The 134,935-nt window shown below is 40.2% G+C and overlaps 1 protein-coding gene and 1 non-coding gene across 2 annotated transcripts; one reads left to right on the forward strand and one right to left on the reverse strand.

Moving 5' to 3' along the window:
• The first annotated feature begins 10,091 nt into the window (after positions 1 to 10,091).
• On the forward strand, positions 10,092 to 98,809 carry LOC145397271 (uncharacterized). Its single transcript, XM_080270469.1, has 14 exons — positions 10,092 to 10,294; positions 19,060 to 19,237; positions 22,470 to 22,612; positions 29,462 to 29,587; positions 32,391 to 32,549; positions 39,402 to 39,492; positions 53,223 to 53,520; positions 54,104 to 54,324; positions 68,863 to 69,043; positions 74,723 to 74,822; positions 84,404 to 84,533; positions 95,171 to 95,370; positions 96,766 to 96,835; positions 98,708 to 98,809. The coding sequence occupies exons 1-14, from the start codon at positions 10,092 to 10,094 to the stop codon at positions 98,807 to 98,809; spliced, it is 2,202 nt and encodes a 733-aa protein (XP_080126595.1).
• Positions 92,632 to 92,750, reverse strand: LOC145397396 (5S ribosomal RNA). Its single transcript, XR_013896970.1, has one exon. It is a non-coding gene; the product is annotated as a 5S ribosomal RNA (ribosomal RNA).
• Positions 98,810 to 134,935: the final 36,126 nt, after the last annotated feature.

Consider the following 134,935-nt stretch of genomic DNA (forward strand, 5'->3'; position numbering starts at 1 on the left):
TGGTTGGCGTTCGTTCTGCTAACAAGCAGTGCATATAAGTTTGGAGTGTCCTCAAAGCTACAGCCAGAATCAGGTAGGAGTTACAAAATGCTTCATTTCGAGGTATTGACGATATTCAGTCTATACAGTACTCACAATAGTTATGCTATAAAGTCTTACCATTTAATATCTGTGAAATAATAGTAAAATTATGATGGATTATTTGCCAGTTCATCAAGAAGTAGTTGTTTACGGTGGAATAACATAAAACTTATCATGCGTAGCCTACTTGTCCAAGAGACATAGTAAAAAATATATATAATAGAGTATTTTGCAATACAACACTAAATGGCACTGTGATGTCGAAAAAGTATACTAAGCAATGAGCTTGATTTATTATCCAACAGATGGCACTGTGATATCGAAAAGTATACTAAGCAATGAGCATAATTTCTTATCCAACAGATGATACTGTGATGTCGAAAAATATACTAAGCAATGAGCATAAGTTCATATCCCACAGATAATACTGCTCCAGTAGAAGTGAAAGCGATGAGTGTAGCATTGTCAGCTTTGCCTAAACCTGACTGTCCAGTCGTCACTATCACGGATATCAAGGACATCAACACCATGCTTATAAAGGTACTGTGACTGATCCATAATGACGTAGATAAGTGGGTGAGAGAGAAAACATACCAAATGCTTGAAATCTCCACTTCTCCAACGTTTCTGAGCATAGAGCAAGGTTGAATGGTGTTTGTGGTAGAGCACCAATTGGATATCAATATGCCTTGTTAGTATTGAGGCCAGTGATGGCCTCAATACTAACAAGGCATATTGACCCCATGGGGTCCCTCCTGTTCTCCTATAAAACTGTGCTTCTTTGCTTACACCCTACTCAGGAAAACTCTTTCCCCTTTGTCTGTCAAGTTGTACCTTTCCTTCTTGCTGGAAGTTTGCATTCATTTGGCCTGTCCCAAACAAGGGTGACCATTCCCAACGCTCGAACTATTGCCCAATTGATTTAACTTCCTGTATTTCAAAAGTTATTGAGTCTGTTCTTATATATATATCCATCCATTATCCAATCCTACATTGCCCCATGAGGAGCGTAGGAACGCGGGGCTAGGCAGTTGGTCCTGACATTTAAGATGAGTGACCAGCCTCACTCATCCCTGAGTGGCATTACATGAGCAATCAACCCCAACCACCCCTTGGATATAAACCTTTACCGGTTCAATCCGACTGGGGCACAATAATTACCCATTAAACCACCAGGTGCCCAAATTTGGTTATATGGTTACCACTCAGCGTAGTAAATAGTTTCCTGGTGTACAGGAAACCATTTGGCTTGTCACTCAGTGTAGAGTCACCCACAGGCAGAAGAAAGAGGAAAGAATGAAGGAAAGAAAGACAGAAGAGGGAGTGTAAAGTTACCCGTAGGCAGAAGGACAAGGAAAGAATGAAGGAAAGGAAGACAGAAGAGGATGGAAGGAAAGAAGGATGGAGGAGAGGAAAGGGCAGACACCCAGCAGCAGCACTACATCGAGTGAGTGGATGGTGAGCGCCCCCACCTACCATATATATATATATATATATATATATATATATAAATATATATATATATATATATATATATATATATATATATATATATATATATATATATATATATATATATATATATATTGTCAAGGGGTTTTTCAAATAAATGCAAAATTAAATGATAATTCTCAATATTACTGAAGAGCAGGGACAATGAATTGTCTTGCTAAATCAAGCAATGATTACTTTATGCCGGCCCGCTTCGCCCACTCTCTCAGAACGAGAATTTATAAACTTTCTCAACAGTACACAGCAGAGACTAATTACTCACAATTGCTGTTTATTAGTACTGTTAGCCTCTGCAGAAAGTTACTTCACCCCTGACAATAAATAACTAATACTATTAATAATATCAGGTTCTTGCAGATGCGTTATCTCCTAGAAGGCACAACGGATTTTAAGCTTAATACAACAAGACTGGCCTAAGTACCAGTTATGAATGGCAAAGCGTTTATGCAAGCTAGGAGCTATAAGGGAAGTAAGCTTAATTATGGAGAAATGAAACACGAGTTTACATTACATTAAGCTCAAAGAAAAAGAACTGTTAAATTTATTGATTACAAAGGAATAAATTTAACGTTACATTTCAAAATGAATTAAAATAAAGAGATCGCACTCACTCACTCACTCAAAAGCTAAATTCTTACGCCTAGGAAAAACAACCTGCGGCGCAGCCGGCAGGCATGTGAGGAAACAGCACACTTAACTAGACTCTTAAGTCTAGGAAAACGAAAAGAAAATACTGGTCAATGTAGCGTATCACCAAGGAAGGGTGGGAGCCTGGAGAACTGTAGTCTAGTGGAGTCTGGGTGCTAGAATACCTCTCTCTCTCTCACTACTAGAGCACAGAACCACACTCCATCGCGACAGACAAAAGATTGAATTCAAATACGATGCATGTGGTAGGATATCGTACAGGCCAGCGGAAGAAGGTGTGGCCAACGGTTGAGGCAAGCAGGGGCGAACAATAAAGAAACAATAATATCGCTCAGTAGAGCACTTAATGACGTGCATTAGATCGGTCACTTTTGAAACAGTGATGAATGTTTTGAAAAGTATACCACCGAAATGGAGAGAGAAACAGTTAACTGAACGATACACAGTGAGTTTTCCACTAATAGTTCGTGGTTTCTCACAAAAGGAAAATGTCGCGAATTTGATTCGTGACATTACGCCCCTGCAAAATGAAATTTTTTCCTTATGGGAAAAAATTTGTGGATATATATATATATATATATATATATATATATATATATATATATGTACACATCCTAACTCATTCACACAAGATTAACACTGTGGTGTCTGTGCTATCCTGCTACAGGAGAAAATCACTATCGCCAATGAGCGTAAAAACCTCGTATTTACGTTAATAGAGGCAAGCTTGAGGGAAAAAACTCCGTGATGACGGTGAAAATCCTGTACTCAGGTCAAACTGAGCGAAAGTTCGCTAAATTTACACTGACAACTAATTGTTGTGTAGCGTGGTGTATGTGATACACGGTGTAGGTGTGAGAGTTGTAGTGTAACTGTACCTACGTGTAAAATCATGTAATACAAATTTATAGTAAATATTAATAATATGGCGACGACGAAGGCAGATGAGAAGAGGCGGCAGCGTGCAGCAGATGATCAGCTGGTCTGCACAGCAAAACTGCTACACCCATCACTGTACCTGCAAAATCAATTAAGGTGGAGCATCAAAAGTGTCAATGAGACAAAATTTCTTAGTACATTACAATTACTCTCTCTGCCTAGCAATCAGTACATGCTACGAAAGGTATGCTCTAGCTGAAAAATACGAGTGACAGCATAAGCTTTGTACATTCGAGGTCGCCATTAATTTATTAGATACATTATTAACTAGGAAACGTAGTCGTAAGGGTTTTTACTGGGGAAGCTCTAACCTGGCATGCACATTGCTCAACATGCGGCGCAGCCAGCCAGCATGTGAGGGTACAGCACCTTAACAACCTCCCATCACCCAGTTTAGGGGGAGCTCTAACCTGGCGTCCACCTCGCTCAACATGCAGCGCAGCCGGCCAGCACGTGAGGGTACAGCAGCTTAACAACATCTACGTTTACGATTAATGACAGGAAGCTGAGAATCGCTACGTAATCTCGGGCAGGTCACGTTTTAACACCCATCGTGGGTGTGAACACTCATGTGGATATTGTGCGATGTTCCACAAGGTAATTTATACACAGCCTCGGACTGTCTCTGCAGGATTCTCAAACTTCCCCCTTAACTTATGGTATACATGTATGCACAGGCCCTGGACATACTGTGTCCTGTGGGGCCAATGGGCGAGACGTCAGGTCTGCACCCACTTCACCACTACCCTGTCTCTCAACTGACTCAGAGATTACAGCTGTGGTTACAAATGGCACAGGAAGGACATGTCCCTGATTAATGGTACGTTGACACACATTGCAGGAACGCACAAAACTATCTATGTCTCATCCCATCCCTGGCCAGAAAAAGTCAGCTCGGATATGGCCCTGGGTCTTCCTTTTGCCCATATGACCTCCTGAGGCTGAACAATGACCCCATTCTAACACTGCTGGGCGGTACTTGGCGGGAACGACAAACTGCAGTCGAACCTCGCCCTCGGGTGTTCGTGACTCACAGTAGAGCCGTCCTTGTTTGCGAAGGAACTTGGCTCGACCTCCCCGTGAATACTTTATCACTCGACCCTTTTGTTTCGTTTTATACAGCAGCAAGTGTCAGGTCAAAATGTTCTTGAACAACAAGTTGGCTACACATCAGATCTTGCAGCGATTCAATTGTCACTGGGGTGACACAATCTGGAGCCTCAGTCATGGCTCGTATTACTGTAGCAGAAGTCTGAGTAGCGTCATCTTCGGTGCAACTATCCTTGACACCGGGAATATTGCCTACAATTAGGTCAAAAAAAGGTTCTGGCATGACAACTGCGAGTGTCGTACCAGTATAAAATGGAGATGCCACCTGGATACATGCCTCAGGGAACAATCTCACTGATCCATCAATAAGGTTAGCTTGAATCTGTCGACCTGTGTACTGCTCAGGCCGAACTAAACTCTGCTTGACAGAGCAACCTGAGGAACCATTATCTCTCAGGACCTTCACAGGAATGCCTCCCACAAACCCTGGCTGAACAAGGAAGGTACTGTCACCCGTGGGAGGGCCTGTGGAGGAAGCAGCTAGCCACTGATGAGGCTGCTGAATAGATGATGCGGCAAACATAGTGCCCTGAGAATTTGACACTTGAGGGGTCGTACTCACTGCCTGTGGAGATGGAACATTGGCCATCTGTGGAGGGGGGTTCACTGTTGGAGGGGGACTCGTCAACTGTTGGGAAGTACCTGTACTGGTAGAGATGGCACCAGTGTTGCTGCTGAGGAATGAAGGCTGCGTTTGCTTCCTGCCTCCTATTCTCTTGAGCTGGTGGTGAAAAGGACAGTCCCGGCGGTCGGTTGTGTGGCTGATACTGCTGCTGGTTAGGGTACCTGTTGTACCTCTTCCACTCAGGTTTCTGAGTGTTTTGCCCCTGGTCCTTCCTCTGCGGTTGCTTGGACCTTGGCCATTATTCTGAGAATGGCCTTGTTGCTGGGGTTCAGTCTGAGACGGCTTCCCAGACTTGGCAGTATCGTTTCTGCTGTTCCAGGTGTTTTGCTTACGAGTTTGGTAACCGTAAGCAGTGAAATATGCGTCAGCCTTTTCCACCATTTGGCTGGCATCTTTCACCTGGCAGATCTTAAGCTGTGCTATGAGCCAAGCAGGCCACGACCTCTCTAGCTGTGTATGCAGCATAAGGTCAATTATCCCCTCACGCATGGAAGGAGTTTCATCTTTCTCCATCCACTCATTTAAGTAAGCAGTGAGATGGTCGAGGAACTGAACAGCTGTCTCCTTGTCTTGGAGACGAGCTCGCATGAACTGAACTTTGGCGTCGTCTACTGTGAGACTATACCCTTAATAAGTGCAGCTTTCATCATCTCATACGTGAGATTGTCTCCACGAATTCTGTGGAGAATATCGAGGGCAGGGCCCTCAAATAAACTAAGAAATTGGAGCTCCTTAGCTGCCTCATCCAGTTGATACATGTCTGCCATGTCCTCAAAACGAGCTATGTATGGCTCGATTCGCTCGCCTTCCTTGTATGAAGGAAGCTTGATGCGTGGGGTCGCCAGGACATGTGTAGGAAGAGCGCTAGTGGAGCTTGGGTTGGCTGCAGCAGATGTGCCTGAAGCCAAGGAATCTCGCTTGAGCTTCAAAACCTCAAGCTCATGTTTTTCTCGTGCCTCTCGCTCGGCACGTTCGTGTTCTCGTTCTCTCTCACGTTGTTCACACTCGTATTCGCGTTGTTCTCGCTCTTGTTCGTGTTCTCTTTCACGTTGTTCGCGCTCGCGTTCGTGTTGTTCGCGCTCGCGTTCGTGTTGTTCGCGCTCACGTTCATGTTGTTGTCACTCTTGTTCTAACTCGAGTTCGCATTGTTTCTGCTCATGTTCGCACTGTTTTCACTCGTATTCGCGCTCCTTTTCGCGTTCCTCACGCAGAATTCGATGATCTTCACAAGCATCACTCTCGTGCTGCTGTTCGTAATTAAACTGAGAGAGGACGAACTCCTTGATTTCAGTTGGGTCCGTAAGACCCATATCTTTGGCTTCCTGTACATAGATACTGGTCAACATGATGCTAACTCAATCTAAGTACTAGCGACTCAGTACTGACTGCGATTTTTTTTTTTTTTTCCAGAGATGCGAATAATCAAAAATAAAGAATATAGGCACAGGTTAGTGGTGACCAGTTTTATCTAATTATACTAGTAAAGAAAGAAAATTAAACAAACAACTGACTGACTAACTATTATGTAAATTAACTAAAATGAATCAATAATCACCAGTAAAGTAGTGCCTATGGACTTTAATAATAAACACCTAAGTATGAACGAGTGAGTATTATCTCGTGAATAGCTTTAGAGCTAGGAGGTAATATCCTGGAATGAGGTCGCCAATTGTCACGAGGTTTTTAAAAGTAAATGCAATTATTAAATGATAATGTTCAATAATATTGAGGAGCAGGGACAATGAATTGTCTTGCTAAATCAAGCAATGATTACTTTATGCCGGACCGCTTCGCCCACTCTCTCAGAACGAGAATTTATAAACTTTCTCAACAGTACACAGCAGAGACTAATTACTCACAATTGCTGTTTATTAGTACTGTTAGCCTCTGGAGAAAGTTACTTCACCCCTGACAATAAATAACTAATACTATTAATAATATCAGGTTCTTGCGGATGCGTTAACTCCTGGAAGGCACAACGGATTTTAAGCTTAATACAACAAGACTGGCCTAAGTACCAGTTATGAATGGCAAAGCGTTTATGCAAGCTAGGAGCTATAAGGGAAATAAGCTTAATTATGGAGAAATGAAACACGAGTTTACATTACATTAAGCTCAAAGAAAAAGAGCTGTTAAATTTATTGATTACAAAGGAATAAATTTAACGTTACATTTCAAAATGAATTAAAATAAAGAGATCGCACTCACTCACTCACTCAAAAGCTAAATTCTTACGCCTAGGAAAAACAACCTGCGGCGCAGCCGGCAGGCATGTGAGGAAACAGCACACTTAACTAAACTCTTAAGTCTAGGAAAACGAAAAGAAAATACTGGTCAATGTAGCGTATCACCAAGGATGGGTGGGAACCTGGAGAACTGTAGTCTAGTGGAGTCTGGGTGCTAGAAGACCACTCTCTCTCTCACTACTGGAGCACAGAACAACACTCTGTCGCGACAGACAAAAGACTGAATTCAAATACGATGCGTGTGGTAGGATATTGTACAGGCCAGCGGAAGAAGGTGTGGCCAACGGTTGAGGGAAGCAGGGGCGAACAATAAAGAAACAATAATATCGCTCAGTAGAGCACTTAATGACGTGCATTAGATCGGTCACTTTTGAAACAGTGACGAATGTTTTGAAAAGTATACCACCGAAAAGGAAAAAGAAACGGTTAACTGAACGATACACAGTGAGTTTTCCACTAATAGTTCGTGGTTTCTCACAAAAGGATAATGTCGCGAATTTGATTCGTGACATATATATATATATACAGTATATATATATATATATATATATATATATATATATATATATATATATATATATATATATATCACCTTTCCTATTACAATCTTCTTTCTGATCATCATATAAGTTCCGCTAGAGATGCTCCACTGGCGATCTTCACACCTACCTTTCAGATTCCTGGTCATCATTTTCGGGACTTCGGGGAAAGCTTTGCCATTGCATTTGACATCTCAAAGGCTTTCGATCGAGTCTGGCATAAATCCTTAATTTCCAAACTGCTCTCTTACGCTTTGTATCCTATCTGTGCCCTCATCCCTAGCTTCCTTTCTGTTCGTTCTGTAGCTGCTGTTGTAGATGGCCACCATTCTTCCCCTACCGCGATAATATTGATGTTCTTTAGGGCTCTGTCCTATCTCCAACTCTCTACCTTTTATTCATCAATGACTTTCTAAGCTGTACACATTACAGGGGGGTCCGATGGGTTTCGTACTGAACAATCCAGCTGTCTCGGTAGGGTTGGAGGAAGGCTGTTATCAAACGTTTCATTCGTGGTGTCAGTTTGTATCGTGCAGAAGGTGTAACGATACTTTTTTGAGTGTGTACATGTAACCCTATCCACCCATATGTTGATGACTCCACCCTTCACCTTTCCTTACACTTCTCTCAGTGTCCATCTCAGCAGTTACTTTAGCAGACAAGGGATGAGGCTATGGCACGCCTAATGTCTTACTTGTCTCATTATTTGACTGGGGTAAAAGTATTCTTGTTGTTTTTAATGCATCAAAACCCCTGTTTTAATATCTATCAACCCGACAAAATCTTCCGCATGAGTATCCTCTAATTTTTTACAATATCCAACTCAATCCTCCATCATCTTTAAACATACCTAGGGTTTCATTTTCACAGGATTTATCTCGGAGAGATCATATTACCTCTCGTAAAATCTGCTTCCAAAAGATCGGGTGTGCTAAGGCGATTCCATGCCTTCTTTACTCCCGAACAGTTGTTGACGGGCTTTATTCGCCCATATTTAAAGTCAACTCTCACGTGTGGGGAAGTTCCCCACATACAGCTCTTCTCAACAAGGAGGAGTCAAAGGCTTTTCATGTTATTATCTCTCCTCCTCTTGCTGGTTCCCTTCAACCTCTGTCTCTCCACTGCACTGTTACTTCCTTATCTCTTTTCTATCGCTACTTCAATGGTCATTGCCCTTCTTAACTGTCTGCTTCCATCCCTCCACCACTACGGTGGGCGCATAAAACCCATCTAGCAACAAACTCTCATCCTTTTTCTGTCCAACTCTCTAATGCAAGAGTTAACAATTACTCTCAACCCTTCATATATGCAATATGTCACCGCTGGAGCTGTCTCCCTCTGTCTGTATTTCCTACTGCCCAAGAGCTTCAGTCTTTCAAACGCAGTGTGTCCAGGCTTCTTGAAATGAAATTAATGTATCTGGAATTTGGCTTTGTTTTTTTTATTTTTTTCCCCTTGGAAGGAACAGTCTCCGGGGCTCTTGTCCTTTTTTTTTCTTTTTGTAGTAAAAAGAAGAGAATGCACTCGTATACATACTGGACTTGGATAGTCTGGTTAATGAGTCTGATACCTCACAAGATGTAATATGGGATTGGTTGTTACTATCTATATTTCAAAATATTATTTTGGCGTGTACAGTACATCCCTGTCACTGAACGTCATTAACATTTCCCTTCTTGACTTTTATAGAAGAATGCTGCTCTGGGAACTAGTGTAATCGAGGTGTTGCGCTATGGTCATAATGCTAACTGGACAGGCAGTGCCCTTTCCAAAACGAACAAACTTTTTCGACAGGTAAGATATTGTGACTTTAACATGATTAATGGATGATATACAGTAGTTATTGTTGATATCATTAACTCATCAATACTGTAGCGAATGTCTTGTTACATTCTTGTCATTGTCAAAGGGTTATTTTACTTAGCTCATTCAGTTCCATAACGTGTTTCTTTACTATGCAGAAGTGTAACACAGTGTTCGTTATCATATAAAAAAAAAGTTGATGGTAATATTAGTCGTCAATCCCTCCCTCCAAGTGAGTCTCCTCAAGTTGAAAAGTATCATCTGACCCTAATGATATTAAAACTTAACACGCTTCTTCATCCTGAGAATTAGAAGAGGATTCTCTTAATGGAAGTTATAAATACACCTAATTAAGCCCTTCAGCAATATTTTATTAATTCTCGTTAGTACCTCTTCACGCTGGTAGATCCATTACACCACTGCTTTATTTCCACCAGTATTAGTTCAGCATATGCAACACCCGCAAAATGAGATAAAATTAACGAAAGTGTGTGACAGAACTAAGGATGAGTGATTTTGCATATCTCTGTCTTACCTCTATAATTTCCGATAATGTTTGCCCAACAGCTGCAATATCCTCTGACCTGTATGACGGTGCTCATGGTAAGTGATGATCCATCCTTCCTCTTTGCCTTCGCGGAGTCGGCTCTCAAGTCTCGTCTTCTTTTGTGGAAAACAAGGCTAGTCATCCTCACTCGCATACCACATAATCGCTTGCAAAGCCTTCACAAACTGCTCTCTACCAGTAACTCCTTGATATTCGTGTTGCACGATAATCATCCTACCCTAAGGTAAGCTGTTAATCTCTGTGTAAAAGAGATAATTATAATTTTGTATACAACTGAGTAGGCCAGGTAGGCCTTCTTAAACCCGGCATTTTCTCGCATCGCCTTAGAAGTTTATATAGCACCTCCATCCAGCTCTATATATACTGCACTGCATCTTACTGTTCTTTTGTGTCCTGTATGTACATTATATTTTTTCAGTAGCCAAATGTACATAAAATTACACAACTGCATATGAATGATCCAAAGGCAAAAGGGAACTAGTAAGGAAGAGTAGTTTGAATGTCTTCTAAGCCAGAATTATATATATTATCTGACTGTGCAAAATGGAAACACCTCTCCAAGTGACCTCTAGGATTTGACCAGAACCACTGAGCAAACGAGACAATTACTTTTCATGACACTGCCGTTTTGTGTTAAGTTTAAACAGAGCACGGATGAGACGGTCCAGTAACTCCTGATACAGTACACAACATTGAGTAAATATCAGCCAAGGACAGTGGATGTTAACCCACGTCACCATAAGTCCACTGACGCTCTTTACTCAATTCTCCTCTGATCATGAGGATAACATATTACTGAATCAGCCGTCTCCTACGATAGTGGGAACAATAGCAGTGATACAGCTAGAATACAGTGATTCTCAACCTTTTTTGCCTCATTCACCCCTTCCACCATATGGCAGAATGTCATCCCCCCCTTTCCAAGATTGTCTAACTCATAAGGTGCTTACTTGAATAATACGCATAAAATAATGAAAATCTGCTTTAATATTTCCATATTAGTACATATATATTTACATGGCTTATTTTGTAGTGGAGTTTTACCAGTTTAATGGCAACAGAAAATGTTGACAAGTTTTAAAACGAATATTTTTTTTTTTTTTTACATATTTATAACTAATTATCACTGAGTCATGAATTAACTGAAGTATATTTCAATAAATAAAAGTTCAATAGAATGCCAGGCATTGTAATTCAATAAACAAAAAGTTCACTTAAATGCAAGGCTGAAGATAGTTAGGCTAATGAGAAACCTGTGATTGTTTTTACTTCGCCAATTCTCGGATACGTGGAGGAGTGCTTTAAAGGGCACAACGCAGGTCATTTTCAACCTCCAGTCTACTTCGTTGCTTTGTTTTCATTTCCAACAGAGTTGAAAATCCTGACTCACAAAGATATGTTGACACAAATGGAAGCAAGACTCGTATAGCCTAGCTCTTTCAGCCACCTTTGGGTGGGACTCACACATCAAGGGCCAAAATTCTGTGACTATCTCATCAAACATATCTCTTGCTCCCAAATCATTTTTGAGCTCCAGAAATTCATCCTGGCAGCCATCAGCAACTTTTTCAATTGAACATTTTAATGGATTTCGCATTAAATCCAACTCATCATCACTGAGTTCAGGAAAATATCTGCTCAATTCATTGTCCAGTGCTATTAGATCTGCAAAATTTCATTTTTTGTGAACTGTGACAGTACTTGGTCATGATCCCCAGCAACAAGGACTGATGAGAGTTTCTCAAACATTGCAACATTATTCATACTGACCTTTCTCTTCCAATTTTCCAGCTTGCTCATGAAAGCTTTCAAGGAATCCATGAACTTTATTATGTTTGTGTTTCTGCCTTGCATCTGTATATTCAGTTTATTCAGCTGCTCAAAGATGCCAACCAAATAGGCAAGGCGCATAATCCACTCCTCATCATCCAGCTAAGCAAAAAAAATCTATCTTACCCTGAACTTCAAAAAATAATTTGAGCTCATCTCTAAGCTCAGATATTCGCTCAGTGGCACTTCCTCCTGAAAGTCATCGAACATTTGTGTGGAAAAGAAGCAGGTGATGTGCTGCATCCATGTCACTACATTACTGCTTGAAGAGTCGTCAGTTGAGAGCTCCTCCTTTAACAAAATTCACAGTTCGAATTGTTTGATCCAAAAACTTTCCTAGTGGAGCTGAAAGTGTCGTTGAGGCCAGTGCTTGACGATGGATCATACAATGAACGCCTTTCACATTTGGAGATCGCTGTTTCACACAGACTTGAAATCCAGACTTTGTTCTCAACATAGCTGGTGCTCCATCCGCTCAACATCACAGACATTGTCTCACAATAGATTTTCTGATTCAAAGAAAGATGAAACCTTTTCCAAAATACCTGAGGACTTGGTAGTTTTTTCAAGAGGAGAGCAAAAGAGAAACTCCTCTTTAAATGAACCTGAGTGAACATACCTTGCAAACATTAGTAACTGCGAACACAATGCCACATCGGTCGATTCATCAAGTTGAATTGAAAATAAGCCAAACGCTGCAAACTTCATTTCTTGCAGAACTTGATCCTTGATGTCATTGGACTAAAGTCTTTTTTTCCTTTGATTTCTTCATATCTTAGTGACAGGAAAATAAGAGTAAAAGTAGATGATGTAATTTACAATTTCCACTCAATTAACGCCGGCGTGCCGCAGGGATCAGTTCTGGCACCAACCCTATTTCTGGTTCATATTAATGATCTCTTATCTGTCACCCATAATCCCATTCACTCATATGCAGATGACAACACTACATAGTTCATTCACACTCAGACATCCATTTACAAAGTCTAATATCTCCACCTTTCAACTCAGTACAGCCATCTCCATAAATCAAGATCTATCTACAATCAGTGAATGGGGACAAAACAACCTTGTCTCTTTTAATGCTAGTAAAACTAAATATATACAGTTTACTAATAGACAGATATTGCCAGATTTGTACATTACCTTCAGTGCTACTAATATTCCCACCTCCAAAAGTATTGAAATTCTTGGCGTCTCACTTAACAGTGCCCTCAGCTGGACCTCTCATGTCAGATCACTTGCTAAAACCGCCTCAAAGAAACTTGGATTATTGTACAGAGTCCGTAACTTCTTCGCTGATGAGCAGTTAGCTATAATTTATAAGAGTCATGTGCGCTCTCAGCTTGAATATTGCTCACCCTTGTGGAATGGTTGTGGAGAGGTTGCATTAAGACAACTAGACAAAATTCAGAACAAAGCTGTTAGAATCATTAACAACCCTGCCATTACATATAAACTACCTCCCTTGCAAGTAAGAAGGAATGTTGCCTCCCTTGCATTATTTTACAGATATTTTTTTGGCAAATGCTCAGACGAAGTTGCATCCATGGTGCCACCTCTTCATGCCTTCCCTCGTTCTACACAGGCATCTGGTAGCGCTCATGACTGGAATGTCACTCAGCCATATTGCAGAACTTCTGCCTATCAGAATTCTTTCATTCCCCGAACTGCATCTCTCTGGAACTCGCTTCCCCAGAGTTGTTTCCCTCCAAATTTCAACCCACAACTGTTCAAGTCTAACTGTTACAGATATTTTATGAACAGAGGACACCAGTAATCTGGTGTATGGATTATTTTTCTTTTTACTCATTTGTTTTTCCTTCCTCTATTCTGTTATTTATAAAAAAAAAAAATATATCACTGATCCTCCTTTGAACAGTACTGTCTGATAGTGAAATTGCTGGAAGTTTTTTCTCCAATCCATTTCCCAACACAATTTCCACCATTTTGAGTGCACAATGTTTTATTAAGGTTTCCCCAATTGTATGTGTTTTTTTCCGCTTTGCTATCTCCAGTATTACGACATAAGAAGCTTCAGTTACCTTTTGGTTATTATCATGATATGCTCCTGTTGAATCTAGCTTCATCTTTTTCAGAACATTGCCATGGCGTTGAAAAAAAAAACTTCTGTCTCTGTCCTTATATTAAGAATGAACATTGTACAAGTGTTGCTTCAACTTCGTTGGTTTCATAGAATCATTTGACAAAGCTTTGTTGCAAATAACGCACTGGGGCTTTTCTTCTCCGTTAATGATGATGGATATGAATGCATATTGAATGTATGAATCACTGTACCCTCTTTTTTTTTTTTTACACTCATGATTTACTCCAAATTCTGTTAAAAAAAAAAAAAAAGAATGTCAACAATCAATATAAATTTAAAATATGAAAAAAAAAAAAAAAACACACACACACACACACAAACACATAAAAAATTCACAAGTACAGAAGATAATGGTCCACATTAACATGTCTCGCAATAGTTGACTATGAACAAGATCCCTTCCTCAGAACACTATCCCTTACTCGCTTAACCCATTTATTTATAATAACTTCCATATTAAAGTTTCATTGTGACTAAGAATGGACGACTATATTGATCTTAGGAAAGTAAACTCATAAATAATGGATTGAAAGTCATCTGCAGTGCGATATCATCAGTTTCTTTTAATATAATTTCATTACTTAGTCTTTCAAATTGAACAGAGATATGGCGTTGATCACTGAACGGGTTTTCTTTTTGGTGTTTGATTGTACTTCCGAGTTTATAAATGTCTTTAATTGGCAGCGAATGTACACTGGCAGTATTTGGAAAGTCATTTTGTATCATCTCTATATTTTTCAATAATTTTTCGTATCTGGGGTTCCTGAAGTAATTCCCTTCAAATGTTTATTGCATTTCTTATGTTCAGTTATCATTTGTATTTTGAACAGAATCATCACAAAGGAATTAAGTTGATAAGCTTTCTCAGAACGACCAGAGTACGGTACAGACCTGTTTGCAACTGTAAAGCGGACTTGAACTGAGAGTGAGTGACAGAATCTTCCTAAGTCTGAGGGCCAACAGCGTCACTAGTTTGTACATGTCCAAAACGAACACCTGACGGTACAGGAATATGACTACTCTCTCTCTCTCTCTCTCTCTCTCTCTCTCTCTCTCAGGGTTTCAGTTTATAAAATACGTAAAAATAATTGCATTCTTTTTAGTTGAGATGAAATTCCTCTTGATTTGAGAGGTTTTTGTAGTTCCTTCGCCGTTTCCCCAACTTAAGCAAACAAAACAAGATGACAGGACGAGCACACAGGACTTAGACATGAAAGAATACAAGCCTCCTCCTCCACCTCGGACCGCACGTACGGTACACACATGTTTTCTCTTTCACAGAAACAACTGAAACGGACCTGAGAGAAAATTTTCTCTTCCGTTATTTCTCACACTATTCCTTAATTATTATAATAATAATAATACACTAGAAAAAAAAATTTGGGCCTAACTGATGCACATTATATTTTGTGTTCAGAGGCAATAAAAAAATTAATATAACAACAGTTTGAGCTTGCCATTCTATGGCCTCAGTTCCCCCTCTTGAGACATTTAAATTCACCCCTGGTTGAGAACCCCTGAGCTAGAGTTAAGCAAAAAAGAAATGGCTCAGTCTGTCTTCCAACCTTTCGTTGGCCAGCATGTAGATGTTTCCATATATAATCTGAAGACCCAATTTCTGCCAAAAATTCAAAACAAACATTTTTTGTTTGTGGTGGCACGAGACAATGTTGTCTCCTGAACAGCAGTTTTCCTTTCTGCCCTGTAACACATCGTTTTCCTGCACTACTCAGCGACACTCATCTTAAGTGCTAGACTACTCAGGACAATGGTTGATTGACTAACGTATTAAATGTAATAATAATAATAATAATAATAATAATAAAAAAAACTGGCGGCGCAAATGCCAGGGTCATATGCCGCCGGATATAAAGGCAAAAAACGCCAACAAAGAATCAGAACAAGCAATGCTCTTTTTAAAAATACATGAAAAGTAGACACTAAATCACTTAAGAATGCACTAAAATCACTAAAACGTAATAAAGAAGCGCACACACACACACACACACACACACACACACACACACACACACACACAAGCGAGTACTAAATCTTATGCAGCAGTCCAGTGCCACCACAAACCTGAGGGTTCCCCCGCCAATACAGCAGGCCATTTCCCCAAGCACCGATGAATGACAGTACGACCCGTTGCTCGCTTGGTGCTCAGAGAGGTACGGGCGGCGTAAATCTCCAAGACTGGGGCACTTCACCAGCAAGTGCTGAACAGTCAGGGGGACCAAGCAATCCTTACAAAATTGAGAGGGAGAGCTCTCCATTAACCCGCCCCATCCCGACGATTTTGGACCTTTTTTTTTTTTGGGCTCAAACATCCGCTTTTGGTGAGAAACATCGAAAATTCATAGACAAATCGCTCACCTGAGGTTTAAAATACCCGATTTAGGTACAAGACCTTCCTTACCTGACTGGGTTTTCTAACAGGCTGGCACCAAAGAAAACGAGTTCTATGGGAGGGCAACTATTTTATCCACTCATAAACAGTATTTATTTATTTACTTGGTACGAATTTATATGTAGTACAAGAGTATATTGGTTTTCAAACAGTAATATAGGCATTATAAGCACTGTTTCACTCACTAACTCATCACCATTCATGACCTTTTTTTTCCCACATGACCTGATCATCATTTCTGAATGTTTCTTCCTCTAATGCTATGTAAACATTGTCCTCCACATTGTCATCGATTGGGGAATCACTCTGGCCCTGAATGTCTTTATTGGCCAGGTCACTGGTAACAGATGAATTTCCGAGACAATGGCGTGCAGGGGGGGGGGGAGAGGTTATGCGGTGTAAGGCATTGTTCCTGCTTGGCATCCTGTAGAGGAATAGAGGAAGGTGTCCCGTGCATACGTGCCAAAAATCACTCGCGAAAATTGAAAATGATGCAAATTAGGGACCTTGCAATGTTGCCGCGTTAATTCACGTCGCCAGGATGGCGCGAGTTAAAAATCCACAGCAGAACTGGGTTTGGCTAATTCGCAGCCCGCATAATGCAGTGTCCCACCGGCGAGACAAACCTCGGTATGTGAAGGAGCCCAACATGCCACAAATAACAAGCACCTAGGCCCCACAACATCCAAGAAGTCATGCCAATAATGCCAAATGCGTCTAGCAATAAGTGGGTAAAAATCATATGGCAGGCAGCCAGTGCAGAGGAGGATGGCATCTCACATATACAGGAGGGTGAGCTGATGCTGCCCTAGCTAGCAGACCAGCCCACTCACTCCTGGACACTCCCTTATGGGCAGGAACCCAATAAAATCCCACAAAAAAGGAGTGAAGGTCATGGAGAAAAGTCACTTTAAAAGTGACAAAATCAGTAGATAGGATGAATTGGGTACTGCAGGAGTCACTAAAAATCACAAAAAACAGACTGGAGGAGACTTAAAATTATTTGCAGAGCAAATAAAATCACAGTTAGTTCAGCTGTATATATTAACACAAGAAAGGCTACCACTCCGACTGAAAGAAGGGAGGACTACATCAAAGCTTACTCTAGTATCAGATCTAAAAGAGAGAGAGAGGGACACCTGAGAGGAAAGTGAGCTCTTTTTACCAACAATGGACGTACAGAACGTCACACGAGTGAGTAATCAAAAGCCCACCTTCGGGATCTGATGTGGACAAACTGTTTGGAACAGAAAAGGCTGACATCACAGACCGCACCCTGTAACCAAAAGGCTTCGGGAAGCTAAGACAAGTGCCATTAACAGAAGATCAGGAATCTTGGGAGATCATGGCACAAGGGACTGCGTTCAGTAGGCAGTGAAGATGATAACAACATCTCATCATCAATGACTGGTGGTACAAATTAAAAGGGAGGGCATACACCAATAAACTCAAAATCAGGGGTGATTTGAATGCCCCAGTTGCCAATTGCACACCAGCATGACGCACTGAATCTAACATCCAGAGACGGACATCTGAAGCAGAGGAGTAGATCTCACATCCTTGATCAAGATTAGAAAGGATAAAAGACCTGTGCAAAAGGAGGAGGGTCTGATGGTCAGCATCCCACAAGGTATGAACTAAAACTCAAAACTCTCAAGGCTTTAATACAGGCTGCCTTAACTTAGCGAATATGAGGAAGCCAAGTCGGTCATCCATCAAATAGAAGACCAAGAAACCTGGTTTCTTCCACGCAGGAGATTCTCCGACACTGGACACAAGTCAGGGTCGGGGTGAGCCCCTCAAAGACAAAAAAAGGGCATAGTCACTGTCTCTGTACACGAAAAATGGAATCAACGAGACTCAGCCCACAGAGAAATTCTATTAAGAACCAGCTAATGCTTCCTTTATCAACGACATCTTAGATGCAGTGACAGAAATTGAAAGGTCATCTACATATAGTGATCCTTGTACACCATCTGGGAGTACACTGATTACACTGTTGATGGCCACAGCAAGGAGACTAACACTAAGAATACTCCCCTGCAGTACCTCAGCTTCATGTGCACAGGCATTAAAAAGCATATCCCTCACTCAGACCCTTAAAAGAATGTTTTGATAACTGTTGCATCAAAATAGGCAAGCACCCACGAAGAGCAAACTCATGAAGAAAAAGTAAGATGCCTTGACACCAGGCAGTGTCGTATGCCTTCTCCAGATCGAAGAAGTAGTCTGTGACCTGCTGTTAGTTAGTGGAGGAAGCCCATAGATAGAAGATTCCAAGGACAATAGGGCATCAGAGGTAGATTGCATTTTACAAGAACCATACTTGGCAGGGGATAAGAAGTCAGCTCTCTCCAAAAACGACACAAGCAGAACACTGACCATCTTTCTCAAGACCTTACACATGCTGTAAAAGATTTCAGAAAGATGGGCCAAAAATTTGTCACCTGAAGGATGTCTTTACCTGGCCTGGGGATGGGGTTAACAGCAACACCCCAACAAGCCAGAAACTTACCAGTACACCAGTACAGAAAGACAGCAAAAACGAAAGGGACTCAGGGGTGACGTAAAAAAGTACAGAGGATATCATTGCAGCCAGGAGAGGATTCATGGCAAAGTGACAATGCCTCCTGGGCTTCAGAGACAGAGAAGGGAACATTATAAATTCCCCCCCAGAAGAGGCAAAGCTAAGAGCACGAGACTCTAGGCACCGACAGTGGCAAGTCGAAGGTGAATCTGTATCCTTCTGTGACACACTAGCAAAATTATCAACAGGCAACTCTCCAACAGCAAAGGGATCAGCCACAGTTCCACCTGCTGTAGGTAAAACAGGAGAGGGAATAGTAATTTTTCATAAATTTTCCTTACCCAATTCCACACCTGAGTAAGGGAAGTCCTCAGATTGATGGAGGAAACATAATCCTTCCATGATGAATGCCTGACCCCCTTCAAAACCCACCTCATATGAGATCACGCCTTCTGATACACCACCAGATGCTGAGGATTCCCACAGTGGCGACAAAGTCAAAGGTAGGTGACTCACTTGGCTCTGACTGTGGAACCGTACTCAGGGTTCCACCAAGGAACTGGACATTTAGGAATATGGCCTCTCATTCTTGGAACAGATAACAGGGCCGCTGAGTGCAACACACCAGTGAAATCAAACACCTCGGTAACACAGCCAAACTCATTGACAGAATGGGCAATGGAACCTAATTTCATGAAAAGTGGTTTGCCAGCCTAACCCAAACACTAGCGAGGATGATGAGGCTGAGGTCCATCCTCAGCAGCAGTTAAAAATATTGGAAAATGGTCACTGCCATACAGGTTTGGCAACACATCTCAGTTAAAATCTAATAGAACATCAGTCGAGCACACGGACAAATCAATAGCAATAAGAATCCCAGTCTGGCTATGGAATTGTGTCATCCCATTGAAATAAAAAAAAACAAAATCCTCCACAATTGAAGCTGGCATAACACCCTAGGGGTTTGCCTCACTGTCACCCCACATTGGATGATGACCACTCATATCTCCTTGTAAAAGAAAGCGAGAAGGAAAGCCATGAAGGAGGTGTTCTGATCTGCCCTTTCGACAATAGCACTAGGGGAGGAAGATAAAGACCCCAAGCTGTATACTGACGATTCAAAAACACCTGGACAACAACAGCCTACAGGGGAGTGGAAGGGTCCACCTAAGTGAAAGGAACATCGTAACAAAGGAAGATAGCAGCACCTCCATGACGACCTTGGCCTGAGACAGGATCAGAATAAAAGGCACAGTAATCAGAAGGATTGGAAGAAATGGCATCACCAACCATGGTCTCCTGGATGCATATGCACAAATGCAAAAATTGTGCAACAAGATGACACAGTTCCTCCCATTTGGCATGTAACTCCAACACTTCCACTGAATGATAGAACCAATAGTGGAGGGAGGATGTGGATGAGGTGCAGGACTGTACAACTTCTGACAAGTGAGCAGGTTTGAATCGATGCTTGGGAAGACCCTTCGAAAGAGATTGCCCAGCACCAGGAACCCACACCCTGTGCAGAACATCCAGAGGCAAATGTGAGGACGAGGAAGAATAAAGTTCTGCAACACTCATCCTCTGGGATGGAAGAACAAGTTTTTTTTTTTTTTTTTTTTTTTATGCGAGGAAGAAGGAACCAAAGGCCATGAGCCCGCAGTAACAGTTCCCTCCAAGAGAAAAACAAAATACAATAGAGAGCCAAATTCAAGATCCGATCATTTTGAGATGCCTGGACACACTGCGTTTGAAAGACTGGAGATCATAGGCAGGAGGAAATACAGACAGAGGGAGACAGTTCCAGAGCTGACCTGTTGCATGAATGAAAGACTGGGAGTAACGGTTAACTCTTGCATTAGAGAGTTGGAAAGAAAAGGGATGAGAGTTTGCTCCCAGACGGGTGCTACGCGCCCGTCGTAGAGGTGGAGGAATGCAAGCAGACAGTTCAGAGGAGCAGTGACCATTAAAGTAGCGATAGAAAAGAGATAAAGATGCAACAGTGCGGCGAAGAGACAGAGGTTGAAGGGAGTCAGCAAGAGGAGGAGAGTTAATGAGACGAAAAGCCTTTGACTCCACCCTATTGAGAAGAGCTGTATGTGGGGAGCCTCCCTACACATGAGAGTTGTACTCCACACAGGGGCGGATAAAACCCCTGTATAGAGTCAACAATTGTGCAGGGATAAAGAAAGAGCGGAATCGGCTTAGCACACCCAATCTCTTGGAAGCAGATTTTACAAGAGATGTAATATGATCTTTCCAAGATAAGTCCCGAGTAAATGAAACCCCAAGCATGTTCAAGGATGATGCAGGATTAATCTGAATATTATTAAACATTAGTGGGTATACCTGTGGAAGATTTTGTCGGGTTGATAGGTGTAAGAACTGAGTCTTAGAAGCATTAAAGACAACCATATTATTTTTACCCCAGTCAGAGATATGAGCCAAGTCAGACATTAGGTGTGCCATAGCCTCATCCCTTGTTTCTTGAAGTAACTGTTGAGATGGGCGTTGCGGGAACCGAATGGAAAGGTGAAGGGTGGAGTCATCAGCGTATGAGTGGATAGGGTTAGATGTACAGCTTAGAAGATCATTGATGAATAAAAGGAAGAGAGTTGGTGATAGGACAGAGCCCTGAGGAAGACCACTATTGATAGATCTAGGAGAAGAACGATGGCCGTCTACGACAGCAGCTATAGAACGACCAGAAAGGAAGCTAGCGATGAAGGTACAGATAGAAGGATAGAAACCGTAGGAGGGCAGTTTGGAAATTAAAGATTTGTGCCAGACTCGATCGAAAGCCTTTGAGATGTCAAGTGCAATGGCAAAGCTTTCGCCAAAGTCCCGAAAGGAGGATGACCAGGAGTCTGAAAGGTAGGTGAGAAGATCGCCAGTGGAGCGTCCCTGACGGAACCCATACTGACGATCGGAAAGAAGGTTGTGATAGGAAAGATGCCTTAAATTTTTTTATTAAGAATTGACTCGAAAACTTTTGAAATACAGGACGTTAAAGCAATTGGACGATAGTTGGAGGGTTGGGAGTGGTCACCCTTCTTTGGGACTGGCTGAATGAGAGCAAACTTCCAGCAAGAAGGAAAGGTACAAGTTGACAGACAAAGGCGAAATAGTTTGCCTAGGCAGGGTGTAAGCACAGAAGCACAGTTTTTGAGAACAACAGGAGGGACCCCATCAGGCCCATATGCCTTGTTAGTACTGAGGCCAGTAATGGCAGAAAATACATCAACTGAAGAAATTTTAATGTCAGCCATGAGGAAGTCAGAGGGGGGAAGTGATGGAGGAACAGCACCGGAATCGTCTAAGGTGGAATTGGAGGAGAAAGTCTGTGCGAAGAGATCTGCTTTATCAGTAGAAGAAATAGCTACAGAACCATCAGAGTAGAAAAGAGGAGGGAAGGATGATGAGGTAAAGTTGTTAGAAAGATTTTTGGCAAGGTGCCAGAAGGAGCGGGAAGAATTCGAGTTGGAGAGTTGAGAGCATTTAGTTGCTTGGAAGGCCGCTTGCAGGCTGCTTTAGTTGATGTAGGGCGGTCAGTGCCACCACCAGAAGCCCCAGAAGCAGAAGTAGAATCCACAGAGCCAGAACCCTGTGAGGATGATATCCTGTGGCAGAACAGGAGCACCAATAATCTGTGCAACATCATTCCGAGGTTAATACCAGACCTAAGGAGATCCACCAACTTCAGCCTCCACCTGGCTAGACTTCAGAGACTCCAGGGCAGAGGGAACAGCAAAAATGGTTGACACAAGGTTCCACATTAGAGACTTTAGGTGGATTGTCTTCAGGCTCAGAGGACTCTGAAGAACAACGGTGACATTTGCCAAGTACAGATCAAACTTCTGGCATGTTGGACAAGACAGGACATGAAGACACGTCAATGTGGACATCTGCTGCCACCACAGAAGTAGCAAACCTGTGGCCACTGAAGTGAGGACAGAAACAGTCAGAGAAGAAGGTGGGTGAACACAAGTCTCACAAGCAGTGCTAATGTCAGGAACAGCATCCAGCAAATCATCTGATGGAGGAGTGGGCTAAGGAGTGGGCTGAGGCAACTTCAGACCCCCCACAGTGGGGCACAAGTGCTCCTGAAAAGACAGAAGCATAAATAACCTTGGGCTGGAAGATAAGGAAACAATATCTTTCCATGTTTATGAATGGACAAAACCTCCTTCTCCAGGCAGTAGCAAGGAGAGTTCCTCAAAGATACAGCTTTTGGACCCCCATAGTGATAGCAATTAAGGGGTCCTTCACAGTCAGTGGTATGGCTTGGTCCACCTCAGGAGACACATACCAGGAAGGCCGGTCTGTACACAGCAATGAAAGCAGCTAACATGTCTGTACCGCTGACATTGGAAACATCACTTTGGGGTCCGCATATATGGCTTCACAGGAAGTGATAGTCATGTGAGTTTCATAGAAGTAGGCAACACTAATTAGTCAAATGTCAGGAACAAGTTTGGAGTCTGGATCAGAACACCATCTATTTTCTTCCACTGGCGATCAACAGTCACCCTTACATGTGGAACATATGAAGTTTCATTACCAGCAACAGAACTCAGAGCAAGTAAATGGGAGCTTTCTTCCGGGGAGGATACCTCAACAAGGATGCTTCCATTCCCCTAGGGAAAGATTTTAGGTTCTCATCCAGAAACTGAAACAAAGTCACGGAGCAAATCAGGTATGTCAATATCTAACACTGACCCACCCACAGTGAATTTCATCACTAGATATTATGTGTATGACCCAGGCACCGTTTCATCTGGCCCTGATCCCAGAGCAAAATAAATGCAATATGAAGGTCTCCCATTCTCAGCTGGATGCTGAGACATAGGAGGGCAGTCCTCAAAAAGCAGAAAAGGATTAAGAGTGGCAATTAGAGATGGTGAGTCTGACGACTCTGGGACAGATCTGTGGGTCTCGCCAGATTTAATACTGAATTGTCACGAATCAATTCGCGACATTTCCTTTTTGTGAGAAGCCACGAACTATTAGTGGAAAACTCACTGTGTATCGCTCAGTTAACCGTTTCTCTCTCCATTTCGGGGTATACTTTTCAAATCATTCGTCACCGTTTTCAGGGGTGACCGATTTGATGCACGTCACTAAGTGCGCTACTGAGCGATACTATTGTTTCTTTATCGTTCGCCTCTGCTTCCCTCAACCGTTAGCCACGCCTTGCGTTCTGCCCATACAATGTATTGGTATTCAGTCTTGTGTTTGCTGTGACGGAGAAAGGGTCTGTGCAGCAGTGCGAGAGGTCAGCTAGTACCCAAACTCCACTTACAGTTTCTCCAAGCTCCCACCTTTAGTTCTCCAGCTTTGGGTGATACATAGCATTCATCGACTGGTATTTCTTTTGTGTATTTTGTAGTTTTAAGAGCTTAGTTAAGGTGTTTTTCCCTAGGCGTAAGTATTTAGCTTGTGTGTGAGTGAGCGAGTGCGTCTCATTTAATTGATTTGAATTGTCACGTTAAATTTATTTTTTGTGATTAATAAATTTAACAGTTCCTTTCTCGAGCTTAATGTAAGTAAACTTTTGTTTCATTTCTCCAAAATTAAGCTTATTTTCCATATAGCTCCTAGCTTGCATAAACGTTTTACTATTCATAACTGGTACTTAGACCAGTCATGTATTAACTTAAAATCCGTTGTGCCAGGAGTTAATGCATCAGCAAGAACCTGATGTTGTTATTATTAGTATTAGTTATTTATTGTCAGGGGTGATGTAACTTTCTCCAGAGGCTAACAGTACAGTAATTCAGCAATTGTGAGTAATTAGTCTCTGCTGTGTACTGTTGAGGAAGTTTATAAATTCTCGTTCTTAGAGAATCTTAGCAAATCAGCGTAAAGTAATCGTTGCTTGATGTAGCAAGACAATCATTGTCTCTGCTCTTCAATATTGTTGAATATTATTATCAAATTAAATAATATTTAACCATTTATTTTAAAATTACCGTGATATTATAAAAACCCCGTGACATGAATGAACCCAACTACAGCAAAACACACTTCATTCCCTTGCCCTCCACCCACCACGGAGCCCAACATATGCCAGGGATGACACCTCTGATGACCTCAGAGGTAGTGAGGAAGTATCTGCAGGTAACCACCAGAGAACCTAGACTTGGGTGACTCCAGGACAATAGGAGCCACCAGGCCCCCCAGTGCCAACTTGACCCTAGCCAACAAGAGAACAGCCTATTGACCTGGTTGGGTCCAACCAGGCCGCCCATCTAGTCAGAACAGGGAACTGAAGAGGTGTGTTGCTACTTGCAGGGAGCCTCATGCACCATTGTTCAACCCCCCCAAGGACTCCCGTTTCCCAGCATTACGGGACGCCAAGCACAGCAAGCACGCGGGGGAGCAAAAAACAAAACCCCGCCCGAGATGGGAGATGGGCAAGGACTAGCAACATCACCAGTAGGCCTACTCTACCAGTGATGCGTATGTGTAAGTGGGGGAAGGGTACTTGGACCACGAGGCGGGCAGATGCCAAAGCCTACAAAGGCAGTCCTCCATAGTAGGTGGCAGTGCCAGCCATATTTTAAGCCCCACCTCCACTTCAAGGTGACCCCCTCGTCGGGGATGGGGGGGGTCAGGACAGCAGGATAGCCCTAGAGCCTGTTCTAAGGAGTTATATCCAAGGACACTGACAATGCCATAAGTATGCTGTACTTTTGCCACATCTCAGTGTTTGGCACGTCACGGTGTCAAGTTCATTTCAGGAAAACTAACACTCGACAAGCCATCCACTTTTCATGAACTTGATGTCCAAGGCTCACTGTCTGGATTTCATCCAAATATCACTCTTGTCATTGTGACTTTTGGCTGACAAAGTTCCCGCGGAATCTTTTACTGTCTGAGGAAAAGATGCGGGAGAAGTGCTGAGAGATATTTAATATTTGTAAAACACCTAGAAACTTCAATCACCTTTCCTTGCCGCACAACCTGAACTCCCCCCCCCCCTTTACCTACAAGTTCTCCCCTCCCCCCGGTACTCCATGCACCATCGGTGGCTGAATCGGTAGAGAGGCGGCCTGCAGTCCTGATGGACCCAGGTTCGAATCCCGGCTGGGGCAGGGAACAGTTTAAGGATTTGAATTTCATAAAAGCAGACTTTCCTGATCTACCAGATAACCCGCCGACATGTCATAAAAGTACCCCCGCTAATACCAATACACCAGTCCTGTATGAGACAGCCCTAGCATGTATTCAATATGGACGGTGGGTGTTAGCGCCGAAGTGGTGACATGTAGAGAGGTGTATGGTATGTAGGAGGACTACTGGGCCTTGAGAGCAGGCTGTGAAGCCTATGCCCAGAAGTCGGACACATAAAAAAAAAAAAAAAAAAAAAAAAAAAAAATATTCTGAACCTGTGTAGTGACCTTTGGCTTGATCATCAATACTCATTTCTGTATATTCTTTACAGTGTTCCTAAAAGCTGGAAAATCAGCCAGAAAACCAATTATAAATAATATGACATTGAAAGCAGTCAAGTGTTAATTTTTAGAATACGATGGCATCTTCTCATTCTGCACTTTCTCTGACGCTTAAGGAAATTATACTGTCTCAGTAAACCCATTCATGTGTGGTGTCTGATTTTTGGATTATACTTTTGGCTTACTCCAGACACCGTTATTCAGCTTGGGGACACTCTCCTCAAAGGCTTAACTCCATTAATGCAATGATGGCATCGTGAATTGAGGATAGAAATTAATGATATCCGAGGGGCAACTTAACTAACATAGTATACCCTTATCCAGAGAAATTGGCTGAGGAAATAATGAACAGCTCTTTATCACAACACTGAATGTACAGTGAAGAGATGGGAAGAAAACTGAACAAGATTAGTAATCTATGCATTCAGTACTAGAAATATATGTTTTGTAGAAACAACTACACATCATCTAAAGAGTGCAGTTAATAGTGGAAAACCTGTTTCTGGGTGGGTATGGAATCACATATACGAGATGCTAAATTGCCTCCCAAGTGTGGTAGACAGTCATGTGTCGAGCTACTGTGAGCCTTAACATGCTCTTTCCAAATGATGGAAAGGATTATTTTAGAGGTTACTGTTCCTCAAAACTGACATAGTTGAAGTAGGAGGGAACAACTGGATGGAATTATCAAGGATAAAGGTATAACCAACCCAGTAATGAGGTATTATCTAGTGATGCTCGACTCTGGTCTTCTACTATCTCGACGATATACTTTTTTCAGACAGTTCACCTACATGTAATTGTTACATAGAGACCCAGTGCTTGCAACCAGAATAAAAATATCAACCACAGGAAAGCAATCTCCAATCAAATGCAGTAAATGAATAAAAACAAGCCGGTAGGCCATGATGGCCAGCTCTAAGCGAGCCAAACTTTGTCGGCAACCATAAGTGAGTTTCGGTATGAAAAGTCACTCCTGTATGGCGGTACCGAAGGACAACATTCCACCCAAGAATCATGGCTCTGGGTCAATATCCTTTGGATTCCTAGCATTTCGCGTGAGCCTAATCATGATTATAACGCTGAAGTTCATTTGATGGCATTTGACCCCTGACCTGGTGGATATAGGTCATGCATGTATAAAGCACACTTGTATTGCTTTTTAACATCTATAAGTATGCAAAGTTTCATTTGATTCCATCCACTCACTCTGGAACTAGGGAATTCTTAAATTCTTGAAATGGCCCACCAGAGGTTCAACTTCCAGGCGGCCCTGCCAGCAACTGTAAATGAGTTTCTAACTAAATGTCAGTTTTGTATGGAGGTACTCCAGTGCACCATTCCACCCAAGAATCATGGCCTTGGCTTAATAATCTTTGGAGGCTCAGTGTTTCATGCAAGCATGGTCATGATTTTAGCTATTATAACTGCTTTTGCATTTGATGACATTTGATCTCTGACCTGGCCAATGTAGCAAATAGATGTACGTAGAAAGTTGTAGTACTAATCAATGTCTATGAGCATGCAAAATTTCATTCGGTTCCATCGAGCCAGTGGGAAACTAGATGGGCGTTTTTGAAAACTGGTAGTGGTTGCTACGGATGCTAAGGCCAATCTTTGCACGATTGCCACTCGAAAACTAGAGGAGAGAGAGGAAAATGGATGGCACCATTTCGATAGGGAATGACCTCAAGATCAGACCTAAAGATGTCACAGCATTCTATGCCCATTAATAATGTTTTACAGCTCAAAACGTGAAAAGTGCGAAAAAAAACGATTTTTCGTCCATTGCTAGGCAACGAGTAGTTGTCTAGCAATCAAACCTTTCGAACACAACTAGGTCATAGTCTGGTCATTGTGTCCAAGTTTGGTTGGAATCGGCTAATTCTGAATGGTAGAAGTGCCTGCCACAGTAAGACAAAAAAGAATGACCCAAAGAAAGATATCATGCAAGTAAATACGACTAAAAATAAGGGCAGCATGAGCTGGCCAAAAACGAAAATGCTCATCGACACCAGCAGCCATTTAAGCTACCATGGCTGATTTGGACAAGGAATGACATCTGCCATAAAATATACACATGAAACATCAAAATGCAAAAACAACAGGAGTGACTCAGTGAAATCTCTATCTGAAGCTTTCCCGCCATTGATATTTTGATTGCCGGTCTGTTTTCACTTGCATCATAGAATCAATAAATGAGAATAACGGCTTACAAATGCTGCTAAAAAAAAACTTTGAAACTTTTACTGTAATGAAACCAATAACCTTACACCGCCCATTTTCACAGGTTTTAGTCTCATTGCCCCTTCGCACCACCCATCACAACTCCAGCTCACCCCACTGATTTCGTTGTGACCCACGCCCATTTCTTCACGCCTCACTTCCTACACTTTCATACACAGAGGATGTTGTTAGGTAATCCTTCACTCCACTGAAAGTATTAATTATAAAACACACAGTATTCAGTGTATACTGTACTATCATTCCCCAGCCTCACTGCCATGTAATTTTGCAGGCCATCCGACCCAATCCTTTTCCCACCACAACCGTATCTCTGCCCAGCCTTTTGCGGATCAGTGGCATGTCACAGGTCACACGGTCAACAAATGTGTCCTATAATTTTATTAAGCAAGTGATAACAACTTACTTTCCATCAATGCATAGACCCTTAAATTTCTGTGTCCATGTGTCAGGTTAAGTTAGGTGATGTGCTGGTTTCTCTTCCTGATATCTTGTATTTATCACGATGCTCATCGTCATCATCATGATCATCGTCATCCTCATCCAAATTCTACTCTCACTAATAATTCAAGTGAACTAAGAGTATATGACAAAGATAAAGTATATTTTATCATCATCGTCAGCATCACCGTGTACTACACCTTCCTCCTCCTCATCGTCATGTCTGTTCTGCACGTATATCTGACTTTCTCTTCCTTGTCATCATTTTCCTCCTCCTCCTCATCGTCATCATCATCATCATCATCATCATCATCATCATCATCGTAACTCATTTACCATTAACATATAAACTAAGCCAATATACTTTTTATCAGAATAAGCCTGTATCTGTCGCTGCCTTATACCAACCCGGACGACCAACTACAAGTTGCTTCGTGGAGTGAGGAAAAGGGACTCACCCTCACTTCACATATTCCACTCTTTCCTGACAAGTTCGTTAAGTAAGTTATCCTGTCTCTCTCTTTCTCTCTCTCTCTCTCTCTGCTCTTGTGTATTAAGAATATAAGTCATTATCTATAAACTTCAATCCGATAACGTGTTTTCTGTTGTATTATTTCCGCTACGAGACAGTTACCTTCATTTCTGTAGAGATATTATACAAATAATAGACTAAGATATATCATTAACCTTTCACATTTAAGCCGCTCTTATATGTTGCATGAAAAAGTCTGGAGGTAACAAGGTTGAAACTGATTTTTATTTTAACAGTGCGTAACACTTGTTATATTGTCGAGCTGTTAAATGATGTCACAATGCCCAATTTAAATCAGTGGACTTTATGACAACACTTCTTAGAACAGCTGTACACCACTTGAGTTGTTCCCATGACGTAATGATTTCCTTTCACTAACAACCCTGTCTTACGCCCTACCTGCAAACTAACAGTTTACTTGGAAATATTGTCACTGACACTGTGTCACGTTAGATTCTCAATTCCTACAAGCCGATAACGTTATATTTTCTTTATTCTAATATGGCCCAGATTTTCACCGTTTTGCAACGTATTTCACGCAACTCAGTAGCAGCAAAAACACAACAGGATGATATATAATATCCTTCATATAACATTTCTTCGTAACTAGCAGCGTGTTCTAGTTATGATCTATTGTTACAACTCAGCATTCAAAACGAAGCGATTGCAATTTTAAGCCAAATCAGAGTAAATACAGCATCGCTATGGGCACTTCCTCCTGCCTGTTAGTAAAGAAGGGGTCCGTGGAAGCTACATTTTACCCTTTCAGCATGAAAGTCCTCTTATAAACAGTAAAATCGTTTGCAGGCAACAAGAATGAAATATAAAGTACGTAAGCGGATTAAAAAGGAGTTAAGATTTGTTTGGGATACATTCCGGCTGAAGGAGAAATCACATCACGTTAATAGTAATGGTTGATGGATGATGGAGATAGATTACGATGGAATTGTGTGTGTGTGTGTGTGTGTGTGTGTGTGTGTGTGTGTGTGTGTGTGTGTGTGTGTGTGTGTGTGTGTGTGTGTGTGTGTGTGTGTGTGTGTAATTCCCTTATTAATTCCTCTTCTATTTTACTTTTGCTGTGTTAGGGTATACACGTTATATTTTGGATACATCTGTCAAATACATAAAATAATCTTAAATATTTTCTTGTTGTGCAAGCGACTGAAGAGAGCAAGAACTCTATCGAATCAGTTGTAGCATGTGGACGTTTTTACCACACTAAACAACAAGACTGTGTTACTCTGGAGACTACTAAAGATAAGGCATAACAGTACATTTCGCTGGAAAGCTAATGATTAGAAACAGTTATCACCTAAATGCCTTTTCTCATAATTAGCCACCACGATAGTGAATTAATTCAAAAAGCTTCCAATTGGGCACCAAAACTGGACAAACTCAGAAAGTCGTAAAGCTACGGTGGACCTATGGACATCACTGGAAGACTTATGAAAAAGTAATAGGTGTTACTTCAGTGTGCTTTCATTTCTCAAAATTCGCCCACATACTGTTGAAAAGAGAGGAGGAAAAAAAAAAGCCAAACTAAGTACAGGAAATGAGTCAGTGTATAACTCTCCATGTTTTTGCATACGAGGCCAAAGCCCCTAAGCTGATAGTATGCACATTCTGAAATAAGATGGATTATCTCAGGAGGTCCATCAGTAAAAGGTAAGTAGGTTCGTCCACTTCTTACATTAGCTGAAATAATAATAGCAAACTTGCTCGTTCAAACTAAAAATCCATATTTCCTTGTGTGGATACTTGCAGTATAACTTCGTTTACCTTTCTGTCTCGTGACTTCCTATAGTCGGCTTATTTATTCCCATGTCTTCAGTATTATTTTAGGCTTTGTGATAGCTGAGAAGCCTTAATTATAAGGCAGGAATGAGTCTCCTTGGTTACAAGTCACGTCGACCCTCCAGCCTGTGTAAACTTGATAAGCTAAGCTGAACGCGGTAGCTGGTCTTTTCAGGTTAGGTCAAATGTGGTAATGTGGCTATCTTGCTATTTATCATTTATGTGTTGTAAATGTTCATAGGAGGATTTTTTTTTATTTCAAAACAATTCCACTATTACTTGACCGAAAACTTCCTACTCTCTCTTTTGGATAGTACGTTCTAACAAGATATTAACACCTAAATAAGGAGGTACTCACAAAGCAATAATACGGTAAGAAATGGATGCAGAGACGTGGAATTGTTTTATTCTGCTCATGAATTACAGGACATAAGCTAATATATATATATATATATATATATATATATATATATATATATATATATATATATATATATATATATATATATATATATATATATATATATATATATATATATATATTGTTCGCTGAAGATAGTAAAAAACTTGGCCACTTGTGAGTTTTGGGATAAAATGAGGTTTGAAATATGGACATTAATAATTTTTGGCGTAATAGCACAAATCTCTTTTAAAGTACAAAATGTCGTGTGGAAATCACTTATCAGGTACTTGTTGAACATTGTTATTATTCGATTTTGCTCTAAATTTTAAAATTACAATTTCTATGACCGTCCATCGTTTCAAAGTGTTTGTTAAGTTGCTTATTATTTTTTCTTTATTTTTGCTTAAATCGAAGGACGTTGTTGTTCAGCAAATATTTGATATTATGTCAAAGCTATTTTCACATAATTTTTATCTATGTTATACGCTGATGATGATTCTACGAAAATTATCAGTGTCAATATTTTCAACTTTGTTGACCAAACAGACACGTGGACAAATACAATCTCCGCCAGGTTCATCGTGGCGCCAACTCTGTTAGTGGGCATTGAAGTGCTGACTCATCACAAAATCTACTGGGAGGACGACCCCGCCAGCCCTGGTGGACGCCGCCTTGTCTTCACAGGGGCAGTTTCTAAAACAATCGACTATTTTGGCCGAGGAATGAATTTCACGTAAGAAGGGAGTAAATGATATATCTGATTTGCAGTCACCATGATTTTTACGTCATACTGTGTGCCAGTGCTAAGATAAAAGACAAAAAGGTCATTTCATGGGAAAGGTTTAGGGAAAAAAATATAACTTACCTTGCACCAACTCGGGCACTCTGTTGTTAGCGCTTCTTGTAATATGGTTTCGACTCGGGATATATGCTAGAATTTAATTATATTATTATTATTATTATTATTATTATTATTATTATTATTATTATTATTATTGTTGTTATTATTATTATTATTATTATTATTATTATTATTATTATTATTGATATTTAGACCCTACCTCAACCCACCTTGGGATGGTAAAGAAGTTCTGGACGATGATGATAATTACTACTACTACTACTACTACTACTACTACTGCTACGTAGTCCACCTATTATACAGCAACAATGTGCCTGTGTCCACTAGCCCACACACATCAGACCTTTTTTTTTGTAACTCTATATGTAACCGTGAGTTTTCTTTTCTTGTGAGGAGTGCAGTTCATGTGTAGAGGAATTAGATAATAAGGACTGTTTAAACTGAAGTTAAAGGCTTCTCGAATCACTAACTCATTAGACCTTGGCCCTAGGCTAGTGCTGGATAGAGAAAAAAAATCGTTGGCTGGACTTCTATAATGGAGTGATGGCGTATATACCTGGAGTGGGGTACAGTGCATTCCGTACAGGGGCTAATCTAACTGGGTGTTGGGCCTTGTAATATAACCAGAGGAGGATTTATTTCGTGTTCGTGTGTTGAAATAAAGGTACACTGAAAAACGATATAATGACTTCATATTTCAAGCGTGAAGGCATAGTTAATTTATAAAATGTCGGCTCCCCAGGAGGTAAATTGTCGTTCTGTGAGGGGATAGTCTTCCATAGGTGGATTAGACCCTCTAGATAAGAGGTGTATCCCCAAAGAGGAAGTTATTCCCTAGGGAACGTATGCAGTGATAGAATATGATGCAAATTGTCCTTTACAACTGCCAGCTCTAGAGTATATTCAGATTAGGGGGAAATGTCTTCTCGAGAAAGGATCGTTGAAGACCTATCTGACCTTTCCATTAAAAAAAAAAAAAAAAAAAAAGGCAGAACAGTTCGGATATCAGTCTTTTCCAGTCATGCAGACATTTTGTTATAATCGTTACTACAGTTACAGCGCCACATCATTGTCCCCTTTGCTGTATATTGAATATTGTCTCTAATCTTTTCTTTTCTTTTATGCAAGCATCTCATATTCCATATACTAATTGAACCTGCCCATAATTCCCGGACACCCGAAACGAACGGGAATCGGATCCTAGGTTTCTATACCTTTGGAGGAGTAAACTGTTGATGGAGAACACTACGATTCCCAGGCACCCAATGTCTTATCATCCAGCAACACAAAAAGAATGTGCGGATAGTAAGGTTTCTCCCTTATCCCTATTAATATCTGACGAAAGGTGGGATTTTTGTTTTCGGGAATATTATAAGAAAATGAAAATTAATTTACTTTTTTAACATAATTAGGACTTGTATCACCTACTCCACAGGAGCAGACTGTAGCACCATTAGAGCAGGGCAGTACTCCCAAGGTGGATGGAAAGCTGATGACAGGGAGAGCTAATGCTCCCGTTTCATCAGCCCTCGGGACTAGTTCCTGACCATCCCCCTTTGCTGAACCTTTTCAGTGTTTCAGTAACACAGAGAGTAGGCCAGCATGATCTCCAGTACAAGTTTCTCTAACTGTCTACTCCAAACTACATGCCCATTACACACTACACTTCCTTTTCAAAATCAAAAAGGAAAAATGGTGTCTAATAACCAAGCCTCGGATACCCTAGGGGGGAGGGTGCATAAATGTCCCCACCAACAGCCCCTCTCCCGGTGACGACTCAATGAGCTGCCAGGAAACACTGTCTGACTTCCTTCTTCATTTCTGCAACATTCGCGGCCTTTCCTCTAACTTTCTCTCTGTTGAGCACCACCGCTCCTCTAAACTCACCTTCTTATCTTAACTGAGACTCAGCTGAGACAACAGATAGCAAACTCTTTTTGGTATCCTCCTGCTTTCCCTATACTCATTCCAAAACAAAAGGTGGCTCTTGTGTATATGTACGCAACGACTTATATTGCTCTCGTGTTCCTGAACTTGATTCTTCTGAAGTCTCTACTCTCTGGCTTCGGCTTTCCTGTCATTCTATAACTAAATGTATCTGTGCTGTTTATTTAACACCAAATTCTACTGACTATGAAAAATTCTTCGACAATCTTACTTCTATGATAAAACACATCCTATCAATCTCTCCTTTCTCTGAAATCTCCATACTAGGAGATTTCAATGCTCACCACCACCTTTGGCCCTCCCCTCTTTTCACTGATCCACTTGGTGAACAAGCCTACATCTTTTCTATCCTTAATGACCTAGTGTAGCTTGTACATCACCCTGCCCGTATACCCAACCACCTTGGAGAGAGCTCCAACATACTGGACCACTTTCTTACAACTAATCCTCCTGCATACACTGTTAATCTTTCCTCTTTGTTGGGCTCCTCCGATCACAGCCTTATTACTTTAACCTGTCCTATCGCTCTGGTAGGGCCTGTGGACCCTCCAAGAAACGTCAACTGTGGCACTTTGGAGTTGCTGATTGAGAGGCCCTCAGGTAGTACTTCTTTCATTTTCTCTGGAATGATTATTCCTTCCATGGCCAGGAGCCATCTGAGTGTGCCTTGCACATTGCAGAGGTTGTTCTCTCGGGCATGGAAGCATACATTCCCTTCTTATATCCTTTGACTGGTGCAAGAAGGCCTTTATTTGATCACGCTTGTTCTAATGCTGTCCATAACAAGGAGAGGGCCTATAAAACGCACCAGAGCCAACCCACCCCTGAATCACATCTTGTTTATGTTTCTGCCCGGAATCGTGCTATGTCTGTTCTTTGCTCTGCTAATAATAACTTCATCCAAACTTAATGCTCTCGGCTCTCCAACTCGAATTCTTCCCGCTCCTTCTGGCACCTTACCATAAACCTTTCTAACAACTTTACCTTATCATCCTTCCCTCCTATTTTCTACTCTGATGGCTTTGTAGCTCTTTCTTCTACTGATAAAGCAGATCTCTTCACTCAAACTTTCTCCTCCAATTCCACCTTAGATGATTACGGTGCTGTTCCTCCATCACTTCCCCCCTCTGACTTCCTCATGGCTGACATTAAAATTTCTTCAGCTGATGTATTTTCTGCCATCACTTTCCTCAGTACTAACAAGGCATGTGGGCCTGATGGAGTCCCTGTTGCTGTATTCAAGAACCGTGCTTCTGTGCTTACACCCTGCCTAGGTAAGCTCATTCGCCTTTGTCTTTCAACTTGTACCTTTCCATCTTGCTGGAAGTTTGTTCTCATTCAGCCAGTCCCAAAGAAGGGTATCCATTCCCAACCCTCTAACTATCTCCTAACTGGAGTAACTACGAAGTCTAGTTCATGGTCTAGCTCGCCAGGTGTCCACAGTGTCGTTCTCAGAAAATGTGGACAGGGGGTGCTATAGTAATCAGTTACGGAGTTTTATTATTCTTGTTCCTTAGTTTAAACTATACTTGAAAGTAATTTTCACTTTTCAACGTATATATAAATATGTAGTAGCTAATGTTAACAAAAGCATGCCATCCTTGTGTGAATACTGCAAATTCTTTAAGGAAACTTAACGCAAATACCAGTTTAGGGCCCTTTCACACATTCTAAAACAGCCAGTGGTTACTGAAGTGACTTATTATGTACCCAGAAAATATGCTAAGATTGTAAAAGATATTTTGTACTCATGTCACTGTCTGTGAATATTGATATATATTGGCTAAGATATAAACTGAGGAATCTCTGGCATCTTTATGCCGATGTCAGCCACGCTCGCAGGCGAACGATTATCATTCTTGGGACAAGTCTCAGACCATCAACATTAACACGGTGATTCTCAGGCAATTGGAGTGACGATGCCTGTGTTTGTTTGTGCAGTGGTGGCCAGCTCGTCGGATTCAAGAAACATGTATCCTTCTATGGCTGAAGTTAAAGGCTGGGCGAAATTTTCTCTAAGCTAAGAAGGAACCAATACGATGAAAGCTATGGGAACATAGATGTAATCGGAATGTAGGATGGAAGGCTACAAGATTCCATGCACTATGCTCAATACATCTTACTGAGTGGATGGGAAATGTGTTATCATCCCAATTTGTTACTAAATGGGGATCTGGGAATGCCAATAATTTTCCATTAAAATACCAATAATTTCCCATTAACATAAACAGTATGTCTCGATTCATCTAAACTCTTGCCATCAGGTGGCTCAGCTTGATCCAGTAAATCGGGATGTTCAAGAGTTTCTCACTAGCTGTATTAGTTTTCATTTACTATATCCCGAATGAGGCACTAACCTAAACTAAACTAACCTTAACTCATGAAATGGCTGATTTCACAATCTGCCTGTAACATATATATATATATATATATATATATATATATATATATATATATATATATATATATATATATATATATATATACTGTATCTATATATCGACCTATGGTTACCTATATGTCAGTAAAACATCCGGCCATCTTCCTGACACATGTGTTTCATAAAATGTTGTTGATAAATGGCACAGTAAATGAGGTAACATGCGGATACTTTCAGCATAGCAGCTACAAGGGCATTCGGCGCATGCGCACTGAGCAGAACGGTAACTTCCAGCATGTCACTCCGTCCATGCGACACCCGGGGTCAGTCAGCTGGGCTGGCTTTGTTATTGCTCAAGCCAGGAAACATATACTTCCGTATAGTGCAAGATCCTACATGCGGGGTTGCTAAGATTAGCAGATGACTGCAATGTAATGGAACTTACTGCAATGAAATACTTGGACGAATTCACTGAATGCTGCTGCTTGATTTAAAAAAAAATAAAAAGTGAAATATGTACCGAATATATCCCAAGACGACCGCGCTCAACAACTAACACAAGGACAAAGAAGAACTTGCAGTTATCATACAATATTGTGTAAATACGTTCGTCAGAACCATAAAGAAATATATACATATATATGGATATTTCGAGTTGTCCACAGTTACAGTTTTCTGTCCAGAAGCTACATTAGGGACACCTGGAGAGCTAGATCATGAATTAGAATTCGTGATGACTCTAATTCCTGTGTCTCACTAGTTTTCGAGTGTATTCTTAACAGAAAAATTTTAAAGCATCTTTCCTATCATAACCTTCTTTCTGATCGTCAGTATGGGTTCCATCAAGGACACTCCACTGACGATCTTCTCACCTACCTTTCAGACTCCTGGTCATCCTCCTTTTGGGACTTTGGTGAAAGCTTTGTCATTGCACTTGACATCTCAAAAGCTTTCAGTCAAGTCTGGCATAAATCTTTTATTTCTAAACTGCCCTCTTATTGTTTCTATAATTCTATCTGTGCCTTCATCCATAGCTTCCTTTCTGGTCGTTCTATAGCTGCTTTTGTAGACGGCCATTGTTCTTCGTCTACATCTATCAACAGTGGTGTTCCTCGGGCCTCTGTCCTATCACCAACTCTCTTCCTTTTATTCATCAATGACCTTCTAAGCTGTACATCTAACCCTATCCACTGATACGCTGATGATTCCACCTTTCACCTTTCCATTCGGTTCTCGCAACATCCATTTCAGCAGTTACTTCAACAAACAAGGGATGAGGCTATGGCACACCTAATGTCTGACTTGGCTCATATCTCTGACTGGGGTAAAAATAATCTTGTTGTTTCTAATGCATCAAAGACTCAGTTATTACACCTATCAACTCGACAAAATCTTCCACAAGAGTACCCACTAATGTTTAATAATATTCAGCTTAATCCTGCACCATCCTTAAATATATTTGGGGTTTCATTCTCTCGGGAGTTATCTTGGAAAGATCATAATACATCTCTTCCAAGAGATTAAGTGTGTTAAGGCGACTCCATACCTTCTTTACCCCTGCACAGTTGTTGACTTTATACATGCGTTTTATTCGCCCCTGTGTATAGTACAACTCTCATGTCTCTCATGTGTGGGGTGCCTCCGCACATACAGCTCTTCTCGGTAGGATGGAGTCAAAGGCTTTTCATCTCATTAACTCTCCTCCTCTTACTGGCTTCCTTCAACCTCTGTCTCTTTGCCGCACTGTTGCATCTTTATCTATTTTCTTTCGCTACTTCAATGGTCACTGCTCCTCTGAACTGTCTGCTTGCATCCCTCCAATTCTACGACGGGCGTGTAACACCCGTCTAGCAACAAACTCTCATCCCTTTTCTGTCCAACTCTCTAATGCAAGAGTTAACCGTAACTCCCAGTCCTTCATTTATGCAACAGGTCAACTCTGGAACTGTCGCCCTCTGTCTGTATTTCCTGCTTTCTATGGTCTCCAGTCTTTCAAATGCAGTGTGTCCAGGCATCTCGAAATGAACGATCTTGAATTTGGCTTTTTTTCTTCTTCTTCTTGGAAGGAACGGTTTGCGGGCTCCTGGCCTTTGGTTCCTTCTTCCTTGCATTAAAAAACATCATTTTACTGTTCATAAATGAGCTTTTCCCCACTATATAAGTAGCTGTTATTGATAAATATGAAGTTTATACATGTACTTCTGATTTTGTACCCGTGTCTTTAGCTGATAGAATACTTTCTTATTTCTTACCTTCCTTATCAGAAAAACAGTCAAGTAAGGAGTAACATGCATGTTGCTGTTGGCTTTCCGTTGAACTTCTTTGTATTCCTTTGGACCAACTTTATCATTTCCTCTTGATGAAGTGGCATATAAACATCCAAGTTTGTGTGGCAGGTATGTGTACGTGCGGTCAAAAGAGTGGACATTTGGCACGCTGGAACCAGACGGGTCATGGACCGGAATGATGGGACTCGTAGTTAGGGAGGTAAGATGCGTCTTATATGTTTATCACAACACACACACACACACACACACACACACACACACACACACTGGTATGTATCTTTCACCTAATCTTGTATTGCCAAGCCTAAAAATTTAAGGGTCAGGAAAAGGCTATTATACACACACACACACACACACACACACACACACTATATATATATATATATATATATATATATATATATATATATATATATATGTTTGTATATATATGTATATATGTGTTGTTACATAGCCTATGATTTCATCATCCTTTGTGTAATTTTTACGCACAGTATGCTGCATGTTTGATCACGAGCGTGTTCTGCCTCAGTTCCCCCCTTCTACCGTTATAGTAGAGTAAGTCGACATCTCTGTTATACTTTGCGGGATTGTCATCTCTTTGTCCCCATGGCTTTCATTTGCGCGTCCTCTTACAAGTTGTATCAGGCTCTGCCGGCCCCTATATAATGAGCTCAGTCTCTGCATCATTGCCACTTAGATCTGCTCCTCATTTTGTTCACATCTCTGTCCTCCCCTGTACAGATATTATTATTGTGAGTGCTCAAGAAATCTCCAAACATCTAGCAGCTGTGTGTAATTTGAGTATAACTGTTGTTGCATTTTTTCTTGTACTGTGTAGCATAGGTTTGATTTGTGGGCCTAGTGAAGTTTTTGTAATTCGTGTGGGGTTCTTTGTCAGTCATTTTTGATAATAGTTTGTATCTGTAATTATTTATCTGGCATTCACTGAGTATTATCTGGTATCTCATTTTATCAGGGCTGACTTAGATAAATTTACTCTTGCTAATTTTGTGTTAATAGAGGCTATTGCAGTTAACCATATATTTAACCTGTTTTTTGCCATTACATTATCCTTATGAGTCCTGAATGTTTTGTTGTTAATTTAAGCATTAAACTTTAACTTGTAATTTTACCTAACTCTTTTGTTTTGAACCTGGAACTTTACGGGACAGTAGTGATTTTTAGCATTCTCTCTTAAAGTGTACGTTATCTTTCTCTGTTCCGTAACATAAATTTGGCGAACTCATATCAGGATATTCAGGATATTATCATTAGGATATTGCTTGATATTTTGTGACTGTGATATATTCATGATGGCTACTATTTCTACACTTGATGAAGCCAAAGATTTTTGTCAAATGTGCAAACAGTGTGTGATATAGAAAACAGAACAAAGAATGAACTTCAGCTTGTTGCTCAACAATTGGGAATTGCAGTTCACTCTCATCATTCTAAAGATCAAATTGTTGGCATGATTAATAAAAGCTTGTTTAATGTAACTCCTCCAAATGAGCAAACGCAGATTGAATTAGCTAAGTTACAGCTAGCCCTGCAGAAGGCTCGTGTGAAGGAAGCTGAATTTCAAGCACGTGCTAAGGAGGCTGATGTTAAGGAGGCAAATGCTCGTATTGAAGAGGCACAGGTACAGAGCTCAGAGCACAAGTTGAAATTGCTAGGATTCAGGCAGACCATGAGTATCGCATGAAACAAGGTGGAACTGGATCATCTAGCTCTGATGATTTTGATGTGGCTAAAAATGTTAAACTTGTCCCTCCTTTTAATGAATCTGATTTAACAAAGTATTTTCAGTTGTTTGAGAGGTAGCTACAGGTTTAATTGGCCTAAGGAGTATTGGCCAGTACTCCTTCAAACTGTTCTCACCAGTAAAGCTCAAGTAACTTATGCATCTTTGCCTCAGGATCAATCTGATAATTATGATGTAGTTAAGAGCTTGATTCTTAAGGCCTATGAGCTTGTTCCTGAAGCTTATAGAGTAAAATTTAGGACAACTTATAAGCAAGATAAGCAATCCCATGTTGAGTATGCAAAAATCAAAGAAGATTTGTTAGAGCAGTGGTTAAATTCTAAGAATGTGGATTCTGATTTTGACAAATTTAAGCAGATGATTTTGCTGGAGGACTTCAAAGGTGTATTAGTAAAGATGTAAGCCTATATCTTGATGAGAAAAGAATAGATAATTTGTCTGATGCTGCAGTTTTAGCTGATGAGTATGTTCTCACTCACAAGAGATATTCTAGAGAAAAAAGGAAAGCTGAGAGTAAGTACGTTGCCTCTACTCAGAGTACAGGTAACAGGAAAGAGAATAAGGATGATGTTTCTCAGGAAGTAAATACCAGCTTCACCTCTAGATTTCAGAAAAGTAAATGTACTTATTGTAGTAAGCTTGGTCATACTACGGAGAGATGTTTCAGGAGACAGCGTGATGTGAACAAAGAAGGAGTCTTTAAATATTCAGTCAATTGGTCTAGTGTCCACTCTTGAGAGTTCCCAGAATTCTTTAACTGAGTTAACTGAACCTGCTTTGAGGGGTAACTTAAATTCTCATGATGGAGCTTCTCTTTTGAGCAGTAATGTGGGTGACACTCTCAAGAGTTCATGTGCTAATTTCCTGTCTGAAGGTTTTGTCAGTCCTCTGGACAGTAATGACAGGAAATCAGTTAAAATATATCGTGATACAGGTGCTTGCCAATCCCTTATGCTGACCAGTGTTCTAGGCTCTAATTTTAATTCCTCTGATGAAACTGTAATCTTACAAGGTGTAGGGAATAATTACTTCTCTGTTCCTCTGTGCAAAGTGAATTTAGAGTCTGGTTTTGTTAATGGTTCTGTTATGGTTGGGTTGGTTGAGACACTCCCAATGTCAGGTGTAACTTTCTTACTTGGAAATGATATTGGTGGAAGTCAAGTGTGTCCAGCTCCTCAGTTGTCTAGTGAGCCAGTGGCTGCGTCCCAGGATTGTGATGTCCCTGATGTGTTCCCTGCATGTGCTGTCACTAGGGCTAAGTCTAAAGTTACTGGTGATTTAGAGGATAATGATGATGATGATGTTATCCTAGCTGACACTTTTCTTGCTAATTTGGACCACTCACCAGATGAGGCAGTACCCCGTAGTGTTGATAATTTGTCTCGTCAAGAGTTGGTTGAGTTGCAGGTTGCTGACCCTGAGTTGAAAGGTCTAGCTAACTCTGCTTACAGTGAAGAAGAGAGTCAGCCGGTGCTTCTACTTGTTATTATGTAAAGTCAGGAGTACTTATGAGGAAGTGGAGACCCCCAACAGCATCAGCCGACTGTGAGTGGGAAGTTGTACATCAAGTTGTCATCCCTCGTGTTTGTAGGCAGGATATCATTCGAGTGACTCATGATTCCAGTTTGGCAGGACACCTTGGAGTGAGGAAGACTGTGGCACGCATTTTGAAACACTTCTACTGGCCAGGTATCTTCAGGGATGTTTCCTGGTATTGTAAGTCTTGTCACACCTGTCAAGTTGTGGGGAAGTGTAATCAGACTGAAAAGGTTGCACCTCTAGTTCCCATTCCTCCTTTTGAGGCGCCTTTCACCCGTGTGTTGGTGGATATTGTGGGCCCTCTTCCTAAGACTTCTTCAGGATTTTCTTATGTGTTGACCCTGATTGATATGGCTACTCGTTATCCTGAAGCCATTCCCTTAGAAATATCTCAGCAAAGAACGTGGTTAAGGAAATGCTAGGGTTCTTCACAAAGTTTGGTCTGCCCAAGGAGGTACAGTCAGACCGGGGAAGTAATTTCATGTCAAATGTTTTCAAGCAGTCTCTGAAAGAGTTGGGCATCACCCAGATCACGTCTTCAGCTTACCATCCCCAGACCCAAGGAGCGTTGGCGAGATATCATCAAACACTCAAATCGATGCTCAAGAAATACTGTTTGGAACATCAGAAAGACTGGGATAAAGGTCTTCCATTCGTTGTGTTTGCTGCAAGAGAATCTCCAAATGAATCACTGGGCTTCTCACCTTTTGAACTACTGTTTGGCCATGAAGTAAGAGGACCCCTTAAGCTACTCAAGGAATGCTGGCTGTCGGAGGAAGAGGACGTCAACCTGCTGGAGTATGTGATGAATTTCAAAGAACGGCTGTCCACTGCTTTACAGCTGGCGAGAGAGAATTTAGGAGCTGCTCAGAAGATGAAGACTTGGTATGACAAGAAGTCCAGGTTACGCCACTTTCAGCCAGGAAATCAGGTTTTGATTCTGCTACCAGTTCATGGGCAACCTCTTCAAGCCAAGTTTAGTGGTCCTTATTTCGTGGAGAAGAAACTCAGTGATGTCAGCTATGTCATCGCCACACCAGATCGTAGAAAGAGCAAGCAACTATGTCACATCAACATGCTAAAGTTATATCACAGGCGGGACGAAAATAATCCAGTCTGCACTGTAGCTGTTCCACCCGAGTCTGCAAGTGAAGCTCTCCCATGCAGTATGAGCCTGAGTGATAGTTTGGGGAAGAATCCTGATATTATGAATGATCTCCAGACTAAGCTTTCTCATCTACCTCCCAAGGAAAGGCAGGAGTTTTCGGCATTACTGCAGGAGTACCCGCAAGTGTTCCGTGCCACTCCAGGAAGAACCACTGTGTTGATGCATGATGTCGATGTTGGAGACGCATAAAGCCAATTAAATTGCCTCCTTACCGTGTGAACCCAGTGAAAGTTCCTCTCATCCAGAAGGAGCTTGGCTACCTGTTGGACCACAAGATGATTGAGCCCTGTCAGAGCGAGTGGAGTTCTCCTGTCACTCTGGTCCCTAAGCCAGGTGGGTCACAGCGGCTTTGCATTGACTACAGACGTGTTAATCAGATAACTAAAACAGACACTTACCCTCTCCCTCGTGTGGAAGATTGCATAGACAAGATCGGAAAGGCTAGGTACATAAGTAAGTTTGATTTGTTAAAGGGATACTGGCAAGTACCTATGACTGAACGTGCTAGGGAGATCTCATGTTTTGTAACATTAGGAAAGACCTTTGCATGGTCTGTAATGCCTTATACAGATTGTTTTAGAGTAATAAGAAATTTCCTTTGTAAATTTCTTTTTTCTTTGTGGGGAGGTGTTACATAGCCTATGATTTCATCATCCTTTGTGTAATTTTTACGCACAGTATGCTGCATGTTTGATCACGAGCGTGTTCTGCCTCAGTTCCCCCCTTCTACCGTTATAGTAGAGTAAGTCGACATCTCTGTTATACTTTGCGGGATTGTCATCTCTTTGTCCCCATGGCTTTCATTTGCGCGTCCTCTTACAAGTTGTATCAGGCTCTGCCGGCCCCTATATAATGAGCTCAGTCTCTGCATCATTGCCACTTAGATCTGCTCCTCATTTTGTTCACATCTCTGTCCTCCCCTGTACAGATACTATTATTGTGAGTGCTCAAGAAATCTCCAAACATCTAGCAGCTGTGTGTAATTTGAGTATAACTGTTATTGCATTTTTTCTTGTGCTGTGTAGCATAGGTTTGATTTGTGGGCCTAGTGAAGTTTTTGTAATTCGTGTGGGGTTCTTTGTCAGTCATTTTTGATAATAGTTTGTATCTGTAATTATTTATCTGGCATTCACTGAGTATTATCTGGTATCTCATTTTATCAGGGCTGACTTAGATAAATTTACTCTTGCTAATTTTGTGTTAATAGAGGCTATTGCAGTTAACCATATATTTAACCTGTTTTTTGCCATTACATTATCCTTATGAGTCCTGAATGTTTTGTTGTTAATTTAAGCATTAAACTTTAACTTGTAATTTTACCTAACTCTTTTGTTTTGAACCTGGAACTTTACGGGACAGTAGTGATTTTTAGCATTCTCACTTAAAGTGTACGTTATCTTTCTCTGTTCCGTAACAATATATATATATATATATATATATATATATATATATATATATATATATATATATATATATATATATATATATATATATATATATATATATGTTTGAACAGACGAATGATGTTTCAGTGGGGGATTTGAGTAGTTTTCTTTGGGTCTTCTCTGAGTGATTCTTGGCATTTCTGTTTGAGCTTTTATACTGGGAGGAGGGTTGATTTTACTTGCTTTTTTACTTGTTTATTACTTGTTTTTTAGTTTTATGGTTCAATAAAGTTCTGTTATTTTCATCAAGTCTGAGCTGACTGTATAGAACAATTGTAATACCTGATGATGGCCTGAGGTGGGCCGAAAATTTGAATTATGTTGAGAGTGTTTACTGCATTAATTTTACTACTGTTCTGAAAGCTGCGATGTCCAAGATCGCCTGCAGATGTCTTACTTGGTATATATATATATATATATATATATATATATATATATATATATATATATATATATATATATATATATATATATATATATATTACATAGATAGATATAGATAGATAGATAGATATAAAATCACCATAATCATCATCATCAGCCATTACAAGTCCACTGCTGAACAAAGGTCTCCCCCAACCTTCTTCATGAATTCCTTGACTGAACACGTTTTCCTGGCAAAATTTCTCTACACGTTTTCCTGGCAAAATTTCTCTATCTCATCCCTCCGCCTCCCGTCTGGCCTTTTTCTGCTACGCTTACAATCTCTTGGTGTCCAGTCAGTCAACCTATTGTTCCATTGTTAAAACTTATTCTTGCTACATGGCCTGCCCACCTCCATTTCAGTTCTTTTATAACGTCTATAATATTTTTTATTTATTTTAGTCTGCTCTCTCACCCAAGTTGATCTTTTCCTGTCTCCTAAAGGTATCCCCAACATTTCCATTGCTCTCTGAGAACTGATTAATTTATTTTCCATTGATTTTGTCAGTTTCCAGGTCTCACAACCATACGTCATAGCTGGAATTAAACATTCGTTATATACTTTTCGTTTCATACAAACTGGCAAGCTACTATTCATAATATCTCTATATTTACCGAAAGCTTTCCATCCAATTGTAATGCGTCTTTTTATTTCGCTGTCATGACCTTTCGTTAATTTTAGTATTTGTCCCAAGTAGTTGTACTCCTCGACTTCTTGAAGAATTTCTCCGCCTATTCTGATGACGCTCTTTGGTGTTTGTGTATTAAACATTAGTTTTACTCCTGTTCATCCTTAGCCCTAGTTTGAGACTTTCTCTGGTCAGGTCATATAACATTTCTTGCAATGTCTCTGCTGTTTCTGAGATTCGGAAAATGTCATCTTCAAATCTTAAATGGTTTAGCTTTTCTCCATTTCTGTTAACTCCATTGTTTTCCCAGTCTAGCTTTCTAAAAATACTTTCTAGGCATGCTGTTAATAATTTTGGTGAAATTGTATCTCCATGACGCACGCCCTTCTCAGTCTTATTTTTTTCCGAGTCCTTATGTAATTTAACTGTAGCAGTTCACATTTTATATATGTTTTCGAGCAGTTATACAATGTTCTCATTCACTCTTTGTTCTTCCAAAGAATCTATAATTGCTATGTGCTCCACTAAGTCGAAAGCCTTTTCGTAATCAACAAAACCCAAGCATAGTGGTTAATTGTATTCTGTAGTTTTGTCAGACGTGGGATGTTTAGTGGAGCAGATGTGGGACGTGGAAGGTGTGTGCAAGATATACACATAAGAAATCTGTGCAGTATGTGAGGTGGTGTGTGGGGTGAAAAGAAGACGAAAGCGGATGCAAAGAACAACGTGGAAGAATGAAGAGGTGAGTCAGGCTGTAGCACAAAAGAAGAAAGCATATAGTGAGTGGATGAGAACCAGAGGTGTGGAAGAAGTTGAGGGACGGAAGAGACTTATATGTAGAAAGGAAGAGAGAGGTGAAAAAATTAGTAAGAGAGAATAAGAAGAGAGTGGATGAGGTGTTTGGAAAGAATTTGAGTGTAAAGTGGAGAAAATGTAAGAAAATGTTCTAGAAAGAGGTAAAGAGAGTTAGACAAGGTGTCAAAGTAGTTAGTCGGGGAGTGAAAAATCAAAATGGTAGGATACTAACGGACAAGGGAGCAAAAGTGAGCAGATGGAGAGATCACTTGAAGGAACTGTTGAACATAGAGAATGAAAGTAATGCGAAAATAAGTGGCTGGGGAATGGCTGGGAGAAGGAGGGATATGAGAAGAAAGGAAGATATCAGTATGATGGAAGCTGTGAAAGCAATGAAGAAAGTCAAAATGGGGAAAGCTCCAGGAACTGGTGGAGTGTGTTGTGAAATGCTGAAGCAGGGGAGAGACAACAGTAGAGTGGATGTGGAAGATGTGCAGATTGTCCTGGCAGGAAGGTAAAGTCCCGGAGGATTGGGAGTCAGGTATAATTATTCCCCTCTACGAGGGAAAAGGGGAAAAAGAAGAGTGTGGTAATCATAAGGGCATTTGTCTTCTTAGTGTAAAAGGAAAGTATATGGTAGGATACTTATTGACAGAGTTAGGGAAATAACAGAGGATTTTGTTGGAGAAGAACAGGGAGGTTTTAGGAAGGGAAGAGGTTGTGTGGATCAGATATTCATTCTTAGATCTTTAATGGAAAAGTTTCTAGAGAAGGGAAAGAAGTTGTATGTGTCCTTCATGGATTTGGAGAAAACATATGACAGGGTGGATAGACAAGGATTGGGGAAAGTAATAAGACTATATGGGGTACATGGGGAGTTGTTGCATGCCGTGAAGAGTATGTATGAGGGTGCTAAGGCTGCAGTGCGTGTGGATAGTGAACCGAGTGAATTTTTCTATTTGAAGGTCTGATTGATACAGGGATGTGTCATGTCTCCATGGTTGTTAAATCTGTATATGGATGGGGTTATAAAACAAATATAAGGTAAGGCAGTACATGTTGGAGCACCCCTAATGAGAGAGGCAAGTGTTTGGTAACTCTCTGTACTGTTGTTTGCAGATGATACTGTGTTGTTGAGTGAAGACGAAGGGGAGCTGCAACGCTTGGTGGATGAATTTGGGAGAGTGTGTAAGAAACGGAATCTAAAGGTGAATGTAGGGAAGAGAAAAGTAATGGTCTTCGAGAGAAATGAAGTCAGTGAATGTATAATGAGGTTGGATGAAAAGGAAATGGAATATGTGTTTAAGTATTTGGGTACAGTGATGAGTAAGGATGGAAGTTTAGAGCGTGAAGGGCTTGAAAGAGTACATCAAGGAAGAAAGTTGCTGGTTCCTTGAAATCAGTGATAAGAAACAGGGAAGTAAGCATGGAAGTGAAAAAAGTTACTGCTTGACAGTACTGTGACACCAACTCTAACCTGTGGACGTTGTTGGAGGGACAAAGATCTAGACTGAGAGCAGTGGAGATGAGTTACTTGATAGGAGCATTTGGAGTCACATGGAGAGACAAACTGACATATCAGGAAGTGAAAGAGCGTTGTGGTGTGGATGTGGATGTGATAGGAAGCGTTAGGAGAAACGCACTGAGGTGGTTTGGCCATGTGGAGAGGATGAAGAGTGAGAGACTGACGAGGAGAGTGTATGTGAGTGAGGTGGAGGGGGGGGGGAGATGGAAGGGGAGGCCAAGGATGAGATGGAGGGAATGAGTGGAGAGGTATATGAGAGAGCGGGGTGTGAGCTGGGAGCAGAGCAGTGAATTGGCAGGGGATAGAGCGACATGGAGGCGATTTGCTTGTGGCCACCCTAAGCCGTCTGGCAATAGATGGATAGATAGTTTACTCAATTAGCTGATTCATTGTGTGGATGATCATTAGTCGAATACCGGCTTCGGAAGCTTGCCTGTTCACGAGGTTGGTTTTTCTTGAGATTTGTTATTCTGTTCGTAAACACTTTAGTGAAGAGTCTGTAAAATGACTGATAATAAGCTAATGAGTCGATAGTTACTAAGATCTTTTGAGTCATCTTTTCTGTAAAGTAACTACTGCATTACACCATGTTTTGGGAATTTTCTTTTTTTATACATTCAATAAATAAAGGAGCAAGCCTGTTTTGGACTTCTACTCCTTCATCCAACAGTAAATCTGCTACTATTCCATCTTCTCCCGGAGCATTCCCTCTTTTCATATTTTAAGAGAAATATTTACTTCGTCTGGTGTTTTCTGAGGTATTTCAATTGTGTCATGTGAAAAGTTAGCTATTTGTACTACCGTCATTGATGCATACTGTTCTTTGCAAAATTCTTCAATTCTCTTCACCATCTTATCTCTGCATTTAATGACTTTCAGAGTGTTATTTGTTGCTTTCCAAATGCCATTTTTCTTCTGACTTGTTTCAGACTGTTTCCTTTTTTTTTTTTTAAGATTTCTTTGATCTGAACCATGTTTCTCTTCCTTTTTTCTTCTGTTTGTCTTTTTTTGATAAGCTTACTCAATTCATCTTGTTCTGTTTCATCTTCCTTTCATTTTACTTGCATTTTCTTTCTTTTTTTCATAAGCTCGAGTGTCGTTTCTGAAAACTTCTTGGCTTTGGTTTTATTAGGTTTTCCTACTACCTCTGCTGATTCTCTTAGCAGTTTTGTTAATCTGTCATTTAGCTCATCAATGTCACATTCAGTGTTGCTGAGACTCTGAAATCTGTTCCTTATTTCTAGCTGAAAGGCTGCTTTGTTTTCGTTTACTTCTATTGGGCATATCTTTAATCATTTCCTTTAGCTTTAATCATCTCCTTTCTTTCACCTCTGAAACTGAATCTGGCTGTGCAACCCACCATTCTATGGTCACTTCCTATACTTACTTTGTTGATAACTGTGAGATTTGTGATCGTGTTATTCTTATCTGCTATAAGTATGTCGATTTCATTCTTTGTTTCTCCATTTGGGCTCCTCCACGTCCACTGTCTCCCTGTTCTTTTGTGAAAGAATATGGTCATTATTCTCACGTTATACATTTCAGCAAAATTTACTATCATTTCTCCTCTTTCATTCCTCTCTCCCACTCCAAATTTTCCCATACATGCTTCTCCATTTTTTTTATTTCCCAACTTTTGCATTGAAGTCTCCCATGAGTATAGTATATGTTGTTTTTTCGTCTTCCACAATCTGGGAGATATCATCATAGAATGTTTCTATTTCTTCATCTGAGCTTTGAAAAGTTGGTGGATATACTTGTAATACTTTCAGGGTATATTTTTGCATAGACGAATTACAACCAATGCAACACTGCTGAATTTAACAATGTTGTCTGCAAGATTTCTGGTAATTAGAAATCCTACACCTCTAACTCTATCATTTTGCCTTCCTCTGTAGAAAAATAGGTGGTTGCTGTCTTCGAGATTATTACTTTTTCTTCTTTTCTGTGGCTCTCACTCAGACCTACAATATCCCAACTAATGCTTTCCAGTTCAGCCATTAGGTTATCAAGTTTGTAATCTTCTGCGAGACTTCTTACATTGTATGCATAGATCTTCATGGATTTCAGTTTGTTTAATACCCCAGTGTCAAACTTGCCAACACAATGCCTACTCATTTTCAGTGGCACACTGCCCGCAAGCACAGGAGGTAGTGCAGTTGGACCTTAAGTAGACGATGATCCAACAGGAACGCCTGTCAAATTATTTGCAATAGAACTGATGTTTGACTGGGAGGATTGTGGCAAGTAATCTTACCTCCCTGCCTCATAGTTTCTGGTGAGATGTAATTTTTGTGCCACCTTATTCATTATATTCGGTGGAGCCATATATATCTACAGGGGGTCCATGGTCCGCGCCGTCTAAGACGGTACCTCACATATCTACAAGGACTTTTCCTATCCGCCACCTGGGGATTCACCAGGTAACAGTGGGATCCTGCCTGTATATATATATATATATATATATATATATATATATATATATATATATATATTTATATATACGCTGATAGATCCTGGTTTCTAAATCTCTTCCAAACTCTGCAAAAAAAATTTTTACAACTTTTGCATGGAAATAGGCTATATATACAACACATAAAATGCTCGATGCAAAGAAGGAAAACAGCTTAACTCCGATACGTTCCTTCCTACTAATGAATTTCTACTTCAGCTAAATTCCTTAGCCCCATCCATAAAGGTTACTCATGAAGTGAAAATGGATTGTAAACTGCCATTTTTGGATGTTGAGGTCACCAGGAATGAATGTGTACTGAAGACTAAGGTATACTGAAGACCTACAAGTATAATGTCCTATGTGCAATATTATTCGAATCATCACATACATGTAAACATATCTGTTTTCATATCTATGTACTTGAGTGCATTTAGAATTTCAGACCGTGAATTTCTACATGAAGAACTACAATTGATTCAGAGCATAGGGAAGAAACTTAAATATCCACTCAGCTTACTAACCCAGTGTCATAATACAGCAAGGAAACGCTTGTATGGGGGCAAGCCTAATAGGCCACAGTGAGAAACTGGCCAAAGTACCTTTGTCCTCTTTCTCCATGAAAATTTTCTTGATATTGTTCACATACTAAAAAAAAATGTTCATGAAGTTTTTTTAAGAATGAGAAAACCATCAAGAAAGTCCTTAATAATGGCCCATCAAATAATTCAGGTGTTGTTTATAAAAATCATTGCAAAATTTAATATGAGAATCTGGAAAAGACTTGGATACCAGGATCTCACAGCACAAGCATAGTGTAAGGACGGACCAACAAAGAGGTGGCTTATTCCAAAACAGAGCATCCAATGATCACATTGATTGGACGGGTTCTTAGACATTAGGAAAGTAAAAAATCTTAAGTGAAGGAAATGTAACTGAACCATGCTTAATTTCTCGCACTTATGAGAATACTGTAAAAATAAGCTTTAACCTTCTTCAGTGTGATGAAATATTAACAGAATTATTTGTAAAGCAGTATCGGCCAGTCTAACATCTTTGTACAGGCTTTATATGGTTACGATATAAGTTAGCAGAGGTGAGGTAAAGTAAGGTGACCCAACATATGTTAAGGATTGTGACCATGGGACAAGTAAAAGGATTAAGGTTAATTTACTGGTTCTCATAAGAAAATTAAAAAGGTGCAGAGAGCTTCTATGCTATTCTTATCTTATTGTAAGAGTCAAAGCGTGAAATCCTCTATTCATTCTGTGTGCCCTTTCCTGCTGCAGGTGTGTTTATAAGACCTCTACCCTCATGGCTCTATGTCGTTCTCTCAGAGGACGTAATATACGAAAGTCCATTCTGCCTCAATTTTCAATTCCACTTTGGTCATTTTGCATGCATTTCTTCACAGTGAAGTGGTAGTAGACCCCAGGTCCAATTTATCCAATGAACCTATGCTCCTCCTTGGGTTCATTTCACCATGGATATATTCTCCAGGGGTCTGCTCCTACAATAAACATAATTTCCTACTACTCTCTCACCCAGCAACCCTTCCCATCAATCCTGTTTTTCCATCCACCCACCTTTCCATCCACCCTGCCCAACACCTGCCTACCCATCCTGCTCACTCACTCATCCACTCACACTGCCCCAACACACCCACCCAACCCTGCCTACCCTCATTGCCCAACAACACCCATCCATCCACCTCACCTACCCTGCCCATCCCTCCAATCCATCCACCCGTCCGTCACGTTGCTGCTAATAAAGATGTTGTTGTAGAAGTAAAAAGTTATGGTAACTGGTTACCATGGTTTCACCATTTTCACTTGATTTAAATCCATCATAATAAGTTACACCTCCTACAGCTCTTTAGAGAGTTCTATACGCATCCTTCCTCGATTTCCAAAGAGAATAGGCAAATAGAACGACAGACAAACAGACAGACGGACAGAGAGCAAAGATTCTCTTTTATGTATATTAGGATATAATTATGCACACACACAATGTTCGCTGGCCTACAGATCGAAGTTATTAAACTATTACACTGATATATCTTGCACATACCACAGGCTACATTTGCTTCTGGTTCTAATTATTTAAACTTATTCATTTGGAAGACTGTAGGTTGACTTCACTGCTAATCCAAATAATCCAACTAATGTATATTATACGTATACAGGAAACTGATTTCGCTGTAGGTCCATTTATCCTGTCCAAAACCCGAGGCGATGCAGTGGATTACACCTCGGTGCTTTGGACTGAGAACATGAGGATCGTAAGCAGACGTGGGTTGCCTGAGGTAGATCCCTGGGGCTTCCTGCTTCCTCTCGACTCCACAGTGTGGATCTCCATCGTTACGTCATTGGTGGGGATGTTGGTGGTGGTGGACACATTATCTTGGATGTCAACTATCGACATCCGTCAAAGGAAATGGGTCACTGAGGTTTTTGTCTTGATACGCATCATTTTCCAACAATGTAAGCAATGTCATGTTTAGATGGGGAAGCATCTCTAAGAGTGGCTCTCTCCGTTTGTTTCTCTTTAACGATATCCAGACACGAAGTGCTTCACTCCCTTAAACTTTGACGAATATAGCAAAGCCACATCACACCACACTCTATCAACTTGTCCCACCACACTACATAGAATCACCCTCCCGTTACACTGTACACTAAGACCATAAACTTAATGTCCCGAAACTTTTGCATCTAGCACTTTTATATGTGAGTGTGTGTGTGTGTGTGTGTGTGTGTGTGTGTGTGTGTGTGTGTGTGTGTGTGTGTGTGTGTGTGTGTGTGTGTGTGTGTGTGTGTGTGTGTGTGTGTGTGTGTGTGTGTGTGTGTGTGTGTGTGTGTGTGTTTACAGATGCACTACAATGGAAACATTATTAATTGAGTCACTGATGCTTTCATTTTAAAAATGCAATTTCCTTGAACCCTAAGTATTAGGGGTGGGGCTATAAGAATCCTAAAATGACAGAGAAATACTGAAAATCAAAGAATGAAAAATGCACAACTTATGCTAACCACCTGCATAAAATAAACCATCTTTCATTACCAGCCATACAGGAAAGTGGTGCCTGGTGGTGGTGGAAGAGAGTTATGGTAGGTGTGTGGATGCTGATGACGTTGGTGCTGACTCGGAGCTACGCCGGCAACCTCATGTCACTACTGGCTGTAAGGCACATCCCTCAGCCATACCAGACTCTCAACGACGTGCTGGATGACCCCAAAATTACTATGATCTGGCAAAAGAACTCGGACAATGAACAATATCTCAGGGTACTGTACAATGACTTCAGGTATTTTAAACTTAAGGCCATATTCTCGTAAGCAAAGGATACTTAACACTCAGGCTCTTATGGCTCATTCTTGTCGCAAGAAATCGTCTGGCATTAGCTAAAGTAGAATGAAAATTTTTCACCACCAAGAAGGCGTTAAAAGAACCAGTATCAATACTCACAGGCTCCCATCCTCATCCCTTATTAATCATTTGGCTTCCAATGGAACAGGACACTAAAACTATTAGTAGCACTTTCTTTAACCCTAACCGCTGGGTGTTGGTCGGAACTGTCGAAAATGGGTGAAACAGTGGTGCCAGGAGTCAGTCTGGGTCACACATGTGTTCGTGCCACAGTCTGAAGTGGCTGCCATCTGATCTCACCACCATAGGGTCGTGAGAGACTCCTGGGAGCACACTCAAGTGTGGCTCAGTCACTCTCGTGCCATCGTAAGGTGTAGTAGAGCCATGTCCTCTGGTTCCGCTTTGTCCGAAAGTCCATGGCACATGGGGTCCAGTTGTCTCATCCACCTAGGCCAAATTCCTGCTGAAAGGAGCTGTGAAAGGGCTCAGGGTGTGCACTGGACATGACTCTGTCTAGTTTAGCCAAGAGTGGGGAAACTTCCTCTGAGAAGACAGAAAGTTACCACGTGGAGATTGACGTGTCTCATCCTTCAACCCCTGTCCCTTCTGATACTACCCTCACAGAGCTTCAGGAGGTTGGGACGGCCTATGAGAGTGACGCCTTCTCCTTGCACGAAGAAGTGAACGATCTTGGTAAAAGTGAGGGAGACATTGCCACCCTATCTCACCACCATGCTCACAGGTAGTACGTCATCAGTCCTAGTCACGCCCCTTGTCACCACAACACAGCACCTCGAGGGCCATTTCCTCACAGCCTGGCCCTTCTAACATGGGAAAACCGAGGTCTGTGGCAACACATCATCAGCATGGCAAGCCAACATCACCTCAGGAAGTCCCTGCTGCAGGTGAGTAATCACCCTTGTCTTCCACCATCTCCACTTGCACCTCTCCTTCCCCTCCCCCCCTTGTCCGTGGCCGAGGCCGTGGCCATTCCCGTGCGAGTGCTCGTGGTCATAGGAGGCGTCCAGGTGTGGGACCATCACACTGTAGCACTCTCAGCATCAGCAGGCTTTAACATTTATGTGGGAGGAGGGTGCAGGTTTCGAGCTAGCAACTCCTGCCTTTGATTGACATGGGCTGGTGCACAGAGGAAACACCATGGGGCAGGAACACCATCAATCCTGTCCTTTTTAGAGGCCATATTTACCACTACAATAGTTCAGTTCCTGGTGGATGAAATAGACTTTCACCAAGCTATCTCTGAATGCTGGCTGGACATGTCTGTGTGCGAAAGCTCAATAATGAAGGAGTGGAAGGTAGTGGAGGTGGCGGAAATGTATGTGTGGCTCGCTGTTACGATGTTTATTGTGCACGTGAAAGAAACGTGTGCTTCATGACTATTTGGCAGTAGACAACATTGTCCACACACCTGTCTTTGAGAAATATATGAGATGTGATTGCTACCTTCCAACCCCCAAGTTTCTCCACTTCAACAAGAATTATGGCCCTGCACCCAATGACAGGTTGTGGAAGATTAGGACCATCCTTATGCTGTTCAAGGAATTATTTGTGAGGCTTTTCCAGCCATTCCAGAAGGTTTTCATCGACAAGTTGCTTGTCCTGTTCTGTGGTCGTCTGGCAATTATTCAGTATGTACCCTCCAAACGTCACTGATTTGGACAAAATTTCTTTGTCCTCTGTGACTGCCAGACTGGATATGTACTTGACGTGATAGTCTATTCAGTTGCCGATGTGGACATTGCCTGTGATGATCCACATGACCTTTCTGCTGCTGTGGTGTTATACATCCCTGGCACTGACGAAATATGGAACTGGGACCTGTAGAACTGTTTGTACCAGTCACCAGAATTTTCCATCCTTCCCCGGGAAGACCAAGAATGGTGCCCTGCTAAACTAAAGTATGGTAACATGTTGACCTTTCACTGGCATGATATGCAGAAGATCAACATGTTGACCACAGTTATGCAGCACACAGACAATCAGACTACAGGACCAGTGAACCTGTGTTAAAGCCAGATGCCATCAATGATAATAACACCAACATGCGGCTCATTAACAAGTCTGACATGTAGATAAGTGAGACAATCTCCGAAAATCCTGCCCCTGGTACAAGAAGGAATTCTTACACCTTCATGATATTGGAATTCTGAATTAGTTACATTCCTTAAAAGGAGGCTGCTGGGAAAAGTGTATTCTCTATGTGAGTATGAGAAAGAACTGGCATGACAGCTCCTTGCAAAGTATGCAACTGTTCAGCCCACAGGTACAAGGAGGACAATGAATCAGGTTGCAATGGCTGACAAGTTGGTGAGTTCCAATTATCTCTCACGTCACGGTCTAGTGCACTTGGACAGAACTCTGCTGGCCGCTTGGCCTACAGGAGATGCCATTTCTGTGCAACAACCAAATGTCGGGACAAGGCACATAAAAATCATATTATTAGCGCAGTGATTGCAAGTTCGCTCTTTGCTCCACGTGCTTCTTTATCACCAATACCAAGACTACTGAGCACCGGTGTGTGAGAGATTGTAAAGAGCAAAGAATGTTGTGCCAGTGCTGTGTTTCTTTGTAATTAGTAATTTATAACATAAATACAATGTTAATCTGTGAAGTTGAACATATAAAATTTATAGCTAAAATAGCACCTAAGGAAAGAGAACCCCAAGCAGCATCTGTAGAAAACAGCTTTCTTGGGTAGAACTTTTTTATATTTCGTGCTCTTTGTTTGTATTATGAATAGTATGTGATATGTGCTGTAAATGTGATATCAAGTGCAAAGTAGAATAAATACTATGGATCACAAGCTGTAATGTAAGGATTAGTCCAATGCCAAGAGAAAGTGCCTAAGAAAATACAATGTAGTATATGTGTCTCCCTCATGGTGTATCATCTTTTAGGAATAAGATTTTCATTACACTAGCGTGTGCTACCCGCAGAAGAAGTACTAATGGAAAAAGAAAGTGCAAAGTTGGTTGAAATTTATGGGAAAACGAATACGTACTTTTTTTTGACACTTTTTATTGCATCTGTGAGAGTCCTCCCACAAACAGAAAAGGCAAAGTGTCAGTTTGTTAGGGCCAGGAAACCAAAGAAGACCCACAGGTACAGGATGATGATTCAAAACCATATCTTTTAATAGCGAAATGAAGGAGATTGTTTATGAAGGTGGTTGTAGCACTGGTCAGCACTGCAATCACTCCTCAGTGCTCGCCCGGTCAGTGCTGCCTAAGGCCGAGCAGACCGTTCGCCACGGGACCCAAGTCGTGGCCAGGAGTGCCAGCTTGGATGCAATCCCAGCTATCCACCAAAAGTTAAACATCTTCCACAGCTCCCTGCTCATCAGTGGGACTACCTAGAGACCTGGGGGTTGTTTCATTAGCAAGATGAAGAGTTTGAGAAATATGGTCTTTAATTTATTTGCATAACTCCATAGTTTCCAAGATATGAAGGTTTGAAGTAAGGCAATTTGGGGGACAATTACTGTATTGAGGGAGAGTGGGGGTAGTAGGATTGCCAGCATTTAGGGGTTAATAGTGGTGGTCATTGATTGAGCATATTATTCCCAAATTTCCTCTTGTATAATATATATATATATATATATATATATATATATAGATATATATATATATATATATATATATATATATATATATATATATATAACGCGAGGGTTTGGTTCCTGGAGAGGTCGCGTTAGTTAAAAACGCGTTAATTAAACATAATTTTCCCATAAGAAACAATGGTAATACTGTGAGTTACGTTCCTGGACTCTGGGAAAGTCTATCCATTTGGGGAGTTATGCTACTCCAAACTTAAAAGCAACAATGTTAATTTGAATGAAAATCCACGTAAAAAAACAAAAACAGTATATTTGGTGAGATATAAACATTTGAGCCCTAGTTGGGCCGAAGCGTTGTTTACTTCTCCCCAAATACATACTGTTTTCGTTTTTTTAAGTGGATTTTCTTTCAATTCTGCTTCAGTCACGGCATTGTGAAAGTTCCTCAATATTATTAATGCATTAGTAGGTCATAAAAACACTACAGTAGAAGTAACATTTTCATTACAGTAAGTAGGTCACAAACAATAACAACACAGCCTCACTTCATCTATGCATCACTCGTCGTCTGCTGCTGTCCCTCCTCACCCCGCTCCCCCACCTCCCGCTGCTCCCCACCCTAAATTGTCCCTCCTCGTTCTACTGTCCTTCCTCTTCCTCTGACTCCCGTGCTACTGGTGATGAAGATAACTCCCTTAAGTTTTCTGTCTTCTTCATGAAGAACTGCTCTATCTTGGTCTGAGTGGTTTTCTTCTTTCTGTTCTGGAGCATTAAGTTGTAACAATTTAGATCTGCCATCACTTTCCTGGCCAAATTTTGTCTGAAAATGACCCAAGTTGCTCAGAATGGGGCCAAACTTCATTTTCGAATAATATAGTTCGAATAAAACCAGTTTAAGCAACAGGCAAACAAAAAATTGTATTTATGCATAAACTGCCGCACACGGTCTATCAGCTTGGGACTGTCCAAGGCGCGCGCGGCTAATTTGAAACCATCATGTACGTGTAAAGTCGCATTAAATCAAGAAACCCTTGTTAGTTAAACATACCTCCTTAAATATTTGCTTGTGTAAAAAAAAAAAAAACGCGTTTTATGAACGCGTTACATGAGAGGTTACTGTACAGTCAAGTCGCCTATGGCGTGTGCTTCTATGGCACGGTTTTCTATGACACGGCAAGGTGCCAGACCCCAAAATACGAACCACGTGGGTAAACTATACCAATGGCTTAGATGAAGCAAGGTTTGAAACGCACGGGCAACTTCCCCTGGCGGCCTGAGAGCAAACCTCAGCCGTCCCCTGCCGTTCAAGCCCCGCTCAGTGTGTAGATCACCCTCTCATTTTTTGTGCCTGTTGTTACGTATTGTGCCCTTTATTATTTGTTGTTTAGTGTTTAATTTGTGTGTAACACATTGTGTGTGTGTGTGTGTAAAGTGGGGAAAATGGGGAAAAATGGGGTGAAAAGGGGGACATTGAGCAAACGTCCAGAACCAAATCGCATTTTCCCTGTAGGTTTAGTTATTTGTATGACGCGGTTTTCTATGGCATGGGCGTGGTCCAGAACCAATTAACTGCTCCTTAGGAAACTTGACTGTGTATATATATATATATATATATATATATATATATATATATATATATATATATATATATATATATATATATATATATAATTATGTTTCAGTGCAACATTGTTACCATTATTAATATAAACAAAGGTAATAAATTGCACAGGCAAAGTTACTTACAAGGAAGTAGCTGTTATGAAGTCTCCTAAGCTATAATAAAGGTCACTTTTAGTTAGTCTAACCTATCATGCACATTTGTATGCAGATACAGGCTGCTTCACATGTTTAATTAAAAGCCATAAAATTTATCGCAATTTTTTTCCTTCACATTCAACCAAATATTCATCCTAATAATGTCATGACTTTATTTAGTATTATTAGATTTCTGAGTTTGTAGTGCTAGTCATATTTTCTAGAAGTGCTTTAACTAACATCGTGTACATGAAAACTGAAAACATTCGCCTGGCAGCAGCAGTAGCAATAAAGTGCAAATGACATCCTGGAATTTAACCAAATAACTAAGTGTAGATTTTTCTGCCAGATACTCTCTCTTTTTTTTGAGACCTTATAGAATACCATATTTGTCTTTATATGTTAAAACGCATCACACTACCCAAGAAAATGCAATTTCTTGCGTTTTGTGGACATTTTCCTATTGTTGGGGACACGTTTAACATTTCCAGCAAAGTTAACAAGGCATATGGGACTGATGGGGTCCCTTCTGTTATCCTAAAGAACTGCGTTACTGCACTTACACCCTGCCAAGGTAAACTCTTTCGCCTTTGTCTGTCAGTTTCTTGCTGGATGTTTAATCTCATTTTCTTTTTGCCCCCGTCTGTTTCCTTCTTGCTGGATGTTTGATCTCATTCAACCTGTCCTGAAGAAGAGTGACCAATCACAGCCCTCTAACTATCGCCCAATTGCTTTAACATCCTGTATTTCAAAAGTTATGAATTTATTCTTTTAAAATAATAATCATTTTTGTCAAAACCCTCTTTCAGACCGTCAGCATCGGGTCCACAGGGACGCTGCACTGGCGATCTTCTCATCTAACTATGAGACTTCTGGGCATATATGGGGTGATCCTTAATTTTCAACTTGAAAAATATTCTTCACTTGTACCGGGGCTTCGTTCTTATTGATTAAAGCATGATGTATACAAATCTTCAAGCTTATTGGATAATTTTAACTGGTGCCACATCATGGTCAAGGTTATACTATTACGGCGTAATGTTAATTGGCCATTGGGTTACCTAGGTCCGCCTCTTTCCAAAATATTAGCCGCTCACTGGTGGGGGGGGGGATCATGAGAACCCAAGTCCCATTCATTGTTGCATAGTTTTAGGACTTGTAATTGCTGCCAGCTGCAGCCTTATTCGCATCTGGATACACTTGCCTGTGTTGCTCAACAACCTGGAGAAGAAACTGCCATTCATCTTCATTCTTGATCAACACTGGATTAAACTCCTGAATCAGTGATACCTCTCTTTCAGTAAAGTTATTTGTTACCTGTAGCCCCTGGTTGATGCTTCCTTGTAATCCTCACCACTTTCCCATGTGGATGGATCGACTTCTACGAATGAATGAGAAAGGCCAAGCACTGCGAAGATCTTCTTGGTGTTACTGGTCATAAAAATTGAAATTGTTTTCTGATTCAGTGCTGTCACCTCAACTTCAACTGTTGCTCTCTTAACATGATCTTTTCTTACTTCTTCGTTAAGAGCCATAACCATTTCTCGTTTCTCTTTAGGGTCAACAGTTGGATAAAAAAAAAAAAAAAGGCCATTCCAACTAATTGCTCTAACAAATACCACGAGTGACGATCAAATGACTTCAAGCAGACTTTTGAGATGTCCTTATCAGGTTAAAGTGACAGTTCCTGGAAAAGCCTCAAATCGTTTGCTGGAGTCAGAGCTGCTTTTATTGCCATGAATAATGATTCAGGTATTGTTTCATGATGAACACAACAAAAGCTCTTCAGTCTTCGGCCTTGCTTCAGTATGATGCTTGCCTGATGATGGGAAAGGTAGACTTTGATGTTGTATATAACTTTAGACATCCATCTGGCATGGTGGCAAGCTCCAAGGTACTAAAACCGTGTTCCATGGGGCGGTACACCACCCAAGACAATAATGGACAGTTCTAACAGTTCTCGATAATCATCTCGAAGTTGGCTTTCTTACAACTGTTTCATACAAAATAGTATGAGTTCATCAAATTCCTCACTATCAGTCACCGCATTTCCTCATTGTCATTCAAGGTTTGAAAGTGTACTGTGTCAATAGTATTCCACTTGGCTCTGAACTGCTTGAATATGTAAATATCGGGACCAGAGGACGGTCGAAGGCAAATGATGAAGGCCTTTTGAACAAGGATCTCAAATATGTGACGTCGACAAGCCAGGTGGTGGAGATCCTTGTGCAACTGTTGTTGAATAAAGGTGCACGACCCTGCCCACAATCCGGTATTGCTGGCAGTGATGTCGAATGCCATTCCAACCACATGTTCAAATATACCCCAGTCATTCAAGGTTTCAATAATGACATTGGCCATGGCCTGTCCGGTCCCTGATTCCAAACTGGGTACATTCAAAAGCTTTGAAACTACATTACCTGAGACGAGAATTGGAAGGTGTTTAGTGACATTTGCTCCCTTTACGTGGGAAATTAGTTTTCCATTCCAGTGCACTACAAGTGGCACAGTTGGATGGAATGATTTCTTCAGCCATTCTGCAGATTCCCTCTGACTCTTGATTCGATCTCGGCGTATACTTTGCCTATTGATAGTATACTTTGTTGGGTCTTGTCCATAGGCAAAAATGGTCGCTGAAAGCAGATGGACTGCAGCACGGTCTGAAGTCTTGGTCCGATCTAAAGCAGCAGCATCTGTTTTTCCTGCTCGTTCGCGAATACAGAGAAGTTGCAGCTGAAAAGGAAGGACCTGCTATATCCATATAATCGTCAACTGTTTCGTCTCCATCACCATTTGGGCTATACTCCAGCTCCACTATTTCCTCTCTTACTGTTCAGTGACATTTCTCACACTCTTTCCTCTCCTGTTCAATCTGCTGTCTGTCTGTCTGTCTGTCTGTCTCTCTCTCTCTGTCTCTCTCTCTCTCTTTCTCTCTCCCTCTCTCTCTCTCTCTCTCTCTCTTTCTTTCGTTCCTTCCGGTGGAGTTTGACATCAATACCCAGCATAGAGCCTCGCCTTCCTTTCTCCCTCTGATCCACAAGAAATTCTTTATCTTCACGATTTTTGATGAGGTCAAAGGCATTCGTGTGTACAATGTCAAAGAGATCGTTCATCTGCTTTGGGGAGCTATTTCTCTTCTCCTCCTCCCTTTTTGTATTCTGGTTCTGACTTTTCTCCAACTTTCTCCATTCTCTAGAAAGAGATTCGATTTTGGGGATGCGATTCCATGGCTTAGATGCAGGAATGCGAGGTCTCTCCCAGAATCCCCCTAGTTCCTCAGACAGAACACATGCTGAATCCCTCAATGTTCGTGTTTCTGTTCGCATCAGGTAGAAAAGTCGCTCCAACACTTCTCCACAAGAAGGTAACTTACCTCCAAGCAGTCTGTCACCTGGCTGGCCAACAAGCCAAATCTTGGTTACTGGTGGAGTTTTCGTCCTTTTGGCCCGGGCAACGCGGGGTACCCCTGCACCCCAATTTTTGGCATGGAGACTCACGCGACCTTCATTTCGGATACAGGCTATGTGAGGTTGACCTCCGAGGTCATTTGAGGTCACTGGTTGGAGGTCATTTGAGGTCACCGGTAATATAAACTAGAGCGATTGGACCCAGCAGCCCAATTTCTGGCCTGGAGACTCTCATGACCTCCAGTTCAGACATATGCTATGTAAGGTAGACTTCCGAGGCTATTTGAGGTCATCAGTCGGGGGTTATATGAGGTCACCGGTCGTACTCTCGAAAAACTGGACCCAGCAGCCATTTTTGGCATGGAGACTCACATGACCTCCAGTTTGGACATAGGTTTTTTGAGGTTGACCTCCGAGGTCATTTCAGCCCACCAGTTGGAGGTCAGTTGAGGTCACTGGTAAGTGAGCAAGTGCAAACAAATACTGTGCGTTAGCCTGAGAAAGCTGAAACAGAAAGTTCCTGGACCTCTTATAATCCCTCTTCAAAAGCATAAGAAGTACATGGTCTTCCTGGAGTAGAAAGAAAGACTGAACTAGAACAAATAGGATTAGCGTGTTCACCTTCTTGGTTCGGGCACTTGTGCAGGGAAGGGACTGAGTGTTCGATTTTGAGATTTTAAAAATGACAGTGTCATCATTATTAAGTGGAGAGGCGATGCCTGAGAGTGGGAGTTACTTCAAAGAGTGCAAAATTATGTGTGCCAGCCTCCATTTATGGACCCCCATCTCCCCTTTGCTTTTGCGGTGCCTACACCTCACTACTATCACACCACCATCCACATTGTCCCAGCCGACACTTTGTGTGGTGTGTGGGGAAGTTTAACATATACAATGTAAATTTGTACATAAAAGTTTAAAAAGTGTCATAGCGAAATTAAGAAAATTTCACTGAAGAGAATAAGTGTTTATGAAAGTAATGACTGATATTCATTTAGTGAGGAAAGATTGTAGAAATATACCGTATATAGATAATCTATAGAAGATATGGAAAACTATAAATAAGTGTTACAATCACCTACAATTTATATATATATATATATATACAGTATGTGTGTGTGTGTTAAGCCTGTTGTGATGTAAGAAATTTGCTAAATAAATTCTTCAGAAAATAAATAAAACAGCAGTGAAGAGAATAAACGTTTACAGAAGTAAGGACTGGTAATCATTTAGTGAAGTAAGATTGCAGATATCAGAAAAATTTATATACATAAGCCACAGAAGATAAGTTATACTAAAAATATGTGTGACAATAACTAACAATTCATATATCTGTGACAAGCGTGTTGGGATTTAAGAGATATGATAAATTAGTCATTTAGGAAATGAAGAAACCTACGGGTGTAAGAAAATGAAAAGACCTCAGGCGTATCTAAACTTATCTTACACGGCATTGCAAACTTACTTCCAAGAAAGTAAGAATGTTCTTTGCAGCAAATTGCGTTTAATAAACCTTGGAATTTCTTTTCTCTTTTTGCCACATGTTCAAGGGATGATGATTCAATCAGAGTGGCAGATGGCAGTGGAATGGAGTGTCAGTTTCAAGCAGAGCAAGTGGGAGCGTGAGCGAGTGCAGGTGGGGAATCCCCATTTGGCCCAAGCAGGTGTGAGGTCTGTGAGCCCCAGTCATCGACTCTTGAGCCGTCCGGCTTGAGCTCATCTGAACACAGTCTTCCGCAACGCCCCAGATTTCTTCCCTTTATCAACTTCTATCTCTTAATTGTCTCAAGTTACTCCATCTAGAGACCCGGGGACACTTGCGAATGAGAGATGAAGGATTGTAAAGTATTTTGATCTTTAATTGAAAATCCTGTGTGCTGTATTTTCGGAACTATAACTTCTTGAACACAGCCAACTTTTTGGGATGAAAAAAAAAAAAAAAACGTAAGCGCTCAGGTCATAAGAACCTCGAGGTGTGACGGTTAACAGCAGAGCAGAGTAATTAGTGAAAGTTGGGTAGCGCAGTACAAACCAAAGCAGTGCATATCAGTCAGAATGAAGTACAGGAAGACTGTGTTAAAAGAATAATAACTGATTTTCATATTTGGCCCGTACGATAATTTCTGGCATAATATAACTATACAAATAAGATTCAATTATATCTAAAGTAAATCTAAAGTAAATCTGTTGATTTTTGTAACCCACTGATTACAAGTTAATCGTTCCGACTGTGTTCTGACTGCTCATGAAGGCTTATTCCTTCCAGCATCATTTAGTGTTTTGCTATGTAATTATTTTTAATCCCCTATGATTTTCCTACTAATCAGGAAAAATCACTCGTGTTGAAGGAGTTCATGTTGTGGCCAGGTTTCACACTCGAACCTGGGCAAGAGCTTCACATTTTTTATGGTCTGACCCTGGGCATTGGCTTCACAACCCTTTCCCAAGGCTCAGTAATCATCCTACAAACCATACACCCCCACATGTCACCACATCGGCGCTAACACCCACCGTCCATGTTGAATAAATGGTAGGGCTGTCTCATATCGGACTGGTGTATTGGTGTCATTGGGAATATTTTTACATGTCACTTGGTCGTCTGCTATATCAGTAGATTCTGGATTCAGTGAAATTCAAATTTTGAAACTAATCCTTGCCCCAGCCGAAATATTAACCAGTTTCAGTTAGGACTACAGGCAACCTCCTTACTCATTCGGCGCCCACCTTCCCTACTACTATACACGTTCAGGCTTATATATATATATATATATATATATATATATATATATATATATATATATATATATATATATATATGTATGTATATATATATATATATATATATATATATATATATATATATATATATATATATATATATATATATATATATATATATATATATATATATATATATATATATATATATATATATATATATATATATATATATATATATATATATATATATATATATATATATATATATATATATATATATATATATATTATTTTCCGAAGGGGTGAGGAACGTTAGTTTCTTTCACTGGGAATGTTACACGCCCCCACCCAGTAATCCACACACGGGTATACATGAAGGCTTTTGAGTGCAGGGTGAGAAGTGCAAGTCGATATTGTGTAGGAATGATTGTGTATGTGGGTGAGGGTTCTTGTACGTCATCGAGAAAATATAAAAATGATATGAACAAGTAAGAACACGAAAAAGGGCATACTACTGCCCATTTTTAACTATCATTCTAGGTGGGACTGAATCCAGGTCAGGATAGTTGCTGGGTATACATGTTGCAGACACGACCACCGGCCAGTCTACAGAGGCTGTACGAGCATCTATCCTCTCCAGTTGAAATGTATATTCTAAGATGAGTAAAACTGCTTGAGATTAATTAAGATATACCCCAAAAAACGTCTTAGCAGCGAGAAGATCAATTACAGTAGAATCAAGAACAGTTTCTGTCACTGAATGGATAAAGAACAAACTTTGTCATTTATGTCAAATACATTTCTTAAGCTCTCTTCCTACCCACATATCTCAAAAAAAGAGAATCGTAGTGCTGGTGCTATATGAAAACACACTTGCAGTCAGTTCTCTTTCTTATCTATCATTCTGTTGCAAAAAGAGGGTGAAAGGAAAGCCCAAAATACTCCCATGTTTTTTGTTCTGCCTACAAAAACGTTTAATGATGCAGAAAAAAAAAATCTAGAAGACAAGCCTACATTTCTTAGGACCCAAGAAACAGTACGAGTATATGGTACCATTCCTGCGCACAGACTGTGAAAATCCCATTGACCTCATCTCCATTGAAGAGAGGGCTCGATTGCACGGTATCTAATTTATGCAGTTAAGACAGAATACTCATGGATGCGAACAAAGGACGGGCATGTCACTCAAAGGGGAAAGGGCTTCTTTTATTCTGGATAATCCTATAGTCTGACTCGACTCACAATCATCGCTCATCTCAGAGTAACCTGTCCGGCAAAATAGGACAGGATTCACCTTCTTCTTGCACACATAAAAGCCGCGCATCTGTCAGAGGAGTTATTTTATATGGACTCGTCCATATATCATCTACACTAGAGTTCAACATGCGCAGTCCTCGTACAGTACCTCATTGATTTAACCCGCCCCATCCCGACCACTTTTTGACCACTGGTACCCCCCAATCCCGACCATTTTTCGACCCTTTTTTTTTTTTGCTAAAACTTTCGCTTTTGGTGAGAAACATCGAAAATTCATAGAGAAATCGCTCACCTGAGGTTTAAAATACTCATTACAGGTATGAGAGCCTCCTTACCTTACTGGGTTTTCTATCAGGCTGGCACCAAAGAAAACGAGTTCTATGGGAGGATAACTATTTCACACCACTCATAAACAGTATTTATTTATTTACTGTTACGAATTTATATGTAGTACAAGAGTATATTGGTTTTCAAGCAGTAATATAGGCATTATAAGCATTGTTTCACTCACTAATACCTGACCTTTTTTTGCCACATTACCTGATCATCATTTCTAACTGTTTCTTCCTCTAATGCTATGTAAAGTTTGTCCTCCACATTGTCATTGATTGGGGAATCACTCTGGCCCTGAATTTCGTACCGTGGCATGACATGGCTATACTGGCCATACTGATAACAGGTGAATTGCTGAGACAATGGCATGCAGGGGGGGAAAGGAGGTCATGCTGGGTAAGGCATTGTCTCTGCCTGGCATCTTGTTGAGGAAGATGTCACGTGTATACGTACCAAAAATGACTCTCGAAAATTGAAAATTGTGGAAATTATGAACCTTGCAATTGCAGGACGTTGAAGTACGTCCCCGGGATTAGCTGTGACAAAACGTGAGGACGTGGAAGTACGTCCCCGGGACGCCGCGGGTTAAGTATATTGTCGGATTTAGAGGAAGACTTAGGATCTTATTTCTGACTTAATTGTGATTTTGCTTTGTATGAAGAACAAGAAGCATAGAAAATTCTGCTCTCCATGTCCATATCGCTCCAAGGAAAAATAATGAAAACAAATCTCTCATAAAGATTTGCATTTCAAAAATATCAAGAGCAAAAGGGAAGATTTGACACTTTCCTTGTTCCTTACTTAAACAAAAAGAAAAAAAGAAATCTGTGTTATGAGAGGGAGATTTTGTAAATTTGCTTGAGAATCTAGGTATGACCTCTAAAGAGAAGAAAGCATTCCAGGGAAAACACCTCGTTAAAATATACACACTCAGGCACTTATTCACATATACGTCCTTACAGCAGCATTTCTTACTACAGATGTTTAACTGTAGAATTGTTCCATAGTGTATATATAGGATTACCTGCACTCCATGCCTCTATTCTTGAATATACATTAGCGGTTCATATCAAGGTCTGGCAAAGAAATAATTTTCATGTTAACCATTTCTCGGTTAGGAAGCCGTTCAAAGTGCATGCAGTAAATGATGTTTATATGTTAATCACTTGCCACTGTGCTACAGGATTTATAGTTAAACTTTCATGGCTACCCTTCTTGTCTCTAATTCCATATCATATAACGACAGAGGAATTATTTTACGACTTCTTGTTTGTCCTAGTCATGGTCATTTTTTTTTTTTCAAAATTAAAATTCAGGAATACCTATTATTTCCAACTAAACCAAATCAAAATTAATTATATGTTGTTTTGTGAAGCCTGGTCTTGCTTTTTTTCCATTTTCAGGCAGTGAAGTCAGGAATCTACCGTGAAGTAATGGAGCAGGAACAGAATGGGCGCCTCCTGTTCCACACTCTAGCACAGTTCTCACAGAGCCTTCACGATTTTGTGAGGCATGGTGGAAACGTTCTCATCGACGCTGATGTAACAGTGAGAAATGTAATTGCGGAACTGTTCTCTATGACAGGTGATATTAACACATCTTCATGTAATTACTGTAGATTTTTTTATTCATGTCAGATAATGGATAGACTTACTTCTCCTATGTGTCTGAGAGGATTTATAACACAAAGGCACTTGTGAACTTCACATATTTTGGGTTGAATATTGAACTCTCTCAGTATGCATATTTTCCCATTTAAAATGAAAAGAGATAACATACTTAAAAAGAAAATGTTTGTATGCTTATTCGGATATATCTGGGGTGTGTAGAAAAGTTAGCTATATAGGTATTTGCTTGGTCATAGGTAAAGACTGTAATTATACCACAGTTATCACCTGCGAAATAAAAATAACTTCAGCAGATAGGCTGAAGTAATGATAGATCGTTTGAAACATTATTCTGTCTTGTATATTCTGCTTCCACTTGTTTCAACATATAATCAGTCGTATAACTACTAGTGGCCCTGGGGGGTGGAGGCTGAGCTCTCTGAGTCTGATACTTGGACCTCTCACTGCTTACTCGCTCAATTGCAGTTTTAGTTTATTTTTACCAGCTGCGATAGCGAAGCCGGTACTGTCTTCAATCTGTATGTCTGTCTGTCTGTTTATCTCTTAGCACAATAACTTCTCAACAGCTCAAGATATCATCACAAAATTTTGCAGGTGTGTAGTAGGTATGAAAATCTCTTACGAGTTCGAAATCGGTGAAAGTAGATCAAAGTCTGTGTAGCTGTTAGCACGATAGCTTCGAAACGGCTCAAGAAATAAGTTTGTTTTACATGTGTGTAGTAGGGATGAAAATCTCCCACGAGTTCGGAATTGGTGAAAGTAGGTCAAGGTCAAGGTCATATTCCGAGTCGCGCTAGATATGTATCAGGTCGTGGCTGGTGTGATTCCTCCCTTTGGGGGTGTCTCTAGTTTTATTTATTTATTTAATCATTTTTTTTTTTTTTTGCACTATATGACATTGGCCCACCCAGACTGGGCCTTACTTTACCATTCCCCCTCTCCCATTTTTGAAAACTGCTACGCCAGTGCACGTAGTTATACTATTCTTTCATAGTATACCTAGAAAATCACAGAAAAATACAATGTTGTCATAGAAGTCTGTAAATATATAAGTTTACTTAGGAATCACAGTGCTCTCTTTTCATTATGAGCAATTCATTGACTAAAATTAACTGTCGTGATGCAAATGTGTGGTATGTATCCTAGCACTGTGGCAAGGACGGTGGGAGAAGGCTCCAGACAGTCTGTCCCAGTGTGTCAGACAACACTGGCTACTCTCGTAAGTGCACGTTCGTGCAAACCATGCTGCAAAACATATGGAAATACTCAATGCTTCATCCAAGGGTCCCTGTAGATCGATCATGAAGGTAGTTACCTGGTCATGTCTTCTCTAGTATTTTACTTCAGCTTGTGTCAGACTATTGTAATTAGGCGAGAGTAAACCATAGGTGCCTTACCGTTAGCAGTGTCACCACCAACCTTCTTATGGTAGGAATATAACTAGTATTCTCTTGCAATATACACCAGAGGACTTTTGAACTGAGGATTAGTCACACGGGTTTGTAGGTGTTCATGACTTCACTGTTATTATGCCTTTTGTATTTTATTCATGTTGCCGTCAGACAACTCTTAATTGTTAATCAGTTTTCTGTAAAAGGTGACTTACTTAGTTTTATATAAAATTAGTGTTTTTCAAGTGCTTAACCCTGTCAGACTCCTATGACTCATTCTCCGTTGAGTGCATGGTTTGGCATTAGCTGAAACAGTAAACTACATTTGCGACAATCTTGAGTGAGTTATGACCTGACCATTAGGGAAATGATGGTACACCCGCCAACAGTTCCGCCTGGGCCCCCCAGTAGCGAGATATAGTAGATGTGGCAGCAGTGTGTGTGTTTGTTCGTTTGTACATGCTCGAAAAATGTTAGGATCGTCAACTCTCTCACTCCATTGTGAACGAGAATCGACCTTTGTCAGCAGTTTTAATTAAAAGACAAATCCTCTTTAATCTGTGCTGATAATGCTATATACTGATTACTTAATGACCTGAGAGAGAGGGGGGGGGAATAAGTTATGAAGGATATCCAATCATCGTGGAATATATTGTAACGGGTAGCAATGCAACAATATTTCATTTTTTTTATTGTTGTTAGGAATACAAAGTGTCAGTAACCTGAAACAATCCACAATAATGACTGGGAAAACTATTATCATGTCCAATACAAACAACCTAGCTGTTCGTCCCCCCCAACTCCGACCCACCTTCCGTCCTGACTCCCGTCTCTCCCCCATAACCACACACCGCCATCTATGGAGTGAACTCAAAGGCCGATTCACGTTCACAATGGAGTGTGAGAGTTGACGATCCGAACATTTTTCGAGCATGTACAGACGAACAAACACACACACTTCTGCCACATCTACTATATTTCGCTACTGGGGGGCCCAGGCGGAACTGTTGCCGGGTGTACCAGTATTAACATTCAGGCTTCTATGACTGGTCTTCGCTAAATAAATAATGTAGAATGTGCTGGAACAGAGCACCAGAGAAAAGGTGACTATGAGAGATTTGAAATGTATTGACACATTGGTACCATTTGTAACCTGTTCTTTTTACTGTTTCTAAATGTGGACCAGTTTGCTGTAGCAAGGAGTATCACAAGCTTAAGTCTTCCTGTAATACATTGACTGATTACTGAGCCGTTTTATAAATCCAATCATTATTTCAAATAACATTCGTCAATGTATAGGTTAGGAAGCAACATAAAGAACTGAGAGTTGTTAAGACTGTCGCCATTAACTCGCCCTTGGTAAGCACAACTCTAGCATTATATTCAAGCTCATGTTAAATATTTTACTTTATTGAATGTAAATGCAAGACCTGGCATTACCAGTTGCTGTGTTGTAAGATTTGCATGCCAGAGATAAGATTATTAGGGACGCCTTCCAATATTGGGGCCAATGCACCCGAATGGAGGAACTGTCCAGATGCACAAACGTCTCTCAGCTCCATCCCCACCTCCCGAACAGAGATTGGTGTAATGCAGTGGTAGTTTCCTGCAGTCCGCTGGGTTCACATCCACTTAGGCCTGGGGGTGCAGTTGCTGCTACTGTCATTAATACTAGGCCTATTCCAACACCACCACCTCTTCCTCGTTTTTCTGATATTACAACTGCTGCAACTGATCATGATGCTGCTTCTAGCGGTAGCAGGAGTAGCAGTTGTAGTAGTGGTAGAAGTAGTGGTAGTACAGGTAGTAGCAGTAGTTATAGAAGCAGTAGTAGTAGTTATTGTTGTTGTAATAATAATAATAATAATAATAATAATAATAATAATAATAACTAATAATAATAATGATAATAATAATAATAATAATAATAACTAATAATAATAATAATAATAATAATAACTAATAATAATAATAATAATAATAACAACAACAACAATAACAGAGGCCCCCCTACGGGGAAAATCACACCAGATGCGAGCCGGTACATATCTACCATCGCTCGGAATATGACATTGACCTACTTTCACCAATTTCGAACTCGTAGGAGATTGTCATCCCTAATACACATCTGTAAAATTGTGTGATGGTATCTTCAGCAGTTGCGAAGTTATCGTGGTAACAGACACACAGACACACAACCAGACAGACAAACTGAAAACAATACTCGTAGGAGATTTTCATCCCTACTACACACCTGTAAACTTTTGTGATATCTTCAGCGGTTGCGAAGTTATCTTGGTAACAGACACACCGACCTTGACCTACTTTCACCAATTTCCAACTCGTGATTGCTTTTTTATTCCTATTACACACCTGTAAAATTCTGTGATGATATCTTGAGCGGTTGCGAAGTTATTGTGCTATTAGACACACACACACACACACACACACACACACACACACACACATTGAAAACAATACCAACTTCGCTATCATGGCTGGTAGTAACAACAGTAATACACCCACTTAGAACATTAAGCCCCTGTCACACATACGCGACTCAAGGGCCGACCGTGGCGAGACTCAAGGTCCTGTTCTAGTTGGCTCCCACGCCTCCTGACTGGCCCCAAATGCTCTGCTTATGACTGCCTATCAACCGCGTCAGGACTGCCACACGACCGGTCGTGACATCCTCAAGAACGCGACAAGATCACGAGGTGACCGTGAGGCGACAGAGCTACGCGTCTTCAAATTTGAAATTCAACGGATTTTTGTCAGCCACGACCGTGACACGAACGCCCACGAACACAAGACGACTGCGTGAGACTTTTGGGGAATGCACCCCAACCCCCCCACAACACCCCCACTTCCCCCCCACGACCGACTCATGGGGCAAGGCATCACACCTAGACCACCAATGACACCCAGCTTGGGGCGGGGCATCACACCTAGACCACCAATGACACCCAGTGTGGGGCAGGGCATCACACCCAGACCACCAATGACACCCAGCGCATCACCATGGACCTCTCCTATGTCTAGCCAGTTGATGAGGGACATGCAGTCATAGCGTTTTTTTTTTTGTTGGCGACAGCATCACAACACACAGCGACCGCATCACGATGCATCCAATTGAACTAAGACTGCTTCATGACCGATGTACGACACTCCCTACTGTGACGCAACTGTGACACGACTTTTGGCAAGTCGTGAGGTGGCCACGATTTTTTTATGCGTGAGTAAAAAACTCGTGAGTCCCGACGAGTTGTCCCAGCGGTTCACGAGCGCCGTAAAGAGTCCGGGCTTTGTCGGCAAATCAAGGGACGATCAATGAAAAAATACGTTACGAAATTGAGTCGCGCCTCGGTCGGCCCTTGAGTCGTTTGTGTGCAACAGGGGCTTTAGACTAATGTATAAAGTAATCTTTGCTTACTACTAGCTTTGATTCCTTCCTTACTGCCGCGCATTTATTTCTATAAAGTACAACTGGCGTATTCTCGACTTAATCTGTGCGGTACTCTTCTCAACCAGTCCTTTGCGTTACCACGTCTACCAAAGTTAAAATGGGGTAATGAAATAGATGAAGTTCGAATGGTCTTTTGAGAGAGAGAGAGAGAGAGAGAGAGAGAGAGAGAGAGAGAGAGAGAGAGAGGACTGATTGTCACCGTGTCTCCCAAGAAACAGACAACTACCATGCCCTCGCTAGGTCTGTCTCATGTGCCGCTCTAGCACCATAGATAACCCTCCTTTGAGTTTGCATTCGTGGTTAAATATGCATTGTTTGGGAAGCGTGGTATTCCTGTTTATCTACACATTGACCCATAAGTATCCTATAATAATGCTGATATTAACGATGATGATAATGGTGATAGCTAACACTGGTGATGGCTGGTTATGATGTCCTTTGATGACTATAATGGCGGTCGATGATAATGATTATAAAAGTAATGCTGATAGCCAGTAATGATGATTAATAATTTAAAAAATGGACAATGATAATGATGGATGATTATGATAGTAATGGCAGATGAAGATGCTGTATGGCTAAAATCATGATAACTATTACTGCCGATAGTAACAGTAATAACAGGTAATGCAGGAAATGATGATGATGAAGACGGTGATGGCGATATAAGCCTACGTGACATTATTCCTGATTTTTTACACTTTAATTGTTGTTGATGATGATGATGGTGATGAGTCTACACAATATTATTCCTAATTTATTTACTTTTTGCCCACAGGTCAGTGCGAATACTATGTGTCAAATGCCGGCTTCCTACCGTTCCACGCTGTCGTTATATCCCAGAAAACCAATCCGATTCTGAGAGGTCTCAATAAAAGGTATAGACACACTGCACTTGGGGAAAACTAAACTTTACATAACTTTTTGACAACATAGGCATACAGCAAGCAATATGTACCCGGGAAAAATGTATAATCATTTACTGTGATGCATGTTTGTATGTTATCCTATTATGGTCCAGAATAATAAATTATCGGTATTTTCTGTTTCCATCCCTAAGATGTTTCAGTTCATGAGAAAATAATTCAGTTTAAAGTTGAGTTCCACCTAACAGTATTTAGGGGTGATTCTCTTACCTTGAAGATTAAAGTTTATACGAGTAACTTTTGTGTTGTGAGAGCCTTGTTTAAAAAAAAAAAAAAAAAACCTTTAAAACTACCTTCTTTTCTGTATATGTGCCCCAGCCACTTCCAGCGAGACAGTCTCACATATTCATTAACTGGTTCCCTCTCTCGTAATATCCCTTACTCTTGCATTTGTAACTTCGTCTTGCCACTTTACCCCAAGAATCCTTCTCAGTATTTTATTCTCAAATCCTAATACTTTCTGATCTGTTGCAATTGTACTGTACCATGACTCATGCCCGTAAATTAAAATTGGTCTAACCATGGACTTGTAAATTTTCACTTTAGTGTGTACCGAAAGCATATTATTATTCCAAACAGATTTCAACATTCCAACTGCTTGCCAAGCCTGTCTAATCCTCTCCTCAATTTCATTGTTTAATGATCCATTAGATGATACAATCGTTCCCAACTATTGAAAGTTTTCTACGTTCTTCACCACATTATTCCCAATTACACAATCGATTTGGTTCTCCACGTTCATATTAATAATTTCAGTCTTTCCACAATTTATTACCAATTCCACATTTTCTCCTTCCTCCACCAGACAATCAAGCACCCTCTGCATTTCGTAAATACTTCCGCAAATCAGTACAATATCATCAGCATAGTCCAAATCCATCAGCTTCTTATTTTCTTTCCAGTTAATTCCTGCACCTGTTCTTACAACCTTTTTCATAACATAATCCATAATCAAAACAAACAACAATGGCGAAAGAACTCCTCCTTGAATCACTCCTGACAAACTTTTCTGGTATACCGTAGAATCTCATAATTTTCAACATAGCTCCACGTGAAACACTATCAAACGCCTTTTCAAAATCCACAAAACACATACTAAGTGGCATTTTCATCTCATTAGCTTGTTACATTAGATGCCTTACAATAAAAATCTGATCATTACAACCTCGACCCTTTCTAAATCCTGCTTGTTCTTCTCTTAAAATTTTATCAATTACTGGCTCTATTCTGTTCAACAAGATTTTGGAAAAGACTTTTGCAACTACAGGTGTCAAAGTTATCCCCCTCCAATTGCCACAGACACTTGAATCTTCCTTTTTTGGTATTTTTTTAATCACTCCATTTTTCCACTCTTCTGGAATTCCACCATTATCCCAAGCCACATTAAAAAGTTTCAAAAGCGCTTTCATCAACTCGTCATTTTCCACCTTAAGCATTTCAGGGAATATTCCATCCTCTCCTGGGGTCTTAAAATTCTTTAACTCCTTTATAGATTTTGCTACCTCTTCCAAAGTTATATCCCCTGTTTCTATCTGCAAATCTCTCTCGGCTGGCAAAATGTCCTCTTCAGCTGGGATTGGTCTATTTAGAACAGATTCAAAGTGCTCTTTCCATCTTCCTTTTATATCCAAATCTTTAATCAAATTACCATTTCTATCTCGTACAGGTATTTCCTTCCTTCTCTTTTCAGTCCCAGTTAACTCCTTTATGGCCTGATACGCTGCTCTTGTGCTCTGACCGTCATTTTTACTTAATTTAATTTCTGTCTCTGTCGCCTTTTCATCATATAGTCTCCTCTATCACGTCTATTGAGTCTTTTTACTTCAGAATGTAAACTCCAGTACTTTGCTCTAAGTACTTCAACTACCTGGTCATCAACATGTTGTTCTTCACTTCTTAACTTAGCCTCTTTCCTTTTCTGAATTGCATTCCATGTTTCATCTGACATCCACTTTTTTCTTCTCGCTTTTCCCTTTTTCTTAATAGTAACCTTAGCACTCTCATGCAAAACCTCTTTTACCTCTCTCCACATTTGATTAATATCACTGTCTTCAGATTCCATCAAAGTCTGCAGGACTAGAAACCTGTTCCTACATTCCCACCGAAACTTTTCCCTCGTGCTCTCATCACTTCTCAGCTCATCCAAATCATAATTATTCCCTCCTGTACAATTACCATTAATGTTTCTCTTAGGGTAAGTTTTATTTTAATCTTTGAAACAACAAGTTGATGATCACTACCTATATCTGCCCCCCTCCTTACGCAAACATCTTGCAAATAACTCCTATGCCTTCTGCTAATTACAATGTGGTCAATCTGGTTACAATATTTACCACATGGTGAAATCCAAGTAGTCTTATGTATTTTTCTGTGCTCAAAGATAGTTCCACCAATTATAAGGTCATTTGCCAAACAAAAACTTCCAAGTCGCACCCCATTTTCGTTCCTTATACCAACACCCTCCTTACCCATACAATCTTCAAAGCCATCCCTACTACTGCCAACAATCGCATTAAAATCACCAATGCAAACTAACACATCATGTCTTGCCACTCTATTCACTACATCCTGCAGCTTCTCATAAAAGTCATCCTTCATTTCATCAGTAGCCTCATTTGTCGGAGCGTACCCTACAACCATACTGATATTACCATGGTCAGATTTTAAACGTGCATAAAGCAAGCGCTCATTAATTGGTTCAAACTCACATACTGCCTTACAAGCATCTCTACTCAGCAGTAAGCTTGCTCCTTGGTAATGATTTCCATCACTCCTGCCAGAAACCAACATAGTAATACCATCTTCCAAATTCATTTTATCAACTCCAAGCAACCTCTTTTCTGTAAGAGCACAAATATCCATCTTGTATTCCTTGAACACTGAAATAAGCTCTTACATTTTACCATTCTGATTGAGAGTTCGAACATTCCAGTTTCCTATTCTTAAGGTTCTTTTTGGATGTATAAACTTATTTTTACACCGTGGGATTCTTAGCACCCCCTGCCCACTTAAGGGCTGCACGGGACTGAGGGCCATTGCTTCGTCACCAGAGTTCATCAAGATTTCTTAGGCAGAAAAATATTTTACCCTGGAGCCAATGCCAGTGACTCGCAGGAACCAGACAGTGGGGAGAGGAAATTAACTAAATGAAAGTAAAATGCAGAGGGTTTGGACAGACAAAGTACAAGGGAATGAAAGAGAGATAAGAGAATGTAGATAAAAGTGTCCCTTTTAGTCGCCTCTTACGACAAGCAGGGAATACTGGGGAAGTATTTTATCCCCCCTTCCCCAGGGGGTATATATATATATATATATATATATATATATATATATATATATATATATATATACCTAGGCTGCTTCCCCCAAGGAAATGGAGGTAGCCGAGACAGGACGACACACTCCTCATTTACTCATCCATTCAAACACATTCGTTCGCATCTTAGCCCCAAAGGGGAGAAGGGACAGATCCTCACCGCACCACACCGCACACGGGTCAATTGCGCAGTGCAATCAGTGACATCCGCATCAAGGCCCGACAGCAGAGCTGGTTTACCCATGCCGCATCATAATAGACCCATCCTTACTTACTACCTGCCACTAGCTGATCACCAATGCAAACTAACACATCATGCTGGAGAATATCCCCTGCAGGGCTGCAAAGTCATCATTCCATTTCATCAATTTCACTCCATTTGTCAGCGTACCCTACAACCACTCTTCCTTACCAGCAGACATCCCTCTCACATCCATTGCTCTCTTCACACTGTCCATCCATCCTGTTCGTGGTCTCCCTCTCAGCCTTACACCTCTCACATCAGATCTAGTTACCTTTTTCACCAATTTTTTCATTTACTCGGGACTTATATTTGAAACCATATTGCATCTCTTGTAATACCATGCTTCCAAGATTCATTGTGCTATCAACTCCAAGCAACCTCTTTTCTGTAACAATTGTTGAGCACAAATATCCATCTTTGGCGAATTTCCTTGAACACTGAAATAAGCTCTTACATTTACCATTCTGATTGAGAGTTCGAACATTCCAGTTTCCCTAATTCTGGACAGGTTCTTTTGGATGTATCCAAGACTTATTTTTAGACGATGATAACTGATTCTTAGCACCCCTGCCCACTCGAAGGGCTGCACGGGACTGAGGGGCCATTGCTTCGTCACCACAAGTTCAGCCGCAAGATTTCTTAGGCAGAAAAATATTTTACCCTGGAGCCAATGCCAGTGACTCCCCAGGAACCAGACAGTGGGGAGAGAAATTAACTAAATGAAAGTAAAATGAAGTGGGTTTGGACAGACAAAGTACAAGGGGGTTATGGGGAAAGAGAGATAAGAGAATGTAGATAAAAGTGTCCCTTTGAGTCGCCTCTTAAGACAAGCAGGGACTACTGGGGAAGTAGATTATCCCCCCTTCCCCAGGGGGTATATATCTATATATATATATATATATATATATATAGATCTATATATATATATATACCTTGGCTGCTTCCCCTAAGGAAATGGAGGTGATATGACAGGCAAGACACACTCCTCATTTACTTTCATCCATTCAAACACATTCGTTCGCATTAGCCCCAAAGGGGAGAAGGGACAGATCCTCACCGCACCACACCGCACACGGGTCAATTGCGCAGTGCAATCAGTGACATCCGCATCAAGGCCCGACAGCAGAGCTGGTTTACCCATGCCGCATCATAATAGACCCATCCCCTTACCCACACCTGACCTGACTAGCTGATCAGACCAAATGCTGGAGAATATCCCCTCAGGGCTGTGTCATCATTTATCCATTCACAATTTCACTCCATTTACTTCTGTCACGCACAGCCACTCTTCCTTGCTCAACAGACATCCCTCTCACATCCATTGCTCTCTTCACACTGTCCATCCATCCTGTTCGTGGTCTCCCTCTCAGCCTTACACCTCTCACATCAGATCTAGTTACCTTTTTCACCAATTTTTTCATTTACTCGGGACTTATATTTGAAAGATCATATTGCATCTCTTGTAAAATCTGCTTCCAAGAGATTGGGTTACTGACTCGAACCCCAGACCTCTGGAATATTTTGACAAACCAGGTAAATCTATTTTGTGTGTTTCTCCAACATATAATGACGCTCGTGTTTTGTCTGGGTTAGATACAAAACTACTCTGTTACTTTCCCAGTGTTGCATCTTTATCTCTTTTCTATCGCTACTTTAATTGTCACTGCTCTCTGAACTGTCTGCTTGAATTCCTCCACCTCTACAACGGGCGCGTAATAGCACCGTCTGGCAGCAAACTCTCATCCCTTTTCTGTCCAACTCTCTAATGCAAGAGTTAACCGTTACTCTCAGTCTTTCATTTATGCAACAGGTCAACTCTGGACTGTCTCCGCTTTCTTCACGCCGTGGTGGAGTGGCATTAGTGCCTGAGTTCAGTCTAGAGGTCTGGGGTTCGATTCTTGGTCATGAGCATAAAAAAAAAAAAAAGCTCATTGTCCATTCTCTCCATATGCCAAAACCATCGCAACACCCTCTGCTCAACTCTATAAGCCATCTCCCAAACAACTCCAGTTCTCCTTCGCACTTCATCATTTCGCACTCGATCCATACGCGTCACTCCACACATACTCCTCAGACACCTCATCTCCATTACATTCAAACTTTTCCTCTCTGCTACACCCATATTCCATGTTTCAGCCCGATATAATGCAGTCGGTACCACAACACCCTCATACAGCCTTCTCTTTACATCCATTTTAAGCAAACGACATCTAAACACCTTTTTCATTCCTCCCAGCACCTTTCCTACTTCATTCATTCATTCTGAAGTTCACTTCTGCATCTATTCTTCCATCCACAACAACATGTGACCCTAAATATTTAAAACAATCTACCTCCTCAGGCAACTCACCATTCAATGGTACACTTCATCACTTTACTCTTATTCTCATTTACTTTCAATTTCCTCCTTTCACACACCCTTCCAAACTCCTCTACCAACTGTCTCAATCTCTCCTCTGAATCAGCCACAAGTGCAGTATCATCTGCAAACAGCAGCTGCTTCAGATTCCACTCTCCACCATCAACATTCACCAGACTCAGACCTCCACCTAAAATTCTTGCATTCACCTCCCTTACAACACCATCCATATAAATATTAAACAACCAAGACGACATCACACATCCCTGTCGCAGCCCCCCTCTAACAGGAAACCAATCACTCACAGCATTTCCCACTCTTACACACGCACTACTATTTACATAAAAACTCTTCACCCCTGTTAGTAACCTACCATCATATCCATACAATCTTAAAACAGTCCACAAAGCCTCCCTATGAGTTCTATCATACGCTTTCTCTAAGTCCATGAATACCCAAAACACATCCTTGCCTTTCGCTAAATACTTTTCACACACTTGTCTCACAGCAAACACATGATCCACGCATCCTCTCCCTCTCCTAAAACCACACTGCTCATCACCAATCACTCCCTCTGTACCCTCTCTAACTCTCATAATTAACACTCCACCATACACCTTACCTACAACATTCAAGAGACTTATACCCCTAAAGCTAGTACATTCATACTTATCACCTTTGCCTTTATACAACGGGACCACACAAGCAACAATCAATTGGCACCATACCCAGTCAATTGGCACCATACCTTTCACAAACCACATATTCAACAATCTTACTAAGTCAGAAAGAAAGGTTTTTGGCTTTACGTTCCGCAGTACTGGCCAAGTGTTCAATTTTTTTCATGCATCACATTACTGCTTAATTCAAAAGAAAAGTAGAGAAACTTGAAGTTCTTGACAATGCCAGTGATGGAAAATCTGAGCTTTTACGAATCACAAACTGTTAGTGCAAAAGGCGACGAGCAATCATTTGCTGTAGCCAAGCCTTTTCAAGAATATGAACTGTCAGAGTGAATCATTGTAATGTGTTTTGATGCTACAGCCTCAAACACTTGGCCACATGCAGGTGCATCTGTTTTCCTTCCGAACGATAGGAGAGGAATTTAATACTTTTCTTGCCATCCTCGCATAATGGATGTGGTGAATATTGAGATCGTCATTCCATATTATTATGAACTGACATCAGGGTTTGATATTCTTATTCTAAAGGTGCATATCAAAGTAGAATTTTATTGAAAAAAAAAAAAAATTGTTTATGCCACGATGACGTATCCACAGTTATTTTCAAAGGTGAGAGATATGAAATACTTCATTTGTGCACAAGGCTTTGGACTCTGGAAAATATCGAGAGGGCTGCCACAAATTCTTTGATGTATTATGTTTCTTCGAGATAAAATTCCAGGTTACTGTTTCAAGCGTCCGGGAGCAATGCATCTGTCGCATGGCTAAAGTGTTGAACTGCTTGAAAATTTACATCTTTCAGTAACAGGCTAAGAATCTAAATCTTCGCGGCAAAACTTGCATCAAGTTGTTAGTGTTTTTCTTGTGAACAACTGCGTGAAAGTCTGGGTCAGCGTTGCAATTGTTGCAGTGATATCTTTCAATGACTAAGAGCTTTTTCAGATACCAGCACTACCACAGAAAAAGAAAAGATCCTACAAAAATATAATTCTGAGTCCACTATCCTTATTTGTCCGAAGAAATGGTAATATTGCTTTTGTTGGTGACACTTTAAAAAAATTCTAAATAAAAAAAAATCTAAATGCAATGGAAGAAAGAGAAGGAAATAATGACTGCCCCTAAAACCTGTCCTTCTCCACCGATTTCCCAGACTACAAGCACGCCAAAACTTATCAAGCCCCCCAAGATCAACAGCACATTTCTGCATTATATGAATACATAAAATTTTATTTAGGGACTTCCATGATGACTTCGATGATGCATTACTTAAGATAGAGTACATCATGGATACCAATGAAACACACACACACACACACACACACACACACACACACACACATACACAAAGAATGATGAACAGTTCAGAAACATATTATAAATGGTTGCTGAACACCAAAAGGATTTTCCATAAGCAATAAAGAGATTCTAACCATTGGGCTGCAGTGGTCGGTGTGATCAGCCACTGAACTCCCGCCATGAGAGGATAATACCCATCAACAGGTGGAGGGGACCCACGGGTCCATCACTAATAAACCTCAGTTGTAGAGGGTCACCTCTTCATTGTCAGATCCAGTTAAGTTTTGAGGTATAAAATTTTCTCATACACTGAAACAAAATAAAGGGGTGAAAACACACACACACACACACACACACACACACACACACACATTAGGATGAACCACACTGACATATATGTTTAATGTATAAGAGCACTAGAACTGTAATTCACATCTTATTTGCGACGTTTTTGAGCTATTCCTTCCATGATCAGGCCAAGTGACAAGGAATATTAAAACATTATTACAACTGTAGTGCACGTTATATTTTTTATAATGTCATATTGTTTTAATATTAATTTTCATTAAGGCCCGATGATGGCACGAATCGTTCCGAAATGCTGAAAGTAAATCTGTAAATGAAACTCCATTGCTCAAATTCATATGGAGACTGCAACTTCCCCACATAAAGTCAGCATAGCTGGGGGCTTGCATACGACTAATATTGGCGGAAACCACCTACCAGACATGTTCAAACCGTGCTCTACGGATCCTGAAGAATAATGACCTGTAGGACCGAGAAGCAGAATTTGTCACTGAGGAGGTGACCCTCCCCCATCCAGTGCTTGACGTGTATGTGTGGAAAGTTTTTGGATTATTGAATAATAAGGAGTGATTGCTTATGAAAGAAGAGGTCTGTATATATTCCTCGAGAGTTACTTCCTTACTGTGTGAACATGTGTAGCACATAAAAGGATTAACGTTATAACCTCCTAAATATTTGTCCATGAAAGGATCAACACCATATAATAAGGATAAGTGGATCCACACCCTGTAGTTGGCTCTTCTTAATACAGTAAACGGTAAAAAAAAATAATCTTAAAAAAAATAAGCAGAAAGTTAAGTAGAATCAATTAGATCACAATTGCTGTGAAGGGACCACAGCATGAAACGTCCAAAACATACTTAAGTAATACATTGTTAGCATGAAATATGCTGAATAAGAATGATTATGTAAATATATATATATATATATATATATATATATATATATATATATATATATATATATATATATATATATATATATATATATATATATATACCATACCCAAAAGAACTACAAGGTACAATCATTCCTTTGATGGCAGTCAGAATAACTTAGAAAACTGTCGGTACTGGAGGATTCATTTTTTCCTCGTATGAGAAAAACCGATGCCAGAGAATGTATGTATGCGTGTACACCGATCTCAGAAAGAAAGTTTTTTTTCTTATCCATAAACTGCTTTTAGAACATTAAAATATACTGTTGCAACACTGTAGCTTCAAAATACACTTAGAAGTAATTTATTCTTGTTTTCAAGAACATTTGTGACCAATCTACATTACACAACAAAAAATATTAATAACACTTTACATACCGGTATTTTTGCAGGGTGTTGAGCTTAGCATCATCTGGGATCTTCCGATATTGGTTCAAGACGCAAATCCCAAACTCAACTACATGCGCAAAAACACCGAGTACCATCACTAGGACCGTGTCATTGGGTCTCACTAACTTGTGGGTGAGTAAAGCTGTTCTTGAGGACGTGTGTGACACTTTTGTGATTAAGCCATTGACAAAAAATTCCTTAAAGTCAGTAAAAATTTATGATGATGACCACAAAAAACACACACACACACACACACACACACACACACACATAAATATATATATATATATATATATATATATATATATATATATATATATATATATATAGATAGAGATATATATATATATAGATATATATAGATATATATATATATATGTGTGTATATATATATATATATATATGTAGAGAGAGAGAGAGAGAGAGAAGTCAGGCACTGTTACCACTATACCATGGCGTGATAAAAGCTAAGTCACCTGAATATAACAACGAACCAGGCAAATCCGTTGTGGGAGGATTTCAACCCCAACTCATATGATGATACATATTTCAGACACGTCAGGATTTGTGCATAGCCACATGCAACTCGGCAAGTGACAGAGCAGTTTTAATCTATCCCAACAAGTACACAAACGTCTTCCGTTTTATATCCTGGAGAGCTGAGTTACAGATGTCAAACTTTTTAAGTAGGTGTTCAAGTGCAAAGGAAATGTGAAGTGTTGAGTCATCTGCATATGAGTGAACAGGACTGTGGGTGATAAACATAAGATAATTAATATGGATTAGGAATAGGGTTGGAGCCAGGACTGATCCTTGTGGCACGGAGGCATCAACTGAGTAGAACTGAAATATAAATCATCTACCATTATCTCTCTGTCGCTAAGGTATGAGTAAATCAGTAGAACAGAATTTGATGATCGGCCATAGCAAGAGAATCTGGATAGCAGGGAACAGTGTCACATCCTGTGAGAAGCTTTAGCAATATTAAGGGTTACTGCATGGGTTTCTCCATGTTATTGAATTGATTGATGGATGGAATGAGTCATAAGATTGTCTATATCGACAGTGCATCATTCGTGGTGAAAACCATATCGTGAGCCACTATGTTGTTGGATTCAAGATGTATAACAATGTGCTTAGTAATTACAATCTCAAATACTTTACCAAGAGAAGATGTGATTGCTATTGCTCTGGAATGAGAGGGATCAGAGGAGCTTCCTTTCTTCGGAACTGGGTGGATATGGCTTCTGTGCAAGAATTGAGGAATGAAGAAGAACAGTGGCATAGTCTAAATAATTTAGCTAGAACAGGAGCAAGTACTGGGAAACATTTTCTCCAAACGATTCGAGGAATTCCATCTGGACCTGGAGATCTGTTCGTTGGTAAATTGTCCAAGATGGATTTACGTCTCTAGTCTTTATCTTTAGTGGAGCAGTTTCGGGAAAGTCAAGTTCTAGTACTGTACACGAAAGTTCTGACTGACTTTCCAAAAGATAGAATTTCTGGCAAACATACAGGCAAGGATGTTCGCTTGTCCACGTGGGTCATTTACAGCGTTTCCATCTGAAGATTTTAGTGGGGGAATGGGTGATTTACTTCTTTAAGTTATTACTGAAGGAAATGAAAACTGTCCAGAATATTCTATTGTTGTCATGACTACTTAACAGGTTGGACGCTTGGTTGTGAAGAAAGTTTTATTTGCTGAAATATAATTCTGCTTTTGAGTGGCTTCTACCAGTTTTAAAATGTTTGACTGATTCGGGAGCTTTTCATTTTAAGCATGAGCTATATGCTAAAGACTTTTGGGTTGTTGCTCTGGTACAACTGCTCTGGAACCATTTAGGGGATTCTAATCTTTTAGTAAATTGTTGACTTGGTATAAATAATTACATACAAACTTGTATTAATCATTAATGTTGGACTGGGTAGAACTGATGTCAGTGGAGAAAAATTATTGCCATGGAATATCGGAAGATAATTTCCAAATACATCCCAATCTGCCTTAGCAAAGTGTCATCTGGTCACCCTGACTATATCAGAACGGGGAGGTTTGGGGAAACTTACGAATGAAGCCTTGAAGGCGCCAGTTCTACCCTGCCGGTGGCGGCTATTCGAGGTACCACCGAATTTGTTCTAAATGTTGAAGCAGCCATTACTGCGGGGGAATGGAGATACAGGGTGTGATGCCTAACGTGCATGTGGTATGCTGTAGACAGTTGGAGGTAGAGGTTTATGAGAGTATGATGGCCTGTTCCCTGTGTTAATGAAAACACTTAAAATGTTCAGCAAAGGGAGATGGTCAGGAGCAGGTCCTGAGGGTTTGTTAAACGGGAGCTCCAGCTCTCCCTCTCACCAGCTTGCCATCCACCTCGGTAGAACTCCCTGTTCGACTGATGCTACAGTCTACTCCCTAATATTGCTATCGGAACTTAATGTTTCCACACGTAAATCTTACATGAAACAAATCTAACACACCATGTCGTGAGTCATGTTTTATATAAACTCTCAATCAACTCCTTCCCTTCAGGCATTTCCACTTGGTTTCGTTTACGAAAGTTATAAATACAACTCCGAATGCTCATTCAGATCAGGAAGCAGCACGTCATCCTGATCAGGAAATATTTCCTGTGTTACACCACCAGCTTCCCTTCTGTCTCTATGGTGGACTGGTCATCTCTCTCGACCCCATCCATACACAGGGTGTCCCCAGATTTGGCGCACTAACCTAAGCAGGTGGTTTGAGGGCTGATAATAAGTAATATATGATATAACAACAAAGGTTCAATGCTAAATCGCCTAGGAGGTAGAGTTCCAGATGTCCTTTGGGACCAAAAAAGTCTCCCTCTTAATACACCCATAAGGCTATCACAAACTGAAGCTCCCCCACGGTTACAGATTGGATGCTTGATGATAATATAACAATTTTCATTTTCAACCGTCCCTATAATCATCCTCAGAAGTTAGTGTGTCAAGTCTTGGGGCACCCTATGTACTGAATGCCCATAAACAAATCATTCACCCATTTCTGTCTCAACACTAATGAAAGAATCCCTCATATATCCACCTCCTCCATGATGTAAAAAATCAAGTAGTGCCGGACACAGCAAACCTTGCCTGACAGCAGTTATTTTATTGCTGTTAAATACTGAATCGGTACTGCCATTTAGTGGCAGTTACCTTTCAAGGTAACTCAAGGTCAAAGGTCATGGAGCCAAATGAAAGCCCATATGAAACTTCCTATATCATGATAATAGTAAATATATCTAACTTCAACCATTTTCATGCTATAGCACTCTGAAATTCCGTTACCATGAGTTTGACCTTTCAGGGTCACTCAAGATCAAAGGTCTTTGTGCCAAATGAGAGCCCATAAGGGAGTTCCAGTATGTTTATAATAGTAAATATCTCTACCTTCAACCTGTTTCAAGTTGTAGCCCTCTTAAAATCCGTGACCTTAATTTTGACCTTTCAGGGCCATTTGACTACCTCCAAAATTTGATTACCAGTACCCACATGTCCTGAAAGTTTCATGTGATTTCATTGAGCCGCTTTTCCGTAATGTTAAAAAATAAAAAACAAAGAACTAAAAAAGAAAAAATAGCTCGACCAAAAACAATACTTTCCTGGACTCCGTCCTGGGTGAGGTAATTAATCCCATAAGATCAGTTACGTATTTAATTCATTCTTCCTACCTGTAGACGATTTAATGAAGGCTCTATATAGAGGACTTAATGAGTTGGAAAAAAAGAAAAAGTCTTTTAGTAGCAAAGAAAAAAGAAAGACGAATGACATCTTTAGGCGAGAGACATCAGGTACATTGTATCACTTCTTCCTATGTCTCATCCATCCATGCTGCCTCCACACTCAGCAGCCATCTCACAGCCTTAGCCCCTGATGCCCTTTAGGTATTACATTCCATCATTCTGATGTCTCCAACGCAGTCATATTACTTTCATTGTGGTATTGTTTTTGCAGCTTATTCTTGCTACCTCTGTATGATGATGATGATGATGATGATGATGATGATAATGACGATGATTATCATTGTTCAGAACTCCACATTCTGTAAGTTTCTATTGATATTGCTGATATTACTTCTTTTTTTCTTGGGGGGGAAGGGGAAGATCTAGATGGCTGGCATTCCAAGAATGTTCAAGATAGAGATTTGAAACTTTCCGGAGTGATGAATCTTGGTTGCAGGCCCTTTTTGATATAATTTTCCTTCCTAGCACTTGGGCCGTCTATGTTTTATTTGTTTTCATTTTTTTTCTCTCCTGCACAACTAAAACTACTGAATCGATTGTTTTGCAAATGTCCCAGTATGTAGTCGTCACCATATACTAGTACATCTGGGAATCGATACTGAGATCCAAAAAAACTTTTTCAGATATTAAGGAAAATCAAAATGGCAGCTACATGCCTGAAAGTGCTAAATCGGAAAATATTTGGCCGAGTTTGACCAAACTCGGTGAAAATGTAGTTGGTAATGAATGAACATGATTTGCATAGTATGCATGACTATGACCTTGATTCCAAGGTCACAGGTCAAAATCATTAAAATTTTTCAAGCCATGCCGAAAGACCTTTAATATTAGGTGTACAATAACAAAAGTATTTCCAGAATCCTTCGAGTGTCTACTTTTTAAGATTTTATAACAGCAGTTATGACAAATCAATATTCTTGGATGAGAATGGCAATGATTTAGTGGACATTTGTGCCGGGAGTGGGTTGGTGATAGCCAATACCCTCTTCAGGCACAAAATGATCCATTAGTATACGTGGCTAGTGATGAGGAGGGTGGGTGGTGAACTGAATGAACGGAAGGCAATGACTAATTGTGTGTGTGCAGATGACAGGATGAGAAAGCGTGTAATGGATGCAAGAATGTATAGAGGTTGGGGGAGTGGACTTTCTAACTACCACTTTGGTGGAGGTCAGAATCAAGGTCGAAATGAAATGGAGAAATAGAGAAGGGAAGGACAGGAGGAAGTAATTCACACAAGGAGAGTGGAAAGGTTACAAGAGGATGGAAAAAGGCAGAATATAAGAGGGAAGTGGAGGAACGATTGGGTAAATATGGATTGGAGTAGATGGGGGACGTGGAAGATGTTTGCAAGATATTCACAGAAGAAATATGTGCAGTATGTGAGGTGGTGTGTGGGGTGAAGAGAAAACGAAAGAGGTTGCAAGGAACAGCATGGTGGAATGAAGAGATGAGAGAGGCTGTGGCACAAAAGAAGAAAACATACAGTGAGTGGATGAGACACAGGGGCATGGAAAAAGTTGAGAGACGGAAGAGAGAGAGTTATATGTAGAAAGGAAGAGAGAGGTGAAAAGATTAATAAGAGAGAGTAAGAAGAGAGTTGATGAGGAATTTGGAAGGAATTTGAGTGCAGAGTGGAGGGAATGTAAGAATAATTTCTGGAAAGAGGTAAAGGGCGTTAGACAGGGTGCCAAAGAAGATAGTTGAGGAGTGAAAGATAAAAATGGTAGATTACTAGTGGAGAAGGGAGAAAAAGTGAGCAGATGGAAGGAATGCTTTAAGCAACTGTTGAACATAGAGAATGGAAGTAATGCGAGTGTAAGTGGCAGGGCAATGGCTAGGAGACGGAGGGATGTGAGGACAGAGGAAGAAATCAGTAGGATGGTAGTCGTGGAGGCAATGAAAAAAGTTAAAATGGGGAAAGCCCCAGGAATTGATGGAGTGTGTGGTGAATGCTTAAGCATGGGGAGAGATGGTAGTAGAATGGATGTGGAAGATGTGCAGATTGGCCTAGGAGGAAGGTAGAGTCCCGGAGGATTGGAAGTCATGTATAATTATTCCCCTGTACAAAGGAAAATGGGGAAAAGAAGTGTGTGGTAATCATACAGGCATTTGTCTTCTTAGTGTAATAGGAGAAGTATATTGAAGTATATGGTACGAAACTTATTGACAAAGTTAGGGAAATGACAGGGGAATTAGTTGGAGAAGAACAATGAAGTTTTAGGCATGGGAAGAGGCTGTGTAGATCAGATATTCACTGTTAGATCTTTAGTGGAAAAGTTTCTAAAGAAGAGAAAGAAATTGTATGCGAACTTCATGGATTTGGAGAAAGCATATGACAGGATGGATAGACATGGATTGTGGAAAGTATTAAGAATATATGGAGTAGATGGGAAGTTCCTGAATGCCGTGAAGAGTATGTATGAGAGTGCTAAGGCTGCAGTGCGTGTGGATAATGAACTGAGTGAATTTTTTCTCTTTTAAGGTTGGAGTGAAACTCGGATGTGCCAAGTCTCCGTGGTTGTTGAATCTGTATATGGATGGGGTTATAAAAGAGGTACAAGGTAGGGCAGTGGATGTTGGAGCGGCCCTGATGAGAGAGGGCAGTGTTTGGAAACTCCCTGTACTCTTGTTTGCAGATGATACTATGTTATTAAGTGAAGACGAAGGGGAGATGCAAGGCTTGGTGGATGAGTTTGGGAGAGTGTGTAAGACTGGAATCTAAAGGTGAATGTAGGGAAGAGTACAGTTATGAGAAGTGAAGTAAGGGATTGTACAGTAAGGTTAGATGTGGAGGAAATTGAAAATATGAGTGCATTTAAGTACTTGGGTAGTGTGATTAGTTAGGATGGAAAGTTGTAAGGGTACAACAAGGACGAAAGGTTGCTGGTTCCTTGAAAGCAGTGATAAGAAACAGGGAAGTGAGCATGGAAGTGAAAAAGTTACTACATGACAGTATTGTGATACCAACTGTAACGTATGGAAGTGAAACTTGGACCTTGTTGATGGGACAGAAGTCAAGAGTGCGAGCAGTGGAAATGAGTTATTTGAAAGCAGCATGTGCAGTCACATGGAGAGACTGGAAAATGAGGAAAATAATGAAGGATCATTGTGGTGTGCATGTGGATGTGTATGTGATAGGAAGCATTAGGAGAAACACACTGAGGTGGTTTCGCCATGTGGAGAGGATGGAGAGTGAGAGATTGACGACGAGAGTGTATGTGAGTGAGGTGGAGGAGGGGAGAGGGAGACCAAGGATGAGATGGAAGGACGAAGTGGAGAGGTATATGAGAGAGGGGTGTGTGAGCTGGGAGCAGGGCAATGAAATGGCGGGGGACAGGGCGACATGGAGTCGAGTTGTTTGTGGCCACCCCTTAGGGAATTAAGGTGTCTGCCAATAGATAGATAGACAGAATGTTCTCTAACGGTTTTTGTACCTATATTCCCACACATATGGATCTTGGTTAGGACAAAAATCATGATACTTATCTCTGGACATTCAATTTATGATGTGTTATTAATAATGCACCACTTACCACAACCACTCTTAATATTGTGTATACTTCAAAGACTGTACACCATATCTTATGTACAAGTGTTTTTTCTTTAATTATTATTATTCTGATCTTGAATGTTGCATAATCATCTGGAATGTGGATTTCTTTGAATACTGTTTCAGCCATTTCAGAATTCTAGTTGTTATTATTATTATTATTATTATTATTATTATTGTTGTTGTTGTTATTATCATTATCTTTATCATCATCATCATTATTATTATTATTATTATTATTATTTATATTTAATGACAGCTGTATCAATTCCTTCAGTCGGATGACGTACTATTCATTTTATACTTGGTATCTCTATACATAATTCTTATGCCTTGAGGAAATTTTTTTTGAATCAGATAAGTTAACTTTATATATATCCTTCAAGTTACGTCTTCAGCACAAGAGGTCTACCCCAAAGTTGACTATATCATCTCCAGATGGCAAAAACATATCGGTATAACTTTAGAAGTAACCAACGTTACCAATTTTCATTATATTACGTCCCTGAACTATTCTAAGACTTACCTTTTAAGCCTAGTTTGAGTTGGGGGAGCTAATTTTGTAGGGGTAGTCATATAGTGGCTTAGGTTAGGCTATCGCTCAGTAGTGGATGAATGTCGCACCATATTGGCTGATGCAGGCGTGTGTATTCAGTCTATGTCAGGCCCTAGGTTAGGTTAGGTTAGTTAGGTTAGGGTAGGTTAGGTTGTTAGTTTGGGTTAGTTTAATGCAAAATAGTGTGATTTTAATTAATTTTGATCTTGATTTTGGGGGATAAACCCTCTTTTGGAAATTTCATTTTCATTCATTGCCAGACGCCATGTATCCCATATGGGGTGGCCAAAGGCTTAGGGTTAATTGTCTTACAGGGAGGGGCACTAATCCTCCACCAACCCACTTGACTCGTAGGGATGCCAACAGCATCTGGTGTTCCCAGGCGGTCACCCATCCAAGTACTAACCAGACCCAACGTTGCTTAACTTCGCTGATCGGACGGGAAGCGGTGTACTCAACGTGGCTTGGCCGTCAAAATTCCGATGGGGGGAATTTCCCCCCAAAATGGAGGTCAAACTATTTAGAACACAGTCTTTTGCATTGAAAAACATAAAAATAATAATAAAAGAAAACGTTGGTTACTTCTAAAAATTTACCAACATATCAATAAAACACGTCACTGGATTGAAGGAGTTAAAATGAAGAAGCACTGAAAAGCTTCAAGCCCACTCCAACACGGGAGACTCAACCACAAATAAATTCTTAGTTTGCCTAAAGCGATTTTCTTAGCTTTACCATATTTAGCCTCGAACCGTTTTCTGTAATGCTTTTAATGGGAAGCACATCTGCCTCCTCCTCCTCTTGCTCCTCCTCCATAATTATCTTCCTTTCCTACTTCTTCTCCTCCTCTTTTTTCTTTTCTTCCTTCTCCTCCCTCTCCTCCTCCTCCTCCAGGGCCGGTTTTAGAGGCGGGGACGGGGGGCAATGCCCCACCAAATTTTTAGATTGCCCCCCAAATGCAAATTTTCAATATATGAAATGTGCTGCAGACCACTGTGATCGTTTTCTTTGTAAATGTCCGAACAGTACGATTATTATCGTACGTGTAGCAACACTGAGTGGAACGCTGGCAACAACTCCCAGTAATTTAAATACGCATTATTGTCAGTAACTACAGTACACTGTAATGAACATAAGAATAATTCTAAAGTAATTTTTATGCCTGATTTGAATTGTGAATGGTTAATGAAAAGTCATATATCCAAATAATTATCAAGAAAGTTGTTACTGGTAAATGACGAAAATTTATATCTGGCAACTCTCAAAGTTGTTGACTTGCTGCCCGCAACTGTTATTATTCAACTCATTTGCGCAGAGGCAGATGTTAGTAGGGGATTTAGGTAGGACATTGAATTTATTGACTTTGTTATATCTTATTGCATTCGTATTATACTATATTGGTCATCTTATCAGTACAGTAACCTCACCTACATGGAAAAAATTTTGATTCGTAAACCTAAGCCTGCCACAGATGCAGCTAGCTATGAGGCACCTTCCACAAGTTCCACCAATTGTAGTGAAAACAATGCTTGTCCTTCTCCGAGTACATCAGGTTGGAAATATGATGTTTCTAATGTTGCAAAGGATGATCTCAATGATGATCGTCCAACACAGCCAGTACAAAAATCCGTCCCCCAAAAAATGTTTGGACAGAATGCAACGGCTTTCAGTTCAAGCTGGTACAGTTTGAGACCATGGCTAGAATACTCTGTAACACGTGATGCATGTTTCTGTTTCCCTTGTTGCAAATATGATGTAGCAAATGACAGATAATTAATTTTTATTAAGCGAGGGTTTTCAAATTGGAAAGTTGCATCAGAACTTGAAAATGGATTTAACAAACATGCATCAAGTCATTGTCATTTGCAAGCTGCAGCCATCTGGGCAGAGATGAAACAATCAACGGTGAAACAGTAGCATGTCTCTCAGGATCAACACAAATACAGAACTGTCGCTGCTACTTGAAAAGCATAGGGGAAGTAATAGAGTTTTTATCTGTCAATGAGCTTGCTTTACGTGGAAGCAATGAAAGGTTTCATAGTAGTGAAGACACAAACAGACATCTCGACAGGGCTTTTTTTTTTTTTTTTTTTTTTTTTAATCTATATGAGTATACCTTGACTAAGGACTAAAAACTTTTAGAGACAGCTAAGACAGTGCCCAAGAATGTCAAGTACAGTTCAAAGGACATACAAAATGAGGTAATCGATACACTGGCTACTTTAGTTTTTGCAGGAAGTTAAAAGCAATTATGAATGGTCAGTTACATCAGGCTTTTGTATTAAGAGTGATGGAACAAGAGACAAATGTAACGTGGAGAATCTTTCCATTATGATAAGGTTTGTTCGCAATGCTTTGCCTGAGGAATCCTTGATTGGTTTGCTTGACTTAAGCCTGTTAAACGCAGAGTATATAACAACACAAATACTCAACCATCTGCAAGATGGAGGTTACAGTACTGACAATATAACCAGTCAGTGCTATGATGGTGCAGCAGTCATGAGTGGAGTCAACGGTGGAGTACAAGCATTGTTACAAAAAAGCTTGGCAGAGATGTTCCATATATTGATTGCTTTAATCATGAGGTTCATCTAGCTATAGTGCATGCCATACAACAAGAACCTTGTGCCAAGTCCTTTTTTGAGCTTTCAAGTTCACTGCATTCTTCCATCGGCATTATGTAGCACAAAATTATAATGTTCCATCGCTAAAAAGGCTCCTAGAAATCCGTTGGACAAGTCATGATGTGACAAAGTGCATAGTAGAAAATAGGGATGCTATCCTCGACATTCTGTCTGAGGTTTCTGAGGATGAAGAAGCAACAATGAATGTATGTACAGAAGCATCAGGCCATCAAGTACAGCTAAAGATGCAGAATTTTTTTGCAACTTGTCAGTTTCTTCTTCGAGTACTAGGTTCTCTAAAACCAGCCAGTTCCTTGCTGAAGGCTCAGTACGTTGATATGTGCAGTGCTATGGAAGTTATTGATGCCAGCTTACAAACGCTGAAAGGTCTGCAAGAAGATGATTCTGGGTTTGATGGTCTTGAGGCTTCTACATGTAACCCTCCTTCAAAGAAGGAGAGGACCATGAGTATGTAACTAGCCGAAAGCATTGTGCTCTCCACTGTTGGGCATAAGGATTCTGATAATCCCACCATCACTCCTTGTCAGTCTCTTAAGAGATTTCTTCTCAACATCCTAGACAGAGCTAATAGCTGAAATGGAAAACAGATTTTCAATGAAAAACCTAGATATTATGAAAGGTGTGCCCTGCTTATTGCCTAAGTCAAGTTCATTTCTGGATTTCAGCTTAGTCTTGCCAACAGTAATAAAGAATCTGAATATATGAGTGTGAGAAATGAAATATATGTTGCAAAACCTATGTTACTTAAGAAATTTTCCAGCTGCAGTGATGCTTCCATATCTACGATATGTAAATATTTGCAAGATTCCAAAGAAGCATTTCCTGAACTGCATAAGGTGTGTGTCACAGCCCTAATATTGGAATGTCATCAGCATCATGTGAGAGCTCAGTCTCCTCGCTGTCACGAGTGATGACTCCTTTCCGACGCGGTATGCTACATGACAGAAAGAAAATTTTGATGATCTTGGCCCATGAAAAAACAATAATTAAAAATCTAAATATGTATGAATTTGTAAGATGCTTTGCAAAAAATTGCAGACGGTGCTATAAGCTAAGCATCTTAAGTTCTATGGCAGAAGTTTCTGCTTTGATGTTTGCCTTATTTTATGGGAAAAACGTCATTTCCTGCTATGCAGACGGTTAGTGCTGTAAAGTTATTGAATCTTAAGTTCTGTGGCATCAATTTCTGCCGTTATGTTGTTTGCCTTATTTTATGGGAAACGGAATTTTCCCTTATGCCTTTCTCTTACTGTGTTAGTGCTTATAATTTGTAAAATCAGTAAAACAAGAAAAGGACTTTTTGTTTTCCCTGCTTGTAATCTGCCTTGATGTTGTTTGCTAGTGCTTTATTATTTTATCAACTTAAGTGTTACCTTGCTGTAATGGAAATGGCTTATTTTTTTAAACAATAAAACAAAATAAGGTCTTCGTTTTCATAGCATGTAAAATATGAACACTGCTTACTTGCTATGGTTGAGATTGTTTGTTCATGTTCATCTTCAAGTGAATCAGTCATAGAAAGAGATGGAGAAATGTCATTATTATGAATATTTCATCTGAGTTTTGCACGTTTGGCTTCTACAATGTACAGGATTTTGTATTTATCCAAATTATGTTAGCAGTTTTCTTATAGCACTTAAAATGTATTATTTGTTTTTGCATGTGTTAATTTAGCTTACTGATATATCACTAATCTGAGCCAGAGGAAGGGAGGAGTGAAGGAACAGGAAGAGAAGGAGGGATGGAGGAAGGGAGGAAGGGAGAAGTGGGGGAAAAGAGAAGTGGCACCCCTAGGTAGGCTTTTCTGCTTCATCAGTATATGTACCTGCCCCTCCAATTGGAACAGTCTAGAACCGGCACCGTCCTCCTCCTCCTCCTCCTCCTCCTTAGAAACGTTACGTGATGTCCACTTCCAGGTGAGCATGCTGTCCAGTGGGAAAGGTACTTCAATGGTGTAAAGGTGTGAATATTTATTACTTTTTTCACGCTGTCCTCCAATTTACCAATCATTTAATCTTACATTTATAATCGTTCCTGCATTTCACACCGTCAGAATTTCCTCTTTTTTTTCACATATTCATTCCTACATTTTCGCAGTTATGTCCAAGATGACATGTTATTTTCACGTAAGTCCACACCTTCTTTCTTAACTGGATCCTCGGTAATGTTTATTTTATTATTATTATTAGTAGTAGTAGTAATAGTAGTAGTAGTAGTAGTAATAGTAGTAGTATTTCCGATAAAAATAATATTCTCAAAAGGCTATAACGTTTAACTAATTTAATTCGAGAGGATATACAGTAGTTTGAATTTTGTTTTTACGGCCTTTAAAAGACCCGATTAAAGGTGGCCTTGCCGCTTGATGTCAAAAGGTGAGGAATGAGTCATAACTCGGGAACCTATGGCCCGATTGGACTGAAAACTATTTTATTCTTCGAGTTAGAACATTCTAACGGTATCTTGCTACCACAAAAAATGCATTACGTTGTGCAGTTTTGGGCGAGTTACGGTAACTTCAATGCCCACAAAGAAACTGATCCGCCTAGAGGTCGCCGAAGCTGCTCGATGCCAAAAGGCCCGAAATGAGTCATAACTCGGGAACCGGTGGCCCAATTGGACTGGAAATTATTTTATTCCTTAAGTTACAGCATTTTAGCGGTACCTTGCTCTGACAAAAATCGTGCTTCAGTGCGCCGTTTTTGCTGTGTTACGGTAATAAATGGACAAACCAACAAACATACAGAAAATGGATCATTATAATACATATTGTATTCGATTTTGTAGACTTCAGAGTGATGCAGTTAAGTACAGAATGATTAACCACTTCACCATCAGAGATCCTTTTCAGTCATATACTGGGAGCAAGAATAAAGTGAAGAAATAATGTCCTCTGGTTGAAATCATTAGTCATAGGCGTACCGATCTCTGTCTCTGAGAATTATCCATCATCATCATTATCCAGGATACCTTTCCCATCCTAGGGTGGGGTAAGGTATGATCCAGAAAAATAAAAATAAAAAGAACTAGAGCCCCCCCCCAAGGGGGGAATTACACCTGCCGCAAGTCGATACATATCTAACTTGACTCAGAATATGACCTTGACCTTGATCTACTTTCGCCAATTTCGAACTCGTAGGAGATTTTCATCCCTACTACACACCTGTAAAATTTTATATCTTGAGCGGTTGAGAAGTTATCGTGATAACAGAAAACACACACACATACAGACAGACAAACTGAAAACAATACTCGTAGGAGATTTTCATCCCTGCTACACACCAGTAAAATTTTGTGATGATATCTTGAGAGGTTGCGAAGTTATCGTGGTAACACACACACACACACACACACACACACACACACACACACACACACACACACACACACACACACTGAAAACAACACCAGCTTTGTTATCGCATCTGGTGAATATTGACCAAAGTTGCCCAACTGAATCGGCCATTTACCTTTCAGTCCCTCAGCATGTTATTCCATACTTCGCTTCACTTCCACTTATCAGAATCAGTCCGACGACTGTTCAGGGGGCCAGTCCCTGATCATACATTCCTAGGCACAAAATTCATCCAACCAGCTCAGTCTCGTTTTAGTTCTCTGGTCCCATCCTCTTCCATACCTCTTTGTCACACACTCGTTTATGATACCTGTCCACCTTCCCTTTTGACCTACTACCCCTGCTCACCTTCGACTTTGCATATATATACTCTTGTCACAATTTTCCTCATCCCCAATCTCTTGACATCCATTAACAATACCAATGTTTGTTCCAGGGAATGTTTGTTGTGCTGGCCGGTGGTCTGATCGGTGGCTGCTTTGTCTTCTGTCTGGAGCTTCTGACTGCTCGTTTAGATGGTCAAGTTGATTTAAATTAGTACTCATAAAAAGGGAACTGTCTTAACACATTCTGTGGCATATGAAGGATGGCAACTATATAGCTGTTTATTCAATAAAGATGTAAGACAACACGGTTTCATTCGATAGCAGCTTAACCTTCTTATTCATAGAAAATTAAAACAGCGCACAGTCATGTCGACTCACATTGCATTCGAAACACTATAAAACGCATACACAGTTCTTTAGGAGGTTCGTTCTGCTCGGAACTACCGATACTGGGTTCACGGTAATGAATTCACAATACTCATATTTACATCTACTATGGTCAGACTCAAATATGAAGTCCGTTTGGGTGGGGCCCGCGCGGGGATTTCCCTCTCTACAGCTCTGCCAAACCTCCTCTCTCTCTCTCTCTCTCTCTCTCTCTCTCTCTCTCTCTCTCAGTTGATTGAGAAAGTTTTTATATATTTATAAGTTTGGTTTCTTCTGTATTGTTTCGACTTTTTTTCCACACCACCACTGAGGTAAAAGTCTTGGCGCGTTTTTTTTATAGAGGTTTCCCCAGTACGCATAAGTCCTCTCTGATCTTTAATCAGACAATTCATCCTCCGAGCTTTCTGATATGTTGATTAAGAATGAATCCACGAAATGGTCGACTGCTACGTCTTGCTGTGAATCTTCTTCTTGCTGTTGTTCAGCATGCTGCACTGCTTTCATCCAGTTATTCGGTGTTACGAGTACATGATTCAAAGCTTCTTTGGCAAGACGTTTAAGATCAACCATTTTGAAGGTGTTTGCCTTAGCTATATAGGTCTTCACCTGAGCCCAAATGAGCTCAATAGGGTTGTACTGACAATGGTACGGTGGTAATCTTATGACTCGATGCCCTGCTTCTTCAGCAATTGTGTCAATTACATACTTTGTGCCAGTATCAAACTTCTTTGCAAGTTCATACAGCTCGTGTTTTAAGAGATCGTCGCTGGGCCGTACTCCCTTCTTTATAAGCCAGTCCCTTATATCCGATTTTCTCCAGGACGAGGTTGTTTTTTTTTCAAGTTGGACTGAATGATAGGAAGCGTTATCCATAACAATTACAGAGTTTGGTGAAATGTTTGGTATTAGTTGATTCCTGAACCAGTCTTCAAAAAGTGTTGAATTCATCTGATTATGGTAGTCCCCATCGTTTTTTGCTTGAAAAATATCAACTCAGCATTGTTAACAAAGCCATTTCTCGTTCCAGCATGCACAATAATTAAACGACGTCCTTTTCCAGTCGGTTGCTGTATTCCAGTGGCTTGTGGGGATGCAGTGTCAGTCCAGCATTTTCCAACTGTATAATTTTGATTTACCCAAGTTTCGTCAAGATACACAATGTTCTGGGAAGACACTTTGACCTGCCGAATTTCTCTCAAAAATCTGGTCCGAGCTGCTGCTACATCGCTCCTTTCCATAAGGAACTTTCGGCCATCAACTTTTGCATATTTGAAGCCCATCTGCAAGAGAATCCTGCGAAGAGACTCGTTGCTTCCGTTGAAAGATATGTTTTCCTTGAGTTCTTCGTAAAACTTGTGCAATGTAGGAATTTCATGCCTTTCATAGAATCCCAGGACAGTTCTTCTGACCACACGCTTGTCGAAATCGTCGAGATTCGTTACAGTTGCACTGCGCTTCTTTTTTGGTGACGAGAATACAGGCTGTTCTGGTGACATTTGTGTCACACAAGCTTTATTAAATTTTGAGCAGATTCTTTGGACTGTTTTTTCGCTAACGTTGGTAGCTTTGGCAGTGCGAGCAACTGCTCCTGAAGGTGGAATTATAAAGTCTCCAATAGCCTTTTCTTCTAAAAAATACTTGTTCACATTGTAAATAAGTTCTTTCTCCCGACTGTGGAGCACACGAGAGCGAGTCGGAGTAGCTGCCATCGTGGGTGGGGATCAGGGAGGAAGTGACCGGTCACCTGTAGTCTGAGGTGGGTGTCCTTGACCTCTGGCAACGTCGGAAAGCGACGTTGTCACGTAGTGTGGAATTTATACAAATCATTGTTATTATCCTAAAAAGCGACACATTCATAGCACTATATAGCCTTATTTAATATATTTAATAAGTACAGAATAATTAATATACAATTTCAAATAGTAAATAGCTGACGTATGACAGAAAGAGAGATAGGTACTGGGGTTGATGCGGCAGAGCTGTAGAGAGGGAAATCCCCTCTCGGGCCCCACCCAAACGGACTTCAAATTTGAGTCTGACCATAGTATGTCATCTCTCTCTCTCTCTCTCTCTCTCTCTCTCTCTCTCTCTCTCTCTCTCTCGTGTGTGTGTGTGTGTGTGTGTGTGTGTGTGTGTGTGTGTGTGTGTGTGTGTGTGTGTGTGTGTGTGTGTGTGTGTGTGTGTGTCTGTGTGTCTGTGTGTGTGTGTAATGTATACATATATCACAGAGGTGAGTAAGCAGTAGTAGATGAATTTCAGATCACGAAGTCTGCATCACAACTGTATTTAAATATTATGGTATGACTGGTTAGAAATATACATGTGCTATTTACACATGGTAAACACTCCCAAAGCTTGTGCCATACATGTTACAAATTACATACCATGCGATTTACTCTGGTAGAGCCCCATAAGGTATTATTTAGTATATAATCGACGGTACCCTGTTCTAAGCATCTTCAAACTCAACCTCCATGTCCGCTGCTTATTCAGAGCAAATAACCTAAATGTTTTTGCATACACATGCAATAACACTCATGGTTAGTTTGTTTGCTGTGGACATGGCACTGAAGATGATAACAGTATGAAATATATCCAGACACAAATTTTGTTATTTAATTAAACTGTAGTGGTAGCAGTAACAGTAAATCAGACAGTAATGGGGCTGGTAAAATGTAGTTTTTCTATTACACTGGTTATTAGGATCGTCAAACTAATGAATCATTTTCACACTAAGTCTTTTTCATTTTCGGTGAAGCAAGAAGGAAAAGGAAATAGATTCATGCCTACTGACTGTTACAAGATCATCAGGACAGACAGTCAATTCTTGCCGTCTCTTCTGAAATACGACCCGTAATACACGATGTTACATCCAAGTTCCTACGTGTACTATTTTGTTTTTACTCAAGTTTGGCTTACCACCAATCCGTCTTCAATGCTAAGTTGTAATAAGGAATACTGGAATATGGTGCTTGTCACGAAGAAATGTCATGGAAAGGATAAAAAGCAATGGCATTGAATTTTCAGCCATCGAACTGATTAAACTAAGTTGCAAAAGGGAAACAATCTTGTCCAGGTTAAGGTGAAAATGGTATAGTGTGTGAACAAGAGCATGTGGGAATCCAAATAAAGACCATATAATAAATACTGTTGGCCAGTCATAAGTGATTTTTCGTTTGTGAATGAACATATATATATATACGATGTGGAGAAAGAGACAAAACTTAATTCAAGGAACTCACCATACCACGAAATTATTTACCTGTACGAGGTGTCGATGCGATTGCAACAACATGTCAATTCATCTTAACTCTTGTGATTCTTGTTTGCTCGAGAATAGTCCTCCAGATCTTTCTCTTTCATTGGACGATTTAAGTAATGCAACACTCTCCTGTTGTGAATTAAGTCAGAACCTTTGACGTGTCTTTCATGTGAGAGAGAGAGAGAGAGAGAGAGAGAGAGAGAGAGAGAGAGAGAGAGAGAGAGAGAGAGAGAGAGAGAGAGAGAGAGAGAAGAAAAAGAAGAAGGAGGAGGAGGAAGAGGAGGGGAAGGAGAAGTGCTAACTAAGACAACAGGCAGACAAACAGAGACGAAACGCTTGTAGCCTATTCAGCAAACAGCATAACTAGTGATGACCATAAAGTACTGTTTTTCACTTTAACTTGACCTGAAACTAACATTACTCCATCTGGAATCTTGAGCTGTGACAAGAGAGTAACAAAAAATACAACGCTAGTGTCGAAAGACGTGTCTGATATTAGCATAAAGCAGTAGCGTTGTTTTACTCTGCCTTCCAGCTTTACGAAATTCCCTTCAGAAGTATGATAATTACCGCAAAGTGAAGATGAAAGAATTATAGAAATGAGCTTGGTATACGTGGGGAGCGGTTCCATCTTGCACCAACAGATGGACCTACAGTAGCTTCTGTGTGGTGATGGTGAGGGTGGTGGGGCTGGCGAGTAATGCCGTACAATACTGTTGGTGAACGGCATTTGCGCAGACGCCATGTGGGTATATATAATCAAATGCTGGAGCAAGTGAGGCTCATTCGAAGACCAACCACCGGAGTCGTCCCACGGTAAGGTTATACAGTACGGCCGTTTGCTTGCTTAACGCATACAGTCCGATGAAGAATTTATTTTCTGGTCCCATTCAGACGATTTTGTTCAGTTTAGGAAGGACAATCAGGTTGTGGATGAGCTACTGGAGGCTTTTTCTAATTCCTTATCTACAGCTCGTTTCTTCAACAATAACAATATTGTCAGGGGGAAGCAAGGACACAATATTTTAATAGGTCATTTAAAAAAAAAAAAAAAAAAAAAGGCCTCTAATTCGAAAAACGCTTGTATTTTGTTCCTGCCACTGCCAGACGACTTTATTCGGCTGGAAATTTGTCACTGGTGTTTGAGTGTAAATACTATCACCATTTGCAGTCAGGGCAAGTTTTGTGCTTTGCTCCAGAACACGTTAGACGGTTTTATGCAGCTGAGAATGACTAACAGGTGCCGGAGTATTAATCTCTTGCGTCCCATAACATCACTTCCATTTATTCTTGCTTCCTTTAGACGATTTGAATCCTGCGGACGCCCATTTCTTTTTCTTTCCTTTCTTTCTCCCCTCCTTTATTTTTTTCCTTCTACCAGACAATTTTATATAGTTTAATTGAGGCCTGTCATAGTTTAAGTCTCGATTGCCCCCTTCCATCATGGATTTTTTTTTTCACTGTATTCTCATTGCCCCTCACACGATTTTCCCAACTTTGGAGGAGTTATTACATGTGATGGGATTCGAGATATTCTCCTTTAACTTCGTCACAAAATACTTCACCTCCAAGGCGAAATAAAATCGTCTCTAAATGACTAATACAGTATAAGGCCTCAAAGTAAATGGGCGGCCGAGTGGTTGGTGAAATCTTTTACCTGAACTGACTCAAGTTCGACACCAGGCTGAGGTAGGAAACACGTTTGATCTGAATTACGTTAGGTTAAAACCGACTTTACTGGTCTTCCATAATACCCATCGTATGTCATAAAAACACCCCCAAAAATACAAATACACCGGTCCTGAATGAAACAGCCATCGCATTCAATATGGGCAATGACTATTTGCACCGGAGTGGCGACATGAGAGTGTGTAGTACCGAGATGAACTGCTGGGCCGAAGATAACGGGCTATTAAATTTCTGTTCAGATTCGGCCACATACGCACATATCTTTAATCCTAAGGACTTTGCGTACATACGTCTTGCTACCATCACACGAGTTTAATATTCAGTTTCCGAGAGCCTCCCGAAAATAAAAGACTTTTGTATGACCAAACCTATCTATTCAGTTCGAAAAATCTTTTCTAAGTAGAATAAAATCGTCTACTTAAAAAAAAAAAAAAAAAAAAAAGTCTTTGTGCTTTCATCCACTGGCGTCAAAATTTCCGTGATGTAAAATTTTACGTTACTGCTGCTACTTCTAAATGAATATCTTCGATTTATGGGAGACCCCTTGAAGTGAAGGGATAAATAAAAAATATTTCTTACACCTTTTGTTCGGGTACCCCCTTAAACTGAAAAAAAAAAAAAAAAACTAAATAAATCATTTCTTCGAAAGGATTAATAGCTGAATTAGGAGGACGTCTGTTACAATGTGTTCTTTCTATCTCCAGAATATGTTTTCAGTAAGAATGTCTCTCTTACTGCAGGGGTATATACGAGTATGCTGCTTCTAAGTCTGTCAGTTAGGAAAGTCTTAAGTTTGGGGAGTGTTTCCTAAATGGACAGGAAAGATACAACCTTAATCAGTCTCCTGGTAAGCTGATTACAAGTCTAATTTAAAAGGAAATGAATTACAATCTACGAAGATCCTTAACAAAATGTGAACCAAAATGTGTTTAACCTTTCTGCTACAGTTGATTTCAGATAAGGAAGAAGCAGCGGCTGATGTTACCTAAAAATACAGTTTACGTTGCATAATCCTTTCAGTGTGATAAAGTTTCTGAGTCCCCTCAATGCGAGGACGTATTTTTTGCCGAAATCAGGATACAGATAAGCGACTTATTCAGTATTAAAATTAATAGCTAATAGTTACGTGTTTAACCAAGGGTATATCCAACCTCCAGGAATTGTTGAACACAGAGAATGAAAGTAAAGCGAGTATAAGTGGATGGGGAATGGCTGGGTGAAGGAGGGAGGTGAGAAGACAGGAAGAAATCAGTAGGATGGAAGTTGTGGAAGCCATGAAGAAAGTCAAATTGGAGAAAGCCCCAGGAACTGATGGAGTGTGTGGTGAAATGCTGAAACATGGAGGAGAGATAGTAGTAGAATGGATGTGGAAGATGTGCAGATTGGCCTGGGAGGATGGTAGAGTCCCGGAGGATTGGAAGTCAGGTATAATTATTCCCTTGTACAATGGGGAAGGGGAAAAAGAAATGTGTGGTAGTCATAGGAGCATTTGTCTTCTTGGTGCAATAGGAAAAATATACGGTAGGTAAAAATAATATGGTTGTTTTTAATGCATCTAAGACTCAGTTCTTACACCTATCAACCCGACAAAATCTTCCACAGGTATACCCACTAATGTTTAATAATATTCAGCTTAATCCTGCATCATCCTTCAAAATGCTTGGGGTTTCATTTATTCGGGACTTATCTTGGAAAGATCATATTACATCTCTTGTAAAATCTGCTTCCAAGAGATTGGGTGTGCTAAGCCGACTCCGCTCTTTCTTTACCCCTGCACAATTGTTGACTCTATACAGGGGTTTTATCTGCCCCTGTGTGGAATACAACTCTCATGTGTGGGGAGGCTCCCCACATACAGCTCTTCTCAATTGGGTGGAGTCAAAGGCTTGTCGTCTCATTAACTCTCCTCCTCTTACTGACTCCCTTCAACCTCTGTCTCTTCGCCGCACTGTTGCATCTTTATCTCTTTTCTATCGCTACTTTAATGGTCACTGCTCCTCTGAACTGTCTGCTTGCATTCCTCCACCTCTACGACGGGCGCGTAGCACCCGTCTGGCAGCAAACTCTCATCTCTTTTCTGTCCAACTCTCTAATGCAAGAGTTAACCGTTACTTCCAGTCTTTCATTTATGCAACAGGTCAACTCTAGAACTGTCTCCCTCTGTCTGTATTTCCTGCTGCCTATGATCTCCATTCTTTCAAACACAGTGTGTCCAGGCATCTCGAAATGATCGGATCTTGAATATGGCTCTCTATTGTATTTTGTTTTTCTCTTGGAGGGAACTGTTACTGCGGGCTCATGGCCTTTGGTTCCTTCTTCCTCGCATAAACAAAAAAAATCATTGACAGAGTTAGGGAAATAACAGAGGACTTAGTTGGAGAAGAACAGGGAGGCTTTAGGAAGGGAAGACGTTGTGTAGATCAGATATTCATTCTTAGATCTTCAGTGAAAAAGAGTCTAGAGAAGGGAACGAAGTTGTATGCGGCCTTCATGGATTTGGAGAAAGCATATGACAGGGTGGATAGACAGGGATTGTGGAAAATAATAAGAATATATGGAGTAGATGGGAAGTTGTTGAATGCTGTGAAGAGTATGCATGAGGATGCTAGGGCTGCAATGCGTGTGGACAGTGAACTGAGTGAGTGTTCCTATCTGTAGGTTGGGTTGGAACAGAGAAGTGTCATGTCTCCATGGTTGTTCAATCTGTATATGGATGGGGTTATAAAAGAGATACAAGGTAGGGCAGTGGATGTTGGAGTGGCCTTAATGAGAGAGGGCAGTGTTTGGAAACTCCCTGAACTGTTGTTTGCAGATGATACTGTGTTGTTAAGTGAAGACGAAGGGGACCTGCAAGGCCTGGTGGATGAGTTTGGGAGAGTATGTAAGCAACGGAATCTAAAGGTGAATGTAGGGAAGAGTAAAGTGATGGGCTTCGAGAGAGGAGACGGCAGTGAATGTACAGTGAGGTTGGATGTTGAGGAAATGGAAAATGTGAGTACGTTTAAGTATTTGGGTAGTGTGATGAGTAAGGATGGAAGTTTGGAGGATGAAGTACATGAATGGGTACAACAAGGAAGAAAAGTTGCTGGTTCCTTGAAGGCAGTGATAAGAAACAGAGAAGTGAGCACGGAAGTGAAAAAGATATTTCATGACAGTATTGTTACACCAACTCTAACGTATGGAAGTGAAGCTTGGACGTCGTTGGAGGGACACAAGTCAAGAGTGAGAGCAGTGGAAATGAGTTATTTGAGAGGAGCCTGTGGAGTCACTTGGAGAGACAGACTGACAAATGAGGATTTGAAGGAGCGTTGTGGTGTGGATGTGCATGTGATTGGAAGCGTTAGGAGAAACACACTGAGGTGGTTTGGCCATGTGGAGGGGATGGAGAGTAAGAAACTGACGAGGAAAGCGTATGTGAGTGAGGTGGAGGGGGGAAAGGGAGGGGAAGGCCAAGGATGAGATGGAGGGATGGAGTGGAGAGGTATATGAGAAAGGGGGATGTGAATTGGGAGCAGGGCAGTGAAATGGCGGGGGACAGGATGACATGGAGGCGATTTGTTTGTGGCCACCCTGTATGGGATTCAGACGTCTGGCAATAGATAGATTGATAGATAGACAGATGAATTGTAAGTCTTCCTTTTGCCAAATAATATAATCGAACATGCTACGAATCAAATGTAAAGGTCGTCATGGGATGGAAATAATATAGACGACATCGTTCAAAAGCGAATAGTATTGTTCCTAACCCTGCAACTACAAAATACCTCCCTTAAACTGATTCAATTTATCCCTCATCTGGCGGCTGCAAACCTAATAACCCACTCTTCTTTGCGACAGTACCATAACAAAATACAATTCACACATAATTCACAATGTTACACTACGATCCCCCCTCCCCACACACACCATCATCATAACACACTCACTTCATGCACCATACTATCATAATACAGACAGTCTTTCAACATGATCTCGACAAAAGACCCTTTGGAGCGACTGGTTGAAGTGGCTGGTGTCCTGAAGTGTACTAGGTTCGAGTCTAGATATCCCTGAATAGCAACAAGAAGAATAAAACAAGAGACGTCAATGTAGTGAAGGGTTTAAGTTGGTTGTAGAGATTACTTCTTTAGACACGTCATTTCAAAAGTAGGTTAGATAATGTACTATTTTAAATGAAGCTCATGTTGTACAAGGTTAACAGGATTTTTTTTAAGGGGGCTGTGTGGGGGGGGGGCGGATGGCGCGATTTCAGTGTATTAAGAGAAAGAGAGAGAGAGAGAGAGAGAGAGAGAGAGAGAGAGAGAGAGAGAGAGAGAGAGAGAGAGAGAGAGAGAGAGAGAGAACGACACGAACTGATAAAATGATTTGGTGGGCGGACATTGGAAAATACCGATTTAACACAATAACTGTCTGGAGAAGTGAGGTAAAGAAGAGACCTTTTAGTCTCTGTATATAAGATGAAGGAGTAAAAAACAATGGCAAGGAGGAATTAACCCAGATTTTTCTTTGAAATAATTTTCATTTTCTTCTTACAACGTCCGAGCGATTTTTATTTATCATAAGAAGTAATTCTAATAGGGAAAGGGTTAACCAAGACTGCACGTAACCCCTTCAGTTCGAAACGTCTCTGCTCTGCTGAAGGAAGCAAGAATAAAACGAAAATGCGTCATCGGAGTGAAGTGACAAAAAAAAAAATTGGTAGCTGAATTATACAGGTAGTTGACTATCCAATCCACTTTCTAAAATGAAGATTCAAGTAGCATCAAATGGAAAAATAGAAAACATTCTTTCCCTGAAAGAGGAAGAGAATATCTTTGCATACTATATATGGTTAAACAAACGTCCCTCAGCCCTCTTTCTATCCCTCGAGTGGAGGATGATAAACTGCAGGAAACGGGCAATTTCGGCTTGTAGTCCACAGTGTTCATTACCAGTTGAGCTTGGCATTGTAATTACCACTACTGTGTTGAAAAAATGTTGCGTCACCGAACTGAAAGAATAGTCAAGATACCGGCTAATGGAAAAAAAAAACCATGACATGAACCCTGAGTAATATTGTGTTCCTGACGGATATATCACTGGGGTAATTGGGAGACTGATGCTGTTTGGAGAAAATGCCTTTATCTGATGTCTATGATGCCTTTTACGATACGGTAGACCTGGTAGGTTCCCTAAGCCAAGTATTAAATAATATATTGCCGAAATTATTTTGTGTTTAAATAATATTATACTGTTCACCTTAATTAATTCATATTATGAATTACTGTACAAAATACACCATAAGAAAAACACGTTATTTTGTTCTTCATGAACCTTCTGAAATTTTACTACGCATGTCATTTATGGGAATAAGACTATTGAAAGAATAACGGGGCTACATTTTGCCAGTGCTTCACGTGGTTGGCAAAATGAACAGAAAAGAGTCGATAGATAAAGCGCAGATAAAAGGAGCAAAATTAAAGACGTACTGCTTCCTACAACAAGCACAGATCTTCTAAGTCCCGGAGTTTCAGGGTTCTTCGTTTATTGTTCTTGGTGTTGAGCTGGAGGGTGATTTTGTGTGGTATAGTGCGGCAGAGTGGTAAGGGGTTGGGTGGTGTGGTGAGGTGTGGTTTCGTTGATGTCGCTAACACTTGTGGATGTGAGCATCTTGCGTCCAGTGACCTTAATGAGAAAGAGACAGGCAGAGCCACTCCTAGTCTCCTAGTGATGCTCCTAGTGATGCTCCCACATGTTCCCTTGCCCCAAGCTTATGTTAACATGAATCAGTTGGACTGCAGGCTGAAGTTGCCCTAATCATGCAGTCCAACATGGTTCTATAGGGGAACAGGCAGCAAGATGGGGAAAATGATGGTGAGTCAGTAGTAATATTTCACAGATATTCTGCACGCATAGACGGTTGTTCTCCTTACAGCTTTTTTGGTATTTACGGTTTCATGACATAAGAACTCTGAACAGCTCACTCTTGTATTGTAACAGTAGTAGGAGACAAACAGAACTCCACATCGTCCAACTAAAGACGAAGTCCGAAGCTGACAACTCATCAAATACATGTTTGTTTATAGAGAGAGATAACAAGCATAGGGGAGAATAAAGAAACAACTAAAGAAGTAGTTATAATATAATGGCACAGTATCTTCAAGTGTACTTCTCTAGCCATTCATTAATCAATATAACACGGTCGATATAGGAGAATATTCCAAAACAATTTAATTTTCCCTGTAGTTTGTTATAAAGGAATTTATATCCGTGACAGTCTGGTGAAGTGAATTCCTTGTTTGGCCTCGCAAAGTTGAAGGCGCAGGTAAATAAGTTTACTACGTCAATTTTACTTTCGGGAACGTGCTTGCGAAAGTCCCTCTATTAAGAGAAAATCAAACACAAAAAAACATGCTCTGTATTATAATAATATGATATAGGAAAGATTTCATGGGATTGAGTAAAGTCTGGCCGAGTTAAGGGGATGCTGTTGATAATTGCTTTTTCGGGTTGTCTCTTTCCTTTCCTGCACCTGTTCTCATCCTGTCCTCAGGTGGGAAAAATATTAAGGATTTTGATGATACTGATGATATTAATAATAGATGTGTCATGTTTTAGAGGCAGTTTTCATTAGTCACTGGAATTCCAGGAATTAAGAAAGTATGGAGATAGTAATTCTGATGTAATGTTAATTTTTGTATTAATGAAACAGCACCTACAAAGCTGTAAAACTCATGTGGTTAAGTATAATTAACAGTTCAATGATATTTTCAAGAGACTGAACCCGCACGTACAGTAAGTTGAAGTAAACAGTGACTTGACTAATATTCATGCTTTTTGTTCCACAAGGAATTTTCACAGTGAAACGAATCTTTACACTGTATTATGCACAGGATTAATAATTAGTGTATGGTGGTTCATTGTTTCTTATAAGTGACAGAACAGGTATCTTTCAAGTATAAATTCCATTTTCAAAATCTTAATGCAAATCCTGTTCCATACCGTACAGGATATGGATAAGCGTCAGCCGTTCCAACCCACAGCCTTGTCCGAGCGTGCCAGGTTTGTGTCAATGTGGGTCAATGGCAAGTCCACCCGAGCCATCGCCAGGGAGGTGGGAGTTAGTGCGTCCACTGTCAGCAGGTGGATCAAGAGGTGGAAGAGAAATGGAAACGTTAACAATAAACCGCGACTTGGCAGACCTGTTGGGAATAAATTTTTGGTTTTACGAGAGTTTATAAAAATTAGGGAAATATGGGGAAAATATTATCAACACCATCCTTACTGGCTTTCATTATGAAACAGAAATACTGGCATTTTTGACCTATAATAATAACAGTAATAATTATAATAATAATAATAATTGGAATTATTATTATTATTATTATTATTATTATTATTATTATTAAAACTAGTTACCAACTTAATTATTGTGTAGCCACAACAAGGAAAGTTTACCATCACTATATATGGTACTGATTGTAATTATGCAATTGCTGCTTTTGTAGCCTAAGGTAGTTTCTTGTATAATATTAACAAAATCTTAAGACAAAGGTTTGGATGAAATAAATAAAGCATGAGTAAGTTCTACATTTGTCTCAATAACTGGATAACTCTGGAGAAAACAAATAAATAAAGCATGGGTACATTTTACATTGTCTCAGTAACTGGCTACCTCTGTGTTTAACTGAACCATAATTCTTTCAGATAATGAGAGGGACCACAGCTATATTTCTGTAAAATTACACCTTTTCAGCTTCAGTAGTTTTCTCAGAAACTTGTTACAATGAAAACACTGGGCAGATTTCAACTCTGTGCTTTCCACTAGGTTAGAGGGAAAAATATTCAGGCAAAATTGTAAGATTTTTTATAATTATAGGATTTCAAACCAAATAGGTCTATCTCAATTAGTTTATGAGAAGTTTCATTTTCAAATATGCAATTTTTGCACTAAAGAGGAGTATATGAGCTTCAAAAATAAGTCAAGGTCCTTTATATTTGGCACAAATTCTTGGGGTACCCTAGATTACCTTTCTGTGTGATACAGTATCATCATCTCTGAGACTATAAGTGCAAAGGAAAGTAATAATGCCAATACTGTACATACCAAAACATTAAGGTTCGCCGTATATATGGCGAAGCTTAATAATAATAATAATAAATTATTGCCATTAGCAATTTCAATAACTCAGCACATGACAAGGTCATCCGTCTTGTGTATCTGACCTCAGTACATAAAAATAAGCAAATTTTGAACTCTGACCTTGGCTGTGACCTTGACTTTGGGTCACGGTCATTCATACTTAGTGACATGCATAGCTTATCAAGTTCTATAACGTGCCAAACTAGGTGAATGTAGCTCAGCTCTACTTTGGGTATTAAATTATGCACTCAATGACCCCAAATTACTTTCCATTTATCCCTAAGTGATCTATGAAACAACTGACCCAAATGGGCCCATGGTCGTTTCAGACCTGCTCCCCGACTTTGGCTATGTCCCACAGAAACGTCATGTCTGTACCTTTAGCAGTTGCTGAGAATCCGCAAATAGGCTATTTTGATAGGTTTTAGGGTGTAACTAGAAAACCAGTACTGGGAAATGGATGTTACTGGGTCATACAAAGCCGACAGTTGGGGGACTCAGACGGCCAGGTATGATGGCCGCAGCTTTGAAATTGAACAAATATGAACAATTTCCTTCTTCCTAAGAAAGAATAAAAATAAATAGACAACAAGAATTGTCATTAGCCGTTTCAATAACTCACCACGTGACAAGGTCATCTGTCCTCTGCATAAAAAATAAGCAAATTTTGAACTCTGACCTTGGCTGTGACCTTGAATTTTGGGTCAAGATCATTCATTGATATGCATAGCATATCAAGTTCTATAAATGTACTAAGTTTGGTGGTTGTAGTTCATTTTTTTTTTTAACAGTGCACTCAGTGATCCGAAACTTCTTTCCATTGACCCCTATGAGATCTCAGAAACTACTGGCCAAAACGGGCCCATGGTCATTTCAGACCTGCTCCACGACCATGGCTATGTCCAACAAAAATATCTAGTCCGTACCTTTAGTAGTTACTGAGAATCCGAGAATAGACTATTTTTATAGGTTTTTGGATGTAACTGGAAAACCAGTACTGGGAACTCGATTATGCTGGGTCATGTGAAGTCTTCAGCTTGGCACTCAGATGGCCAAGTATGATGGCCGTACCTTTGAAACTGATGGAATACGAGCAATTTACTTCTTTGCAAGGAATAATAATAATAATAATAATAATAATATTAATAATAATAATAATAATAATGTTTACAGGAACAACATAGCTCACAACTGGTGTGGTGTTATAATAAAAATGATAATCATAATAATAATGATGATAATAATAATAATAATCATCATCATCATCATAATAATAATGATAATAATAATAATAATAATAATAATAATAATAATAACTAGAAAAGGGAAATTGCCATTGGCAGTTTCAATAAGTCACCAAATGAAAAGATTATCCGTCTTGTGTATCTGACCTCAGTACATAAGAATAAGCCAATTTTGAACTGTGACCTTGGCTGTGACCTTGACTTTTGGGTTAAGGTCATTCATACTTAGTGACATGCATAACATGTCAAGTTCTATAATGTACCAGGCTTGGTGCTTGTGGCTCAGTTCTATATTGGTTTCTCAAAGTATGCACTCAGTGACCTCAGACTACTTTCCATTTACCCCTGGATGATCAGTGATACTACTGACCGGTGGCAGAATCAGTAGAGAGGCGGGCTGCAGTCCTAATGGACCCAAGTTCGAATCATGGCTGGGGCAGGGAACAGTTCAAGGATTTGAATTTCATAAAAAGCAGACTTTTCTGATCTACTAGATGACCCGTCGACATATAAAAGTACCCCTGCTAATACCAGCGCACCAGTCCTGTATGAGAAAGCCCTAGCATGTATTCAATATGGATGGTGGGTGTTAGCGCCGAAGTGGCGACAAGTGGAGATGTAGGAGGACTACTGGACCCCAGGGAGGACTACTGGGACTTGGGTATAGTCCTTGAAGTCTTTGCCCAGATTCGGACACATAAAAAAAAAAAAAATGGGCCCATAATCGTTTAGACCTGCTCCCCGACCTTGGCTATGTCCCGCACGAACTTCAAGTCTGTACCATTAGCAGCTTCTGCAATTCCACGAAAAGACCATTTTTATAGGTTTTTGGATGTAAGTGGAAAACCAGGACTGGGAACTCAGTTATACTGGGTCTTATGAAGTCGCCAGCTGGGGGCTATGATGGCCAAGTATGATCGCCGTAGCTTTGAAAATGAGGGAATACAAGCAATAAACTTCTTCGTAAGAAAGGATAATAATAATAATAATAATAATAATAATAATAATAATAATAATAATATTATTATTATTATTATTATTGTTATTATTATTATTAGTTATAGTAATAGTAGTAGTAGTAGTAGCAGTAGTAATAGTAGTAGTAGTAGTAGTAGTGATGTTGACAAGGGCAGTATAACTCACAATTGGTTTGGCGAGTTATAATTAAAATATTCACAAGAAAAATATGACTCACCACTTCTGTAGTGAGTTATAATAATAAAAATGATAATGATGATAATAATAATCGTATAATAATAATAATAATAATAATAATAATAATAATAATAATAATACAGCAATAATAATAATAATAATAATAATAATAGTAATAATAATTCATCATCATCATCCAATCCTTCATTGCCCCATGAGGAGCGTAGGAGCCCGGAGCTAGGCAGTTGGTATCGACATTTAAGATGAGACTGACCAGCCTCACTCATCCCTGAGTGGCATTACATAAGCAATCAACCCCAACCTTCCCTTGGATATAAACCTTCACAGGCTCAGTTCATTTGGAGCGAAGTAATTACCCACTAGACCACCAGGTGCCAAAATTTGGTTATATGGTTACCACCCAGGGTAGTAAATGGTTTCCTGGTGTACAGGAAACCATTTGGCTTGTCACTCAGTGTAGAGTCACTCACAGGCAGAAGGAAGAGGAAAGAATGTTTGAAAGACAGAAGAGGGAGTGTAAAGTTACCCATAGGCAGAAGGACAAGGAAAGAATGAAGGAAAGGAAGACAGACGAGGATGGAAGGAAAGAAGGATGGAGGAGAGGAAAGGGCAGACACCCGACAGCAACATTACATCGAGTGAGTGGATGGTAAGCACCCCCACCTACCACAAGTAATAATAATAATAATAATAATAATAATAATAATAATAATAATAATAATAAAAATAGTAATAATACAGTAATAATAAATAATAATAAAAAAAAATAATAATAATAATAGTAATAATAAGAAGAAAAAGAAGAAGAAGCAAAAGAAGAAGAGGAGGAGGAGGAGGAGGAGGAAGAAGACGGTAATTACCATTACCAATATCAATAACTCAGCACATGACAAGACCATCCGTCTTGTGTGTCTGACCTCAGCGCACAAAAAAATGCAAATTTTGAACTTTGGCATTGGCTGTGACGTTGAGTTTTGGGTCAAGGTCATTCATACTTAGTAGTCACGCATAGCATATCAAGTCACATAAATGTACCAAGTTCGGTGAGAGTAGCTCATTTCTTTCTTTTCTTTTTTTAAATTGTGCACTAAATGACACCAAACTAATTTTCATTGACACCTGGGCGATCTCAATACCTACTGGCCCAAATGAGCCCTTAGTCATCGCAGGCCAACTTCCCGACGTCGGCTGTGTCCCATAAAAGTTTTAAGTCTGTACCTTTAGCAATTTCCCAGAATCCACGGATAGACAATTATTTTAGTTTTTTTTTTCTTTTATGTGTCCAGTTCTCGGCAAAGGCTTCAGGGCCTATATCTCGGGTGCAGTAGCTCATCCCAAGGCCCAGTAGTCCTCCTACACCTCCACATGTCACCACTTCGGCGCTAATACCCACCGTTCATATTGAATACATGCTAGGGCTGTCTCATACAGGACTGGTGTATTGGTATTAGCGGGGGTATTTTTACGACATGTCGGCGGGTCATCTGGTAGATCAGGAAAGTCTGCTTTGTATGAAATTCAAATCCTTAAACTGTTCCCTGCCCCAGCCGGGATTCGAACCAGGGTCCATCAGGACTGCAGGCCGCCTCTCTACCGATTCAGCCACCGCCTCCCCCTGGAACACTAGTACTTGGAACTAGATGATACTGGGTCATATGAAGCTGCCACCAGGGGAAGTCAGATGGCCAAGTACGATGGCCGTAGCTCTCAAATTGCACGAGTAAGAGCAATTTACTTTTCATTGGAAAGAATAATAATAATGGTAATAATAATAATAATGATAATAATAATAATAATAATAATAATAATATAGTAAAAATAATAATAATAATTATAATAAAATAACAACAATAGCTAAAAAAGAATATTGCCATTAGCAATTTCAATACCTTACCACATGACAAGGTCATCCATTTTGTGCATGTGATCTCAGTACCTAAATAAATAAGCAAATTTTGAACTTTGACCCTGGGTGTGATCTTGAGTTTTGGGTCAGGTTCATTCATATTTGGTAGTCACACACAGCATATCAAACTCTATAAATGTACAAAGTTTGATGATTGTAGCTCAATTCCATGTTGTTTTAAATTTGTGCACTCAGTGATCCCAAACTGCTTTCCATGGATCCCCATGAGATCTCAGAAACTAGTGGCTCAAATGGGCCCATAGTAATTTCAGACCTGCTTCCCGATCTTGGCTATGTCGCCCCCCAAAAAAAAATTCAAGTCTGTACCTTTAGCTGTTTCTGAGAATCCGCGAAAAGGCTATTTTTATAGGTTTTGTGGATCTTACTCGAAAACCAGCACTGGGAGCTGGATGTTACTGGGTCACATGAAGCCACAACCTGGGGACTCAGAAGGCCAAACATGATGGCCGTTGCTTTGAAATTGGGGGAATACGAGCAATTTGCTTCTTGGTAAATAATAATAATGATAATATCTCTCTCTCTCTCTCTCTCTCTCTCTCTCTCTCTCTCTCTCTCTATCTATCTATCTATATATATATATATATATATATATATATATATATATATATATATATATATATATATATATATATATATATATATTGTGAAGCTCATCGACCCTGCAGAAGTAACGTGAAGTGGACAGTGTGATGGGAGTGAAGTATAAAGCAATTTTTACCGGTGTTGTTTTTGGTAGTATTTCTTTGTTTACCGTTTGTTAGCAACATTCCAAAAAAAAAAAAGAAAAAATCTACTGAATGAAATTTCATGAAACTTTCAGTATATGTGGTAGCAAAAGAAAGTGGTTAATTTTGGGAGTAATCATGTGGCCTTTATAGGACAAAATGAAGGTCACTGTTTTTCAGAAGTCTGTAACTTGAAACCGGTCAAAGATAGAGATATTTCGTATTATGGACATACAGGAACTCATAATAAGGGCTTTCATTTGGCACCAAGACCTTTGGCACTGGGAGACCTTGAAAGGACAAACTCAAAGTCACGGATATTCAGGGGGCTGTAACTCGAAACTGGTTGAAGATAGACATTTACTATTATCAACCTATATGAAGTATCATAAGGGTTTTTAATTGGTACCATGACCTTTGACTGTAAGTGATCTTGAAAGATCAAACTCAAGGTCACAGATATTCAGGGAGTTTTAACTCGAAACTCGTTGAAGACAGAGATAATTACTATAATCAAGATATAGGAATTTTCATACGGGCTTTCATTTGGCACCATGACCTTTGACCTTTAGTGACCCTGATTAGCCAAGCGCAAGGTCATGGATTTTCAAAGGGCTTACCTTGAAAACATTTGCACCATTACCTTAGACTTCATCTGTGTACTGACACTAAATGGCGGAAATGAGTCAATGTTTAACAGCAATAAAATAACTGCTGTTGGACGATGTTTGTTGTGCCTGGCACCACTTGTCTACACTTCAGATATAGAGTTAACAAGGTGGCGTGCAACTGCAATGTAGGCACATCATCTTATTACACAGATCGCTCACTATATGAAGCCCATAGAAAATACAGAAACTGGCTTTTATTATTCATATATAATTTTTCATGGGAAAAGCCTATAAAGATAATACTTTTGGTAATATATCTTGTGATCGGTCTGTCTGTCCGTCTCTCTCTCTCTCTCTCTCTCTCTCTCTCTCCCTCTCTCTCTCTCTCTCTCTCAACATCTCCCCCGTTGCTTCCCATCCAGCCTATTTACCACCTGTCCCCTCCCTATCACCCATTGCTACTCCTCTTTTTGCTATATTTGTATTAATATATTCCGCTTCCCTTCAGACTTCAATGGTGTTCAAGTCTTGTCGAAAGTATTGTATTATTTCAGTAAACAGTATTTTCATATGTGCATATCTTTCCTCCCATTAAAATTCTGTGTGTGTGTGTGTGTGTGTGTGTGTGTGTGTGTGTGTGTGTGTGTGTGTGTGTGCGTGCGCGCGCGCTTAAGCAATAACAACCAATGATAAGTTGTAACACTGAAAATACTGGTTTAAAATTAAAAACTAGCGGCTCACTGAACTGAATATGAAATAGTGGGAGATAATATTAAATGCTCTACCATCAAACACCGTGTTTACAATTATCTATACGAGTATATCTACTGTATATCTATATCTATTTATTTTCTGTCTGTCTATATCTGCATCTATTATGAAATTGTTGGTAATTCAATAAAAAGTTCAAAATCCAGTATACGGTCCTGATGGAAAACTTTGGATGCATAGGTAAGGAAGAAAGAGGTACCCTGGAATTGGTATCCAGAAACTACGGGCGAAATGCTATTGGAATTTATAGAAAAAAAAAAAAGGGGGCTTATGGATGATGTAGATTAATGTAAGAATTTCATTCGAATGAAGCAAAAGGTGACAAAAGTAAATGTGTGGAAAATTGTCCTCAATGACAAAGGACGTGATGGCATGGTAAAAAATGTAACCACTTTGAACAAAGTGAACATAGTGAATTTCGGAATAGAGAGAAGTTTATTGTATGTCGAATAGAGGGACAGGTGGCTATGAAGGAAACAGTCAAAACTTTTAGGTGTGAGAGAGAACGTAACAAACTTACTTTTTTTTTTTTTTTTTTTTCCACAATAAATCTTCGCTGCTGATGTATGTTGTGAAACAGATACGGACACATGTCTAATGAATGGTATCTTCATACGAATACTAAACGACACAGCTCTGTTTGTAGGAGATAGGAAGTTTCGGAACTAGAGCCGTAAACTTTTGGGGGTGCAAGGGGACTCTTAATGAAAGAGCTTCTTCCACACTGATACCAAGGTCCAGAGTGAACTGCTCTGGCCAGGTTCCACTGATGTATCAGGAAATAGAGTATGGATGATAATTGTTTCTCGGATGAATAGGAATAAGGATGAGTCTTTTTTTTTTTACCACTTTAATCCGATGACGTATTTCTTACTTTATTATTGATACCTTCACACAATTATGTTCAGCTTGGGAGAACTTTTACAACTAGAAGAGTTGGATATACCTTTCATCAACTCCTTCAATGCGGAGTCGAACAAAACAACATCTTTATATGAAACAGTTTGATGGTAGCGTGTTTAAAATGAATTATAAGTCTTTGTAGCCAAGCATATAAAGCACAAGACTCCTTTTGCGTTCCCCAAGACTGAAATGAGAGGCGAAGGAGAAGGGTAAGTCCTGTCTGGTGCTCTGCGCTGAAAGGTGTAATATCAGGTTCAATCAGACTGAAAGGTTCTCGAACGAGGAAGGAATACGAGTACATTCTTTAGGTCGCAAGCCTCACTCTTCCTCGGTTATTTAAGCTAGAGTTATAGCTATCGACTACGACTACACAATGGCATCACTGATGTTGATAGTCAATGTGGTGTGAGGACTGAAAAAGAAAAAAAAAATCTCCATACAAAACAGTCCTGTTTTTTCTTTTATGCAGGGAAGAAAGAACCAAAGGCCAGAAGCCTGCAATTTTTTCTCTCAGAGAAAAAGTAGAAAAAAAAAAAGTTAATAGAGTGTTCAATTCAAGATCTGTTCACTTCGAAATGCATGGACACACTGCGATTAAAAGACTAGAGGTCATAGGCAAAAGGAAACACAGACAGAGGAAGACAGTTCCAGAGCTGACACGTCGTATAAATGAAGGACTGGGAGTAGAGGTTAACTCTTGCATTAGAGAGTTGGACAGAAAACAGATGAGAGTTTGCTGCTAGGAGGGTGCTTTATGCCCGTTGTAGTGGCGGAGGGGTACAAACAGACAATTCAGAGAAGCAGTTACCAATGCAGTAGCGATAGAAAAAGAGACAAAGATGCAACAGTGTATTGAAGGCATAAAGGTTGAAGGGAACCAGCAAGTGGAGGAGAGTTATTGGGACTATGTTCAAAGATGATGCAGGATTGAATTGGGTATTGTTAAAAATTTGAGGATATTCCTGTGGCACATTTTGATGGATCATAAGATGTAAGAACTGAGTTTTCGGTGCATTAAAAACAAGAATACTTTTACCCTAACCAGAGATATGAGCCAAGCCAGATATTAAGTGTGCCATGGCCACATCCTTATATGCTGAACTGCAGAGATGGACGCTGCGGGAAGCGGATGGAAAAGTGAAGAGTGGAGTCATCAGTGTATGAGCGATTAGGGTTGGATATGCAACTTAGAAGGTCAGTGATGAATAGAAGGAAGAGATTTGGTGATAGGACAGAGCCCTGAGTAATACCACCATTGATAGCCCTAAGAGAAGAATTGTGTCCGTCTACAACAGCAGCTATAGAACGACCAGAAAGGAAGCTAGAGATGAAGGCACAGATAGAATTATAGAAACCATATGAGGGCAGTTTGGAAATTTAAGATTTATACCAGACGCCATCGAAAGGATTAAAGATGTCAAGTGATATGGCAAAGCTTTCGCGAAAGTCCCGAAAGGATGATGGCCAGGGAAAAGAAATTGAGATCACCTGGGAAACATCCCTGGCGGAACTCGTACTGACGATTGAAAAAAAAAAAAGGTTATGATGCGAAAGCTGCTTCAAAATTTTTTTGTTAAGAATAGATTCAAAAGCTTTAGAAATACAGGATGATAAGGTAATTGGGCGAAAGAGGGCTGGGAATGGTCACCTTTCTTTGGCACAGGCTGAATGAGAGCAAACTTCCAGCAAGAAGGAAAGGTACAAGTTGATAGACAAGAGCGAAATAGTTTTCCTTGGCAGGGTGTAAACACAGTAGCACAGTTCTTGAGGACAACTGGAGGGACCCCATCGGGCCCATATGCCTTCTTAGAGCTGAGGCCAGTAATGGCAGAAAATACATTAATTGAAGATATTTTAATCTCAGCCATGAGGAAGTCAGAGGGAGGAAGTAATGGAGGAACATCGTCGGAATTGTTTAAGGTGGAATTGGAGGAGAAAATCTGAATGAAGAGTTCTGCTTTTCAGTAGAAGAAATAGCTATAGAGCCAGCAGGATCGAAAAGAGGAGGGAAGGATGATGAACTAAAGTTATTAGATAGGTTTTTGGCAAGGTACCAGAAGGAGTGGGAAGAATTCGAGTTGGAGAGTTCAGAACATTTAGTAGGGATGACATTATTTTTAGCAGAGTGAAGAACAGATTTAGCACGATTCCGGGTTGAAACGTAATAGAGATGAGACTCAGCAGTGGGTTGGCTCTGGTACCTTTTGTAGGCATTCTCCATGTTGAGGACAACATTGGAAGAAGCGTGATTAAACCAAGGCTTTCTTGCATTAGTCAAAGGATAAGAGAAAAGAATGAATGCTCCATTGCCCAAGAGAATAACCTCTGTAAATCACAAGGCATACTTCAGAGAAAGGAGAAATAGATAGAATGTGTTCCATCATAGAAGTAAGATGGTCAAAGAATTTTTCGTAGACAGTAGAATTACGGGATAATTAAACAGCACAGATATAATTAGTAAGAGAGGAAAGCCGAAGCCAGAGAGTAGAGAAATCAGAAGATTCAAGTTTAGGAACCCGAGAGCAAGATATATTGCTGCAAACATATGCACAACAGCCATATTTGGCTTTGAAATGAGTATAGAGAAAATAGGAGGATACAGAGAAGGGTCTGCTATCAGTAGCCTCAGACAGCTGAGTCTCAGCCCAGTTAGGAAGAGGTGAGGTTTAGAAGAGGAGAGGTGGTGCTCAACAGAAAGAAAGTTAGAGGAAAGGCCGTGAATGTTGCAGAAATGAAGAAGTGAGTCAGACAGTGGTTCTAGGCATCTCGCTTGGTCGTCACCGGGAGAAGGGCAGGTTGTGGGGGTATTTATGATCTCCCCCCCACCCACCCACGGAGACTCCGAGGATTGTTGTTGAGACGCAATTTTGCTCATTCCGAATAGGAAATGTACTGCGTAATGTGCATGTAGTCTGGTGTTGACTTTGAGAGGAACTTGTATTGGAGAGCATGCTGGCCTGCTCTCTGTGTTACTGAAACACTGAAAAAGTTCAGCAAAGGGGGATAGTCAGGAGCTAGTCCTGAGGGCTAATGAAACGGGAGCTCCAGCTCTCCCTGTCATCAGGTTTCCATCCACCTAGGGAGTACTGCCCTGCTCGACTGGTGCTCCAGTCTACTCCCTTTGCTGGGAAGTGCCTGAATTCAGACGAGCTATTGGTTAAGCTGCTAACTTTTCGAGCCGGAACTTTATGGCTGTTGGGATGTGGAATAAATTTGGCTTTTTTTGTTTTGTTTTGATTCTGCTAATACTGTCTTGGCTTTACATTAGAAAGGGGAGGCTGACACAATTCATTTCTGGGGACCTGGTGGACGCCACTCATACTCACCAGAATTTATTACGTACCATCACAAGGAGAAAGTCTTTAGCACAGTGGAAACAGCAGCAGTACTGAGAGTCATTTAAGAACAGAACTTTACACCTTTTTTTTTTTAACTACTACAAAATATACAGCCCTTTAGTTGAGAGAGAAAATATAAATGAATGGAGATGAAAATCAATTTCATCAGTGTCATTCACTGCATCCCAAAACAAGCACGGATTTGTGGAGGGGAGCTGGAGCCACAAGCTCCCCCTCCCTTTCCATTTTTAGCAGACTGAGGAATATTGCAGTGCGAGAGCACTGTTGTTCGCCGACATATTTGGAAAAATATATCATATACATTTGCCAAAAAAATATTTCAGTGACAAATTATTTAGTATTAAAGTTGAATGAACTTGGCAATAAGCAAGCATTTTTTAATGTAAATCTACTACTACTCATTCTCCCCTTTTTCCAAAGTGTTGAAACCGGCACTTCCTATGAAATATTTTTCAGAATGACAGGCTGGTAGGACAAGGAGATAAATGATGAATGATAAGTCAATACACATTAATCAATTTGCAGAGGATACAGCTTTTTAAATTTAATTTTCAGTGACACAAGGAGATCTAAAAAAAAAAAAATGACTTTAGTTCAACGCGGTTTGCGCATGAACATGAATTTACAGGACACTGAGGTTATGATTAAGGTTATGTTTACCTTCTTTCTGTAACAACAGGAGATAAAGACCTGCTATGTTGTGAAGTGCATATCTGCCTATGGCGAGCAAGTCAAAGAGTTCCGATTCATGACAAAGAAATCAAATGGGGAGTATGAATGGACTGACGAAATTTTGATAAAAAGCAACAACAAAAAAGCAACAACAAACACAATAATAATAATAATAATAATAATAATAATAATAATAATAATATTTATTATTATTATTATTATAATTATAATTATAATTATTATTATTATTATTATTATTATTATTATTATTATTATTATTATTTTCATTTTTATTTTTATTGTTATTATTATAATTACTACAACTACTTCTACTACTACTACTACTATTACTGCTACTGCTACTGCTGCCAGTACTACTATTACTACTATTGTTATAATAATAATAATTAAAACTTTGAAATTGCTGAAGCACTACTTAAAGAACTCCACATTCCAAACGAAAATAATTTTCCTATCACTGTAGACCTAATATTAAGAGACTAAGTATGACGCAATATTTTTTTTCAGATTTTGACCTGTGACCTTGAGATACTGCGCAAACCATGTTCGTTCATGACGCACCACATTTTCACCGAGTTTGGTCAAAATCGGCTAATACTTTCCTATTTAGCCCTTTCAGGCCTAAAGCAGCCATTTTCATTTTCTCAGCATCTCAGAAAGTTTTTGTTGGATATCAGAATCAATTCCCAGGTGTACTAGTATATGTTGACTACATACTGGAACATTTACAAAGCAATCGACTCAGCAGTTTCTGCTGCACAAGAGAAGAAATACTGAAAAAATTAACATAGAGGATGCTAGTGCTAGAACTAACAAGAAAAAAATGTGCCAAAATAAGCCTGCAACCAAGATACATCACTCTATCTATCTATCTATTGTCAGGCGTTTTAATCCCGTACGGAGTGGACACAAACAAATCGCCTCCACGTCGCCCTGTCCCCCGCAATTTCATTGCCCTGCTCCCAACTCACACCCTCCTCTCTCATATACCTCTCCACTCCATCCCTTCATATCATCCTCGGCCTCCCCCTCCCTCTCCCCCCCCTCCACCTCACTCACATACGCTCTCTTCGTCCGTCTCTCACCCTCCATCCTCTCCACATGGCCAAACCACCTCAGTGTGTTCCTCATAACGCTTCCTATCACATCCACATCAACACCACAACGCTCCTTTATATCCTCATTTGTCAGCCTGTCTCTCCATGTGACTGCACAGGCTCCTCATAAATAACTCATTTCCACTGATCTCACTCTTGACTTGTGCCCTTCCAACAACGTCCAAGATTCACTTCTATATTTAGAGTTGGTATCGCGTGGGCGAGTGAAGGGGAGGGAAAGTAGAAGGAAGGCAACAAGAGAATATTCGGTGCTTGTGAATAATGTGCCCTTTGTTGTCTGCAAGCAAGCTTTTTTGAACATGCATTCTCTTTCCGATAAGCGGGTTAGGAATGTCCTAAAGAAGGCAGCAGAGTCAGGTACAGGAACTCTAACACCTGACCAAAGGGGAAGACATGCACCGAAACATGAGATAAGTGAGGAGGCAGAGACTTGTGACTGAAAACATTAAATTGCTCCCTACATGCAGCCCTCACTATTCAAGAGCAAAGAGCCCAAGAAGAGTGTACCTGTCCCTTGGTTCGACTTTCACAGGTATCTACGAGGCCTATGTGGAGGATCTCAAGTCTAAAAACATGGAAGACCTCATAGTGTCGTCGTTTAAGTTCAAGGATATGTTGCGTCTTTACAACATTGGCGTGGCACCCCCTAGGTCTGAAACTTGTAATTTCTGCGACGAGTTTAAAGTGAAGATGGATCAACTTGTACCTGGCAAAGATGACGAGGAGATAACTCGACTTAAGCTAGAAAGAGTCCCCCACATTGCCCATGCTAAGGCCTCTCATGCCATTATGAAGACTTACAAGAAGGACCAAAACCCAGCTGTTGCCGTCATTGCAATCGACCTGCAACAAACACTGGCCACGCCCCGACTGTCTTCAGGTGTACAGTGTTACAAGCGAAAGATGTGGACTTATAACACTGAGGTGCATGATATCAAGAAACAGAAAGCTTTTTTCTATGTCTGGAATGAGGCAGAGGGAAAAAGAGGGTCGATTGAGGTGTGCAGTTGCCTTAAACATTACGTGGAAAACTATGTGCCAGAGAGTGTGGGTAAAATCATTATCTTCTCAGATAACTGTAGTGGTCAAAATAAAAATATTAATATAGTGCTCTCATACCTGAGCTGGGTTCATGGTGGTAGGTTCTCAGCCGTCGAACACTACTTTATGGAGCCAGGACATTCATACTTACCATGTGATCGGGATTTTGGAAACTTTGAAATAAAACTAAAGGGACAAGAAATTTACACCACACCTCGCTACATCACTTCCATGAAGGATTGCAGAAAAAATAACCCATTCACTGTGATTTCTATGACTCATGACTCCTTCTTTGACTTTAACATACTTCAGAACAGTGTAACAAAAGCTAGTCAGAAAGGTACTGAGTTCAAGAATGCCAAGAAGTTTGTGGTTAGTAATAATAACATGATGGGGATAGAGGTAGTGGCTGGGTATGGGAGTTATCATGCACCTGTCTTCATGAAACTGCAAAAGGGGCACTCTTCAGTGTATGACCCCTCAAGATTCAACCTTCATGACGTCCAGCTCCCTCTAAAGTATCCAATTGGTGTGCGTCTTGATGAGAATAAGCTTCGGGATGTGAAGGAATTAACTAAGTACATCCCTCAAACACACCTGGGATTCTACAATGACCTTTTTGCTGCACAAAACCACCTGGGGGTGGAGGTCGAGAATGTCAGTGGAGACACTGACACCGACGACGACATCCTCGACTATTAACTCCCTCCCCACTCCCTCCAAGCACATCTTTTATCCTAGGACTATGCAGTACAATGATGAGGTTTATAAAAATAATCATAATGTCTCATATTCCAGGAAAGAAGCATAAGGTAGTGAACCAATATTAATATTTACCATATTTACAAAAATCATTATTTTCAATAAGAATTCCCAAAATAGGAGTAGTCATCATGAAACTGTAACAGCTTCCTTATTTCTATGTAATTGTTCTTTTGATTAGGTTACTTGTACTCCTATATGAGTGTTGAAAATGCACAAACAAATGGGAGGGAAGTTTTTGTGTTTTTATATATAATTTTGTGTTTTTATTTTCACCGGAATGAAAAATGTATATATACCATTAAAAAGGACTTTTTAAGAGCTTTATTTTCATATATTATTCATTGGGTTTATCGTAAAAACAATGCGGTGACCATTGAGCAACTTTAACCTTTAATTACTCAAAACTAATTGCGTGGCGCGTAAGCCCCTGTGCCACTACAAGCCTCTGACCTAAATTTATCAAAACAACAGTCGGAACTGCTCACTTCGAGATCACAAGAATGGAACTTGTTGCATCCCGACACAAAGGTGACAAGTTTCATGAAACGGTAACAAAATTTGGAGCGTTTTTTTTCAAGTCAGAGAGAGGAGTATGCTACTGTAACAATACCGTACGTCTGTTCGGAGTCAGAGCAAAGCAGGTCTGAAGGCTGTTCTTCACAGTGGGGACAAGTTACCCAGTATACCATTTGTTTCAGCTGCTGACATGAAGGAAACGTACGAATCGATGCAAAAACTCCTCGATTTGACTGATTACGAAGAGTTACGATGGAAAATCGGCAGCAATTTGAAAGTGATAGCCATGCTACTTGGACTACAAGGAGGTTTCATGAAATACCGTTGATTCCTGTGTTTTTGGGACAACCGTGGTGTGCAGCAGCACTATATCCAGCGTAAGTGGCCTCCCCGAAGTTCCTACTAAGCCGGTGTACACATCAGACGGAAAGAACCCCTTGTCTAACAGGAAGATATCATAATTCCGCCTCTTCACATCAAGTTAGGCTTGATGAAAAACTTCATCAAAGCTTTGGATAAGACAGGTGCAGGCTTCACACATCTGAAGAAAGTTTTAGCTGTGATTTCAGTCCCCAGTTTGAAGGAAGGCAGTTTCGTTTCTCCACAAATTCATAGCCTGATGAAATACAGTCAGTTTGATGCAACCCTGGAGCAGAAGAACATAGGGCTTGGAGATCTCTTAAGAAAACTTTTGCTGGATTTCTGGACAGCCATTGCCACGATAGTTACGTGGAAAATGCTGAAGAGCTGCTGGTTGCATACCATGAACTTGGATGCTGCATTTCGTTTAAAATCCATTTTCTTTGCTCACATCTCTCTCTTGTTTTTTTTTTTTTTCCCAACAAACTTGGGTGATGTTAGCGAGGAACAGGTATGGAAACAAAGATACCAAGGTAAGAGTTGGCGCTGGTACGATGGCCGACTATTGTTGGATACTGACACGGAAAACCCGTGTAGAGCACAAAAACAAATAGTCAAAAGCCGTATTATGAGTATCTGCATTCACAGCGAAATTTACATACAGCGGTGGATTAACACACTTGATTTTGTTTCTGCATATTACTTTTACATGCCAATTAATATTTTTCGATTTTATATATATATATATATATATATATATATATATATATATATATATATATATATATATATATTCCGGGCATAACCAGGTGATAGGAGCATACTAACTTCTGACTAGATGAGGAAGAGTTTAAAGGTTAAAGATCAGGAAATCTGTGCATGTTAGAGAAAAAAATTTAAATATCTGCAGTCAGTACCATCTAGTTACCTCAGCTAACCCATTCTCATTTGTCAGCGAGATAAAAAGACATTTGTTAAGTAGCGTCATTATTAAGAACTCCACGTTCTCTGGTGTTCTTGTGTGTGTGTCTATATATATATATATATATATATATATATATATATATATATATATATATATATATATATATAAAGATCTGGAAGACTGGCATTCCAAAACCGTCGCGAAAGAGACTTGAAATTTTTTGAAGTCATGTACCATGGTTGCAGGCTTCTTTTGGCACATTTTTTTTTTTCCCTCCGCACTAGCGCCGATATTGACCAAACTCGGTGCAGATGTAGTGGGTAATATGTGAACATGATCTGCATAGTATGAATGACCTTGACCTTGATCTCAAGGTCACATGTCAAAATCCTCAATAAATTTTGAGTCATACCGAAGGTCTCTTGATATTACATCAACAATGATAAGAAAAGTATTTCCAGAAGTTTAAGAGTGCCTACCTTTTGGCTGCGTTCACACCAAGCGATTCGATTCGATTCAATTCATGGAGAATCAATTGATTCGATTCATTTTGAATCAGCGCCGTTCATACCGACAGAATCAAACTGTCAGAATCAACAGGGAGTAGTGCAAAGGCTGACTTGAACGAGGATGGACGTAGACGCTCTTGCTGAAATAGAGGTGTTGCTGTGGCTGAGGCGGCGTAGGCGTAGGCGTCCAAGAAGAATATGGGTGCATGAAATTAATGCAAAAAGACCTGATTTTGGGAGTTTCGGACACTTGTTCCCAGATTTGATAAACAATTCAGACAAGTTTTATGATTATTTTAGGATGACCACTGAACAGTTTAAAATGCTAGTGGAGTTGACTGCACCCAACATAAGAAAACAGAATACTAATTACCGACGTGCAGTTGGAGTTGAAGAAAGGATTGCCATTTACCTTAGGTAAGAAGTGAACTGTTAAAAAGTCTGAAAGTTGGGAGAAGTAGTGTTTCATGCAGTATAAAAGACATCTTTTATTTCTGGTTATGAATACAGAATACATTAAGAAAACATATCTTTTATTTCTGGTTGTGCATAGAGTAAAAATAAGTATAAATTCTTTGTTTCTGGTGCTCACTCCTCCACTGAATCGCCGTGACTGATGAAAAAATGGACCCTCACGCATCAGTGATTCTGAATCGCCTTGAATCGCCATGATTTGCATTGAATTGATTCGCTTGGTGTGAACAGTTCCTACAAGGAATTAACATGTCGCATCAAGACGAATCATGAATCGATATGATTCTCCATGAACTGAATCGAATCGAATCGCTTGGTGTGAACGCAGCCAGATTTCATAACAACAGTTATGACAAGTGAATATTTGTTGACTCTCTTTGTAGATTTATCGACCTACCATGAAAATACTGTGTATATATCAGAGGGTACACCGTATCTGATATGCAAATGTGTGTGTGTGTGTGTGTGTTTTCTTTTTTTCTTGTCATTCTAATCTGGAATGTGGCACTATCATCTGGAATGTGGAGATCTTTGAATATTGCTTCCACATTTTCAGAATTCTCGTTTTAATACGTTTTAATATTATTATTACTATTATCATTATTATTATTATTATTATTATTATTATTATTATAAGATGAATAAAGGTAGCAATAAAAATAATTTGATGTTTTGTTTGACAAAAAAGTCACTTCTTCCAAAGGAATTCACTGATCCTTGGAACACATTTACAACTTTGCAGGAACTGCATCATTATTACATTACAAGCTTCATCTGCAGAAGTGACAAATAGGTAATGACTGTGTCTTTCTTGTTTTAACTTACAGATCGGAAAACCGAAGTTTAACAAAATTTCTCAAACATTAACTTGGAAATGCTTGAAGAGGAAGAGAAACGGTCATCTCAGGCTTCACAAGGAGTTTTTTTTTTTTAATAACAGAACAGAGGAAGGAAAACAAATGAGTAAAAAAAAAATAGTAACCCATACACCAGATTACTGGTGTCCTCCGTTCATAAAATATCTGTAACAGTTAGACTTGAACAGTTGTGGGTTGATATTTGGAGGAAAACAACTCTGTGGAAGCGAGTTCCAGAGGGATGCAGTTCAGGGAATGAAAGAATTCTGTTAGGCAGAAGTTCTGCAATATGGCTGAGTGACATTCCAGTCATGAGCGCTACCAGATGCCCGTGTAGCACGAGGGAAGGAATGGAGAGGTGGCACCATGGACGCATCTTCGTCTGAGCATTTGCCAAAAAAATATCTGTAAAATAATGCAAGGGAGGCAACATACCTTCTTACTTGCACGGGAGGTAGTCTATATGTAATGGCAGGGTTGTTAATAATTCTAACAGCTTTGTTCTGAATTGTGTCTAGTTGTCTTAATGCAACCTCTCCACATCCATTCCACAAGGGTGAGCAATATTCAAGCTGAGAGTGCACATGGCCCTTATAAATTATAGCTAACTGCTCATCAATGAAGAAGTTACGGACTCTGTACAATAATCCAAGTTTCTTTGAGGCGGTTTTAACAAGTGATCTGACATGAGAGGTCCAGCTGAGGGCACTGTTAAGTGAGACGCCAAGAACTTCAATACTTTTGGAGATGGGAATATTAGTAGGACTGAAGGTAATGTACGAATCTGGCAATATCTGTCTATTAGTAAACTGTATATATTTAGTTTTACTAGCATTAAAAGAGACAAGGTTGTTTTGTCCCCATTCACTGACTGTTGATGGATCTTGATTTATGGAGATGGCTGTACTGAGTTGAGAGGTAGAGATATTAGACTTTGTAAATGGATGTCTGAGTGTGAATGAACTATGGTGTTGAGTCATCCGCATATGAGTGAATGGGATTGTGGATGACAGATAAGAGATCATTAATATGACCCAGAAACAGGGTTGGCGCCAGAACTGATCCCTGCTGCACGTCGGCGTTAATTGAGTGGAAATTGGAATATACATCATCTACTTTTACTCTTATTTTCCTGTCACTAAGATATGAAGAAATCAAAGGAACAAAAGACGTTAGTCCATAGCAAGGGAGTTTGGACTGCAGGGAACGGTGTCAAACTCTGTCGAAAGCTTTAGAGATATCAAGAGCTACTGCATGAGTTTCTCCAAAAAGATCAATTGATTGATGGATGGTATGAGTTAAGAGATTGAGTATGTCAATGGTGGATCTTTCGTGGCGAAAACCATATTGTCTATCACTAATTATATATAAATATTATATTTATTATATATATATTTTTTACCACAGTAAAAATGCGAAACTGCCATAGGCAGGGTGCATCCACTGAAGAGGAGTTCGCAGATTGATTACCAAGGTGACCTAAATGGCAGAACTGAGATGAAATGAGAGGAAGATGCAACCAGGGAAGATGGGGAAAGGAAATTGAGACATTTGTTTGACATGGAGGGAACGAGTCTTCATCCTGCAGTGGACTGGTCAAATTTTGTTAAATAACTATATATATATATATATATATATATATATATATATATATATATATATATATATATAATTATGAAACCCGAGCCGTACTACACATATATAGTTCATGACAGTAGTGTATCTCTTCATATGGATGCAGATGTTCTCACCATGTGGGTTGATGCCAATGACTTTATTTATTTTCACACACACACACACACACACACACACACACACACACACACACACACACACATAGCCATTCTAACAGAAGATTTTCAGATGTCTTTTATTATTGTGTTTTGTGTTTTTTTTTCTGGTAATTTCCCTTTAACTTCAGGTTATATTCTTGTTTTCAGATGAAATTCCCACACATGACTGCTTACAGTATGTTATGTATGTGCTGTTACAGTGCTGGATTCGCCACAAACATTCCACTGTATGCAGGTATGACTTGTCACGAAATAGTTTTTGGAGTGTGACTTAAAACTGATGGCATCACATCTTAATATTACTTTAATTTTCATACTCAGTTTCGTGGTGATATATACTGCAACAGTAAAAAAAAAAAATAAATTAGAGAAATATTTTGTCTGAGCTGATCTTGTTTATTTCGTTTCTTATTTTTACTGCAGATACCCGGTGGGATCCACCAGAAACTAATATGATGAGAGCAGTAGTGTCAATCCTGGCAATGCCAAAATGTCCTGTTATGATTTTTTCCAACAAAAATATAGTAAACATTAAAGCTATAAAGGTACGTAACTACATGTGTATAATGAAAATAACATGAACTCTATCAATACTCATACATCTTGTATTCTTGCTTGAAACGACGATTTCATTCACCTGAGAGGAAACCTTTAGAACTGCAGGAGTTTCACAAGGCCTTCAATAACTTCTTCACTACTAAAATACTTGTCAAACGTTATTGAATACAATTGCCTGGAAGCTATCTATTCAATCTATTCCATTGCTATACGCCTTAATTACGTAAGGGATGGCTACAAACAATGCACCTCCATGTCACCCGGTCGCCCGCCATTCCACTGCCCTGCTCCCAGCCCACACACTCCTCTCTGATATACCTCTCAACAAAGCGCCTCCATGTCACCCGGTCCCCCGGCATTCCACTGCCCTGCTCCCGGCTCACACAGTCCTCTCTGATATACCTCTCCACTCCATCCCTCCATCTCATTCTTGGCCTCCCCCTCCTTCTCCCCCCTTCCAGCTCACCCACATATCGATACACTCCCCTCTTGAGTCTCTCTCCCCATCCTCTCCATATGGCCAAACCACCTCAATGTATTTCTCCTAACGCTTTCTATCATTCCCATAGCCACACCACAAAGCTCCTTCACTTCCTCTTTTGTCAGTCTGTCTCTCCATGTGACTCCACATGCTCCTCGTAAATAACTCATTTCCACTGCTCTCACTCTTGACTTGTGTCCCTCCAACAAGGTCCAAGTTTCACTTCAGTACATTAGAACTGGTATCACAATACTGTCATACAACGACTTTTTTACTTCCATGCACACCTCCCTGTGTCTTATCACTGCACTCAGAGAACCAGCAACCTTTCTTCCTTGTTGTACCGTCTCAAGCACTTCACTCTCAACACTTCCATTCTTACTCATCACATTATCAAGGTACTTAAATGCACTTACATTTTCCATTTCCTTCTCATCCAACCTCACTGTGCATTCAGTGAAATCATTTCCCTCGAAGACCGTAACGTTACTCTTCCCTACATTCACTTTAGATTCCATTTCTTACATATTCATTCACCAAGCTTTCCAGTTCCCCTTCGTATTCACCAAACAATACAATATCATCTGCAAACAACAGAACAGGGAGTTTCCAAACACTGCCTTCTCTCATTAGGGCCGTTATAACATCCACTGCCTTACCTTGTATCTCATTAATAACCCATCAATATACAGACTGAACAACCATGGAGACATGACACATCCCCGTTTCAATCCAACCTTCAAATAGAAAAAGTCCCTCAGTTCACTGTTCACACGCACTGCAACCTTAGCACTATCATACCCATACTCTTCAAGGCATTCAACAATTTCCCATTTGCTCCATATATTCTAAATACCTTCCACAATCCTTGTCTATCCACCTCGTCATATGCTTTCTCCAAAACCATGTAGGCCGTATACAACGTCTTTCCCTTCTCTAGGTTCTTTTTCATTAAAGATCTAAGAATGAATATATGATCTACACAGCCTCTTCCATTACTAACACCGCCCTGTTCCCCTCCAACTAAATCCTCTTTTATTTCCCTACCTCTGTCAATAAGTTCCTACCATATACTTTTCCTACTACACTGAGGAGAAAAATGCGCCAATGATTACTACACACTTCTTTGTACCTGACTTCCAATCTTCCCGGACTTTACCTTCCTCCCAGGCCAATCTATACATCATCCACATCCATTCTACTACTATCTCTTCCCCATGCTTCAGCGTTTTCACACACTCCATCAATTTCTGGGACTTTCCCCATTTTAACTTTCTTCATTGCTTCTACGACTTCCATCCTACTGATTTCTTCCTCTCTTCTCACATCCTTCCTTCTCCCAGCCATTCCCAAGCCACTTATACTCGCATTACTTTCATTCTATATGTTCAACAGTTCCTTGAAGTGTTCTCTCCATCTGTTCACTTATTCTTCCTTCTACACACGCAATCTACCATTCTTATCTTTCACTCCCTGACTAACTTCTTTGACACCCTAACTCTCTTTACCTCTTTCAAGAACATTTTCTTACATTCCCTCCACTTTACACTCATATTCCTTCCAAATTCCTTATCCAATCTCTTCATACTCTCTCTTACTAATCATTTCATTTCTCTCTTCCTTTCTACATATAACTCTCTCTTCCGTCTCTCAATTTTCTTCACGCCCCTGTTTCTCATCCACTCACTATATGCTTTCTTTTTTTTTGCCACAGCCTGTCTCACCTCTTCATTCCACCGTGCTTCTTCCTTGCACCCTCTTTCGTCTTCTCTTCAACCCACACACCATCTCACACGCTGCACAGATTTCTTCTGTGAGTATCTCATACCTACCTTCCGCGTTCACCATCTGCTCCAATTCATATTATTTTGCTCCTCCACTCCTCTCTGATATTCTGCCTTTTTTTCTATCCTCTTGTAACCTTTCCACCCTCCTTGTATGAACTACTCCCTCCTGTCCTTCCGTTCTTCTATTCCTCCATTTCATTTGAACCTTGACTTTCACCATCACCAAGTGGTGGTCAGTAGGTCCATTCCCCCAACCTCTATATGCTCTTCCATCCATTATAAACC

This window comes from Coenobita brevimanus, chromosome 40 (genome assembly GCF_032717465.1).
Source record: "Coenobita brevimanus isolate Jiangsu-jjx chromosome 40, ASM3271746v2, whole genome shotgun sequence".
NCBI classification, from domain to species: Eukaryota; Metazoa; Arthropoda; class Malacostraca; order Decapoda; family Coenobitidae; genus Coenobita; species Coenobita brevimanus.

Excerpts from the sequence above, each read along its gene's own strand:
- LOC145397271 (XM_080270469.1), top strand. The coding sequence starts at position 10,092 with ATGACGGTGCTCATGGTAAGTGATGATCCATCCTTCCTCTTTGCCTTC. Across the intron at positions 32,550-39,401 it reads GGCCGAGGAATGAATTTCAC|GTATGTGTACGTGCGGTCAA; the intron begins GTAAGAAGGGAG and ends TTTGTGTGGCAG. Across the intron at positions 39,493-53,222 it reads TGGGACTCGTAGTTAGGGAG|GAAACTGATTTCGCTGTAGG; the intron begins GTAAGATGCGTC and ends ATACGTATACAG.